At 42.6% G+C, this 144,179-nt stretch overlaps 1 protein-coding gene and 1 pseudogene across 2 annotated transcripts; both read right to left on the bottom strand.

The window, feature by feature from the left end:
* Window positions 1-26,362: 26,362 nt before the first annotated feature.
* On the bottom strand, window positions 26,363-107,892 carry Galnt1 (polypeptide N-acetylgalactosaminyltransferase 1). Its single transcript, XM_076554831.1, has 13 exons — window positions 107,752-107,892; window positions 78,308-78,362; window positions 70,450-70,695; window positions 67,894-68,068; window positions 55,415-55,581; window positions 50,233-50,440; window positions 46,945-47,115; window positions 45,091-45,208; window positions 42,814-42,994; window positions 41,164-41,303; window positions 32,735-32,833; window positions 31,914-32,048; window positions 26,363-28,338 (listed from the first exon to the last, which is right to left on the bottom strand). The coding sequence occupies exons 3-13, from the start codon at window positions 70,586-70,588 to the stop codon at window positions 28,192-28,194; spliced, it is 1,680 nt and encodes a 559-aa protein (XP_076410946.1). The 5' UTR covers window positions 70,589-70,695; window positions 78,308-78,362; window positions 107,752-107,892; the 3' UTR covers window positions 26,363-28,191.
* On the bottom strand, window positions 85,452-107,882 carry LOC143269529 (heterogeneous nuclear ribonucleoprotein A3 pseudogene; annotated as a pseudogene). Its single transcript, XR_013045988.1, has 2 exons — window positions 107,752-107,882; window positions 85,452-105,785 (listed from the first exon to the last, which is right to left on the bottom strand). The product of XR_013045988.1 is annotated as a heterogeneous nuclear ribonucleoprotein A3 pseudogene (transcript).
* Window positions 107,893-144,179: the final 36,287 nt, after the last annotated feature.

Here is a 144,179-nt window from a genome sequence, read left to right as displayed (position 1 = left end):
TGGGTGAGGAGAATGGGTAAACAGGAGAACCCCCAAACAGGTCTCAGCCAGCCTGCGGCTGGAGAGAGACGTGGGGCTGAAGATTCTGACACACCCCCCACTGGGGTCCTTGTTGTATACTGGGGAGCAGGAAGTTCCACCTTGGGACCCTTGAGGCTGAAGTGAGCCAGGCTGTCCAGTACCCTTTTGGCAATCCAGGCCCAGCATCGGGGTGGAGGGGGGAAGCGGACTGCCGCTGAGCCAGTCCAGAACAGGATGGAACATCGCTGTTTTGGGGTCTCTTAGCCGGGACTTAGCCAGCTCGTGACTGGCTCTGGGCTACTGACTCAGGGGATGGGAGCAGGGCGTGTCTGCTCGAAAGTCCTGACTGAGGGGATGTTGTGAGTGGGACCCCCACCTCAGGCAGCTCCTCTATCATCCTCACTCTCCCACGCCTGAATCGGCCCACACGGTAGCCTTGGAGGACATGGCCTAGGATGAATCCACGTTCTGCTGCGGTCCGCTAGCCTGCCACGCCTGGGCGGCCTGCGGTGGCCAAGCCTGCCTTGTAGAGGGATTCAATGGGATCCTGGCTCCCCCTAGTGGCTCCTCTTGAGAAAGATCTGTGTCCCCAGTGAGGTCTTCGATTTCCTGGAGAGACCCACAGTCTCTCCCCAGGACCACAGTTCTTAAAGCCTAGCTTAGCCCAATCAAGTCTCTTCACACTCGCCTCGGGGGGATCTCCCTGGGAAGGCGGTCCTTGCTCTAGACTAGGGCTACTTAAACTTTTCCACTGTGACACCTTTCCACTCAGGAAGAAATTTAAATTCTACTGGCTTTTTTTAAAAAAAAAGTTAGCTCTCTCTCTCTCTCTCTCTCTCTCTCTCTCTCTCTCTCTCTCTCTCTCTCTCTCTCTCTCTCTCTCCAGGGTTTTTCTATGTAGCTCTAACTGTCCAGGAACTTGCTATGTAGACCAGCCTTGCCTTGAACCCTCAGAAATCCTCCTGCCCCTGCCTCCTGAATGCTGGGATTAAAGGCATGCACCACCACTGCCCAGCAGAGCACTTATAATTAATTTATCTTGCTTTATGTGTATATCTGTGTATCATGTGCATGCCTTGTGCACTCAGACCAGACGCGGATCCCCTGGGGCTGGAGTTACAAATTATTCCACCATGTGCCTGTTCAGAACTGGACCTGGGTCCTCTGCATGAGTAGCAAGTGTTCTTAACCACTGAGTCACCCCCCTCATTCCTAATGATTTTTTAAAATACTTATTTTGTTTGTGTGTGTGTGTGTGTGTGTGTGTGTGTGTGCGCGCGTGCGCGCGCGCAGGCAGGTGCCTACAGATGTCAAAAGAGAGTGTCAGATCCCCTGGAGCTGGAGTTTCATGGGTTCTAGGAACCAAACTCTGTCCTCTGCATAAGCAATATAGGCTTTGAATCACTGAACCATCTCTCTATCCCATTGATAATAACATTTTTATTAAATGCAAGTCAGCAACTCAAACTCTCTTTCTCAAATAGCAGTTTTTAAAACCAAACATCCTGCAGCTGGGCATAGTGGCATACACCTTTAACCCCACACCCAGGAGACAGAGTCAGGCAGATCTCTATGAGTTCAAGGCCATCCTGGTCTACATAGTGAGGTCCAGAACAGCCAGAGCTACATAGTGAGACCCTGTTTTGAAAAATAAATAAATAAAGCAAGTAAGCAAATAAAACCAAACATTCTAAAACAATAAATCCAAAGATTCACTAATTTATTACTTATACACTAAGGAATGGGAAGTAGGAAAATGTTAAAAGATTCTGTTTTCTATGGCTAAGCATTTCAATCTTTAACATACAATAGTATATAATTCTAGCTGAGGTTTCAGACATCAATCTTTGGTGCTCCATGGCTACAGGGCAAAGCGCATGGGCTGTATTCTCAGAACCAAGGCAGCAGTCAGGTTCCACAACCAACACTGACAAACCCTGCCAGGTACACCTCGGATTCAGTATGCATTTGATTTAGAATTAGGGTGTGTGTGTGTGGGGGGGGGTTGTCTCTATGTCTGTCTGTGAACCATGTGTGTATGCCTGGTGCCTACTGAGGCCAGAAGGAGGTGTTGGATTCCCTGGGACTTGTGAGCCACCATGTGGGTGCTGAAAATAGAACCCAGTTCCTTTACAAGAGCATGCAGTGCGATTAACCACTGAGAAATCTCTCCAGTCCCTTGAATTAATTTTAGGTTGTTACCTATTCAGAAACCATTTAGCGTTGCCAAATTTCCTGCTCCCCTTACCCCCACAACACACATTCAGTTACAGGACATGGAATTGCAACCCATTTTAAGGAGGCTGTGGTCTAAAAGCAGACAGGTTGCATCCATGGGTATTTCCTCCAGAGGGCGCTCTGCTCACAGACGTCTGACTCCCTCATCTTGCGTCGAGGCTTTCATCTTGAATAAACCCAGTTTCTGGATCAGTATCACTAGATAACCATCTGTCACCAACATCTCTTAAGAGTTCATGGAACCTGGGGACCTCCGGGATGACTTTTTTGTTTGTTCCTGCCTATCTTTTCTTCCTGCTTGAGCCCTGTGTGCAGCAGGTCTTAAGGCAGATTGCTTAACCGATGGAGTTTGCAGGGTTGTGTTGCACTCATGGTCTTCCTCGGCCCCACCTACAGCACCACCCAGCCCATACTCTGACTATAGTCATTCCTATGGCTATTGCACCTTTCTGCTCCTGTGAGGGCTTGTGCATGGGGCAGACAGAAACCGATTCATCTTGATGTTCCCTGGGAGGAAGCACACCTGCTGTGGATATTGTTCTGTATAAATAAAAAACTGATTGGCCAGTGGCCAGGCAGGAAGTACAGGCAGGACAAGGAGAGAGGAGAATTCTGGGAAGTGGAAGGCTGAGAGGGTGAGAAACTGTCAGCCACCACCATGACCAGCAGCATGTGAAGACGCCGGTAAGCCACCAGCCACGTGGCAAGGTATAGATTTATGGAAATGGATTAATTTAAGCTATAAGAACAGTTAGCAAGAAGCCTGCCACGGCCATACAGTTTGTATGCAATATAAGTCTCTGTGTTTACTTGGTTGGGTCTGAGCGGCTGTGGGACTGACGGGTGACAAAGATTTGTCCTGACTGTGGGCAAGGCAGGAAAACTCCAGCTACACACACCCCTCCCAGGTGAGGAGCCCAGAGAAGCACAGGAAGTATTGCCCCTAAAAAATGCCAAAGCAGGATTCAGTTACTTCAGACTGATGTAACAGCCAGGTAAATTGGAGGGGTTTTCTCTTGATGAAAGGCTGATCTTTGGCATTCTTTAAAAAAATTTTTTTAAAGGTATTATACATACGGATGTAGCCGGAAGTTTTCCTGTGTCCCACAGCTGCTTGGTCCCAAATAAACACACAGAGGCTTATATCAATTACAAACTGTTTGGCCTATGGCTCAGGCTTCTTGCTAGCCAGCTCTTTCATCTTATATTAACCCATTTCTATTAATCTATATATTGCCACATGGCCATGGCATTACCAGTCTGCTGGCATGTTGCTCTTTGGGCAGCAGGCTAGTGTCTCGCCTCTGCCTTTCTTCTTCCCAGCCTTCTCCTAGCCTGGTCACCCCACCTACACATTCTGCCTGGCTACTGGCCAATCAGTGTTTTATTAAACCAATAGGAGTGACATATCTTCACAGTGTACAAGAGCATCATCCCACAGCACATGGGTGCTTTGCCTCATGTATATCTGTGTTCAAATGCATGAAGTGCCTCCAGATGTCAGAAGAGGGCATTGGTCCCCTGGGACTGGAGTTATAGAAAATTGTGAGCTGCCATGCAGGTGCTGGGAATCAAGCCATAGCCCTCTGAAAGAGCAGCCAGTATGATTAACCACTAAAGCCATCATTCCAGCCCCAGGTCCTTTGCATTCTTACAGCAAAACTTCCCAGGGGAAAGAGTCTAAGGTTGTACCTGTGGTCCAGACAGGCTGTCATCTGTCCACTTGTGAGCCCATTCCCCTTTCTAGAGTTGCTAGCTGTGCCCAGCTGCCTACAGTCTCCCTTCTGCTCCCTTATGGAGAGGAATGGAGAGGATAGAGGACCTCGATCATCATGCTGCATATCCTCACTTTTCCTTCATGATGCCACAGGCATACTAACAGATAATGAGTTGATGGAGCTGTGTTCTGTCACTTGCCACTTTTCCACATGATGGTCAAAGGATGAAGATTTGCTGATACCTAGGTCAGCTGCTGTGGCTAAACCTCTTTCCAGAACAGGGAATCCAATCTCTGTAAGAGGAGGCATAATGAAATGAGTTCTACAGCTCTTGTGATATGTTTATTGAGCATTTACTGTGTTCCAGACACTGTGTTAATTTGGGCAAATGTTCAACTCCATGTTCTACTGTTTTACAAGGATAAATTATTTCACAGAGAAATGAAGCTGACCCAGGAGGCCAAAGGCATCCAATCACCCTGGAGCTGTAGTTACAGGTGGTTGTGAGCATGTACACACACACACACACACACACACACACACACACACACCAACAATAGTGAAAAAAATCTCACCTTACAGGCAAATCTAGCTGGTTGGTTTTTTCTCTGAAGTTTTGTAATATTATCAATGATTAAAACTTACTTGTTCTCTGACAAACCCATTTCTTTTGGAAACAAAATTATTTTAGTCTCCAATAAGAACTGTTTACTCCTCGTGGCTCTCAGGCATTCCCAGGTGTGCTACATCAGAGCCATGGGACCCGAGCTGCTGTCAGGACTTCTTCCGTTTCTGGGGAAGGGTGATGCGGCTGGGACCCTCTAGTAACCAACTCTTATTGGGTCTTTTCGGCTGGGAATTCATTTATTTTTCATGTGTTCAGTCTTTAAAATTTACTCTTTAAAAACTCTATATATGTATACAGTGTATCCCTGATAAATCCACCTGTCACCCTGCTCCCAATTTCCCAACTTCATGTTTTCCTTTTGTAACTATTTATTTACCTATTTTAACTCACTAAGTCCAGTTAGTGCAGCTGATGTACACACAGTCCTAGGGTCATTCACTGTGGCATTTTGAGCCAAGTTTCCACTTTGGTTTCCAGGTTGGCCTGGAACTTACTATGCAGCCCAGGCTAGCCTGGAAGTCATAGTGATCCTTCTTCCTCAGATTCCTGAATGCCTAGATTACAGGCATGGTGCAGAAGATATAATGGAGAAGAAGTGTGTGCTTAAATAAAACTGTAACTCAGTGAAGCCTCTGCTTTGGTGAATACTTATTCACCTGCAGAGTGCAAAGTTGATATACATAAGTAAGACATCATCGAGGGAGGAAAGGAGGGTGGGGTCTCCTTGTAGCACCCAAGTACACTGGAGATAATCCTCCAAGCAACTCTGAGAACAGGAAAAGCCTGGTGGTTTCCTCTCCTCTCCCACTTTTAAGATTGGGGAAACATTCACACGGGCAAGCCTCAGCATCACCTGTGAAAGTGGGCACATTTCTGAACATGCTCAGATTAACAACTTTACTTGTTAAAAAAAAAAAAAAAAAAAAAAAAAAAAAAAACCTGGATGGGAATACAACAGGGTGGAGAATTTCATCATCAGTGCTAAGATGATGCAGCTCCATGCTGTTACACTCAGCATCCTGAGGCTGTTCCCTTAATCTTTTAGAGAACCTCAGCTCAGGTTAGATGTAGATTCATAACCTCGCTGTTTGGAAACAGAGTTGGAAATTTTATAAAAGATAGTTTAATATAGACTTGAAATATGAGGGTTAGGAGAAAGAGACACTCAGAAAGAGGGGAGAGTCATACTTTCAGTATTAGCCACAGAAGACATTTTGGTGATTCTGTTTACCTTGCAAAAAGTTGCTAAGAAACTTGGTTTGTTTGTTTCCTTTGATCTAGATAAGTGGTATTATTATAGTGTGGCTCTGGAGAGCCCATGGACAGAATTATAATCTGATAGTATAAGCCAGAAGCCTCTAGGGGTGGGCAAGGAGTTGAGTACTTGCCCCATTCCCTGTAAATAGGGCTCTTGGTGGGATTTCCAGAGAGCTGCGGGGAGTAGCCGGGAAAGAAGGGCCTTGAGCATCTCAGCTGGAGGGAGTCTTTGACCAGAATCCAGGGTGAGGGGCTCTTTCTTCTCATCTTCCCTCAACCTTCCTGGTCTGTCTACCCAGCCTCAGGAGCGAAACCCCGAGTTATTTATCCTGGGGAGTCATCTAGTTTCAGGGTAGCAACAGAAAAAGCTCTTAGCTTTGGATATGACCTTTGATAGAGAGGTGGTTCTGCTCCATGTGGAAAAGATAGTTGGGGGCTGCTGTGGGATGTCTTTCTGTATGCTGTGAATGTGTTGCTCTGATTGGTTGATAAAGCTGCATTGGCCTATGGCAAGGCAGCTGAGAGGCAGGCGGGAAATCTAAGCAGAGATATGGAGAGAAGAAAGGAGAGAAACACCAGCTGCTGCCGAAGGAGCAGCAAGATGCCAGGGTACTGGCAATGCCACAGCCACATGGCAACCTACAGATTAACAGATATGGGTTAAGTTATAAGAGCTAGCTAGCAAGAAGCCTGCCATATGCCATACAGTTTGACAGTTAATATTAAGCCTCTGAATGATTTTTTTTTTTTGAGGCAGGGTTTCTCTGTGTAGCTTTGCGCCTTTCCTGGAACTCACTTGGTAGCCCAGGCTGGCCTTGAACTCACAGAGATCCGCCTGCCTCTGCCTCCTGAGTGCTGGGATTAAAGGCATGTGCCACCACCGCCCGGTATCTGAATGATCATTTTATAAGCAGTTGCAGGACCATGGGGCCTGGCAGGACTGGAGAAACCTTCTGGCTACAGGGGGCCATTTGGAAATCCATTTCAATCAATATTGCTGGTGCAAAAAGGCATGGTATTGGTGAAATTATTAAGGCCACTCCACATAGTTAAAAGAAAGATTTATTTAGTGGGTAACTTACAAATTAAGGGATAGGTAGGTCTCGAGGTCTGGGGAAGGTGTATCACAATCCAGCAGTGTTCTCTGGACCTCTGCTCGTTCCACCTCCACTGTTCAGGGTCCCAGAACTGAGAGAGCACTGACCCATCCAGATCTCGGGTCTCCAGGCACCCCCCCCCCCCCCCCCCCCCCGTCCCCTCCTCGTAGGCGTGACAGTTACCAAAGTCTCAATGGGGGTTGGAACTTCCAGATAAAAGCTGGAATGGCTACCCTCTACAGTATGGCATTTGATTTCCCTTTCCATTGACTGAAGCATTCTTTGGGCCTGTCTTTCATGAAATGCAAAGTGAAATGCTGAGTAGTGTTCCATTTCCATCCTCACAGCTCACAGTGCTACTTTAACAGTAGAACTTCAGGATCCCCAGGCTTTCTGACGCCCTAGGTCTGGGGCGGGCCCCTGAGAGTGAGATGTCTAACAAGCCTGTGGCTCACACTCTGAAAAGCCTGAACAGCCTGAGAGCGTCTTCAAGTGTTTAGAGAAAATTATCCTGGGTTAATGGAAGGTCAAATCTCCAGGACCCACAGGGCACCTCCCAGATACCATCTCCCAGATTCCCACAGAGATTCTATTCTTGGTGACTCTGAGTGGCCCAGCTGGGGGAAGCAGAATAGCAGAGCTGTTGAGGCTGGGGACACACCGCCTCAAAATATAACCACAGGAGACCAGAATGTGCCACCTTAAAATACAGTGCTCTGGTGTATTTTGAGTGGGTTATTCTGAGAACTGCAGATACGGAGGAGCTCTGAAAAGCTGTTCTTTCCTCAAAAGACTTCCCCTTGCATGAAGGACAGCTAGTTTAGGAAAGCATGTCGGGAGAGGGCCAGGACCAATCTACATAACAAAGCAACCTTTGTTCCCCAATCCCTTCCACTTCCTCCTCTTTCCCATAATCTAACTAATACCCTCTGCAGGATCCCACATCCCATCCTGTTCTCAGGAAGCCTGGGTTGGTCATCTGGATCCTCTTCTGAATCTCCTTTTTGGGACGATCATACTTAGGTATCTAATAACACGCCAGGAATTTTTGTTAGTGTGTTTTATGTCAATTTAGTTTTTAGCACAAAGAACCTGAAGGTGGAGTTGAAGTCAGTTTCCCCTCCCAAGACAACACTCCTTTCTCAACATCTACAGTGTGAAAGTTGACCTGGGCTGTGTGCTTTCAACTCAAACAGCTAGCTACCACATGTACCCTTAAAACTGGGGCTTCTCCTTGGTGATTGACCAGTTAGCGACGTTTAATGATGTAAAAGCCTCAGGTAGGCTGAGAAACACTGGCCAGGAGAGTTGACTTGACTGATAGATAACACCTGTGGGCTCCTAGGATCCAGGTGCTTCTGATAATATGGGCATGAACTTGAATGTGCCAACCTCCCTAGGTATGTACCACTTTGAGACTTTGGGCGAAGACCATCTTCCATCCCAAAAGTTCCCTTTTCTGTCTTATCAGACCACCCCCTGTATCATGGGGCACATTCTCCACTCCCTCAGAGAGGCTTCAGCCCCTCAACTGTTCTGATTAAAGAATAGTTTTGCTTCTGAAAGAGGTCGGTCCTTCTGTTAGGATTCTGCTGCCACTCCAGCTGCATGGCCACACATACAAAGTTCAGCAGCTACGTAAGGGGTCTTGCGTCATCGGTGCTCGTGGCGTGGTCACGAAATCTTCGCATGCCTGGCATAGCTCTGTAAGCCCACCTGCGCATGTTCACGGGAATCCTTAAAATGCCAGATAGAGACTCCTCCCCTCTCTCTGCTCTCTCCTCCTCCACTGTCCCTCTCTTTCCCTCTCTGCTCTCTGAACGTGCTTCTTCCCTGGGCCTGGTTCTTTTGTCCCCCGCCCCCCCCCCCCCCAGGCCTGGGGAAGAAGCACATTCGGAGAGCAGAGAGGGAAAGAGACAGTGGGGGAGGAAAGAGCAGAACAGAGGAAGGGGAAGGAGTCTGTGTCCGGCCTTTTAAGGACTCCTGTGAACATGCGCAGGTGGGCTTATGGAGCTACGCCATGCATGTGCTGATTTCGTGACCACGCTGTACACACATAATCACCAGCGCACACTGATGACAAAAGATGTAAGACCCCTTGCTTAGCTGCTGAATTGCGCATGTGTGGCCATGCAGCTGGAGTGGCGGCAGAATCCTAATACCTTCTTTTATGTTCATGCTGTCTAGATCAATCCTGATCTAATAGTGGTAACCGACAGCTCTCTAGTTGGACAAGACAAATGTGGTGGCGCACGCCTTTAATGCCAGTACTTGGGAGGCAGAATCAGGTGGATCTCTGTGAGTTCGAGGTCAGCATGGGCTACATAGTTCCAAGACAGCCAGAGCTACATAGTGAGACCCTGTCTCAAAAAACCAAACCAAACAAACAAACAAAGACCCACTCAGCAAGAAAGAAATCAAGCCTGGCACTGAAAACCTAGCTCAGTACACAGGGCTAGTGAAGTCATGGATCTTGAAGGAGAACCTACCATTACCACTAGACCAGCATAGCATGGTAAATATTTGTCCTTATACCCACAGATAAATGTAGTAGAGGTGGAGAGAGAGAGAGAGAGAGAGAGAGAGAGAGAGAGAGAGAGAGAGAGAGAGAGAGAGAGAGGAGAGAGAGAGAGAGAACGTCTCTCTGCAACAGACAGAGGCCATTACAGAAAACCACAAATGATCAAAATGCATGCTTGGAGCCCAGTTCCAACGGATACATCTCTAACACAACCACTGCCCCTAAGGCTCAGCGATCATTGTGGGGGGACGGGGCAGAAAGATTGTAAGAGCCAGAGGATCAGGGACCATGAGATTGGGTCTCCTAGAAATGTCAGCAGCTACATCCATGAAGTCCCACCAACATGGCTGCCTAAACATGACCTAAACAAGGCTGACACCAACAGATATGCTAACATGGATGTGGGAAAGCTCATGAGGCCTCAGCCCCATGCAAAGAGCTACAGGCAACTGAGGAACACTGAGAGCAGGGGAGATGGTCTTCTCCAGGGTAGAGCACACCAACTGGTTATCCAATACCAAGTGGTCGCCCTGAAAACACACGTACAAGTAACATTATAAAGACTGAGCAGGCTATATTTAGGATTACACACACACACACACACACACACACACACACACACACACACACATACTGCGGTGGTTTAAAAGAAAATGGCCCCCATAGGGAGTGGCACTATTAGGAGGTATGGCTTTGTTGGAGTAGGTGTGGCCTTGTTGGAGGAAGTGTGTCACTGTGGGGGTGGGCTTTGAGGTCTCCTATGCTCAGGATACACCCAGTGACACAGTTCACTTCCTGTTGCCTGCGGATCGAGATGTAGAACTCTCAGCTCCTTCTCCAGCACCATGTCAGCCTGCATGCCACCATGTCTCACCATGATGACAATGGACAAAACCTCTGAAACTGTAAGCCAGCCCCAATTAAATGTTTTCCTTTATAAGAGTTGCCATGGTCATGGTGTCTCTTCACAGCAATAGAGCCCCAACTAAGACACACATGTAACAACAATCAAAGAAGAAGAGGTCATAAATTTAAAAGAGAACAAAGGGAATACATGTAAAGCCTTGGAGGGAGGAAAGAGAAAGGGGAAATGGTGTCATTTTATTATAATCTCAAAAATTAAAAAAAATAAAAATAAATAAAAGCACTGGGGCTCCTAAGGCAGACACAAAGATTCAGGAGGGTAAATTGAGGAAGTGCCTTTGGTACCTCCCCTGGACACCCTCCTGTGAAGGGACACATCATGCCAGAGACTAGCCATCAAGACTTTCCAGGCCCTGGGATGCAGGAGAGTCAGGATGTATCACGGCAGGACCCTTATACCAGCCCACCCCAGCCCGAGACTCAGAGTACAGGCGGTCCCCAAGCTTTGCCTAGTGAACTGTCTTGGGCTCAAGGGTCCTCTGGGTCCTCTGGGTTCTCCCCCTCTGCAGCGGAGACAGTGGGCTTCATGCATCCTGTTTGCTTTTATTTCTGCTGAGGTCTGAGTGAGCCTTGCTGGCCCCTCGTCCTGGGGTGTAGGGTGGGCATTAAGCATTCCTAAAAGCACTCAAACATGTTAACATCACCATTAGTGTGAATAGTAGGTTATTTTAAGGACACCTTTCCATGTGTATTTTCTTGTAAATAAGCAAAAAGGCAATTTGACCTCCTAAACGAGAGCTGTTGGGACTCTCTCCTGCTGTCCTGATGCCTTAAGCAAAAGAATTGCTGGTAAATAGCCCTTGGAACCCTTCCTCAGCTCGAGGACCATTTGGAACACTCTGCAGACACCCTGGAGACTCTCACAATGACCAGAGTGCTTGCTCTGGCTCCCAGCTGTGACTATTTGAAGCATCTGTGATGGACTTCCGGCAGCCTTTTCCACTCAGGCCAGATGAAGAGTACTCCACCTGGTGGCCTGCCAAAGGACTGTTGGGACTTGTAGGTACAAAAGAGTCAGTGCGGGGCTTGGTGAAACCACAGACCTTCATCTGCACGAAGGTCTACTGTCATTGTCCCATACACCCCCGGCTGTCTAAGCAGGCTGGGGAGACCCAGCTGGGAGACACTGTCTGTGCTGCTGTGGCTGTTGTGTGAGTGAGTGAGTGAGTGAGTGAGTGAGTGAGTGAGTGAGTGAGTGCATGCATGTATGCATGTGTGTGTGAGTGCGGAGTCACCTGCGTGTGTCGGAGTGGAGGCCAGAAGCCCATTATCAGTTGGCCACCTCCATCACTCTTGACCTCATTCTTTGGAATGTGGTCTATCATTGAACCTGGGCTTTGCCATTTTACCTGAGTTGGCTGACCATTGAGATCCTGGAGTCTGCCTTTCTCCTGCGCTGAGGGGGGTAGACTTGCATTATGGCACCTGGCTTTTATGTAAACCATAGCGGTCTGAACTCAGCAAGCCATCTCCCCAGACATGAAAACAGTGGTCCTCGACCTGGGGGGTCTCATAAGGGTCTCCTAAGACCATCAAAAAACACAGAGATTTACACTGCAATTCATAACAGTAGCAAAATTACAGTTATGAAGTAGCAATGAAAACAATTTTAAGGTTGGGGGTCACCCCAGCATGAGGAACTGTATCATAGGATTGCAGCATTAGGAAGGTTGAGGATCACAGCCATAAAGGCATCTTGATGCTTTTTCCTTGCCTGGTTTTGGTAGCCATTAGAAGAGCAGGCTGAGCTTGTAACAACAGGAAAGAGGTCTCAGCGGTGACATTGGAGCCCCTGCTGGCCCAGCCACTGAAGAGGCGGGTGCAGGGTATACAGCTGTACAGCCTGATAAGCCCTGGAGCTGGGCACATCCTCCTTCTCTAGGGCTGATGAGAGGCAGATGTGTTCTGAGAGCTAAGGAGCCAGACCCAGACGCAAACGTGAGATATGAGGATCCCTGCCTGTGTGTGGGGATCCAAGGAGTCCATTCTAACACAAGACAGGACCTCCAAGTGGACAAAGGCCGTCAAAGAGGAGGAGACCAGGTCAGATGATAAAATGTGAGGCCTGACCTACTGTCACCGCTAGCTCTGAAGACAGATAAGGGCACAGGCAACCCCTAGAAGCAGGAAAAGCCAAGGGGTGGTGTCCCGCCCCCCAAACACCTGATGGCTAACACCGTACTTTCAGTCCGTGTCAGACTTCTAACCCACTATGGTATAGTATATTTGTGCCGTGTTAACCTGTTCCATTGCCATAGAAACAGAAAGGATGGTAAAGGCGAAGGCCCTAAGCACAAACATATGATGTGCCCTGGGTTCTTAAAGGAGGCTCTGCATAACATCTAACGGCCACTCTCAGCTGGGTCCCAACCTTGGGAACAAAACCATATTTACAAACATTCAGTGCCAGGGAGGTAGGGCTCCAGGCAAGACGGAACGGGTACACTCCTTCCTACCGGTCCTGCTGACCTCAGATCTTCTACTGAAACAAACGGGAAGGCACCGAACGGTGGGGAGGGCCTGGGAACATGAGGAACGACGTGCTGGTGAATGCTCGGGGGGGGGGGGGGGGGGGGGCTTTTCTGTTCTGTTGTTTCTGCCTTGTTCATGCGGACTGGGTGCTGAAGTCCGCAAGCCTGAGACACCAGTGAGTACAGCAACATCTCCAAGACAAGTTTAGTGAAGGGACCGAGGGATAGGCAGCTTAAACAAACAAAAGGCAGGTGAAATATCAGTGTGTGTGGGGGGGCATGACCCCATTTTACCCGTCTGTAAAGGTCACATGGGGAGCCTAGGCTTTTCTCCCTCCCTCACCTAGGCAGAACAGGCCACACTCCCATCCTTATCCAGGGAGGTGAGAGAAAGCCACATAGCCATCTCCACTGTGATGTGGACCCAGTAGGGATACAGGCCGTCCTCTGGGGTGTCCGTGGAGGCTGAGTGGGGAAACCTCCATATCCACTGGTACAGAGGGAGGGAGGGACTCACGTTAAACAGCAAGCATAACTAGGATTCAGTCTCTACACAACCCTGTACTTCTCCTGTTACTGTGCTAAGTAAGACTCCCTGCCAAAAGCACCTTAAGGGGGAGGGGGTTACTGCCTCACGGTCCAGGGACACAGCCCATCATGGAGAGGAAGCCATGGCAACAGGAGCTCGAGGAGGCTGGTCACACGGCATTAGAGTGGCAAAGACCAGTCCCGACACAGCCCACACCCGGAAGTGATCTGACATGATTTAACAACATTACTCATAAAATCACTTCAATAAGCAATTATGAACATCCTTAACAAACGAACAAGTAAACGAAGGGCTTAGCAGGTAACAGAAAGCACATGGAAGAAGCGAGAGCAATGGGGTGGGAGGAAGGGGTGTCTGAACTAGAAGTGACGGGGTGGGAGGGTGAGGAGTGGGGGGTGTGGGGGGGTGAGGGGGGAGGTGGGGGGTGAGGGGGGAGGTGGGAGGGTGAGGAGGTGGGGGGTGGGGGGTGGGGGTGGGAGAATGGGGGGGTCAAAAGCTCACCGCATGGCTCAGCAGCACAATGGAGAAGACAGGGGGAAATGACTAGTGAGGTGGAACACAGAGCAACAGAAAAGACCCACACAAGGTAGAGGAACCGCAAACACAGCCTCAGGAGCTTCAACTACAACAGAAGAGCAACACTTCCGTCAGGGGACTTATGGGCTGAAAACTGTTCAAAGAAAAAAGAAGGCTGAAAATACCTCCAGTTTGGCAAAAGAGAAAATCCTATAGAGTTTAGGAGCTGAGTGAATCTCACTCCAGATAAGCTCATAAAAACAAAACAACAAACAAACAAAAACAGAAACCAAAAAAGTCCATCAAGTCACATCAAAATAAAACATTTGAAAAACACACAAAGAAAAAAAAATTTCTTATTGGCCAAAGAAAAATGACATCTTGTCTATAAAGGAAAATGATTCAAAGGATAACGAATTTCTCATATGAAGTCAGAGGCCAGAGGAAATGGCCCGACATTTTTCAAGTGCCGAAAGAAAGAACTGTCAATTCAGAATTCTGTGTCCAGTGAGGATATGCCTTAGGAATGTGGGGTGGATAAAAGTGCTCAGACTCAAGGAAAACTAAGGGCATTTGTTGCTCACATAACTACCCTACAAGAATGGCTGTAACAAGTTACTGGCACACAAAGAAAACAATGAAAGAATGAACGTTGACATTCCCCTGCCCCCACACCTGATTTCATATATATAAGTAACTCAAAGCCAGGTACAGGGGCATCTGCCTCTTAGTCCCAGCTGTAGGCAGAGGTGAGTGAGGTTGCCTTAGCCCAGGAGTTTAAAGCCAACCAAGGCAACATAGTCAAATCCCATCACAAAAGAAAACTAAAAAATAGCCAAAGATCTGAATTGAAAAACCAAACCCATAAAACCCTCCCAAGAAAGCGCAGAAGTAACTCTGGTTTTGGCAATGGTTTCTGAACTATAACACCAAGTGCACAACAACAACACAACCCATACTTTGTTAAAAGTTAAGACCTTTATAGTGATAAGGATGTCCTGAAGAAAGTGAGAACGGCGGCTGGAGAGAAGGCTCAGCAGTGCACCAGAACTGGCTGCTCCCAGAGGCCAGGCTGGACCCCCAGCACCTACACCGTGGCTCATGACTGTATGTAACTCCAGTTCCAGGGGATCCAATGCCCTCTTCTGGCCTCTGTGGGGCATTCAAATGGTGTGCAGAACCACACACCCACACACACACCCACACACACATATGAATATCACACAATGTATGTATGGATTTTGAAGAAGCCCGTCACAGGAAAGAGCACGCTGCAACATTGCGTTGAAATGAACTATCCAGAGCAGCAGCTCTACTGAAGGAGAAATTAATTTAGTGGCTTCCTAGAACAGAAAACACAGATCAGGGTGTGAGAACCAAAGGCATGGAGTTTCTTTTCGCAGTAATGAAATGTCATAAAGTTGAGAGAACAATTCATTGTACATACTTATGTGACTATACGAAGAATTAAATTAAAAACATTGTTAAGTTAATGAAAACTCCAGGGTTGGAGAGACCGCTCCGTGGGTAAGAACGTGTGTTGCTCTTGTAGAGGATCCAAATCCAGTTACCAGCACCCACATTGGGTGGTAACTCCCACTTCAGGGGATCTGATGCCCTCTTCCGGTATTTGTGTACCCCTACACTCACACGCACATGTGTGTATGTGTGCACATGCACACATACACACATACACACACATCAATCTTTTTAAAATGAAAGATGACCATCCAATGTTATCACAAATGGAAGCCTAGAACCAGAAGATAAGAAAGAGACAACATTAAAAGTCGAGGAAGGACAGTGGTGGCACATGCCTTTAATCCCAGTACTTGAGAGGCAGAGACAGGTGGATCTCTGTGAGTTCGAGACCAGCCTGGTCTATAGAGCAAGATCCAGGACAGGCACCAAAATCACACAGAGAAACCCTGTCTTGAAAACAAAACAAAACAAAACAAAACAACAAAACAAAACAAAACAAAACAAAACAAAACAAAACAAAACAAAACAAAACAAAACAAAAAGAGAATTATTGGGGCTAGAGAGATGGCTCAGAGGTCAAAAGCACTGGCTGCTCTTCCAGAGATCCTGAGTTCAATTCCCAGCAACCACATGGTGGCTCACAACCATTTGTAATGAGATCTGGTACCCTCTTCTGGCCTGCAGGCATACATGCAGGCAGAACACTGTATAAATAATGATGATGATGATGATGATGATGATGATGATGATGATGATGATGATGATAAAGCCGAGGAAACTGCCAAACAAAACTACAGTGCCAGGTTTAAACCGGCAATGAAAATAAAATTCACTGTCAAGGACCTAAACACAATAGTGAAAAGACAAAGACTGGCTTATTGAATTTCCAATTACCCTACTATATGATAGAAGAAATTCACTTCTTTATATGCTGCATCAAGGTTGAGAGTAACAGGATGAGAAATGATATACCATGCAGACATTAACTGAACCAAAGGCATGACTGTATTAACAAATTGACTTCAGGAACAGCCGTATGGTCAGGGAGCTAAGTATGTTGGCACATGACTGTAATCCCAGTATTTGGGAGCCTGAGACAGGAGGATTTTCTCAAGTTCAAGCCTAGTTTGTACTGCACAGTGACTTCCAGACCAGCCTGGGCTATAGTGTGAGAACCTGTGTAAATACAAAGACTTCAGAGCAAAGAAAATTTCCAGAGACGAGCGGGACCATGATGAAAGAGAAAAGTCACTGGGGCTAATGTGATGTACACAGCCCATGTTCATATACAGCTGTGTTATATATTAATGCACCAAACAACAGAACTGCAGAGTGTAAGAAGCCAAACGGACAGACCTGGACATAGAAACAGACTTCCCCATATACACCCAGGAACTTGACATCCTTCCCGTGACAAGTCAAAGAACAAGACTGAAAACTGACATCATCAACATCATCCATCAGACTCTACTGACATTTCTACGATACAGCACAATGCAAATTCTTTCTGAAAGCCCGTGGAACATTAGTCAATATCGATCAAACAAACCTCATCAAATTTAAAGGAATTAAAATCACATAGATTTGCTCTGTAACCACAATATGTTCAAAATAGAAATCAATACAGAAAAAAAGGGGGAAAATCCCCAACTACCTGAAACCGGGTGACACCTTTCTAAATAATGCATGGACCAGAGGAAATAAATGTCAGGGCAACGAACCCAACAGGAATGAAAACAACACAACAAAATAGGAGAGGAAGCCAGGCCCCGAAGGGATTGCGGCAGCAAGAGCTTTGGGAGAGTGAATGGCCATCTCGGAGCAGCAATGTCAGCTCCCACCCAGGGGAACCAGGGCAGAGTAAGCCACCAAAAATCAAACAAATGAAATACCACCAACAAAAACACAGCAACCCATAGGACTGAAAAACAGAAGAGATTCAATGAAGAGATCAATAATACGGACACACTTCTAGCAAGCTAACAAAACGCACACTATCCGGAGTGAAGCAGAGACCATTACATGCTCTGTAGAAATAAAAATGATTGCAAGGGAACAAGACACAGCCCAAGAGACAAAACTTCAGCACCTTAGGTGAAGTGGACCTCAGAAAGTACAACTCCCAAACACACTGAGCGTGAAATAGAGAATTTTAATTTCCCACGGAAACTGAATCTGTTGTTCAAAAATACTGTTAAAAAAAAAAAAAACTCCAGAGGGAGATCCTGTGGGGGCAGAGGAAGAGAGATAGAGAGTTCCTGGTTCAGAATGCTATAAAATGTCTGAAGAGTTCTAAATTATTTCTGTTCAATCTGAAAATAGAAAAGGAGGAAACAGTTCTTATTTTATGAAGTCAACGTTAACCACAAAACCATAGAACAATAAACCACAGACCAAGATCCCTTGTGAGCCACAGAAAAACATCAAGGGCAATCTAAAATAAAAACATCGATCTGAATGACAAAAACAGAACGTGAGCAAATGAGAGAAAACCGAGGCAGTGCTGAGATACTTAACAAAATGTTGGTAATCCCAGCCCACACCACAGAAGATTCTATACCTAGTTTTGACAGGGTTTATTCCAGGGAGACAAGGCTCATCAATATCTAAAAGCCAGTCAGTGCTGTCTCTCATCGTATGAGCTTCATATTGCTGCTATAACAAATACTGCGGAGCAGCAGCATTAAGAGGAAAGAGACAGCTCAGTAGTTCAGAGCCTTCCTGCTCTTCCAGAGGACTTGGGTTTGGTTCCCAGTGCTACTCATGCCAGGAGGCTCACAACAGCCTGTAGCTCTAGTTCCAGGGCCCAATAACTTCTTCCTGCCCGTGGGCACCTGAACACACACACACACACACACACACACACACACACACACACACACAGTAAATAAGAAAATATCTTTTTAAAAGAAAGGACAGATTGATTATCGTCCACTTGTGAAGATCATAAATCTACAGTGAGCTTCTCTGAGCTCTGTCAAGGGATCCACAGGACTGTGTTCCTTCCTAGAGGTTGTAGAGGTTAATTTGTCCTCTCACCTTCTCCTGGCTCTTAGGACTGCTTGTGCACTTTGGCTGGTTTCCTCCTTTCATCTTCAAAGCCATGATGGCCACTTTGAGTCATGTGGTATCGCCTCCTTCCACAGTTCAGGACACAGGACTACACCGGAATGCCCGATCTGAGATAACGTCTCCCTTCTCAATCAGTTTAACTATCACCCTTACTTCAACCTGCAACTCCAATCCATTGGTTCCAGGGACCAGAGCACGGCCATGGGGATGTCATTATTCCACCTGCCATGGTACACCCTTGACTCTCCGTAAGATTCACTGGCATTTCTCATGCAAGGTTCCCAGTCCAAGATCCCCGCTAAGTCTCAGACCATTAAAGCCCCAAGTCCCAGATCTGATCTACATCTTATCATCTCAAAATCCCCAAATGCCATTGCTCAAATCAGATATGGGTGGGTGTTTCATGTCTAAAATGTTCTGGGGCAATCACTTACGTACTGATTACCATTTTGGGTTTCCCTTGAGCTGGAGTCTGAAACAGGTGAAGGCATTTCATGTTTTAAGTGTACCCATCACTACAGGACTCTCCTGTACCCATCACTACAGGACTCTAGTTAAAGTCATTGGTACCCATGCCCCAGGTCAAGAGCTGTAGCACTGTCCTGGGCTCATCTGTCTTTCTCACATCTGCGTTCAGTGGTAACTGAGCCCAGGTACAGGCACATGTGTATGCTCTACCACTAAGCGACATTCTTAGTCTCACCAATGCTGCTTTATCTTCAGACTCTGCAACTCCGTGTTCCGGTCCCGTCCTCAGCCCTCTCACTCACTGGAGTGGAAATTCACTCTTCCTACCCTCACGCTGTCACTGCTCATCCTAATAGGAGATCCTCCACACAACGGCCAGAGTGGCAGACAGCGGTGAGGTCTCCGTTCATCTGCTTCTTACTCTGCAAGCATCCTCCCTAGGGCACTCAGATTCAAGTCAGAGTTCTCACCACCACTGTTAACTTTACACAGTCTGGCTCCTGCCTGATTCTTGGACTTCTCAGATCCTCCCTGACTCCTTACCCTGGTTGCCCAAACAACCTTGCTAGGTTCCTAGCATGCTCATGGTATCTGGGAGCCAGGGCCTTTACCCAACTGCTCCCCATTTGGAACACTGCTCACCCATAGATTGTCCTTTGGGCTTTGGCCAAATCTTCCTCTTCAAGTGAACTGTCCCCTGCTCAAAAATAGTTCCTCCTCTTGTTTAGTGTCTTCATGGCTCAGTCTATTGCTGATTTATTTTTATTTATATGTATATGTATAGGGGTTATACCTGAATGCAAGTCTGTATACCACATGCATGCTGTGCCCACAGAGGCCAGAAAAGGGCACTGGATCCCTGGAACTGGAGTTACAGACAGTTGTGAGCCCTCATGTGAGTGCCGGGAACTGAACCCACGTCTTCTGGAAGAGCATCAAGTGCTCTTAACTATTGAGCCCTTTGTTTCTTACCTGGTCTCTTCCTGCTCAACCCCAGCAGCTCTGTGGGGACAAGGAGTTCAGCATTCTAGGAGAGAGTATTCATTCAGCTAATAAATGACAGCCACCTGCAAACACCTGGAACAACCCGTTGCTTTGATATTTTTGCCTCTCTGTTCTGTTTCGTGTCCTGCAGGCTGCACTTCCGGAACAGTCATGCCATTATGGAGATCACAGGCATCCTTGCTTTGTTCTTGATTCAAATAGTGAGGTCTCTAGTGGCTGTGCTTAAATATAATGCTGGCTGTGATCTCAAGGAAAACCAACATGGAACAGTTCTGAAAAGGCATGTTAAGCACATGCTTTCCCTATGACTCATTGGGGCCGTTTTATCAAATGTTCACTGCACCCATGGCTACTTGACTTCAAGTCCTGTGCTGTCTCCGCAAGCCAAACTGACTTCTCTCACACATGAACAATATCAGTTATGAAGAGACTGTGTCCCTTTCCGTCCCTACAACCCCCTCCCCCGGGAAGCATGATACGGCGCTGGGACTCAAAGCTGGGACAGAAGGGGAAAGTTCACTCTTCTCTCTCCCCCGCCCCACACCCGTCTTTCCTGGAGGCCACAGGGCAACCTGAGCTCTCATCCTTTAGGTGCCACCGCCTTGATGTTTGAGAGTCTCTCGTTGGCCTGGCGCTCACTGGCTATTGGCCATGAGTTCAAGGGATATGTCTCCGGCTCCTCAGCGCTGGGGTTACAAATGCACGTAACCACATCTGGTATTTTCCATTTTTTAAAACATGATTTCTGGGGATCAAACTCAGGCCCTTGTTCTTGCATGGGAAGCAATTTCTCGATCAAGGCATTTTCTCAGCTCGAAACTGGGCAAGTTATTGATGCCAGTGAGGCAAGAGATCAGGCCGAAGGTCACCTGCAGTAGAGTGGATCCCAGCATCAGAACAGGGTCGGGGTGGGGAAGAGTTCTACCGTCTGCAGCCAGCCTTTCCCTCTACCGCCTTGACATCAAGGAGAGTGGAACTTTCACATGCTGGAGAGGAAGGCTACTGTTCAACTTAGCTGTGGGCTTACTGAGGTTCCAACATATCCTTGTTAATACAGGCTTTTCACATCCTTGTTAATACAGGTTTAAGGCTTTTTTTTTTTTTTTTTTTTTTTTTTTTTTTTTTTAGTTAAGCTAGTTTTACGTCTCCCCACCCCCGGCAACACTTTAAACTTGCATAAAACTAGTATGATCGCTGATGGAAATAAATGGAAGCAGCTAGCTGATAAACATGATTCATAGTTCAACCATGTTAAAATGTGTTTGTGTTGGAGAGATGGCTCAGTGGTTAGGAACACTTGCTGTTTCTTCCAGAGACCCAAGTTTGGTCCCCAGCACCCACACCAGGCAGTTCACAGCCATCTGTACCCCAGCTCCACGTGATCTGATGCCTTTGTCTTCTGCATTCATGTGCACAGACCCACATGCGCGCGCGCACACGCGCGCGCACACACACACACACACCCCTCTCCACATAACTAAAAATAAACCTTAAAATGCAAATGTTGACTTTTTAAAGACTGGGTTTCACTATGTAGCCCTGGAAATCACTGTGTAGACCAACTGGTTTCGAACTCACAGGGATCTCGGTCTCCGTGCCAGCAGGTCGCCTACCACTTTCCATGCAATTCCACAACTGAAGAAATCTCTTGGATCTAGCTAGCTTGCTGTCCACATTGTTGCTGTCCTATCTTAACAATCGTTACTAATTCCAAAGTCACCAAGTGTGTTCCCTATGCATTCCTGAAGGCCATTTATAATTTTAGAACTTTAACGTATGCTTATGATGTAGGATAAAGGCCCTTGAAGACACTGTCCCTTCCCCCACTAGGTCTATGATAAACCTCACAATGAGGTAGAATTCTCATATTTTACCTTTATGAATGTTTTGCTTGCATGTATGTCTATGCAACATATGCATGCCTGGTGCCTACAGTACCCAGCAAAGGGTATCAAGACTCCTTGGAACTGGAGTTACAGTTGTAAGACACCATGTTGGGAACTGAACCTGGGTCTTCTTGAAGATCAGCAAGTGCTCCTAACAGTTGACTCAACTCTCTAGCCCCCACCCCATTTTATTTAAAAAGCTTAGCTATTCTCTTTCCTTTCCACATAAACTGTAGAACAATCTTGTAAGAAATATTTTTAAAAGATTTTTACTTGTATGTGTGTAGATGTCCCATACGTGTAGGTGCCCAGAAAGGCCAGAAGGTGGCACTGGAGCCTTGGAACTGGAGTTATTGTAGCTGCGGGCTCCCTGACATGGGTGCCGGCAGCTAAAGTTGGGCCCTCTGGACGAACAGCAAGTGCTCTGCTAAGCCAGTCCCTGTATCTACAGGAACGTTTTGAGGCCTGCAGAAATCACATTAGACTTTACTGTTGTATTTTCAGTTTATGCACACTTCTGCATTTATTAACATCTTTTTCATTATATAGTAAGTCTTGTCTCTAGTTGGGTGAGCATGCACTACTCACAGAGACCAGAAGAGGGCATTGGATCCAGAGTTACTGACAGTTGTGTGCTGCCATGCAGTCTTCTCAAAGGGCAGCAAGTACTCTTAACCACTGACCCATCTCTCCAGCTCCTACTTTCTACTGGCTACTAATGATGTAAAGTACCTTTAGAAATATTTTTAAAATTTATTTTATATGTTAGGGTGTTTTGCCCACATGTATGTCCGTGGATTCCCTGGGATTGGAGTTATGGTGGTTTTAAGCCACTATGTGGGTGCTGGGAATCAAACCTGGCTGGGTCCTCTGAAGAGTATTTAGTGTCCTTCACTCCTGCACCGCATCACCAGCCTGGAGTACCCTCTCACACACTTGACCTGTCATATCGTCTTTGGGAAAAGCCTATTTAAAATTTTTACCCATCCAAAAGCAATGGTCAATCTCCTTGCATTCTAGATTTTCTTGTACTTGAGATGCACATTAACTTGTGTTTCGTCCCATTCTGTGGAAGTGTGTCCTTTGCCCCTTCCCCTGTGATACTGGGCACTGACTGACTCCAGGGCCTCATATACACTAGGACTCTACTTTCAAGATATATATATATATATTCCTGACAGTGTTCTTAGAAGCACAACTTTAAAGTTGTTTTTTTTTTTTTGTTGTTGTTGTTGGTTTTTTTTTTGTTTTTTTTTTTTTGGTTTTTTGAGACAGGGTTTCTCTGTGTAGCTTTGCGCCTTTCCTGGAACTCACTTTGTAGCCCAGGCTGGCCTCGAACTCACAGAGATCGGCCTTCCTCTGCCTCCCGAGTGCTGGGATTAAAGGCGTGCGACACTGCCGCCCGGCTTTTAAAGTTTTTATAGAGTTCGATTTATTTTTTCACCAAAACCAAACCAAACCAAACAATCCTGCAACTTTTGCTGGTGCTTTAGTTTTATATCAAAGAAACAATTGCCTAATTGTTTTCTTTTAGGAATTTTTTTTTTTTTTTGGTTTTTTTGAGACAGGGTTTCTCTGTGTAGCTTTGCGCCTTTCCTGGAGCTCACTTGGTAGCCCAGGCTGGCCTCGAACTCACAGAGATCCGCCTGGCTCTGCCTCCCGAGTGCTGGGATTAAAGGCGTGCGCCACCAACACCCGGCTTCTTTTAGGAATTTTATAGGGCTCAGTTGGTAGAGTTTTGGCCTTCTATGCATCAAGCTCTGAATTCAACCCCCAGAACTGCATAAGCCTGGCATGATGATGCACATCTGCAATCCCAGCACATAGACGTGGAGGCGGGAGGATCAATGTTTAAGGCCACCATCCTCTACCACAGAGCAATGTCATGGCCAGCCTTAGCTTCCTCCGGTCCTGTCTCAAAAGATTTCCATAGATTTAGCTCTTACATAGTGGTTTTTTGTTTTGTTTTGTTTTGAAATCGTATGATATAGAATTACTTCTTGCTTAGTTGTCTACAAACTAGAAATCATAAAAGCAGGATTCCATTAAATTGTCTTGGTACTTTTGAAAATCAACTGATTACACTACAGGAGGTTTTCTGGACTGTCTGTCCTGTTACCTTTATCCTTTTAGTGCGCTGGATCCTATGATTTTCCCTAACAATTTTAGGATTCACCTGTCAACTTCTGAAAAAAGTCACTTGGGATATGTTAATAGGGTCTGCACTAAATCTGTCAGTCAATTTGGGATTTCTATGGTTAAGGTTTCTTATTTGGTCTTACAGTCTGCTAACAGTAACCAGAAACCAAGTCATTGCTGAGAGTCCTGAATGGTGGTAAGTTAGATTCAGGTGTGTGTTAAGGAAGACACAATGAAGAAATGAAGATTCATCACGGCAAAGAAACTAATTACAGATCCCAGGGAGTCTAGAGGCAACAAGAAAGTCAGGTAGAAGGGGTTTGGGGATGGAAGAGGTCAGAGCCTGTGAGAGTATGCCTTCGTTAAGGGACAAGAGCAGTACCCTGCACTCCCGCAGGGCTAGCAGCTTAAGAACAACACAACACAAATCCTTACTCTAGGAACAGTAGTACGTCTTCTACTAAAACCCTTAAGAACCCCTGTGTGAGTTCCAGGCCAGCCAGGACCACATAGTAAGATCCTGGCCCAAAACAAATAAGCGGGGCACACACCTTTAATCCCAGAACCTGGGAGGCAGAAGCAGGTGGATCTCTGTGAATTCGAGGCAGGCATGGCCTACAGATCGAGTTCCAGGACAGCCAGGACTACACAAAGAAACTGTCTCAAACAAACAAAAAAGCAGTACACAAAACAAACAAAAAAGTGAAACAAAACCAATGAAAACCAAACAAAGCACCACTTCAGTTCAAACAGGAAACATCTTACTTCCTGAATGAACTGCTTGCAGTTTTTGTTAAAAACTCATCCCACATGTGATGTTTCTATCATCTATCCATTTATCCTACTGCACTACCACACTTGTATACAAAAATTTTTGAGCAAATCTTGATGGAAACTAGAAGGCCTCCAATTTTATTTTTCCCCTTAACAATATTTTACAATTCTGTATTTACTGCATTTACACACACACACACACACACACACACACAGATTCCTACAAAAAAGCCTTATTAACTTTTACTCTATCAACCTACAAATGAATTTGTGGGAAACTGGCATCTTAGCATTATGAAACCTTTAAATGAGTAAGGTCCATTCACTGTGCTGCGCTCTAGTTTTTCTCAGCATGTTTCTATAGTTTTCAAGGTAGAGGTACATAACTTTCTTCTTAGACATCTGACCTCATATATATGTAATTATATATTATTTTTATTTTATGTGCATCAGTGTTTTTCCAGCATGTATGTGTGTGAGGATGTCAGATCTTGGAGTTACAGTTGTGAGCTGCCATGTGGGTGCTGAGACTGAACCTGGGTCCTCTGGGAGAGCAGTCAGTGCTCTTAACTGCTAAGCCATCTCTCCCGACATCTGACCTCTTTAATGGTATTGTAAGTGCATATCTGAAATTCAGAACTACCTTAATGTACACACATACTGTGAAAGCTTTACATATCAGCCCCACACTCTGAATGAACCATTCTTATAAACATACTGAGCAAAGTGCTCTTTAATTCTCAAAAAACCAAGAGAATAGAAGACTTGCAAATGGACTTAATGTCCAAAAGGAGTCAAGTACTTTTCTTCCGTACACCTACTAGGTCAGCACTCCAGAAACACTGCCTTCTAAATGTCTTTCTTGTTTAAAGAATGTATTGGCCCTGGAGTTCAACTCACTTTGGTGTACTTCTTGGAAGATGAGGGGAGCACCAGGTCCTTCCAGACAACAAGGACAGAGAAGACATGGCCTGCATGACATCCTGGATTGGCAGGACAGTGAACAAAACAGTGTTTGTCAAGATAACAATTAGGACCAAGAAACAGACTGTGACTGGTGTGAGATTCAAATAATCTTGGCCAGGTTTGGTGGTTAATGCCTTTAATCCCAACAGCTGGATGGAGGCTGAAGCAGGAGGATTGCTGTGAGTCTGAGGCTAGTCTGGGCTACAGAGTGAGGCCTTGTTTAAACAAAACAAAACAGATCTTATTTGTCATACTTGTGAATACTTCACTGGCCCAAATTAAGCCCACTCTCGTTCTTCAATTTCTCTTCGTTCCTTTTCTTCTCAGTCAGATTCCAGCCGAGATGAGCAGCTCCCTAATCCACCAACAGCTGTGAGGAAAGGGTCCATTTGACCTTCAAGTAACACCATGTAAGGCACAACTACTCAGGAATGCTTTATATTTTCAAAGTATTTAGGAATTTTTTAATTAGAAAAATAAAGGCAATGAGATTATCTATCAGGTTCTAAAAGTACCCATGAGTTAAGTCACTCACACCCCACTTAGAAAGTGAGACAAAATTTTAAGTCACAATGCTGTTAAACTTTTACAATAAAGAATAAACCATGCTATGCTAGGGTACAAAAATCTGTAATTCTGAGCATGAAAATAATTTATTAGACATCTGACTTTTCAAACATTGGGCCCACTGGAGATAGAATTAACACAGCTCACAGAGGAGAAAAACTATTCCAGCCAACACCAGCTTCATTTCAGATTTCCTGGGGGAGGGGGGTGTCTTCATCCTGGGGAACAGCTTTACCCAAAGCACCCATGTCTGACGCTGATTAGATGGATGGTGAGAAACGGGGCAAACATCACTGGGGAGGTGACTTCCAGGAACATTCTTAAGCACAAGAAATAGCACTTCCTGCAGCGAGTCTTTGATAATCAAAGCAAAGAATACCATTAAATATAACCTGACAAGTAGGAAGCAGATATATGCATTTTGGCCAGTGGGTTGCTATGGAAAAATGTCACAATGAGATTTCTGTGAGATCGAAAAGTAAACTTTAATTAACATCAACTTTTAATACGTGATTCTGTCACTAAAAACCAGAGTAAAGAAAATCAGTTAACAAATGGAGACAGGGATGAAATGCAGGACTGTAATGTGGACTCGTGGCTGCATTTCTTTGGCTAACTCATTAAAAAGTGCCAATTAAGTATTTTCACTCAATTTTTATTTTTTTTTTAAAAAGCAGCAAATCAACATCACAACTCAAGCCTAATCTAAATGTGCACCTGACAGTGAAGCCCAGCTATGTGTGGAGTGAAAAGGGTTTTCAAAAAAGCCCATCAGATACAGGACCTCCAAGTCCTCAAACCAACCGCCTCTCTCTGTAGCCTGTGTCAAGTACTCACAGGGACCTGGGAGTTATTGCTGTGAAAACAACCTGGAGGGCAGGGGCAGGAGTCTCAGGTACTAAGCATAATCTGTTGAATCAAGTTAAAAAGTTGAAAATGTGGTAAGAAACCGTGTGTGGAGGGGGGACAGGGTCAGAAGGGGAGTCTGTAAGCTAGTTGACCCAAGAGCAACTGAGATAGCTCTAACTTTTCAACTGGGACCAGGCATGTTAAATCTCCTTTTTTTTTTTTTTTTTTTTTTTTTTAAAGAAGGCAATTAAAACTTACAATTCCAACAGCCCACAAACCAAATAAAAATATTATAAAAAGAAATCAAAAGTATGTTCAGAGCTCCACCCTCCCCCCCCAATCTCATTTTCAGCACCCCAAGGAAAATAAAAGCATCCATGATTATCACAGATGAAAACAAAATGAATGTCACTGGAATCAATTTTTCCCCACTGAGGTATAAAATCTATATAGAAATCTGATACTATAACAAATTGTACTTCTCATAATTCTGTTTTAATTTCCTTTAAACCCTGTTTTGATATAATTTTTATTGTTGTAAAAATGTTTTCATGATTCTGAACCTGGTTCCAGTTCTTTTCCACTTACTTTTCTATCAATATTTAATATTCCAGCTACTGGTTCTAATTAGGAGAGCTCTTCTTCACGAGGCACATTCAGCAGAAAGGCTGACGTGCAGGAAAGCTGTGGAAGGAGCATCTATCCAGAGAGCACGTGCTGCGCCTGTTCTGGGATCTGAAGGCTGTTGGCCACTGTTCTCGATGAAGACCCTTCCAGTCTTGTAAACATCAGTGTGCGCAGTCCCACTACTTCGTAGTCTCATGTCCTGGGACAGGAAGGCTGGTTCACAGCAAGTGAAAAGCTAGAGGAGTCTGAGTTTTAATGGCTGATAAACCGTACATCCCACAGAAGAGGAAAACACTTTTCCTTTTTTGCTACTTAAGAATGTGGCAGAAATGTATGCTGAGGTAGCCCAGTCAATCCTTATTTTTTTCTTTCTTTTTGTCCTTTTTTTTCTGTTTTTTGTTGTTTTAATTTGGTCTCAGAATATTTCTGGAAGGGTGACATTTCGAAGAAGCCATTGCTGGGACCGGCTTCCAGTGCAGTCTCTAATGCTGGGCACCTGGCTGTCCTCTTCCGTGGCTTTATCCAGGCACTGGTTACTGTTCACATGCTGCAGGGTTAGTTTCTGAAAGTAGCAGGGGAAACACACAACTTAACTAGAGAGTGGAGGAAAATGTAACAGCCCACCTCCCATTGAAGATGGCATTGCACTATGTCAACCAGGCTGGCTTTGAACTTCCAGAGGTCCACCTGCCTCTACCTCCCAGTGCTGGAATTAAAGTTGTGCAGCCTGCCACTGCCACCACACACAGTACAATCAACCGTAAGCCTAGATATCAAATCCAGAAGTTATCCTTGTGGTGGAAGGAGGTGTGGCACACAAGAGCACAGAAACCTCGAGAGGACTGGGTTTAGTCTGGACAACTGGGTTTCTTTCGCTTTGAAGATAAATATCACAACACAATACATATTCTGAGAAGGTTCTGTAAGGCAGTAACAGCAGAGTTAAATTATGTGGCTCCTCACATGCAAAGGAGGCTCTAAATAATCAGGGAGGGATACAGCTATCTATCTAGACGCTTATGTTTTAGATTTGATACTTTCATGCTGATTTTTAGGGTAACTTCTAAAAGGTGGGACAAATAAGAGTAAATTCATAGTCATAATGGTCCACAACAAATCTGAGAATGTGTTCTAGACCAACAATCGCCAATGTACTGGTGTGGGGTACATGCTGAGTGATATCCTAACAGGTGATGTAGCTACAATGTTAACAAACACACATTTATCTGATTCTGTACTCATGTCCTGACTTTAATGTGATTCTTTTCTCTGTAAGATCTCCCATAAAAATTTTGTATTTTGCCAGGCGGTGGTGGCACACACCTTTAATCCCGGCACTTGGGAGGCAGAGGCAGGCAGATCTCTGTGAGTTTGAGGCCAGCCTGGTCTACAGAAAGAGTTCCAGCACAACACCCTGGGCTACACAGAGAAACCCTGTCTCAAAAAACAAAACTAATTTTTATTTTACTTTATGTGTATGGGTGTTTTGCCTGTGTGCATGTCTGTATATCATGTGTGTGCCTCGTGCCTTTGGAGGTCAGAAGAGGGAACTGGATCCTCTAGAACTGGACTTATAGACGGTTGTGAACCACATGTGGGTGTTGGGTCTTCCGTTAGAGCAGCCAGTGCTCTTAACCACTGAGCCAATGCTCCAGCATCTGAAACATCTCATTTTCACGATGTCTCTTTTAACAGTTCTGTAATTTGAAATCTAACAGAAACAAATGATTGCATCCGTCTACTTTTACTTCTAGTTCTACAGTTCTCTGTGCTGTGTCAAAGTGAGACCTGGCAAATAACTGTATATTGTGGATGCTCCATCACTCTGATTTGAACTCTCACAGATAGAAAGTTAGTGCAGCTGGGGGCTGGGATGGCACTGGCTTTCCTCATGCAGGTACTGCGTGCCCTGCGAGTGGAGGACAGGCTCTGCAGTGTGGCACAGTCCAGCAGCCAGAGCCCAGGCTCCACATGCATGCCACTTCAGCCTCCAGATTCCGTTGAGGCAAATCCAGTGCAGAATTAAGGACTTATCCAACCTTCCACAACCCCTACAAAGGTGGCACCCTGCCTCAGGCATGGTCAATACTACTAAAAGCAGAAGAAACCAAGCACAGCAAAAACTGTGGCTGGGCAGTTTGTTTTTCCACCCTAATTTCTTTGTTCTTTTTTTTTTTTTTTTTTTCCCAAGACAAGGTTTCTCTGTGTAGCCCTGGCTATTCTGGAACTCCCTCTGTAGACCAGGCTGGTCTCAAACTCAGAGATCTGACTGCCTCTGCCTTCCAAGTGCTGGGGATTAAAGAAGTGAGCCATTACTACCTGGCTCCATCCCAATTTCTAAAAACACACATTTCTTTTTTTTTCCTTTCTTTTTTTGAGATAAGGCCTTGCTATGTAGCCCGGGCTGGCCTCAAATTAACTCCTAATCTACCTCCATGACCTCTGAGTGCTGTGATTGTAGGCATGCGCCCCATATTCGGTTTTCTAGTCTTCAAATGCTCCATGCTGAGTACTCAGTGATCAACATCCAGACTGAACTGCTATCCCAGTAGGGAAGCCCCACAGGAGACCTAAGCACTGGTAATGAACCTTGCTCTAGACAGGCGCTGGCAGCTGACAGAAGATGCAGAGCTGCACTTTATATCACAGGACTCAGCAGAGGACCTAGGTAATACTGACAGGTCTCCTCCAGAGAGAACATGGCTCAGGCACTGGGCAGGCAAGTGACACACTGTAACTGTGAAGGGAGGACGACAGCTTTCACTACTCACTGCAAGGGCTTCCTCCAAACTCTAAATGGAACGGCTCACAATCGCTACTGGATTTCAGAAGAGACAGCACACCCAGGAAAGGGGAAGGAGCTTACTGTCGTGCTATAAACTTTACAGAGTACATAATATAAACAAGATTTAAACATGCATGAACATCCACATTTAATAAAAAATAGTACTACTAAACAAAATATCTTGGATTAAGAATTAGGAATCTCGGGTCTGAGATCTAAATTATAGCATCCACCCCTTGTGTGACCAGGAGCAATGAATTTCTACCCATGAAGCAGTGTCCTGGATTTTATTTCAAGGGTTCCTTTGCAATCAAGGATCTGACTGGAGGCTTCTACTGTGGGTTTCTGACACCAATGTTCTATTCTCTTTCTTGGTTTTTATGTTTTGATAGATAAGGCTGTTCTCCCCCTCCAGAGCTCCCTCTGGAGTTCACTCAGGCTACTGGGCTAGTTCACAGTTATTAATTCAGAAATGCTCCCTAGTAAATACCTCAACAGTTAGCTTTATCCTGGAGTCTGTGTGAAACCAGCCCAGGACATAATTAGTTTAACCTCTGGGAACAACACTGCAAAGTGATTTAAAGTTTTAAAACTTCACATGTACAATCAGTCCTATCTAAATGCTTGAAACCATCTCTATTCTCCTACATTTCTAATTGAATGTTTATTTTTCAAATACCCATTGAGGCAGGCTGTAGATGGACTAGCCAACACCATTCCCAACCATCGCATACTGTAAAGACAAGAAAACCAAGCCCTTGCTTTCTCTGCCTTTCTTATAGCTGTGGGTTCACTGTGGGACACATCTACAACTCCCAAGAAATAAGCACAGCTTGACAACAGTGTTCTAGGAAAAATGTATTTCCTGAACCAAGAGTAACATACCTAACAGTAAAGCAGCCCATGCTCCTTTCTTTCAAAGCTAAGATTGCAGTTGTCTTAGCTATCAGAGTACTCCTAATCTATACCAGAAAGTACATGCCTAGAGACCTGTGTAAAAAAATTGGCATCTACTCAATGAAGCTACTTAAGTACATTCAGTACTGCCCAATTAATATACTGTTATATTCCAACAAACTAAAAATAAGGAGCTTTTCATTTACAAATCTGTGGGTTGTCACAAAGGCTATGCCACTGGCACTTGCTATAAGGACATAAGAGTCCCTCTTCGAGGAAAGGGACAGTCACGCCCACAACGGCAGTGGCACACATCCAGAAACCAAGAAAACACTGGGAGCACATCTAATGGCTGCAGTGAATCTATCAGTTACTATTAACCAATTAGCTAGAAAATGTCACTGGGCCAGTGACAGGCTGTAGCTTCTCTATCTATAGGCAACTAAGTAACTCACCACTGGGTCGTACTCCCAGAGCTGGTTGCCTTTTAGATGGTGGCACTTGAGCATGGTAACTGGTCCATTAAGTTTAGAAACGTCCAAACAAAGGTCATCTGTTCTAATTTCCTTGTTGGCAGTATAAGAGAAAACCTGAAAAGCAAACATGAACCTATGTAAGCTTTAACAACAAAAAGAAATTAGTCAGCATTTCAGATGCCAACATTTCTAAATTTTGTAACCATGAGACAATGAAGACACCAGGAATCAGCTTCAACAGACAGAGAATAATGAGCATATAAACACCAAAACTCAATTAAGTTTTCCCTAGGCTCCTTTGAAATTACCTACAACTATTTCAAAACACAACGATTCTTGCAAATTGTTAAAGTAATGGAGAATGGAAGACTGAGAAAACCTACACCCGTTTTACACAGAGAAAAGTAAAAAACCACCACAGTTCTCTGTATTACTAAGGGCAGTCTTTTTTTTTTTTTTTTCCCTAAAAAGGACATAATAAATTTTGTGCTCAGCAGTGTTAATTCAATTGTGACAGGGGCCTTTTAAAAATCTTTTATTAAAAAACCATTAGAAGAGGCAGGCAGACCTCTGAGCTCAAGGACATTCTAGTCTATATGTTTTAAGCTGGCCAAGGTTACACAGTGAGACCTATCTAAAAAAATAAAATATCAATCATTAGACTGAAAGCACCCTTCACCTAATACTCTTTATTATTTTTCTTTAAAGATATAAAAATGTTTCCTGAATAATGTTACAGGATTAAAAGAACAAAGTAACCAAATAAAAAGCTGTTTTAAAAGTTTAGTAAAGATACTCACCTGATTACCTCCCATACCATGACAATTGAAAATTCCAACCTTTTCATTCTCTTTTCTAGCCATGTTATCTAGACATTGATTTGTTTCCACATTTCGTATCTGTGGGACAATGAAGACATCAGGAGTTAGGAGAGGTAAATACTAAAGGAGAGGTACATACATATACACTAGAAGTCATCCCTTTATTATTTCTTTTTGTTGTTGGTTTTTCAAGACAGGGTTTCTCTGTGTGACTGCCCTAGCAGGCTGGCCTCAAACTCAGAGATCTGCCTGCCTCTGCCTCCTGCGTGCTGGGATTAAAGTTGTGCATGCCTTTAAATGGTGGCGCATGCCTTTCAACCCAGAACTTGGGAGGCAGAGGCAGACAGATCTCTATGAGTTGGAGGCCAGCCTAGTCTACAAAGTGAGTTCCAAAAAAAAGGAAAAAAGAGGTGTGCGCCCCCAGGCCCAGCATCTTTGTTATTTCTCTAGTGGCAATTATATCTCAGGTACAATCAACAGCTGTCTAGGCAGACTGAGGCCCACACAACAGTAAACACCTAGTGAAGTCATGGACTCTAAAGGAGAAGCTGTGACGGCCATTTTCCGAAACCAGCATCATTTCTAACTGCGTTCTAAATACTTGTCTGGGTAACTCTTGGCCCTCATTAAAGAAGCTTCTTTTTGAAGCAGATGGAAACCATCACAGAAAGCCACAACTGGTCAAAATACTGAGAACAGACTGGGATGCTCAGATAAGAGAACACGACCCCTACAACAGACTCAGCGAACATCCCAGAAGGAGCAGAAAGGCTGTAAGAGCCAGAGGACCTGGATTTCTGCTTCGAGACTGTGTCTTCTATAAACGACAGGGAAGCTGCACCAGTGAAATCTCAACAACATGGTCACCTAAGTATGACCTACACACTACCACCACCGGATGACATGCCAATAAGGACGGGACAACCTCACAAGGCCCCACCTCTAGATGAAGAGCTATAGGCAATGAAAGACTGTGAAGAGAGGGAGAATCAGTGTTCTCCAGGGACAAGCCCGATAGGTTATCCAATCCCAAACAATCCGTCCTAAACACATGGATATGAGAGCAACACTTGACTCAAGCAGGGTGTGTGTGTATATGTGTATGTATGTATGTAACAATAATTAAAGAGGAAGAGGTTTATAATTCGAGAGGGAATTTGGGGGACACAACCTGGGGAGAGAGAGGTGGGAGTGATGCAAACACAGTACTTATATATCAAGGGGTTTCTAATTTTAAATTAAAACTTTTCTTATTTGTTCTCATTTCTTTCATTCTTTCATTGTTCCTTTAGGATTTATATTTAGTTCAAAATAATTCTATTTTCAGTAATAACTTAAAGCAATTTTATAACTTCTCAAGGACACAAGATGTCCCTTTTGTCAATCTCTCTGATGACTTCTCAGGAGACTGAAGACAGACATTTTTCTGGCCAAAAGAGTTTTGGAAGCTGGCTTGTGTGGAACCAGCCATAGGGTGGTGCAAATTTCACTTTCCCATTAACCATTAACGCACTCACAAAAGTTGTTCAACTGAGTCATCAGAAAAGGACTATCTGACTATGTGTAAGGCACTCAGACTGCTGCTTATCATAAATAGATGCTAAGTCAATGTCAGAACCTTTAGAACTTCCTGCATCAGCGTCCAATCTGCCATAACACTAGCTAACCCCGGAAGGTCAGGGCTCTAGCTCTCTGGGGTTGCTTACAATACTCAGCGTGTTAACAACTAACAGCTATTATAAGAAAACATTTATTTTTGTTCCAAATCCTAGAGTACAAGCTCTGGAAGGCAGACTTGGTTAACAGACATCATTATAACCTTGCCCCAGAAATGACACTTCACCTAGATGTGACCTGGTACAAAAGGACCACAAACTGTTTCTGAGGCAATGGCAAGAAGATGATAAAGTCTATATGTCACTTGGGAAGCCAGCAGGCAAGAAGGTGGTAAGGGGCCAACTTGCCTTGGCAACTATCTACCATGGGTGGACAAGCATCATCACCTTTTAATTCGCCCAAACTCAAGCCCAGCTAACAATGCTTAGGGGTTGTCCAAAATTGGGCCAGTTCAAAGAAAAAGAAACAACCTTTCATTCCCTGGAGGAGTGGCTGCTGTAAATATCTCAAAGGCATGTGACTCAACCTAGATTTTACTCACTGAAAGAGGAGAATATGCAGGAAAGAGGAGTGGGGATCATGGTTTTACTCACTCACCAGCATCAACTTCCTTCTGTGACCTCTGAACTCACCCACTGCCTAGGTTTCTGTTTGTCCTCTTTCCCCAAGTATCTATCACCAGCAGCGGCCGCCTTACTCTGCGGTAATCTGTATCCACCTGAAGTGATTATGTAAGAGAACGTCTCAAGCATCCACACAGACAGACTACCATTCTCATCTGACCGGTACTTGACCCCACCTCTCCTTTCTATTCTGTCCCAAGGGATGAACTGCCTTTGTCCTACCCTTTACATTAAAACCCTCCGTCTGTGCTGGATCCCATCTCCTATCCCTTTAAATGCACGATGCCTACACTGGGTCTTTCTCTCTTTCCTATAACATAAAATTTACCATAGCCAGTTTCAAACAGACAGCTCAGAAGTGTTCAGTCCATTACACTGCTATGTTTCATCTCCAGAACCTTCCCGTTTACAACCCTGAACCACTGCAGCCACTGAACCTCCTTTGTACCTCCATCAGTCTGTGGGAGCCACTACTTTCTGTTTATAGGTACTTCACAGAAGTGAAATGGTAAATTATTTTTGTCACCAGTCTACGTCACTCACGTAAAATGTCTTCACAGTTCATTTGAGGTAATGTATATATGTCAGGATGTCTATCTACCCTTTAGAAGGCTGAATAATCCCCACTGTATGGACATGTAACTTTTTGCTTACCATTCATTCATCTGTCTGAGACCCACCTAGGTCGGGTCCACAGTGCTGCCGTGAGCATGGACCTCTCTAAGGTCCCCACACCTGAAGGTCAGGTGCTGCTGCACCACACAATAGCCGTAGGTTACTTTGTGCAGTGCTGCTCACGAGCACGAGTCAGATCCCAGTAACGTAATGCTAACTCTCTAAGGGACTCCAAATTATTTTCCAGAGAACACGTATCATTTTATAGTCCTACCAACAGTGCACACAGGCCCTGACTCGCCTACATCCTTGCCTCTACTTGCTGTTTTTGGGGGAGGGGCGGGGGACAGAAATTATCCTAAGTCAGGGAAGCTGGCCTGGTCAAATTTTCTCTTTTAGGTCATTCTCATTAGCACAGGCTTCTTTCTTTTTAAAGTAGCAAACACATTTAATAAATATCTATTGACTACTGGAATCTAAGTCTGAATCTAATCATGACCACCGACCCTTAGGCAATGAAGACTGTGCTCCTCGTTCTTCTGGCTTCCTAAGAAGGGCACTTCAGTGAGGTTCTGAAGAAGCCTGGTGTATTACAAAGGACCTCTTCAGGGGACACAGAGAGTAGCACCCACAGGTAGTGGTGCATGTCGTAAATACAGTTACCTACACCACATTCTAGACAGTCCTTAGACAAGTGTATAGCAAGACTCCACATTTCTACCTATCTTGCTGAAGTTTATAGGTTGGCAGACAATTTCTTCTGACTGGACTTAGAAGGCCAGTTAACAATGGCCACGAGCAGTACAAGACTGGAGCTTCTCCAAGCTGTACTTTCATTTTCACAGGTTTGTCTTAAGTGTGTGAGTGGTTGCTCACACGTATGTCTGTGCACCATGTGTGTGCCCGCTATCTATCCATGGAAGTCAGGAGAGGGCACCATATCCCTTGGGACTGGAGTCACAGATGGTTATAAGCCACCATGTGGGTGCTAGGAATCAAGCCCAGTCCCCCTGCAAGGACTTGTAATCACTGAACCAAACTCTGTCCAAAACTTTTCTTCTGTTAGCATCACTCCTGATTTTATAAATCATTAACATCATCAACCCCATTCTTACACAAATTTCCTTGTAACTGGGTAATATGGTTTCCAGGGAACCCAAACATTCTCTCTCTTTTTTTTTAAAGATTTATTTTATTATATAAACAGTGTTCTTTCTGCAAGTTTGCCTGTATGCCAGATCTCATTATAGATGGTAGTGAGCCACCATGTGGTTGCTGGGAATTGAACTCACGACTTCTGGAAGAGCAGTCAGTGCTCTTAACCTCTGAGCCATTTCTCCAGCCCAACTCAAACATTCTCAATAAAGCTTTGAGGAATCCTGGCACGATCAAGGCCTCAGACCCCGAAAACTGACTGTGAAAAACTCAGCACACCATTCTATTCATAAAAAGAAATACCCTCCCCTTCCCCATATTCTCCTCTAGCCACCATCTACTTCTCTGCATGACTGTACAGCGCCTTGCAAGACTGGCACACGTTCAGGATCTGCACTTCTATTCTCTTGAAGCCACCGGAGTCCCTAATACTCTGCATGGACATTCTCGAACACTGAGGCAGAAGGTACTAACAAAATCTCCCTAACCATCCTTACTCATGTTACCTGTTCTCTCCACAGTCCTCAACATAAACACTTCCTTTTTGAGACAAAACTGACTTGAGTCTGAAACATCATTCTCCTGGTTCTCCTTCTACTTTACTGTTTTGTTTTGATTTTTGAAATAAGGTCTCATTATGTGGCTCTGGAACTCACTATGGAGACCAGGCTAGCCTCAAACATACAGTCGTGCCTCTGCCCTTGTAAGTACTAAGGATTAACAGTGTCTATGATTTCCAGACTGTGCCAGCTGCCTATGGCTGGGTCCTCTATCACTTGCTCCTCTCTATGGTGTGTGTACAATGATGTATATACATGTGTGTATGGAGGAGTGAGGGTTCACACCAACCATGGTGACAACCGCAGGTGTCAGAATTCACTTTGAAATGATCTTTCTTTTCTCTTTGCTATCTGTCACTGCATGAACCAGGCTAACTGACCCAGGAACTTTCAGGGATTCTCCTGTCTCGGCCTCCCATCTCACCACAGAAACACACTTGTTCTCAGTTTTGCATGGGTTCTGGGGATTTGAACTCAGTTCATGTTTGTGAGGCAAACACTTTTCCCATTAAGCCACCTCCCCAGCTCGCCCTCATTATGGTTTTGTTCTTATCTTTTATTACCCATCTACTTGTTTTTTCTGGACAAGTGACCTCCCTACCATTTCTTAGGAACCACTGTACTCCTTCTGCCCTTGCTCTGAGCTGTTGAACTCAGCAATGCATGCGATGTACGCGGCTCAGTGAGGTCACTTAGGGTGCCTTCTTCACTACCTAATGAAACCGATGATCTCCGCGCTCACCAGTCGTCCTCGATCTCAGCTGCTCTCGACACTGCTATCTGACACACTGCATAGTTTTCATTATTTTTCCCAAATAGACTATAAGGTCAGCACGAGTAGAATTTTCACTTTATTTTATGCCATGTTCCATTAGTGGGCACTCAAATAGTTGTTGAATAAATAAAAAACCGGTGAAGAAATCCCAGTCTCCTGCAGAGCTGGGGTTGTGTCCCCCGAGTGTCAGAGGATGTGGCTGTGGCTTCCTGACAACTGTGCTCACAGCTGGGCTCCCTCTCCTTGGCTGTCGTTTCCTTCGGTGAGTTAGATTTGTGATTAGGGACTAGAAGACCCACTGCTGCCGTGGGGGAACAGTGGGAGAAAGGCAAGACAGGCAGCATAGACTTATCTCTGGGTATATCAACCCAATGGAAACTCAACTTTTTGGGAGGATGTGATCGTTTGAAAGAAAATGGCCCCAAGGGAGTCACACTATTAGGAGGTATGGCCTTGTTGGAGAAGTGTGTCACTTCAGGGATGGGCTTTGAGGTCTCATATATGGTCAAGATACCACCCAGTGTCTCAGACCACTTCCTGCTGCCTGTGAGTCAAGATGTTAAGAACTCTCAGCTCCGTCTCCATACCATGTCTGCTTGCATGCTGTCTTGCTTCACACCATGACGATAATGGACTAAACCTCTGAACTGTAAGCTGCCACCACAATTATGTGTTTTTCCTTTATAAGAGTTGCCATGGTCATGGTGTCTCTTCATAGCAACAGAAACCCTAACTAAGACAGAGGAAAGAGGGGAAAGGTAAAGCATCTACACTAACAAGTAAAAAGGAAGAAGGAAGTAAAACAAGTTAAATTTTACCAACTGAGGAAAATGCTTCAGTAAAGCTCAAACAATCAAAGACTAGCTGGCACAATAGGTGAGGATCAAGAATACCCAGATTGCTCCTAAGTGCACACCCCAGGGGCCAGAGAATAATTACGCCCAGTTGTGAGCCACCTGGTCTGTGGACAACTGCTCAGCCCAAGCACCACAGTATAAAAGGGACCCAAGGCAGCAAGGAACCCAGGCAAGGGACCAGGTGAGACCTGCCCTAGAGGCGGAAGTGCTGCTGTCCCTGGCAGAGATGGTCCATCTGCCTGAGCTCCTTAAATAACCTCCCCTGTCCTCTCTGAAACCTTTCTGTAAACCCAATGACTATTGAATCCCAACAAGGTTAGCAAGCGGGCCTATGCCATGCAAGGTATTTTAACTTCCAAGACTGCCTAAGAAAACTGAGCCAAATTCCATCAAAGAAGTTTTAGGAGGAGGAAGAAGGGAAGGAAGGAACGACTGCACTGTGACAAGGTAGAAGTCCCATGTCCCCTGGAAAAGACAGAAAGGTAGGCAATGAAGAAGGGCAATAACCAGAAAACATCTGATGGTAAGTCCTATAAGCATAATGCTATCAAAGCAGAATCTTGAAGACAGCAATTTCAAACTCAAAATTGACAATAAAAAACATCTTTTACGTCACAGTCCAGTAAAAACAAATTCCTTTAACATACTTTCATACATTTATTCCTAGATTATTATTACGAGCAGCTAAACTGATGCTAAATCTATACTAGGCTGCTGAAAATGACTGCCTTGAGTTAACCAATAGGACCGTGGGGAGTGAGAAGATGACTAGGAAAAGATACCCGCAACGTCGGGTTTAATAGGACAGGGCATTCTACTCTAAGAAGGAGCAATCCAGTGCTTTGCTTTACAATTTGGGGCAGGGGCAGTCAAATTACAAGTACCTTTTCAGTGTCGCATACAAGAAATCTCTAGGGTGACCATGGAAACAAAGACATGACCACCACTAAGAAGTCTCTAGATGAGAGTACATTTGAATAAAAAGAAATGGTTCCTTTAAGGAAAGGGAGTTACTAAAGCAACATGAAGATGGCTGGTTTTCTTCCAAGAGAAGGAATAACTCCGGCTCCACAACTCTCACTGAGAAGTTGAACTTTTAAACAACAATGATGTAAAAAGACCAGTTGTCTAATCTAAAAAAGACAAATCTGTTTTTTTTAGGGTGGAATAAAGGTGAGAGGAGACAGGGTCTTTCTATTATGTAGCTCAAACTCACAGAGATCCATCCACCTGTCTCTGCCTCCCAGTGCTCAGATTAAAGGCGCGTGTCACATGCCCAGCTCTGATCTGAATTCTTAAACATAGAACGGAAGTCTGGCTAGGAATCAGAACCGACAGCTAACTGGCATTCCATAACTAGGGTACAAGAAATGGTTTACTGCCAGTCATTATAGCAGAAGGCAAGATCTTCTTCATACTAGATCCTTAGTATAGGCAAGCACTGAGATAAAAAGTACAACTAATTTGCAAATTTGTCTTATTTATAAGCATTAATAAGCCAATTATTTCAAGAAAAATAATGCTGAATTCTAAGAGAAACAATAGAATCACCAGAAACAAATATGCTTTTCAGCGTTTTCCTGGACTTCCCTGTCTAAACTGTGAAAACATAAAATTCCCAAAGGAAAATAAACATGTACCCCCAACTTATGTACAGAACAGTGTTTCAACACCCCTTGTCAAGGTATCTACACTCTGGAATGTCTTAGGCTTTGATTTGGACTAATACAAGGATATTAGCTTTAGAAGTACAGGTCAAGTAATGGCTTAGCTCCTTAAAATAAGTTCACTGAAGACACTGCTACACTGTAACAAGAGTCTTCTTGGCAAAATTATTTTTTTAAGATCTATTCATTTTAAATTATGTATATGTGTTGTGTTTTACCTGCATGTATGTATGTGTATCATATCTATGGCTGGTACTCTCAGGGGCTAGAAGAGGGCAGGGCATTGGACCCCGTCTAACTGAAGTTACATACAGATGGTTCTGAGTGGGTACTGTGACCCAAACCCCAGTCTTCTGCAAGAGCAACAAGTGAGCTAAGCAATCTCTCCAGCGCCAAGCATCTTTATACTCTAAGGACCTTAGAGGTTAGAAGTTTTAACTTCTTAAAGACATAATAACTATACAGAATACACACACACACACACACACACACACACACACACACACACACACACACACACACACACACATTGTTTTTACCTCTCCCAATGAGAAATAGTGACGTGGAATTTGAGAATCAGGGTAAATATTTTCTAGGTACCAAGAGAAAGGTTTGCATTGTAGTTTATGTCTCAGACCAAGTCTTGACGATATATCTCCATAATCTACCTTTGTAACACCTGTTGAAAGAAATAATTGACTGATTTATTAGAGTTCTATTTGTTAACACACATCTACTTATATGCTCATTCTCACAAAGCAGCTGAATAGAAATGGGATTATTAGGTCATGCATGAAACACTAGAGGTGATATGATATGGACCCACCTCCCAAAGTAGCAAACAAGGACAAGGCATTAATGTGTGTTTTGATTTTTTTTCAAAAGAAACAAATTCATGTGAGAATGTAATACATACAATATTAAACAACAGTAAGTTACACAGAGATCAGAAAACTTTAATGTATATTAAGGTTAAAAAATTAATATCTATTTGGTGCAAATATTAAATAATACAACTATTTCCAATCAGCTTTCCCTCACATAATTCACTGAACTGTGTTCATACCCACTTGAGTTTTGAAGTACTGTAACTGAACAACCAAGACAGATTAGTTCTAATTTCAGACAGGCTTATAGCTAGGGAGAAACAGACACACAAAAGCCCAGTTAGCAGAGCACCATTCTTGGCGAGAAGTCTCTTGAGGAATGCTATAGCCTCTGCACTGGCTTTGTGACACAAGAGGGTTTCATAACAAGCCTACCCAGCAGGACCCAAGGCCTGCTCATCTAGAATGCTCATAATCCGCTTCTGAGGTGGTACTGTTTTATGGGACAGGGTATGTGGCTCAGTTATAAGTGCTTATGTAGCATACATGAAACTCTAGGTTTAGTCCCCCAGCATCACATAAAACATATATGGTCCTAATCACAGAACTTGGGAGATGGAGGCAGAATAATCAGAAGTTTAAGGACATTCTCAGCTACATAGTGAGTTTGAGACTAGCCTGGGATATATGAGACCCTGTCCCTACACACATGTATAAATCCATAAATAAAGACTAGTATTTGTATGGATTTAAAAAAGCCAAATGTCCAGAGAGAGTTCTTTGTTAGCTAGGAAAATGGCTGAAATTTAACAAGATGAAATCTCACAGGAATAAATGTCAAATGCTGCAGTTAGGCAAAAAGAAAACCGAGTTGCCCCAGCTACCACCACCATACGCACACCCCTGTACAATTCTGAGTCAGCAAAACTGACCAAGATATTTAGTATTACTGCTAATAATATCTCAGGCATACTACCAAGCATTTTTTATACTATGATTTTTACCACTCCTCACAATGACCTTATCAAATCTTTATTTCCAACTCTCTTTACTACTTCTTAGAATCAGGGATAAGAAAGATGCAATCTTGGGCCAATGAGATGGCTCAGTGGATAAAAATTCTTGCTGCCAAACCCTGAAGACCTGAGTTCAATCCCTGGGACCCTACAGTAGGAAAACAGTCAACACCCACAAGCTGTATTTGGCCTTCACACATGGGCTATGGCACAAGCACCATCTGCCTCAAATTAAAAAAAAAAAAAAAATTATATATATATACACACACACACACACACAAAAAAAAAAAAAAAAAAAAAAAAAAGAAAGGTACACTCTTGTATATATCAGGCAAAATGGACTAACCTGGAGAAATTATATAGAAGAAATTCTTGAATTCATCCATCCATACTTCTGCAAGCCGTCTGTTATTTTTATTGATAATCTGCCCTGTCCCTCCTGGAAACGTGTAAGGTGTAGCTTTCCGAAACACATGACCAACATGGGAACAAGTCACAATTTCCAAAGTTCCTCCACACTGCCAAATCTAAAAACAGCAGGATGAAGCTTAGTAACTGGAACTACTACCAAAGGGTGCTGTAGTGTTTGTGTGGTATTTTTCTTTTCAATTGAACAGGAAGAGTTTGGCTTTAATTTTTAACCTTGAATGGAAAATCTGTACTTACTGGTAAATTTTTTCCAAAATGTCTATAAACTACCAAATCTGAACAAAAGAACAAAGTAGAGTGCATTGGACATATAGCTTAAACTTTGGAACCCAAGCCTGGCTATGGTGACCTATGCCTTTAATACCAGCATTCAGGAGGTAGAAGCAATGGACCTCCATGAGTTAAGGCCAGCCTGGTCTACTACATAGTAAGTTCCTGTCTCAAAAATAAACAACAAAGTTCAGGACTCAGAGAACCTGCTTTAATGTACAGCCAATACTTCCCCAGGATCAAGTGTTTTTAAAATTTTTGATGAAAATACAAAATAGATAGGTTGTGAGCTACACATAGAAAAGAGATAGACAGCAGCAATTCTCATAAATTCAAGCTGCTGAACCACAATTAGCCCTCATTAACAAGATACACTATTTCAGGAAATGCTCAGTATTATTTTATTTTTTATATTTAACATGTTTGATGTGGCTTATGATTTAACACTCACCACACATACCTATGATCAGGGAGAATTCAGCCAAATTCGTTTTTATTTCTGTCTCTCCAAACTTGTGCCACTACTAACACATCACACAGAATAGACATCTACCATAATTTTTCAGTAAGACAGAGTCAGCATGTCCTGATCGATTTGTTCAATCAATAAAACACATGGAACAAAAGGAAAGTCAAATATAGGTTTATATTCTTAATTCAATGCAATTGTTTCAAAATATAGTTTTGTACCGTAAGGGAAAATCTCGTATTTGCAACTGGAACTCACACTGTGAAAACCTGTGGCTTTGTTAAATAGTTCGAGTGTCCACCTTCAGGTTTTCCCAGGGTTATACTGTGTCAGAGTCGGAGCCAGATGGGATTTCCCAGGTCTACAAGTCAGCAAAGAGAGTTGTCTCTGGGAGCAAAGGAGCTTCCTGCCTCCACTTGGGGCATACTATTTGCCTCTACTAATACGCTACGTGTTGGAAGCTGTTTAGCAGCATACGACCTAACATGTTGATTTAGTAAATACACAATAAAAGGTCAACTAGATTGAATTAACTGAAGAGTAATTTCAGAACTGCCTTGTCGTTTTCTTCCTTTTTGTGGTGTGTATTTGTGCACTCTGTGTAGTGGTCAGTGGTTAACATCAGGTATCTATCTAAATCACTCTCCATCTTATTTTTTTTGAGACAGGGTCTTTCACTGAAACCAGAGCTCACTGATCTAGCTATGGCTTCTACTGTCTTTGCGTCCGAGCAAGAGGACTGCAGTATGCATTGTCATGCCCAGCCTTAAAAATTAAAAAAAAGAAAAAAAAGCACTCAATTGACTTGGTATATGTATGTCGGAGGACAATTTGTGTGTGTGTCAGTTCTCTACTTCTCCCATGTTGGCCATGGGGATTGACTCAGACTGCAGGCAGTGTCTCTACCCACTGGGCCATCTCAGCAGATCCATGCCCAGCTTTCTTTAGGGGGAGCTAGGAATCAAACTCAGATCTCCGTGCATGTGTGGCGATCACTTTACCGACGGAGCCATCTCCCTAACTGCTGTCACCTTTTGCTGAAAAACATAAAGCTGATAAGGTAACCAGGTTTAATGACAGAACAATTTCAATTAGGGAAGAAGTAAATAACATCATGTGAAATTGTGTTTTACAGTCATGTACCAGGGCAGCCTGTTTAAATTACAAATTGTTTCTATTTAGTTGTTGAAGCTTGAATTACTTCCTTAAAACAACAGAAATTGAGATCTGAAGAATTACACATAGGTTTAACAGCTAGACTATTAAAGATAACTAGATTACTTGCTGAAATATTTTTAACAAATCTTCCATAGTGTCATCAAACTTTTTATAGGCTGAAGGTTCTGGAGTCCGATTAAACTCACTAAATTTTATTTCTTATATAGACAACAAAAATAATGAACACATATTTGTGGTTAAGTAAAAGATTTTATTTTTTTGTCAAAGGGAACTTACCCTAAAGGAAATTTCTAGGTTTTCTCCTCCCCAAATATCCATTCCAGCATCATATGTTCCAATTTCCTGAAAGTAATCTCTGTCTATTGAAAAAAGGCCTCCAGCCATTGTAGGTGTTCTGAAATTCAATCACAATACTATGCCATTAATTTTAATAATTTAAACTTTATAATCAGTGTTTGTTTTTTAAAAGTCAGCTGTCTATAACTACAGAAAACACTTATTCTTACCCTCTTCAGAATGTTTATACCCCCAGGGTTTGCTGTGGCAGACAGGGCAGACATGTGCCCTGCTCGTGCTCTGTTTATAAAATCCTAAGCATACTTCCTGTCCTTAGCACCTTTCCTAATCCTTAGTACTGACCAACTTTCTATCTCAGACTCCTTAAATTGAATGCATTTCTCATAACCTTCTCTACCTGACTAGGTACTTGATTCCAAAGTCCTAGCAACTATAAAGGTAGTTGAGGATTTTATTCAGCTAGACTCAGGTTAGGGTTAAAAAGCCAAGTTCTGAAGGGTGGTAAATACTGCAAAAATGGCAGATTAAGAAAGGATGAAAACAGAGAGCCTTTCTTAGGTCTACAGAAATCTTAATGGAGGGGATGCAGTACAGAGTAACATCAACATACTACTTCTAAAGGGACCACTGTTCTAATCACCTGTGTTATGTTTTCTGCAAAAGACAAGTCCAGGTGAGCACTGGGTGGGGTGGAGGCAGAAGCATGTAGAATTAAACAGAGAAATGATAATGAAGAGTTTAAATGAATGGGTATCAGTGGTTTCAGTTAACCATTGATTTCCAAGAAGGGTGAGTATAAAGGGGAAAAAAACTGACTCTACTGGGAGAAAATAATTAAGATCTTGGATCCAAGGATACCATAAAGTTCCTAAGTTCAGAAGTCACTGACACGTGCTCTTCCAGGCAGGCTTCTCTAGGATAGCAGCGTTATCTCTCCAGGGAAAGCTGTAATTTCCAAAGTTTTCAAATGTCCAAGAGTCCTTGATTTAACACTGAACTGAACTGAACTAAGAGCTTCTTTGAACTGAACTAAGAGCTTCTTTGAACTGATAGTATCTCAGGCTGGTCTGGGAAAAGAACGTATTGAGTGAAAAAAATAAAAATCTCTTCAACTTCTCCAGAACTGGATTTGAATTCACAGGAGAATAGATCAGAGAAGCTTCAAATAGGAGCAAATAGAGTTCAATTGCTACAGAAGTTGCCGGTGGATACAACTGGGATAAATACTAGGAATAAATACGTAATCTAGGTAGCTCAAAGTCTCAGTTTCATGTTCTTACCAACATTTTTACTACTTCCTGAAAAAAGTCACACGTGATCAAGTATAGCAAAAAAGAAAAACAAAGACACATTAATGTAAATCCCTTTATACCCTGTTAATTCTAGTTATTTTAAAAAATTGTGTGAAACAAGCTTTTCTAACCTTAACAGTCAGTAACTATCGTCCAGATGGTACATATTCGTAAAAACATGACAGTGCAAGACACCATTTTGAGATAGTACTGTAACATAATGACACAATCAATCAAGAGTAGTTTGATTTCAGCACAGACTGAACGTCGAAATCTGTCATGTTTTCATATAGGAAACAAAGAACATAGGTATGACATCATTTCTCTTGTATATTAGAATTTACAGAATGAAAAAAAAACTAACTTTATTAACTGGAGGGGAAAATAACCCCTCTTTTAAAAAATAGATATATGTGAAATATGGTTCCTAACTACATCCACGGTATACAATTGCTATATGTTTCTCAAAGTACACCTTTAACCCAATTGATGAAACGTCACAACTCTGCAACACACTACAAAGGAACGTCTGGCTAATTACCTGACAGGGAGAGTCCGGTCACCTTTCCTTCTGTCCATTTCTCTCTGGGGAACAGGATACCAACGAAAATTGAGCTTCCAGTTGAATCCACCATAGGTCATGTCAGAGCCTGCCATGTACTCGAAAGTATCATCGCTGATCACATCAATGATAGGACACACCACTGTTCTCCTGATATCATAAAAGTAGATTTAAAACCTTTCAAATGTTCCTTATTCTAACGATACACAACAAAACAATTGTAAAGTTTTCCTGCTACAACCTATACCAAACCAGTGTCATAGTCACTGAGAGCCTTGTCCTGCATTTCTTCTTTTACACATTTTCCTACTTGCAACATGGAAAATATTATACTAGTGGTTACACATTTCATCATTTTTAGGCTAAATTTTTCTTTATACACAACATTTCTCTTCTTCCAGTTTTTTGCTAATGAGAAACAGAGTATTCACGTACACACCCTACTGCTTTCAGGGAAACGTCCAGCACTGATGACTGACGTGCAGCCAGCTTCACCCCTGTCTTCTAGTCGTGTTATGTAGCTATCTATGTACAGATTCCTCCCTGTAGCTTCACCATAATGCTATCAACTCTGAAGCTGATTTCTTTTATTTTTATTAACTCAATCATATTAAATAAATAACAGCTCAGGACTTTTTGAATTTACACACACACACACAATTTTGTTTTTGTTTGGGTTTTGTTTTTTGAGACAAGGTCTCTCTGTGTAGTCCTGGCTGTCCAGGAAATCACTATGTAGACTAGGCTGGCCTCAAACTCAGAGATCCTTCTGCTTCTGCCTTCCCAGTGCTGGGACTAATGATGTGTATCACACAACCAGATGAAATTTTAATTTTTAGTTACTAGAAGGGAATTTTTTTTCTTTTAGGCTTGTATTTTTTCATATAGACTGTGTGATCATATATTTACAAACTTTCCAGTTGACTTAAAACACACACACACACACACACACACACACACACACACACACACACACACACACACAACCTAAAAACACCCAAATGACAAATGTCCCAAATATAGCCCTTGGTAGATATAGTTTATAGGATATGATATCATATCAATTCTATTGGTGTCTTAAGAAGTCTTTCCCAACCAGGCAGTGGTGGCACATGCTTTAATAGCAGCACTTAGGAGACATAGGCAGAAGGATCTCTGTGAGTTCAAGGCCAGTCTGGTGTAATAGAGGAAGTTCCAGGACAGCCAAGGCTACACAGAGAAACCCTGTCTCAAAAAACAAAAAGAAAGGCCGGGCGGTGGTGGCGCACGCCTTTAATCCCAGCACTCGGGAGGCAGAGGCAGGCGGATCTCTGTGAGTTCGAGGCCAGCCCGGACTACGCAAAGCTACACAGGGAAACCCTGTCTCGAAAAAACCAAAAAAAAAAAAAAACCAAAAAAAAAAAAAAAAAAAAAAAAAAGAAAAGAAAATCTTTCCCATGGGCGAGTGAGATGGTTCAGAGGGCAAAGGAACAAAGGAACTTAATCACCTGAGTTCAATTCCTACCTATGCTCTACATTGTAGGAGAAAACCAACTTCTAAAAGTTGTCCCTGGCCCTCCACATGAGCATCATGGCTTTTTTCTCATACTTTTTTTTTCCCCCTTCTGGGGCCAGCAAGTTGGCTCAGTAGCTAAAGGTGCCCACCTCTAAGTCTAACAACCTGAGTTTGATTACAGGGACTCACATTGTAGAAGGAGAAAACTAACCCTGGCAAAGTTGTTCTCTGATCTTAAACACACACACACACACACACACACACACACACACACACACACACAATTTTAAAAAATTTAAATCATAGGTCTTCACTGTTTTTTTTTTTAATTGAAATTATTCTAGCCTCATAGAAACAGTTCCCTTTCCTACTTTTTCTCTATTCTCCTTAAACATCTTGGTGGGAGCGCCCTCCCCCTTATACACTAAGGATTCCACTGCTATGCACGATCCAGTTCATTCTCATGGGTCTAGGGTTCAGCATCCCAGCTCTACCTTCATAGCAAGCCTCACTCTCAACTTGTACATGTATCAGCGGATAAATAGTGCCCCAGAATTCAGCACAGACACCACAAACACCAGCTGGCTTCAGTGAATGGACAGCATTTTTTCTCACTTTGTGATTTACTCTTTCTTTTTTAATTTTCTTTGTCAACTCAACAGTGAATTTTTAAAAATTTGGTTTTATCTAACACTTTAACGTTATCAGCTGGACATTATTCATATATATATATAATATATATATTATATATATATTATATATATAAACACAGCCCAAACTCTAAGTTATTTTGGTTGCTGTTTTAGTTAGTTCTCTCCTAGACACCACACACTACCTTCTCTGTATGGGTCCAGGACCATCTTTCTAAAGTTTATGGGTTATCTTTATGCAAGTATCTCCTAAACTAGTCCCCTTTACCTTATAGAAAAAGTATTTAGAGAGATATTCTATTCTTTTGATTCTCCAGGGCAATGATCTTTCTTAAACTATTGGTGTCCTTTGGTCCAATGCTGGTTTGTTTTATGTCTCTGAGAACAGACAGGCTGTAGTGCCACCATTTGCTAACCAAGAGAATAAGCGACGTGACCTTACTCTTCCATTCTCCACTGGGCTAGTCAATGTCTACTCTATACAATCTAAGCCTTAAAGTTGATGTGGACAGCTTGAAGGTCAAACTGCCGGGGCCAGCAGAACTAAACTAGTACAGGTCAAGCAGACTACAGTTACTTCTTTCCTAATACTTTAGAACCAAGGGAAAGTCAGCCAATTATCTGACAGTGTGTGACATGAAAGAAGAAAACACAGACACACTGCAGCAATGCTTGTTCTGGATCAACAGGATCACAAGACTATTCCATACACAATTAAGTTCCTCAGGATACAATGTGCCTCTCTTCAGCCTTGTACTATGAAGATGTCAACAAAGATGAGATCCTGCCCTGATGGCAGTCTTTGAAAGCAGGAACAAGCGAACTTTCCGTGAGTTCGCCGTCTACCTGTTCTGGACCTATTTGGTCAACCTAGAGTACAGAGTAATTATTCTACAACATGCTGTCTAATTCATCCCCATTAGGATAGTCTGCAAATCTGTTAACCATCAGGCTTTAAGAATGTGGTCTTATTTGTATTTTGTTTGGAGCACTCTTGAAGGCATCTTAAAGGCAACTTGAGAGAATAGTACTTTTGTATTTATTTAAAAACAGAATTTTGCAATTTCCCCACAGTTTAAGATAAAAATACTAAGAATGAATTCACCAATTGCAGAAAGTTACCTGTCATGTTTGATCCTGGCCAGGAGAGGCTCCAGCCACCCTGCCGTACACTCACAGTGTGCATCTAAGAAGGTGATCACTTGGCCTTTGGACACAGCAGCTCCTTTTAATCTAGCTCTGATCAGCCCAGAGCGCTGTTCCATTCGGATCACATGAACTGGCACCTTGAGTTTTTTCACATAACTTTCAAGAGGTCGTTTCAAAAAGTCTGAAAATATAACAAAACGAAAGAATGAAATGAAAAGGGTATGCACTAGCATTACCCAATTTAAAGCAATTTTGATTTTGCAGCATTCCTTCAACATATACATACTGACAGAGCACTCTGAGTGAGGCTTCTTGTCCCATTCATGCCACTCCCTGAAGGAAGCCTTCTAATTTCATGGAGTATGAACTAGCTGCCTCTATCTTGCCACAAGAACACCAAGACAGTATCTATGGTTCAAGTATTGCCCAGGACAGGCACGTCATCATGCATTTATCAGGCGTCACAATTTTCTTTCTAATCTCGCTGAAGAATCTGCAATAGAAGCAAAGTAGCCCAGCCAGGTGTGACAGCACACACCTGTAATCTTAACTCGGGATGGCAGAAGCATTTTGAGTCTGAGGCCAGTGTTGGCTACACAGGGAGTTTTGAGATCCTGTCTCAAAAAAACAAAACAACACCACACACAAAACAGAAAAAGCAACTTAAGAATATTAAATTTGGGCCAGGTAGTGGCGGTGCATGCCTTTAATCCCAGCACTAGAGCAACAGAGGTAGGCAGATCTAAGTTCAAGGCCATCCTGGCCTACCAAAAGAATTCTAGGACAGCCAGAGCTACACAGAGAAACATTGTCTCGAAAATCAAAACAAACAAATAACAAAAGAATATTAAATGTAGATCATAACAGAGAGAAGAAACAGTATGTCACAGCTATTATAGTTTTAAAGATTGTGAGATTTCTTCCAAGGCAGAAACAAAGTGTCTTACTGATCACATAGTCTCTGACTATACACTCAGTAGGAAGCAGAAAGTGAAAAACTCATAAGTGAAATGCTAGACAGGAAGTGAAAGGCAGGGAAGGATCCTTGCCAGACAAGTGTGAAGTACACACTATCTGACAGGGATAGGACCATGTCTTTCTAGGTAAAGATGTGTACAATCTATCTAGGGAAAGGAATACTGAGTTACAGAATTCCTATGACTATCTCTTTCCTCTAAGACTTCAGCAATTCACAGAAATCATGGTGAAAGGTTAAGAGGTTACTTAAATACTCAAAGAACCCACATGCTTCCGTAAGATGGAGTGGGAGGACAAATGGGAGCAGAGTGATTCTGCTTGTTAGATCAGAAAGAGACACTAGGAAAGTCCTTGGAAATCCTAAACCCTCCAAAAAGACAGAGCTATATCAGATTACCAATCTCTTTTCCTGTTAACTTATTTCCAAATATTTGTGCTAACAATTGTATTTCAAAATAGCACTATGAGTTCATGAACTAAGTCATAAGGTGAGAAGAATATAAGCAGATTCTAAGTATAAAGGTTGGAACAATGCAATCTGAGAAACATTTTTATACTAGCAGTGAGTGGGTTTGTGACAATTCCAAATAATGTTAAATGTGTCTATCTTCACAATGACCTGTAAGGTTGTGTTATTACACATACTTTAGAAATGAGTATCTAAGCTCACAGAATATTACGTGAATTTATCAATGTGACAGTTTGTTTGGGCCCAGATTTGCCTAACTTCAAGTCCATCATTTTACGCTGGACAGAGCACTTTAAGAATATTGGCCAGGCATAGTGAGGATACCTGTAATCCCAGTACTGGGGGATGGAGCAGAGGAACAAGGATCTCAAGTTTGAGGTCCGACTGACCTAGGCTTTATAGCAAGACCCTGTCTCAAAAACACCAACCCAACAAGCAAACAGAACATAACAGAAGGGCCTCTAGAGTGAACACAGGAGCGTGGAGCACTTATGCTATACAAATATTGATTAGCATTTAGTCTACATGTCTAGAACTGAACAGAATCATCTGTGGTTAAGTATGACATATGCTCTAATATCTTAAAATTGATCAAAGTGGATTACATCATAAACAATGTCTCCCAACAGGTTTTTCCAAAATAATTTAAAATATTTAAAAACCAAAGTAATCTAATCCCCAAGTCCTACATTCCTGAAAACTATTAATACTGTCTTGTCTATCAGCAACAACAACAAAAATTTGTTTTTTGTTTTTTTTCCCCTAAGACAGGGCTTCTCTGTGTAGCCCTGGCTGTCCTGGAACTCACAAAGATCTGCCTGTTTCTGCCTCCTGAGTGCTGGGATCAATACCCACCTCCCTCTTTATTGGTAACAAAAAGTTATTAATGTATAATTCTGTAGTACTGTAACAAATTTCTTTGGCATTTTTGACATCTTTGTGACTTTTATACAATGGACACTAGGAAATTTGTGTTTTCAGTTCATACATAACTTTCTAAGAATCAAGTCCTGGGAAGGTAAGTGATGATTAGAAACTCCTTCTCCATAAATATTCTGCTGACTGCTGTCCTATATAGATCCCTAAGCATCACTCTGCCACACAGCATGAGGCTGTCAGAGATTCTGTCACTTGCTGGTACTGCTGAAATTTGTCTTGTACATTTTGTACATACACTGATATCTTACAGCACTTCGTTGATTTCTGACTTCAAAGGTTTTTGAGGAAGGACAGACTTACTTTACATTTTGTGTTCCTACTGGCAATATTCTAAGCACTCACAAAATTTATAGTGCTATAGCTCTTACTATTTAGTGAGTGCTCTAAGATTCAACTGGAAACACAACATTTCCATTCCTTACAACAAGGCAAAAATTAAGTTATAATAAGGCTGATGAGGTGGCTCAGCTGGGTAAAGTGACTTGTTTGATAACCCAAGTTCGATTCCTGGGACCCATGCGATAGAAAGAGAGAACAGACTCCAAAAGGTTGTCCTCTGACATCTACCTGTATACCTTAGCCTGTAGGCAATGTCTGTCCGTCTGTCTTTCCGTCTGTCCGTGCGCGCACGCGCGCATGTCTGTCTGTCTGTCTGTCTCTCTCTCTCTCTTGTCTCTCTCTCTCTCTCTCTCTCTCACACACACACACACACACACACACACACACAATTGAAAAAAATAGCCACAATGTCACATTGTCACTTACTGGATATGAATTCCTTGCCCTACACAGGCAACTTTGGGGAAATGTAACTTGTGTGCTTTTGGGCTCTGAGCTAAACAAACAGGACATTAGTTACATTGTTATTCTACAGATAACCTTCTACACAGCACTTAGAGCCTTTGATGGCTTCTTCCCCTCTTCATTTAGCAACACAGTCCTACTGAGCCAATAAGGAGTGTGGTTTTTCACTCCAGAAGTATACAGAAAGTTCTCATTTCCATCTGACTTGTTCATACAGATATAGTCTATTAAATACCTCACTTTACCTTATAAGTGTCTTATACAGGCAGAATGCATGCAAGGACATTTCTATCTCAGTTCACTAAAACTTGCAAAATCAATATGCATCATGTATCAAGTAGACTTAAAACAAATCTACATGTTAAAATCAACAAAAACAATTCCCAAACGGAAAACTATGCTGTTCCTAGCAACATCTGGGAAATATTAGCTAGAACACTATAAAAAACAAACAACAAAAAAATACCAGTATGGCCAGGTCAAGTAAGCTTTGGGTCAGATCATGGTGAGCAGCAGTACTAATGAAGGGGTTTATCTATTTAATGAAGAAGTCACAGTTGCTACATCTTGAAACTCTGGTGAGTGCTGTGTTCTCAGCTGTGTTTAGTTAGGAATACAAATTGTTTATCTGACAGATTAGAGAGGTAAATAAAGGCACCTGAAAACTACCTTATCTGTCACTTCCACTTGTATAAGCTGGCAAATTAGTAAGACTAAACTATTATTAACACAAACTATTCCCAATAACTAATACATGATAGGATTAAAAATAACTACTTCTAAATATACACAGTATGGGCATAGCTAGGAGAGGGTGTAATATTTAACTGTAATCATCTCAGCAAATGCAATAAAAGAACATGCAAAAAAGCTGATTGCATTCAAAGAGGTGAAAATGATGGGCTATGAAGCTTAAAGTTCATTAAGAAAGGGATGAGGGGCTCGAGAGATGGTTCAGGGCTTAAGAGCACTTGCTGCTCTTCCAGAAGATCCAAGTTCAGTTTCTAAAATACACACAGGGAGACTCAGAACTGCCTATAACTCCAGCTCCGGAGGGTCTGATGCTTTCGGCCTACATGGACCCCTGTACTCATGTGCACAAGTCAATACACAGACATATAATTAAAAATATTTAAAAAAAGAAAGGAATGAAGAAAAATAAGAATCTATCTCCCGTAGTTCCCTCCAAAATTTCCCCGTGTGAACAGAGAAACACTGGTGCAGCACATGACACTAGTGAGTACTGTGGCATAGATGGCTGTGGAAAAAAATAAGGCAACTGGGAAATACTGGATTTCTGATTTTAGCAAGTGCTGTCTTTTCTATAGCATTCTGAGTGGGAAGTCTCCAAGAAGGATTCAGAATAAACAGTGGTGGTCCAAGTTACCTATATATAGTGTACCTTTTCCTGAGTGTTTCATGAGACAGATTAGGATATTCTAAATCTGTGAAAAATCCTGATAACCTCAGAGGGGTATCTGAGCAAGAGACATGGCAGAGACTTGTGAAAATAGAGTCAGATTACACACCACATTTTAATTGTGCCTAATCATTTTATGCACCTAACTACAGATGGAAGCATTCAGAGAACTCCAGTCTGGACCTCATTTTGCTGCAAAAGTTCTTCCTGTCATTCAGAACTAAACTTCTCCATTCATGATCAGAACTGCAGCTTTTCACAGAGAAAATTCTAATAAAATTGTGTGGTTTCTTCCTATTCTACATCAACTTTACATGTTAAAGCATTACTTCTTTTTCTGATAAGATTAAGATACAGCACAATTAAACACTAAAGTAATACTTATAAGTTTTACAATGGTATACCTTTCACTATGTGAATGAGTTTACATGCCAAGAATTGTTAGATAAATTAGAAGTTTACATACAATTATTAGTTAAAATTATAGTTTGCAAGCTGTTAGTGATCAAAGGCCGATACCACTGGTATCAAAATGTAAGATTTACCTCTTTCACTGGCATCATCTACAAGAACAATCTCTTCTATCATGTGTCTTGGTGAGCGATTAATGACACTATGGACTGTTCGAAGAAGTGTGCTCCATGCCTCATTGTGGAAAACAATCACCACGCTTGTTGTAGGAAGGTTATCTGGATACACCTTTGTTTTACACCTAGAGACAAAGCAAATGCCTTTATAAAGGTGACTGTCAGACACTACAGTAAATGAATCTGTACTAGGAAAGTTGACAGAACAATAAGATGTTTGTACTAATGGTGAGACTCTTAGTGGTTTTCAATTTAAGTTTTGACTGATGTTGCATGTATAATAAGTAATACTGATATAAAGTAGGAGATTTAAAAATAAAAATTATTTTAAAGATATTGCCTATATTCTTAAAATAAGCTCCCCTGGTCAGGTTTGGAGGTTGATTCATTTAATTGATTAATTTATCTATTATTTATGTTTTTGGTTTTATTTTATTATTATTATTTTTTTTTTTTTTTTGAGACTGGGACTCATGATATAGCCCTGGCTGGCCTGGAACCTGATATGCAGACCAAGCTTCACTGAAACTCAAAGAGATCCACCTGCCTTTGCCTCCCAAGTACTGAGATTTAAAGGCGTGCACCAAACCTGGCTGGGTTAATTCAGTTTAGTGGAGGCTACTGAGGTAGACCAGCTCCCTCCTATTCCCCCAGGGTACTCTTGAGCAGGGAGAAATGAAGAATTTGTAGATAGAGATAGATAGATAGATAGATAGATAGATAGATAGATAGATAGATAGATAGATACATACATACATACATACATACATACATACATACATACATACATAGATACATAGATACATAGATAGATGATACAGGACAGCCTCGGGAGGGCCTGGGTCCAAACCCACTTCTTTCACTACTAAAGGGCTTTTTAAAGGAATGCCAAGGGGTGGAGCAAAAGACCTCCCCCCAGCACAGCCAAGTGCAGACCCTTCCAGACACCTGGTGACCATGCACATGGTCCAGCCATCCTCTAATGCAGCCCTGCTGTGTAAAGCAAGCTCGGCTCTCACTAGAAACCTTTGTGGGCTCCCACAGGCTATATTATTAATCTCAAACTTTACTTCAAGAACCAATTGGCTTTAGTTTTATTTTATGTATATGGGTGTTTTGCCTGTGTTTGTATCTGTGTGCCATGTGTGCACCTAGTACTCACACAGGTCCAAAGAGGGTATTGGATCCCCTGGAACTGGTGTTACTGATGGTTTGTGAGCGGCCATGTGGGTGCTGGGAATCCAAGCCAGGTCCTCTGGAAGAGCAGCCAGTGCTCTCAGCCGCTGAGCCAGCCTTCAAAGCTATTTTTATGGCTGCATACTACCTATCCCATGAACATATGTAGTAATGCATTTTCCCATCCACTTCTGAATTCGCTTCACTATGTGCAGTGGTGGGGAGCAGAGAAAGGAAAGCAGGGGTGATTTTACCCATGCTAGGGAACCAGAGGGCTTCTGGTCACAGACGGGCTTTCCCTTGTCTATTTGCTGCTGCGGCCACTTCTGTGTTGCTTATGTAAAACTGCCTGAAAGCTGCAGTAGCGCAGAAGAGGACAGTGAAAGAAAGAGGAAAATAGCTCCCTTCCAGTCCCGCGTTGTCCTTAGACAAGCAAGAGACCAGGTTTCTCAAGGGTTCTTTTCTTTTCAATGGTTGAAGTTCAATGCTAGCCTAACTCTCAGGGCACTGGTCTGCAAAGGTCTTGCTAATTAACTTTTAATTAGGATCCTGAAATTAGAAGGGTTTTACAGATGAAGAAACTACGATTAGAGAAATGAAGAAGCTTGGTCAAACGGACAGCTAGTAAGTGGTATAACCACACATCAACCCAACATTTACAACAAAGGCTGCCCCCATTATCCATATGTGCCCAACAGTGTAGTGTTAAATCACACACACTCCAACCCTCTTCTCCAAACAGTGTAGAGTTATATCACACACACTCCAACCCTCTTCTCCAAATAGTGTAGTGTTATATCACACACACTCCAACCCTCTTCTCCAAACAGTGTAGTGTTAAATCACACACACTCCAACCCTCTTCTCCAAACAGTGTAGAGTTATATCACACACACTCCAACCCTCTTCTCCAAACAGTATAGTGTTATATCACACACACTCCAACCCTCTTCTCCAAATAGTGTAGTGTTATATCACACACACTCCAACCCTCTTCTCCAAACAGTGTAGAGTTAGATCACACACATTCCAACCCTCTTCTCCAAACAGTATAGTGTTATATCACACACACACACACACACACACACACACACACACACACACACACTCCAACCCTCTTCTCCAAACAGTATAGTGTTATATCACACACACACACACACACACACACACACACACACACACACTCCAACCCTCTTCTCCAAACAGTGTAGTGTTAGATCACATACACTCCAACCCTCTTCTCCAAACAGTATAGTGTTATATCACATATACTCCAACCCTCTTCTCCAAACAGTATAGTGTTATATCACATATACTCCAACCCTCTTCTCCAAACAGTGTAGTGTTGTATCACACACACACTCCAACCCTCTTCTCCAAACAGTATAGTGTTATATCACACACACTCCAACCCTCTTCTCCAAACAGTCTAGTGTTATATCACACACACACTCCAACCCTCTTCTCCATGTCTCTTTAAATGAACCATGCTTTTTATGCATTGTTTATGACCTACTAAATTTGGTCGATCACTAGCTTTTACCAATAATAATGAACACTTCATAAGAAGCCTGGCTATCTAGTAAGCAGTGCTTGGTACTGTTACAAGTCTCTTCTGTATGGACTCAGGGTAGGTCAACTGAGATTAGCCTTACAAGCAGCAGCAGCACAGCCCTGGAGACCAGGAATCCAACTTCACTGGGTCACTTCCTAAGTATACTTGGGACAGACAGGCCCCGTAGTCAAGGTCTGATTCTGACAACTATTTAGGTATATGTTTACACAGACTGCTACACCAGCACTCAATAAACGGTAGCATTATTACTTCTTAAACATCAAGAGTGAACTACATAGCATGAATTTGGCCTCTGACTAACTTGGGATTTGTTTTAGGGCTCCTTTCTTAAGATCACACATTATAAAAATTATTCACTGATTCTACTTCTATTTAACCATTCTTAACATTGGGCCAATGCCATTCTTTCTTTCAGTGTCTTTCAGGAAAAAATGATCTTGGCAGCTCATAAGACAGTGAAATTCGAAATTCGCAGGCAGACACATGATGATCCAGACCAGTTAAGTTATACTCTAGAAACAAGGCGGGGTGGGGTGGGGGGTGGGCGGTGGTTAGGACTTAAAAGTGTGGTGAGCAAGTCACAGGCTAGGGACACCATCTTCCCATTTAGGGAGCTGCCCTCAAAAGCAGATGCTGCTCAGCTCCAGCGTAGGATGAATTAATGCTAGTCTGTATTTCTGACTTGTATTCATTTCACTGTAAATCTTCTTGGAAGTCAGGTTCTCTCAAGAAGCCCCAGTGGACATAGAGCTCACTCTTGGGTCAGAAGGGCCCTCGGGATCCTAGGTGCTGGGAAATATCACAGCACTGGATAAGTCCTCACAAGCACCCTCGTTAACCTCCTTGTTTTACAGACAAGGATTCTGGGATACAGAGAGTCTGAGAATCACAAGATAGTAAACGGCAGAGCCAGACTGGGACTATGTCACTATCAAGGTATTATACACAAGTTGGTCCAGGAGACCAAACTGGAGTTAATGCTGAAGCAGCTCTATCTGTGAAATGCCCAACACTCAAGTAAAATTTGAATGCTCAGATCAAAACTATATTACATGGGTATGAACAAGCATGTAAAGAAGTAAAAGTAAATCCACACCTTGACCATTATAGCATGCCAAAATAAAAACAAAATGTACTCTCCAACGCAGTAACTTCAAGCTGAAATTTGTATCTGTTCAAACTGTGCCCATTGCAAAACAGGAAAGGAAGGACCAAAATGAAAAAACATTGAACAGCTAGAGTAAGTCAAATGCAATGAAAGCTTAGCTAATCCACCTTTGTCTTAGTCGTGCATCTGTGCTTGGGTTGTTCTATGTGGCTCACAAAAACCCCCCAGGCTGGATGGTCTCATTTTAAGTGGACCACAATCCTCAGGTGGGCTCTCCCACACTCCAGCAGCATTACACTTTGCTGACAACTCCTTCAAACTCTCTCACATCTCAGATCTCTAAAGCCACTCTTGCCCTCCTCATCTATAACTTTGTTTCCAATTTCACAAAAGAAATAAAAGCTACCAGAAGTGAACTTTCATAATGCCACCAACACACATATACACTGTCCTGTAAGTATCAGAACTACAAAACCATGCTTTTCCTCTAGAGGGCCTGACTGATCTGTTCTTGTCTATAAACCTTCTCACCTATTGATGTCCAAAGCCTTTGCTTTTAACACCCTTGTTAAAAATCTCCCTCTCACTTGGGCCCTCCCTTTCCATCACCGCACACGTATCACTCTATCCTCTCCTCCCCTCGTTTCCCCTGGCCTCACTAGAGCTGCCTCACCACAGACGTATTGCTGCTATAGAGCGCCTCACCTCCCACTCATTCCCAATGTGATTGCATCACGAAATACAGCAAATACCGAGCACACAAAACAAATCTGTTGGGCTCAATTCCCAGAACTGAAAAACAAAACAAAACAAACCCCCAAATGTGAGCTGAACGGAGTTAGTACAGAGCAAACGACCATGTAACTATCACTAAGTGAGAAGAAAACACTGCCACATCCTTACAAACCGCCCTATTGCTATTACCATCTCATTTGTCCTTAGAGGAAAAACTGCGGTGGTTCTCAGAGTTGTTCTCGGTCTGTTTTGACTTCCTCACAAACAATATTCTATACATATGAGATTATTTTGATATGTATTACGTTGGCAAGATTCATGCTTGGAATGACATGTAGCTTTTGTTCATTTCTACTACTACAAAGTATACTATTCTATTCTCACTATGTAGCCTGACTGACCTGGAACTCAGTATGTAGAAGAGACTGACCTTGAATGAACAGAAATCCTTCTGCCTCTGCTTCTCAAGTGCTGTGAAGAAAGGAAAGCACCACCATGCCAGACCTTCTACTCTAATAGAAGTGCAGACATTTTAAATTTTGGAACCAGTACCGACTTACTGCTATAAACATTTTGTCTTTGTCTCCTGTTGCATACATACATACATACATACATTTCTAACATAGCCAGGTATGAAACTGCTGGGCCATGAAGGATGTAAATGTTGATTTTAGCATTACCTGTTGTGGATGTTCCTTTACATTGTGTAAAGATGTGTGACTGTGATTGGTTTAATAAAAAGCTAAATGGTCAATAGCCAGGCCGAAGGTATAAGTGGGACTTCTGGACAGAGAGAGCTCTAGGAAGAAGAAAGGCAGAGTCGCCAGCCAGACATGGAATAACCAGGATGGACATAATGGAGATGCGGTAATGAGCACATGGAAGAACGTAGATTAAAAATATGGGTTAATTTAGGTTATAAGAGATAGTTAGAAACAAGCCTAAGCTAAGGCCGAGCTTTCATAATTAATAATAAGTCTTCAGGTCATTTTGGGGGAGCTGGGAGCCCAAAAAGAAAAGTCCATCTACAAATGGCCCAACATGGGGGTTCAAAAATATCCAAACATAGGGCCCGAGGAAGCAAAAAAGAGTTCTGGATGAGGATCTGGATATACCTTCCTAGTCCTGCAATCTCTCCAGCAGGCTGGTGCTGGGCGGCATACAGAGGCATGGCTCCTGGCTCCCGGCTGCCAGCTGGAGCCGTCCTCTCAGTGTGCACTAAGCTGAGCCGCTGGCAGCTGACATAACCGCTTAGGACTTGTCTCCCATGATCACAGACTGCTGCAGATGCTCAGTGAAGACAGATTCAGAAGAAATGACAAAGACAAACCTAAGTAAGTTACAGTGTATTTAAAATATGTGTGTAGGCTTAAGAGAAGAAAACGGGCCAGGAGGTGGTGGCGCACGCCTTAAATCCCAGCACTCGGAAGGCAGAGGCAGGTTCATCTCTGTGAGTTCGAAGCCAGCTTGGTTTACAGAGTGAGTTCCAGGAGAGGCTCTAAAGCTACACAGAGAAACCCTGTCTCAAAAAGAGAGAGAGAGAGAGAGAGAGAGAGAGAGAGAGAGAGAGAGAGAGAAGAAGAAGAAGAAGAAGAAGAAGAAGAAGAAGAAGAAGAAGAAGAAGAAGAAGAAGAAGAAGAAGAAGAAGAAGAAGAAGAAGGGTATAGACAGAGAAATAAGTATAAATAATAAGTTAGTCTTTAAAGAGAGAATAAAAAAATATAAAAGGGATAAGCCAAGTAAAGATGGAAAATATGCAGAAGTCCAGATCCTATAAAGTATTGTGTTAATTTTGAATTTTTTGAATGCTAATGAACAGAGAACAGAGACACTGGATTGTGGAAGGGACTACTGAATTAAACCAGCCTGGATACTTCAGGAATGCCTTAACTTTAAAATGGAAGTCAGAAAATGTATTGCTTTGGGGAAGAGGCTATGCTTTTGTTTCTATAAAAAAATTAAAGGTTGTAGATTCATTCAAGGTTGTTGACGGAGATCAGATTTGATTGGGGAGATCCCCTGAAAATACAGGCTACAAAAATAAAGAAATAAAACAAAATAACAACAAAAACAAAAACCACAAGAGAAGTGACATATATTTTACTTGCTCAAACATAAAACAACAACAAAAAAATCTTTAGCTGACTTGTGCAGACTACATATTTCATACTTGTATTAATACATATATGTGTGGTACCTTTGAAAGTTTGTGTGTTTCAGAGCAAGGGGACCAGGCACCAATGAAAACGGGTGGTCCAGGTGATCCAGCCTCTCAGATGCCTCTGTTGCAGTTTGCTCAGAGTTCTGTATCCAGAACAGCTGCAAGGCTGGTGGCTGAGATGGTCCAGCCTCACAGACTACTCCAGCCAGGACTTCAGATAAGCCCTGCACTTTCCCATTGCACAGATTGGACAACAAATGCTATGGCTAGTTTTCCCAGGACTTCACCATTATCTCAATTTTCTCAGGGGCCCCTAAGATGCTGTTGGCCACAGACAACAGGAAGCACTCTAGAGAACATGATGTCCACATTCCCAAGAGATGGAGTAGGTGGTTTTTGGTCATTCGGTGGGTTATGAATGTTCTTCATCATTTGGGGGGTTAGTTACAAGTTGTTATTGGTAATGGTCAGGAAAAAAAAACTAAACCAAGATTAGATTCAGGGATCTCATTCTGAAAAGAAAAAGGGAGGATATAGAAATGATAAGATAAAAGAGTAGACTACTGACTCTACTTACATACTAAAAAAGCAACTACTAGTCTCGAATATTTTACATTGGTATGGATTTTTGTATACTGATACAAAATTAAGGTCATTTTTGTTATACATACTGTATATTTGTTTCTACTCTTATTTCAGGCATTGTACCTATGCAACTCATTTAAAAATGTAATGAAAGGCACTAGTTCTTGATAGCTATTATTACAAACTATTTAAGATAATTAAGTAACACAGGTTAGTAGTCACCTATAATAATCAAACTTGGGATCATGTTATTTTATGTTTTCAAGGTTAAACAGATATATTTTAGATATACAGGTGGTCCTCAAATACTTCAGAGACCTACAGAATATGGCATTTAAAATGTTTTAATAACATATGGCTTTTCATGACAGTAAGACACATCTGCTCCTGGCAACACCAATCTATTTCAAAAAACGGTGAGAGGCATCAAAGAACCTCCATATGGAGTTTGCTTTTATTGTGGCAAAGTTAGCCACTGGGCAAGAAACTGCCTTTGCCTCCACTACTGACAATATGCTGTCCAAACAGAACAAGTACAACACACAAAAAAGTGAACCCTGAACTTTGCCAAGACAAGGTAGGACAGTCCTTCAAAATTCCTGCTTCACAGAAGTCTGTTAGATATTCGAGGCCTGTAGGCCAAAGATGAATACTCCAATGTTGCAGAGGAACCTTGGGTGACTGTCCTGGCAGCCAGCTGTTTGTCATTTCTATAGTTTGGGAAGATGTTTGCTCTGCACTTCCTGTTTACTCAGGTAATTTTATATCCTTCTCAGGTCACTAATGGGGTTGAAGGCAAGACAGTTACAGTTTTCCTTGTTAGCAAATTCAGTAAAGAAACTCACATAAGAGATGCAAAGTTTATAAAGGTTGAGAGACATAAAAACTTGTTTATCTAAGAAAATGTTTTAAGGTCTAAAAGGCTATTTTTAGGATGGTAATACAAGTTACAATAAAAAAAAGGTACATTTGTTTATCTTCTTCTTGGCAAAAATAGCCATTTGGGCAAGAAACTGTTCTTGCCTGGGCTGCTTGACAAAATGGTGTATCAACTGGACATGCAGGACCCATAGAAAAATGACCACTGAACTTTGCAAGGCAAAATGGTCCTTCAGGTTCCTGCTTCATGCAGGACCCATAGAAAAATGACCACTGAACTTTGCAAGGCAAAATGGTCCTTCAGCTTCCTGCTTCACAGAAGAAACTGCCAGACATTCTAGAGGACACAGAGAAAAGTGACAGAGAGACTCTAGGCCTATGGGCTGAAGAAGGATACCCCAATGTTAGAGAGGAACTTTGGATGACTGTCCAGGCAGACAGCTGTCTCTGTCATTCTAGATTTTTGGAAGTTGCTTACAATGCTCTTCCTGTTTACTTAGGTAATATTGTATCCTTCTGAGGTCTTTGATGTAGTTAAAGACTAGATAGTTACAATTATAATTTTCACTTGGTTAAGATAAAACAAATTAGATATGAAACTTTAGACTCACAAATATAGGATAGAGTATTTTCTTTAATTTTACAAAATACAAATAGACTAGATATTGTAACTGTAATTCTTGCCTGATAAAAATAATTTTACTAGGTTGAAGTTAAAACCTTCCTTTTGTTTAGACAGAAATGGGGAAGTGATGGGGGAAATGTCTTTCTGTATGCTATGAATATATGTCATTCTAACTGGTTGATAAATAAAGCCATTTGGCCTATGGTAAGGCAGCTTAGAGGCAGGTGGGAAATCCAAACACAGAAAGACAAAGGAGAGGCAGAGACAACACTGCTAGCCGCTGCCAGGAGAAGCAAGATGTAAAGATACGGGTAAGCCACAAGCCACGTGACAAAGCACAGATTTATAGAAATGGGTTAATTTAAGATATAAGAGCTAGCTAGCAAGAAGTCTGCTATGGCCATAATTTAAAAATATTAGCCTGTGTGTGTTTATTCAGGTCTGAGCGGCTGCGGGACTGGCAGGTGAGAGATTTGTCCTGACCATGGGCCAGGCAGGACACAGAAAAACTTTCAACTACGCTGCCTGGCTCAAATCTCTCATTTTTCTACTGGGTTATTTTTCTTATTGATATATAGGAACCATAGTTCTGGATTTGAGCACTTTACTAGTTATGAATGTCACAAATAGCCTTAGCAATAACTTGATTTATTTTTCTTCCACTCTCTTACTTAATGAACAGAAAAGTCTTTAAGAAGGTTGACTGTGCAGATCAATAGCAGAGCACCTGGCTTAGCATGAACAAGTCCTTGGTTTGATCCCTATCTTATCTATCAACTCCTCTTCCCCTTTTTGGTGTGTGCATCTCATGATCTAAGAAATCCTTCCCCAGTTTAAAGAGAATTCTATCTAATAATTCACGGCTCTGTCTTTGTATTTATATTTGTAAGACATAAATTCCTGACTGTTCCGTATGCTGGAAACAAATGTTTCTCTTTTGTCCTAATTACATGAAACTCACACAAGGGCATTCATTGCTTAAAGGTCATTCCCTCAGAGCTACTCAGTGGCCTCTTAGTCATCAGTGTTCATACAGGAATGAGATCTCAGATAAACTCCCTATTTTGTTCCACTGATCTGTCTTATTTTATATAAGAACATCACAATATCTTGATTACTATAGCTTTTAAAGAAATTTTGATAATTCTACAACAGGTGGCTCTTCCAGCTCTTTGTATTTTCAGAGACACAATCAACAATCAACTAATCAAATTACAAACACCCACACATAAGAGGGTTTTTTTTTTTTTTTTTTGAGACAGGGTTTCTCCATGTAGTTTTGGTTCAGAGTCCTGGATCTCACTCTGTAGACCAGGCTACCTTGAACTCACAGAGGTCTGCCTGGCTCTGCTTCCGAGTGCTGGGATTAAAGGCGTGTGCCACGGCCTGGCCACACACACAAGATTATGATTGTGACTAGAACTACACTAAATTAACAAATGAGAGATCAAAATGAGAGATCAAAATCTTTATAATACTGATCATGAACATAGGTTTTTTCATTTATGTAGGCATTTGATTTTTCTCAATAGTACTTTAGAATTTTCTTCAGAGTTGGTGCCCCCCCCCACATTTGATATGATCTAATAATTCTAAAAAGATATTCTAAAAATATCTTCTAGCTTTTACCTAAAAATAACTAAAATCTTTTCCTTAGAAATATTGGGCCAGGCATAGTAGCACATGCTTTTAGTCCCAGCACTTGGGAGGCAGAGACAGGTGGATCTATTTGAGTTTAAGGTCAGCCTGGTCTACAAAGTGAGTTCCAAGATAGCCAGGGCTACACAGAGAAACCCTGCCTCAAAAAACTAAAACAAAACAAAAAGAAATACTGACCCACAAACCATCAACCTTACTAAACATTTTTAGATTATAATGTTCTACCTATAATCCATTGGAGGTGGGAGATTGAGAACAAGGTTTTGACAGGATTTATATATCCCTAGGCTTTCCTCAAACTCACAATCCTCCTGCCTCAGTCTCCCGAGGATATATCACACCTGGCTTAAATAAAATCTTTTAGTATCTTTCAAATCCTTAAAATTCTTCTGTATTGTCTTGCCTGGCCAAGACCTCCAGTACAACACTGAACAGAAGTAGTGACTATGGGCACTGTGCATGTCCTGGGCTTTCAGAAACATTATTCATCATGGGTCTTTGCTTTAAGGGGTTTTCCTGTTGCTCTGTTTAGACACCCTACAGATCAGATTAAGGAAGTTCCTTTTGAAGCTCCTAAGGCATTTTCTTGACAGCAACAAATTTTATCAAATATTTTCTGTGTTTAATGAAATAACAGTATCAATATATCTTTTCTGTTACTGTGGTTAACAGTATAAAATTGAACATATAAAATTTACATATTGCTAGATTCAATTAACTTTTCATTTATAAATCCATCTATATGCTATCAGTGAGATTAGGCTAACATTCCTTGTTTATTACATCCTTATCTAATTTCCACACCACGATCACACTGATTCCATGATGCACACTGGTATGGTCTTTCTTTTCCTAGTAAAGAACTGCCTTTGTTTCTTCTTTAAATGTACATAAAGTGGCAAGACTGTGTGTAAATGGAAGTTTGTTATTTGTTTATGTATGCCTGTGTATAAAGGTCTTAAATAATTTATTGATTTAATAATTATACAACTTGCCTTGAACCCAGAAATATGCCTGCCTCTACCTCCCAAGTGCTGGGATTAAAGGCATTAAAGGCCTTGATCTAAATTTTTAAATATGCTCATAATATTTATTTGTAAAGGCACATGACATCAACATTCTTAAAGATTTTTACTTTAAGATTTATTTTTGTAATTGTAAGGTGTGTGTGTGTGTGTGTGTGTGTGTGTGTGTGTGTGTGTGTGTGAAATGTGCATGTGAGTGCAGGTGCCCTAAGAGGCCAGAAGAGGGAGTTAGATCCCCCTCTAGAATTGTAAGTGGTTGTGAGCTGCTTGGAGTCAAATTTGGGTCCTCTGCAGAACAGCACACGCTCTTAACTCCTGAGCCACATCTCTCCAGCTCCTTTTTAAAGAATTTTTATACATGCAATTTGGTGCTGTTGTCTACAGACACAGTGTTGTGCAGCATAGGTCTATAATCTCTTGCCTTCCATAATGGAGAAGGTATATGTATGTATCTCCTATGTTTACAAGGGGCAAAACAATAGTTGTCCCTGGAGGTGGAAGAAGTAACTGGAAAGGAAAATAAAGGGAATTTTCAGGGGTTGTATCTTGGTTTGGATGATGCTACACAGATGTGTACTTAACACATAAAAATTCAGTAAGCTATACATGTATGACGATGCACTTCACTGCTTCAAGTTACATACACCTAAAATCTTTTTGTAAAAGGTTGAACATTTTTGTAAATGTTTAGAATCCCTTACTAATCTGTTGAAAGAAATAATCATTTTCCTAGTTCCTGAGTCAGTAGAGCAGTAACATCTTGAAATGTTACTTTATCAGCACTTAACTTAGACTTCAAGTACAGTTAGACAGTAACTGACAGAAAGCAAGCACTAAGGCAAAGCACTTCTTGGGGATGTAGACAAACCTTCCAATGAAGTGTGATCAGGACCACACTATATACTTACCCCTCTAACCTCACATCTGGTAAAGATCTGTTGAGTGCAATCATCTCACTTGCCATTAAGTTGAACTGATTGATTTTAAACATCTCTTTCATTTTTTCTTGATCCTCTTTAGGAATGACGACTGGTTTCCCCATTTCTCCAGGACCTTCATGAGGCTTCTGCACTGGCTCTAGAACTAAGAAGAAAGCCTTAACTGATACCAATTTCATAACAATTACCTTATGCTTTTGTATAACAACATTCAAGTGAAACTGTGCCCTCAACATCAGAGCCTCTTCTGGGCCCTCCCAGTCTATTCATGCCTCCAAGGGGCTGTGCAGTTTTCCCACTGTGAGGACGTGACACAGACCACTCAACCTTATTCCACTCATTAGAATGTTCAATGGCTTCAGTGTTCAAAGAGGGTCAGCTTCAACTTTTCTCTCTTCCAAACTTTCAAGAGAAACTCCAACTAGTTCTTGCTATTCCTGTCTCTCTTCTAGTCCATTCTCTTCTAGCCACACAACCACTTACTCATTCAAAAGTCCCAATCTGGTCAGATGACTTAACACCTTGTCCGAAATCCTTTGAAGGCATGGCACTGACTGCAGATGAGCCAAAATCCTCATCATGGCACAGGATCCTCTTTCAGCCTAACAAATACCAAGACTTCAGACACCATGCTCAGCTTTGACAAGTTTCTTAAAGGGAGAAATTCTTTTTAGATGTATTTACTTTATTTTATGTGCATGAGTGCTTTGCATGGACATTATGTATCCAATCCCCTGGAACTGGAGTTACAGATAGCTGTGAGCCACTACGTGGGTACAAGGAACTGAATCCAGGTCCTCTGCAAGAACAGCCAGTATGCCCTTAACCATTGAGTAACCTCTTCAGCTTTTCTTTTTCTGTTCTTGTCCAGAGCTTTAAACATATTCTCCAAGTGAATTTTCATGTGCTCCAGACTCTCTATTCTCTTTTCTTTTAAGCCTCTGCATTCCATACAGAACACCATAAGGCCCCACTCTAACTGACAATACACTAAAGCAGGCTGAAGGAAAGGCCAGCCTCTGTCTGGGAAAAGAACACCAGATTTTTTACCAGTGAGAGCTTAACACTTGCCCTTTGATTAAGTGAGCAGGATGTCCAGCTCTATCAATTTAGGAAGGCAGGGTTTTGTCACTCAGCAATGTTATAAAACAGCAGAATCATAAGTATTTCATGAAACTATAAGTAGACTGATGGGGCTAACCTAGTTATTACTAACATCCTGTTCTAGCAATTAAGCAGAACTGGTTATAAAAATCTACCTACAACAACTATGGTTAAGCAGGCACAGTTACTAACACAAATAACTTTAGATCACAAATTCTGGGGGGTGTTCTTCCCCCTTATTAAAAATTAAACAGTCAAAAAAAATTTGTACTGCAAGAACAACCACATGTCATTTCCACAAAGAGTAAAACTGCCAAGACATGCATGTTGGTGCACACCTTTAATCCCAGCACTTGGAAGGCAGAAGCAGGTGGACCTGAGTGGGAGGCCAGCCTGGTCTACAGACAGAGTTCCAGGACAGCTGGGGCTATACAGAGAAAAACCTGTCTCAAAAAACCAAAACCAAAACAAAACACAAAAACAAACAAAAAACAAAAAAAAACCCCAAACCTGAATTTTCCATGTTCCCTGCCAAAATATCAGCATTACCTATCCAGGTCCTTTATGTTTTCTTTGCTTCCCATAATACTGCAATGATTTCACTGTAGGCTATTCTATAGTTTAATCCTTGAAAGTGCTAATTGGAGCTATATCTATAATTCGAGCAAGAAGAACTCCCCAGTCTCAATACCTTTAAAGACTTCTTCTCCTAGAGCAGCAGTTCTCAACCTGTGGGCCGCAACCCCTTTTTTTTATTGGCGGGGGTGGGGGGTGGGGGGATGACCCTTTCACAGGGGTCATTTAAGATCATCTGAAAACACAGATACTATGATTCATAACAGTAGCAAAAGTACAGTTATGAAGTAGCAACAAAAGTAATTTTATGGCTGGGGGTCACTACAACATGAAAACTGTATTAAAGGGTCACAGCCTTAGGAAGGTTGAGTACCACTGCCCTAGAAAATGAGACAGCCAAGCAGGAGACTAGATACCTGATAACAAAGCCTTAATGTTCCACTTTGCATAATGGCATTAGACCAATCTTTAGTACAATTTTGATTATGAGATTCCCTATGTCATTTGGTAATGTAATTTGTAGAAAATTAATAATATCTAATATTAAATAAAACTAAACTGAACAATTCCATGACACTTTAACATTCAACTGTCAGAAGAACTAACCACAACATTGCTAGAAATATAATTAAAACACAGAAACTTAGGAATTAACAATTCACCTTAAAATTTAAATCCATATATAAATTTAAATTTCTATAGAATATAAAATTTAAATGTATACAGATCTAAATATATAGCTATAAATCTTAAATATAAACATAAAACACAGACGAGAATCTGACTTCCCCTATCAACAGAAACAAACAATGTCCGTAAGAAAAGAGCTGTGCAGAGGCCACTCACCATCCCCCGCAGGAAGTCCTCTCTCCTTCTTCTCATCACACTTGTTGCACTCGCTGAAGTAAAGCAGCAGGAACATGTCCAAGAGTACCCAAACCAAGGAGGTGGCTAGAACCACCTTGCAATATGCAAATTTTCTCATGGCACTTTAAGTCAAATGTAAAATTTTAAAATATATATATATATATAAATATACAAATATCATGAAAATTATTTCAATCTGGTTTCATCAGAAATCATGGTCATACCCTATAAAGAGAAAAAGAAAAGAAAAAAAAGACTGTCTTAAATTCAATACCTAGGAAATAGACTATATGATTAATTTAACATTATAAATACTAAGAGATATGGACTTATTTCATTAATAAGAAATTACATTATTATATAAGTAGCTCTTACAAAGCAATATCCAATAGAATAATGAGCAAAGAATATAAACAGGCCTTTATAAAAGAGAAATCTAGCAGGGGGTGGGGTAGCGCACACCTTTAATCCCAGCACTCGGGAGGCAGAGGCAGGCGGATTCTCTGTGAGTTCAAGGCCAGCCTGGGCTACAGAGCGAGATCCAGGACAGGCTCCAAAGCTACACAGAGAAACCCTGTCTTGAAAAATAACAAAAACAAACAAACCAAGAGAGATAGATAGAGAGATAGAGAGATAGAGAGATAGAGAGATAGAGAGATAGAGAGATAGAGAGATAGATAGATAGATAGATAGATAGATAGATAGATAGATAGATAGATAGAAATCTAAATAGCCAATAATTGTGTAAATTTGTGTTTATTTTCCTGTAACTAGATATGTAAATTAAAACAGCTACTATTTCAGTCTCATCAAAACCTGGATCTTACCTCCCTTTCTTTTCACCTGCTCAACTGACTTCCAAGGCAAAAGCCAAACTATTAATTAGCACAAGATCTTCAGCCACCAGCCAGTCTGACTAGCCAGTTCTCGATATAGTCTGTACTGCAGTTTTTCACGCTAATTCCTGTCCTTCTTTTCCTACCAAATCCTATGTAGAAACCAGTCCATACTCACCCAGAAAACACTGACAGCACACCCTGCAGGGGAGAGAAGGAATTCTAAGATCTAAGGCCCAATCTCAGCTCTGATGATGCTAATTTTTTAGTTTCTATTTCCCACTCTTCTACATTCCATAACACTCTTATATCATCATTAGATAGTGATGGGAAGAACTCATCCACAACTCCAATTAATCATTTGGGATACTCTAATTAAAAGTGTTTCTAACAAGTAAAATGTTTATCTTGAAGAGCTCAGGAGCAGCCTGAGAATCATGTCACTGAGTAGCTAACGCAAAGGCTCAAAGGCCTGTGTCACTGCTGACCAAGAGAGAAATAGACCAAATGTATTCCATCAAGTAAACAGAGGAAACACCTTGTATATGTGCCCCACACTGAAAGTCATGTAAGCAGATACCCTGAAGAAGCAGGCTGACAGGCAATGTACCAGCTTCACATAGGGTGGTCAGCAAAAATGGATTATCTGATCAATTCAGGACAGGTGAGATCATCCATGAACTACTTAGAGAAGTTCTTTACAAGGTTGTTAAACAACAGCCAGAAAATCACCTGAAAAGGTACTAAAGGACCCTGGTAGGAATAAGGAATTACTACTTCTGCTCACGTCACCAGGACTCGGATCTCCAACACACGTTCTTTCATCAGAACAGTGTTCTCGGACTGCAAAGGTGAAGTAGACAAGGACACTGCCGACTCCCCCTGCCTCGAAGTTATGCCTGTTCAGTGAGACACCCGAGTGTGCTACATGCAGTGAGTAGTTACTAGTAACTATGGGAAAACATGGAAGGATTACAGAGCACAGTGCCTCTCACCACAAAAGCTAGGCACATGCATTATATTTGGCCATTTCACACGGAAGACTGCTTGGCAAAAAGTCTGACTGCTAATGGAGGGAATTTAAAAACAAACAAACAACAGGATCTCATTAGATCAAAAGGACCTAAAACTCCCAGGCAGCCAAGGATGACCTTAAACTCCTGCTCCTCCTACCTCTACCAGTGCTGGGATTAGAGGTGTGCACCACAATAAAAGGTTTCCGTGGAGCTAGGAATCAAGCACAGGACCCCATGTATTCTAGTGTATCCTAGACAAGCCTTTTATCTAAGCTCCGTCCCCAGACCCGTTCTTTAAATCTAATGACCATTTCCCAAATATATATTACTGTCACTTCATTCATATCTAAAACACAAGTCTTTTCACATTCAGACATCTAAGGAGAAAGGAAAACATGTCTATAAGACAACCTGTGTGCAAATTTCTTTTTAGTATCTTTGAGCATCCTTTATACAAAATACTTGGGATAAGAACTGCTCCAGATTTTGGAGTTTTTCAGATTTTGCAATATTTGCATAGACTTAATTTGTTGAGCTCCACAACCCAAAATTCTGAAATGTTCCAAAATCTAAAACATTTTAAGTGTTTTACCTGCATTCAATGTCCCAGATTTGAGGACATTTTAGATTTCTAACTAAGAATGTGCATACAAGTTATACATACATACATATATATATGTACATATATACATGTATATACATAGTACATCTAGTGAAACACCACTCAGTGTTTAAAAATCACTGTTGTGATCACTGAAGTATTTCTCTGAGTTACTGTCCCAAGTTCAGAGGTCAGGAGAACAAACATAACTTGGAATACTGGCTGAAACTCTTAACAGAGTTTACTGGCTCATATGTCTATTTGGGGCATGAAATGTTGAGTATCAGTTTCTAAAGGTGGTAAACTGATTTGTCTTCTAACAGTTCTTTAAATTTATAAAATGATATATGCTAAATATAAAGAATTCTTCAAACATAGAAAAGTAAAATTCTAAGACTGCCATAAACTACTGTCCCAAGTATATTCCACTGTTAATGGCTAACTATCACTTGAGTCATTCAGGACAGACACACCATAATTTAACACTGGTTTCTGTTATTTTGAGCACCATATCACAACACAGGTACGAGAGAATTTATGTAGGGCAGTGATTAGCAAACTGTTTGGCAAAGGGCTAGATGGCAAGTTTCTGTTTAGCTCGTGTTGTGGGAAGAAAGCTGCCATAAATGAATGCAGCAACCTTTCAGCCACTTATTTACGGACATTAAAACTTAATTTTATATTACAAATCTTTTTTACTTCTTTCAGCCACTTAAAAATGTGAAAACTCTTCTTGGCTCCTGAGTACTCCAGAGATTTCCAGATCTCCAATATATAGTCTGGGTGCCCAGTCAGAAGAGATACATTCTTTCATTATGATTAGACATCACCAATCTGGTGTATTTACCATTAGCAACACTGTTGTCAGGAATTTGTATTTTTGACAGTCTTGGTGAGTAGTCACTATCTTTTGCTGACACACATCTGGTTTCCTTGTTGAGATAGAGTACCACCATTTAATCCAGGCTAGCCTCCAAATCCTCCTGCCTCATCTCCCAACTTCCAGGACCTCGGCTATCACGACCCCACCCAGCTCTGTACCTGGCATTCTACCATCTCTGCCATTACTGGTGGTCATCCTGTTTCTTTTCTCAACCTACTGCAATCTGGCCCAATACTCTATTAGGTAGTTTGTTTCGTCTTTTTCTTGCTGTGAAATCCTTTATATAATGTTGTATCGGTTATAAGCTCTACATGTATTTTTGTTTCTAGTTCACTGCTTACCTTTAGTAAATATCTTTTACAGTTCAAATTTCCCAAGTCTTCAGAAACACTTCTACCTGGAAATCATTATTAACAATGCCTTTATGTCAAACTTAAAAGATTTTGACTTTCCTGTTTAAGTAGGGGGCCAATGTCATTGTCTCCCAAAAGGATAAATGGTCTGAGACCTAAACAACAGGTCATCCTTTCCCAAAGGCATGCAATACTCACTGTGTTGTAAATTAAGTTGTGAACCTCTATGCTTGGCTCCACTGACCTATCTGTTTCTTCATATCTAAAACTGCTATCTACATTATAATAACTAGCTTATTCTTGGTACATAGTAAAACAAATCTTCTCACCTTAACTACTGAAATATATATTACATTTTTATTTTGTGTGTGTATGTGGGGGGATGTATATTAGTCAGAGGACAACTTACTGGAGTCAGTTCTCTCTTTTTGCCATGTGGAAGGGTTCTAAGTTCAGAAAATAAAGTGAAGTTTATCTTTGAGGAGCTGGACAAGAGATGGGACTTGAACTCGGGTTGTAGGCTTAGGAGCAAGTGCTTTAATCCACTAAGCCATCTTGATGGTCACCTTTCACTGTGTGTTTTTGGTTTGGTTTGGTTTTTCAAGACAAGGCTTCTCTCTGTATTACAGCCCCAGCTGTCCTGGAACTTGCTTTGTAGACCAGGCTGGCCTCAAACTCAGAGATCCACTTGCCTCTGCCTTTAACACCAACATTTTTGAGGCAGAGAAGCAGGTACATCTCTGAGTTTGAGGCCACCTTGATCTACAGAGCGAGTTCCAGAACAGCCAAGACTACACAGAGAAAGCCTGTCTCAAAAACAAAAAAAAAAAAAAAAAAAAAAGAGAAGGAAAAGAAAAAAAGGAGAACCAAGAACATTTCTATAAACTAGTAACAAAATTACATCATTCAGGTAGAAGAAAATATTTTAAAATATCTAAAGGTGACTTGCAACAAAATTATGAGATTTATTGGACTCTGTTAATACAGAGGCCTAAAAAATACTGAAAAATGGGACTTTTGTGGATTCAGAGCCATAAAGATAACAGTTCTCTGATTACTCACAGAGTTATTGTAATTTAAGTTAAATTGCAGTAGCTTTTGGAATAGAGTTTTAAAAGTCAATCTGAAATTTTTAAGGAAAACCAATGAGAAACAGTAGCCAAGGCACTCCTGAAAAAATAGAGAAAGGGATGGGTATGGATGCATACCTTTAATCTCTTTCTTCAGGAGACAGAGGAAGGTGAATCTCAGTGAGTTTGAGGCCGGCCTAGTCTACTGTGGTGGCCCACAGAGGCTTCCTAGAGAATCTGAGCTTGTTTTACCCAGCAAGGCTGCATAATGGGATGATTTGGTCACAGGTGTGGGCACCAAGTGTTTGGAAGGTCTACACTTAACTGTACGCTGTGTTTTGATCTTGCAAGGGGGAGGTCTTTTGCCTCTCCCTTGTCATATTATAAAAAGCCCTTTTGAATAAAGCTCTAGAGGTGACTGGGTATTGACCCAGGGCTCTTCCGAAGCTATCCTGTGTCTCTGTCTTTCTTATCTTTCTATCTAATATTTTCTCATTCCTCTCCTCCACCCAAGAATTCTTGGGGAGGGGGGAACCACAAACAAGATGGGCGGTGGTAAAGCATGCCTCTAATCCCAGCATCCTACTAGAACTAAGGGCTGTAATACTTCCATGTGAGCCCCGGGCTAGAGACATGCTGTATTTGCCTCCATCACTCATTCTTGAGGAAAGCATGATTGTCACAGGAAGAGCACACAGAAGCCTCTGCCTCACTTCTCTAATAAGCATCTTTTGTTTGTTCTTTAAGAGAAGCTGTCACTACCCACAGAGTCACCGTCCTCCTGACCTAATGTTCTAAGCACTGAGATTACAAAAGTAGACACCACAGCACCTGGCAAAAATGTCTTTCCCATCCTCCCCACCAGTGCTGAGGAGCAACAGGGCCTTGCACATGATAAAGAAGCACTCTACCATTAAGTCACCCCAGGTCTTCTCCTACATATACCTGAGTGCTAAAATTATAAGACTGGGCACCACACCCACAACATCTCCCTACTGTCTGCAGTGCTGTCTTTTGCTATGATAAATCTTAGCCAGGAAGTCATGTGAGTTTCCTAACCAATCAGTAGCAGCCAGGCACCAGCACTAAGGAGGCAGAGGCAGGCATATTTCTGAGTTTAAGGCCAGACTGATCTAAAGAGTGAGTTCCATGATAGCCAGGGCTACACAGAAAAACCCTATCTCAAAATAAACAAATAAATAAAATTAAAAGACAAAAACAAAAAACAAATCAGTAGCAACTGGGACCATTCAAAATGTGGCATTAAAAATTTGGTTTGCACAGTACCTACTTCCTCAAATGAATAAATCAATGTATAGAGATGAAGTTAATATAGCAGGCCTAAAACTGCTATCCTTAGAAAGGCATGGTATGCAAGGCTGGCCCTTACCTCAAATGAGGGAATTTGAAAGATAAACAGTTCTCCACAGTGATATAAAACTTCCTTTAAACGACAAGAGTGCCCGCCCTACTGTGCCATAACTAAACAATCTGGTTTATGTTAAACATCTTCTTTTCCTTGTATGACTCCGGAATTTTGGTATGTGTTAGACACAAGATACTTTACATTCTATGCGTACAGCTGGCTAAGTGAGATCGCTTTCACAGTTCTGCATGTATCCCATCGGCTCCCCATTAGTTACTGAACTCTTAAAACTGGTATTGTAACATTACCACAATGTTTTGCGCCAATTTTATAAATTTTACAGTGCAATATGTGTTCCTTTTCTGAGGCAAACCAAAGGTATATTTCTCAAGGTTCTGCTGATATCAGCAGCGTTGATGGAGGATCTTTTATACATTTGTAATAGATAGAAATAAACCAGATTGCAGTTTTTGTTTTTCTTTTTTTGAAAATTTAAACCATGTACCAAGTTTCTGGTCAAGATTGTGTAGGATAAGTTAAACATAATTGCATTCTATTAACCAATATGAGTGTATTTCTATGCTTATAGTTACAATGAAATCAAGTTCTAAAAAGCAAAAAAAAAAAAAAAGATACTTTACATGCCAACCCCAGTAAAAAAACATTGGGCATGAGTTTCTGACTTTCCCCGGTGGGTAATACTTCCTATGTTGTCCCAACTGCTGGAGAGACTAAGCACCCCTGCTATTCCTCCAGGAAAGAATGGTTACAAAGGCACTCCTGGCTTCCTCCAGACTCTGTGTCCTTTTGCTGCAATGTGTCTCTGTTAGTGTTCCTGTGCTGAAGCCACTTGAGTCCTCCAGACCAGTCACAAGATCTAGGAGTAGTTTTAGGAACCCCAGTACAACCGACATAAAACAAAAGGGAATGCTTCCTAGGCCAAATGTTTAAATTCAAGTTTCAGTTCTAATACTTTTTTGTTATGTGGTCTTGGCAAGGCCAATTTATTTTATTTGCAACAAACAAAAAACCCCACATGGCCTCTTTGTTTCTTTAAAAGAAACATACACCCATCTTACAGTCCCACTACAATAACACACACTCAGTAAATAGTAACTGGCATTTCTGAAGGTGCTCTTAGATAAAACCGTCAGTATTCTTTCGCATATACACGGGTGGAATGAAAACGACCACCCGAAATCCTGCAAAGAGAAGTTCAAAGACAAACTTTCCTCCAGCATCTACAACACTGCTACTGTAAATGATTTCCCAGTCACATGAGAAGATGACGGGGAAGTATAGTGCTAGCTAAAGACTTCTCATCTGAACCTGGTCTTCATTTAGTCTTCAAACTGACTTGCTAAGGAGAAGTAAATATAAATGTACTAATAAAGTAGTGCTGGGACTACAGTTTATTGCTATGTCTCTCAGATTTTATTAAAGTAAGAACTTAGTATAAAACCCTTCTAGAGCTGAGCATGGTGACACACACCTTTAATCCCAGCCTGGGGGTGAGGTAGGAGCAGAAGCAAGTACATCTCTGTGAGTCTGAGGCTAGCCAGGACCAGAGTGAAATTCTGTCTAAACAACACAACAAAACAAAACCTTGTAATACATGCATATAAGGCATAAAATCCAACGGATAGATATGTTTTAAAATCCATGGAGAAGTACAATCTTGAAGTCACCGATTCCCAATTTTGTCAACTTACCCCAAAGTGGCTTTTCAAATGAATTCATATCACAAATCCACATGTCTCACATCATCTGTTGAAAAATAAATTTCCTAAAATCAGTGTATTTCAGAGTAACTCTTTCCTTCTCCCTTCCCTCCACCATCCTGTCCACCAGACTACATGGGTCAGTGGTGATTCCACTACTTCTCCAAAGCTAAGTAGAGCACCTGGGACACAGTCAATGTCTTACAAGACCGAGCGTGGTACTGCAAACTAACGGCAAACTCAGTGAAGACAGAACAAATTATCTTTTCTCCTCTTAGGAGAAGACACGACGACGAAGACGACGACGACGACGACGACGGCGGCATCAATTTTTCAAATGAGAAGGGCAGACACAGGCAGGCAGCATCTGCACGGATACTGTTGACTCCTTATTCACACCCAACATCTTCATGGCATGCCAGTGATCATCCTCTACTAGGCCACCTATTCCTGACTGGACCATGTCAACCACAGCCACTGTATTTATCTCGCCAAAGCACAAAATTAAATCATGATCAATGGGACCTGTAGGGAAATCTGTTAGAAAGCATTTGGGAAAAGTTCTCTCTTTGGGGAAAAAAAATGATAAAGGAGAAATGATATCTTTCTACCTCTAGACACTCTTTGAATCAACACATACTTCATGTCCTGTAGCTGTCTTGAAGCCACAAGGAAAGACTATACTGTGGTGAGGATGGCAAAGTGAAACTGGAAAGCATTAGGGCCTGGATGGTATCAAGAAGCTAGAGCAACCTCGAAACCTCCTTCCTATGTATGAGCCTCCTTGTGAGATGATAAAGCTCTCAGTAATGAGGTATGGTGCTCCCACATCAAAAATCCCCTAACAACACCCTTCAAGGTACAATTATTGATTCAGATAGGAATGTATCCTGTGAAGAAAAAAAATGAAAGTGTAAACAGCAGAGGACATGTCTAACAGCAGAATTTCAACATAAATATAATGACTACAAACTAGAACCTAGTGTGACATGCCCATCTTAGAAATGGCATTATAGTCATGTTTAACAAGGGTGTGTTCTGAGAAGTATGGCATGAGGTAATTTCATTACTATATGAGCATAAAAGTGTTACTTACATAAACCTAGGAGCAAAGCCTACTATAAATCGAGGTTTTATGGTATATACCATTGTACATTTGGTCCCCCTTTGTGTGAGATCCTATTATGTAGTACATGGCTTCAGCTAATCAACTAAAGATCACATATTCCCAGTATAGCTGTCAATTATACAAGACACTATGTTAACAAAGAAAAAATAAAACGTGGGAAAGTTCAGTCTCTGCTATAGTGTGAATACATTCCTCCCCAAGACTGTATGTTAGAAACAGGGATAAACGAGGCCAGAGGAGTGGGGACTCCCATGATGGGATTAATGTCTTTAAAGAAAGGAGAGAGACCTCAGCAGAAATACACATGGACTTGTTTTTGTTTTTGGAGATAGGGTCTCACTATGTAGCCTTGGCTGGCCTGGAATTCACTATGCAGACCAGGCTGGCCTCAAACTCAGAGATTCACCTGCCTGCCTTGAATACTGGCTTTTTACCATGTAATGCCCCCTCCACCGTGTTATAACACAGCAAGGAAGGCCTCATCAGATGCTGACTCCTTTGATACTAGACTTCTTAGCCTCCAAAATTAATTTATTTATGATTAGAATTCTGTAGTAGGAACACAAAATAGATGAACAGATTCTGCCCTAACAAATCTCACCTTCATACATGGTAGAATAGTGGAGCACATCATAATTTACAAAGTGATTTTACATCTTTGCAAAAAGCTTCAAAAGTATGAGAAGATACAGATTAAAAGGAAGAAACAAAACTGGGTGAGGAGAAATACCAATTTGTTTTATGATAGGAAAAAGGCAAAAGTATATTTGCATAAACAGAGCTAAAAAAGAAGCATGAAAATGCACAAATGTCTGTCAATAGCAAACAGAATTAGAAACTCATAGTTCAAAGATACATGGCGAACATGAATTCTTGGCTCCATTCTAAAGCTTCTGAAAATCAAGACCTAGCCAGAGTAAGTCATTAACTTCTATCTCTTTCATCACTTCAACAAACGTCTAAACGTTAGAAAAGAGTGTATGTCAGGTTTCCCCTAACCAAAACCCTGAGACCCTAGAAAATAGTATCAAACATTATCATTCTGGGGAGATGTGGTGGTATTGTGTTCCCCAAAATATTGTGTACCCTAATAAATTTATCTGGGATCAGAGAACAGACAGCCACTAGATACAAAGGCTAGAAAATGGTGGCACTCACACCTTTAATCCTAGCACTCCAGAGATAGAAATCCCTCTGGATCTCTGTGAGTTTAAGGCCACTTTGGAAATGGCCAGGCATGGTGACACATGCCTTTAATCCCAGAAAGTGAGCCTTTAATCCTAGGGAGTGGTGGTAGAAAGCAGAAAGATATATAAGGCGTGGAGACCAGAAACTACAAGTATTTGGCTGGTTAAGCTTTCAGGCTTCTAGCAGCAGTTCAGCTGAGATTCATTCTGGATGAGGACTCAGAGGCTTCCAGTCTGAGGAAACAAGACCAGCTGAGGATCCGGCGAGGTGAGGTAGCTGTGACGTTTTCTGTCTCTCTGACCATCCAGCATGTTACCCCAATAACTGGCCCCGGGTTTGATTTTATTAATAAGACTCTTTAAGATTCATGCTACAGGGAGCAGTTTCTGGAAAGTAAAGAACCCAGCAGGAACTGCCCCAGACCAGGAGCTAAGACTGTTTTCTAGTCACTGAATTCCCAAAGTTTTAAAGGGTTTCCTCTGTATTTTTGCCCAACTACCAGTCTTAGCAAAACTCCACAATTATGCCTTATATTTCCCTCCAATTATCATTTCAGTTCTCTCCTCTCTTCTGTGCAAGTGGTCTTTATGCTCGGGTGTGGCTGCTTCAAATCAGTGAAATGGCTTCTTGGTGAAATCACTACTGTAATGTCCTACCACCATCACCAATCTCTTTTTCAGCCATCTTTAATTATGTTTAGAATAGTCAGGGTAGAATTTTAAAATGACTTCTCGTGGTTTCCAATCTTTAGTCTTCTTCACTGCACACCCCCGACTCCCGTTTCTGCTGAGGAGACATTCTCAGGGCACTTGACAACATATACCATACCTCTTTGGAAAACTCTTAAGTAGTACAACTGTAGCCACCACATGCTAACTATTCCCATATCTTTATCTTCCTGGGGTTCCGGTTAGAGTACAAGCTTTTTAAGCATGGGAACTGTGTTTTTCACACTTGTACCCTGAAAATGTTTACCACGCCATCCAATGTGTCAAAAGAGCAAACGCTTGTCAAACAACCTTTCCTCCCAAGGGTTACTTCGGATCTTTTCTTTCTTTCTTTCTTTCTTTCTTTCTTTCTTTCTTTCTTTCTTTCTTTCTTTCTTTCTTTCTTTCTTTCTCTCTCTCTCTCTCTCTCTCTCTCTCTCTCTCTCTCTCTCTCTCTCTCTCTCTCTCTCTCTTCTTTCTTTCTTTCTTTCTTTCTTTTTTTGTTTTTGTTTTTGTTTTTCCAGACAGGGTTTCTCTGTGTAGTTTTGGTGCCTGTCCTGGATCTCGCTCTGTAGACGAGGCTGGCCTCGAACTCACAGAGATCCGCCTGGCTCTGCCTCCCCAGTGCTGGGATTAAAGGCGTGCGGCACCACCAGCTGGGTGCATATCTTTTCTAATGCTCTCCTTTCCACTCACTGTAGCACCAACTATCTATTTCTATCATTCAACATATTTACTCAACTTATTTTCATACGAGTTGCATAAATGCAAGGTCTGTATTCTAATACCATGACTACAGCATCTGGAAGTTCTTGGAACAAGAAAGAGGAAGAAGCTCAGTAATTATTACAAGAATGAAAATATGAGAAAACACACGAGGAGGAAGAAGAGTAACTGAAAATAAAGAAAATAAAATTTTAATTTCTCCTTGTTTATATGTAGGGAATATATTTAATTAATGTTGGGCTTTTATTCAAATATCACGCTGAAAACAAGTAAAAGGAGAGTGTTAAACCATCAAAGTTCCGAGGCAGGGGCGTAAGCATGGACACAGCTAGCAGCAATTCCTATACACTCTCTTAGCGGTTCGTTCCTGTGTTAACACCTACTGCTCTCAATGCTGCATGTGGCTCAATGCTGTGGGTTTAGAAGTGGAGTGTGGTCCAGAGTTAGTGGGAGTATTCAACAAATAGCTTTACAAACTTAAAAAGAAAAGAAGAAACACAATAAAACAAAACCCAAAGTTGAAAAGGAAAGAAAAAGATCATGAATTAAAAAAAAAATTAGAAACAAGATTTAAAAATCACAAAAAAACCTGCCAATATAGAAAGCAAAAAATGAAATGGCAGAAATTAAACCAAATGTTATCAAGAATAAGATAATAAAAAGACAAAATGTGGCCATTAAAAGGTAAGGCATGACATTTAAGGAGGTGGCATGTGACCTTCATGAGACATAGATCAAAAGCATAGCCTCCACGAGGTCCTGTCAGTGAAAGGTACAGTGGATGTGTACAACCCGAGAGCAAGTCATGCTAGACTGACCTGCCCACGAGCAGTTACGATCTCCGATGAAACAAGAACAATCACCTACCGCCAACAGGAAGAAACTGCGGAAATGCCAATCTTTGAAAGAGGGAACTGTACTACGTGAACTATGAGGCACAAAAAAGTAAATACTTCCTTCTACATAAAAACTACTTTTTAATTCAACCAAAGACATTATATGCAGTTAAAAGATTAGTCAAAGACTGGGAGAAATTTTCACAAAACATGGACTTTAGTATTAGAATGCATTAAAAGCTTCTCCAAATCAAAGCAAGCAACAGGAGTGGAAAACTCATCTCTGTGGTAAGCACTCTTCTAGGATGGGCAAGGCCCTGGGCTCAATCCCCAGCACCAACAGAGGAAGAGGAAGAATGAGAAAGAAAGCTGAGGAGGAAATAACGACAACAACTGAAGAAAGGGATTGGCACTACCTAGTGAAGCTAAGGAAAGCACGGCCACATCTCTTCATAATCCAGCCTCCGGGTTCAGGATCTGAAGAAATGTACACCCGAGTCTAAGGACAGGGCTGCAGTACTGTCTTCAATGAAGGTACACCAAGAGGAAGGGGAGGGGGGGGCTGGAGATGGCTCAGCAGTGCTTGCTGCTCTTCCAGAAGACTTGAGTTTGGTTCCAACTCACAACCACCTGCAACTCCAGCTCCAGAGGACCTGGACCTCCTTTTGGTCTCCAAAGATAGATACACACATACACACACACACACACACACACACACACACACACACACACACACACACACAAACTTAAAAAAAAACTATTTTCTTTAAAAAGGAAAATGACTAAATGACATGTGTAACAAAATACCATACAGCATACAGCAGATAAAGTAAATAACAAGTTAGAGCAACACATTGCTTACAGGCCGAAAAGTATATTATAAATATAGAATGATATACCAAATGCATATTAGTGGCTATTTCCAGGGAGGGAAAGAAGGCTTCAAAAATATTGGAACTTGTTTATATAACTGATCTAAATTTTGAAAAACTAGCAGCTGTCCATTATGTGAGTACTTGCCTATTCTTTCATTGGAATCAAACTGCTACATAACTAAAAGTGGCACTTAATCCCCTGTCCTGCCTTGCAGGATAAGGTGGCTGGTAGGACAAAAATCAGCAGTCATTAACTGGGGCTATCAGAGTGTTTAGAAGAGCCTGACTGCACTGGAGGGCAGGTCCTGGGACCCTGACCCCTGAAGTGACCCTGTTGCCTGGGACATGAACACAATGGATGGAACAGAGCAACAAGAACTTTCTTGAGAAGAGAGATACACGCTGAGGAAAGAGAAAAGGAGCAGGTTCTTGGAAACACACTACCCTATCTGGAGAATAAGAAAAAACAAACAATGTTCTACACAGTCTAAAGCACCTTTTCTGGAAGAGAAAGGAAAGGTGTACTCTAAATGCAGCCAAACCTAGTGCCAACTGCCACAAAATAGTGTTAACATCTGGGGAGATAGGTGAATTCATCTTTTGCTAACTGGACTTCTCTATAGGTTTTGGATATTTACTAGAAATAAATACATTTATATCTCAAATTTTAAAGAGATTCTCAGATTTTACCACAGATCAAGCGAAATTTAGAGGTAACAGACATATATAGTTTCAGGACAGCCAGAGTTACATAGAGGGACCTTGTCTGAAAAGACAAAAACAAAACTGTTCTTTTCACAACTGTACTTTTGGTCCCTAAATAAGAAAGAATGGAGTCGACTGAAGCTTGCTCCCTGCTCTCATAGTATCAGAAGGTGCTATGTAAGATGCCAAAGGGGGTAACCATCAATTGTCCTACCCTGTGACACCTACGAACCACAATGACTAGCCCTGAATGATACCTCAGAGTGGCTCTCATGTCTAGGCTGTAACCAACAGCTGTCCAATTGGACTTAAGGCCTGCTCAATGGGAAAGAAACCATGCCTGGAAATATGCCTGGGGCAAGTGAGGTCATAGGTCTTAGAAGAGAACCTTATACTGTTACTTTACAAGACCAGCATAATTCCTAACTGTATTCTAAATACTCATCCTATGCCCACAGGTAAGTGTATAGCTCTCACCCCTCATCAACAAAGCTCCTTATTGCAGCAGGCAGAGACCACTTCAGAAAGTACAACCTGCCAAAACAGAGAAACAACTGATCATGGGTGCCCAGCACCTATGGCTTAGGGGCATGGCAGAAGAGAGGGGCAGAAATATTCTTCGAGCCAGAGAGCCACTGTGTGAGACTCTGTCACCTAGAATGAAAGGGAAGCTACACTAACAATATTTCAACAACATGGCTATCTAAATAGGATCTGAACAATGACAACACCAACAGACATGCTAACACGGAAGGAGAAACTCCTGAGGCCCCACTCCTGAGACAATATTGACTGCTAAGTGAGGAGGAGGGCAGAATTAGTCATCCACAGCGATGAGGCCCCCAATTGGTTATACAATATCAAGTGGTCAGCCCTGAAATCACATACATACAAGCAATACTAAACAGACTCTGCAAGTTATATTTATGTATTTGTGTGTGTGCATGTATATAATACACATGTTGTGTGTGTGTGTGTCGTGTAAATATATGTATGTGTGGAGAGAGAGAGAAGAGAGAGATGGACAGAGAGTGAGCAAGAGAAAAGTAGCCATGGACTTGAGAGGAAATAAGAGGGGAAGGAGCTGGAAATAACATGGAAGGAGCTGGAGGGAAGGGAAGAGGGTGTCCTAGTTGAATTTTTTGGGGATCCAATCTGATACAAGTAAGGATCATCTGAAAAGGGGAGCTTCAATTGAAAAACAACCCTCCAGGATCCAGATAGCCTGTAGGACATGTTTTTGATTAATGATTGAAGTGGGTGGGCCTGATGTATCACCCTTAGGCAGGGGGTCCTGACTGTGTAAGAAAGCAGGCTGAGCAAGTCGGAGGACCAAGCCAGTGAGCAGCGTTCTTCCATGGCTTTGCTTCAGTTCCTGCCCAGGTTCCTGCCCAGACTTCCCTCAGTAATGGAATATGACCTTCGAGTTGTTAAATTGAAACAAGTTGAAATAAGCCTTTTGCCCCCAAGTTGCTTTTAGTTATAGTGTCTTATCAAAGCAATAAAAACCCCAACTAAGACAGAAGGAAATGATGTAAATTTTAATTAAAATAAGAATTTATTAAGAAAAATATGGTAGAAATTCTAATATTTTAATCTGAAATCTTCAGTTTTGTCTTTCACAACTGAATCTTTTATGCACATTGAATTTTAACACACACACACACACACACACACACACACACACACACACACACACAGGACATGGTAGCACATGCCTGTATCATCAGTCCAAGGACAACCTGGACTATACAGGAAGACCCTGCCTCAACAAAAAAGAAAAAAAGGAAACCATTTTTTTTTTTTTTTACGTAGCTCAACAGTATAAATACTATTTAAAGAGCAATCTATTTCCACATATAACCTATAAGAGTAAATCTTTCGTATGTCAGATGCTATGTGTAGTCCATTCTGTCTTATGCTTTAATTTCCTTCTGCTTTCTGTCTACCTGTGCCAATACTGCAGTACCCAATTGTAAAGGGTTTAAACCGCCCCTTTGGTTTTTCTGGTAATACTAGGGACCAGAACCAAACCCAGAGCTTCACATATATCAAAACAGTATTGTCACTGAGCCACATATCCAGGCCTTACACTAAAGTCTTAAAATTTCATACAAATAAGCACTTACTTCTAAAATAGGCTGGCAATTCTTGACCTTTTGTTTCCTAATAGATTTTGAATTAACCTGTTAGTTCTACAAAGATTAACAAATCATTTTCTAAAATCTACATCATTTTCTAAAAATAAAAATAAATTTATACATTAATGACAGTTTAACTGGCATTTTCACAAGAAATTAGTCTCCTCCCTTCCCCCATGGTTATACCCCAAAAATGTCTTTAGGTCTGCTGTGATGGCTTTTGGTTTACTTATATAACTTTGCTAAAGATTTTACCCTGCCTGCTATCATTTGGATCTTAAATATTCCCATAATGGCCCACACTTCAAATCTTGATCCCAAGCCAGTTTTGCTCTTGGGAAGTGGTGGAACCTTTTAAGAAGGGGACTAGTTAGAGGCAGCAGGTCACAGAGGGATGGATGCCTTTGAAAGGGTGTTATGAGGAAGGCCCCTTCCTGCTTCTCTTTTTACTTCCCAGCTGTTATGAGGTGATGAGGCTTTGGGTATCACATGTTCTCACCTATGCTTCCACATGTCCCAATCTATAGGGACAACAAACTCTGGATTAAGACCTCCGAAATCAAGACCCAACTTAAATCTTTGCTCTTAAAGTCAGCTTATCTTAGGTATTTGTTACAGCATGGAAAAGCTGACTTAACACAATCCTAAAGATACATATTCCCTTTTAAATACTTAATTAGAAAGATGTTTAACTATTCTGAGATATTAACTACATTTTTATTATATGTTGCTATTTATAGTAACAAAACTAATTAATGTTTCTTTAGTAATCTTATATAAAACAAGTTAGTAAACTATTATAAATCTAAAGAACTTCTCTGTAGACTCGTGAATTTTCCATGAAAGTATCCATATTGACGCTAAAGAATGATCACTTGGTTAATTCTTTTAGCCTGGTGGCTTCTATTGCCCAGGGTCTTCAGCAGAGATGTCACGCAATGCTGGAGATGAAGGACAGTGATGACTGTTAGCTGCTGCTGACATCTAAGAGAATACTATGGATGGCTTGCTATCAAGTACGATACTTGCTGTAGGCTTTTTCATAGACGTCTATGGCGGCTGGAATGAAAATGGCTCCCATGAACTTATATATTTGAAAATTGGTCCCAACTTGGTGGGACTGTTTGGCAAGGATGAGGAGGTGTGGCCTTGTTGTAGGAGGTGTGTCATGGGGGCAGGCTTTGAGATTTCTAAAGCCCATGCCATTCCCAGTTAGCTTTCTCTGCCTCTGCCATGCTCCCTCCATGATGGTCATGGATTCACCCTCCGTAACTGTAAGCTCCCAATACACTCTTTCTTCTATAAGCTGCTTTGGTCTTGGTGCTTTGTTACAACAGTAGAAAAGTAACTAAGGAAATTACCTTTCATCAGATCAAAAAAATTTCCTTTCTACCCTAAGTTTATAATAGTTTTTTTAACCATAAAAGATTTAATAAATTAATTTTCTGTATCTTAAAGGCAAACTGCTCATGTACTGGGGGACACAGCTGAGTAGCAGAGTACTGCCTAGTATAAGGTAGTATAATGAGCTCAATCTAGGTACCAAAAGTAAGAGAAGCATTTAAACTGCTTGTATGGATAATTACATTAGTGGTAGACTTTTAAAATGTAAAACCAAACTTGCCAACTAAAATCTCTCTCTTTTTTTTTTTAGTTAAAAATTCCTTAATCTTTTATTCCTGATACCACTACCATAATTTACAGGGCAATATATCTGATGTAATGAAAAGACAAAGCTATAACAGATAAAAGACCTCAGGAATGTACATCTAATTGACACTATATAGCATTAATCAATAGCTGCACTTTTTGCAAACTGTGGCTATGATGGTCCTGAACAAGAAGGATTTCCTGTTTAAGCTGCAGTAACTTTCCTGACCATGGACTATGGTTCCTTCTGTGACAGATTTTTACAGTTCCTCTAATGCATTTAGGACAACTGTCTGAAAGAAACCCACAGCTTTCTGACAACTCCTCACCCTCTCCTGCTAAGAACTGTAGCCCCCTTTCTGCTGTTTTATTAAAACCTTCTGCTACTATATCTACCACTTCTACCAGATCCATAGCCAATACTATAGGGACCGCCTGACCTTCTTCCACCAAAACTGCCCCTCCTTTTATGGGCCCATAATTTGATTGCTGTTGTCCACTATAATTTTCAAAGTCATTATAGTTACCACCACCACCACAGTTACCTCCACCAAAATTTCCTCCTTCATTGTAACCATCATATCCTCCTCCATCACCTTGGTTTCCATATTCTGGTCCACCTACTACTGTAACCCCACCATAACTGCCATCATTACCTCCAAATCCATTATAACCACCATCACCACCTCCATAACTACCTCTGCTGCAAACACCTCCACCACCACAGCCTCCTCTTCCACCAAAATTACCTCCACCACCTCCTAAGTTTCCTTCACGACCCATAAAGTTGTCAGCTCCACCTCCACGACCTCTTTGTGATCCAGCAAGACTGCATCTCTTGTTTAGAAAGGGCCTTTTTCACTTCACAACTATGCCCATGAATAGTGTGGTATTTCTGAACAACATTTTTTATCAACTGTGTCATGATCACTGAAAGTTACAAAAGCAAATCCTCTCTTTTTTCCACTTCTGCAACGTCTACGGTTTCAATCTTGCCATACTTTTCAAAGTAATCTCTCAGATTACATTCTTCTGTATCTTTTTTAATACCAACAAAAATTTTCTGTACTGTTAAAGGGGTACCAGACTTTACAGAATCCTCTCTAGAAACAGCTCTCTTTGGTTCTACCACACGCCCATCAACCTTGTGTAAGTGAGTACACATTGTAGCATCCACCTCTTCAACACAAGAGTAGATCACAAAACCAAAGCCCCTGTAACGTTTTGTTTGGGGATCTTTCATTACCACACAGTCTGTAAGTGTGCCCCATTTCTCCAAATGTCCTCTTAAGCTATCATCTGTGATAGCTTAAGAGAACCAATAAATCAAAGCTCAGACCACCAATAAACAGCTTCCTCAACTGTTCTGGTTCCCTTGGATCATGACCTTCCATTTTGAGAGTGGACTTGCCTCTATCAATTTGAGTTCAATATGGGACCCTAAAATCTTTTCCAATATAAGTATTTCCCTACAACTTACTGAATGCAGTTTATCTAACTAATTTTAACAGCCTGATGTTATGGAGGCATTTTCTTGATTGAGGTTCCCTCATCTCTGATGACTATACTTTGTGTTAAGTTGACATAAAACTAGCCAGCACAATGACCAAGACAACTTATAAAAGGAAGCATTTAAGTAGGGGCTCACTCAGTTTCAGAGGGCTAGTCTATAAATCATGGCGGGGAAGACAGCAGCAAACAGGCATGGTGCTGGTGCATTAGCTGAGAGCTCACATTTGTATCTGCAAGCAGGAGACAGAAGGAAGAGCAGAGAATGCTCCACCAGTGACACACCTCCTCCAACAAGACCACACCTCCTAATCCTTCTAAAACAGTTCTACTAACTAGAAATCAAACATTCAAACATATGAGCCTATGGGGGCCATTCTTATTCAAACCACCACACGCATACATAAATAAGTCTTTTTAAAAATACGTATTTATGGGCCATGGCAGCATACACCTTTAATCCCAGCACCCCAGAGGTAGAGGCAGGTGGGTCTTTGTGAATGTGAAGTCAGCCTGGTCTACACAGAGAAACCCTGTCTCAGATAAAAAACAAACAACATTTTTAAAAATGTATTGTATGTGCTATATCTGACACAGCATATCTATAACTTTGGAGTACTTGATTATAGTTTTCATTGCTCTGCTGATTAAATCACTGACTTCAAGTTTTTTCTTACTTTTTAGACTGTGAGATCATGTTTGTACTTTCTAAGTCTATACCTAAGTCTATATTCCTACATCCTTGAAGAAAGGGTCTGACTTGAACAGGCTGTAATCCTAGGAGCGTAGGTAGAGACAACAGGATCAAGTGTTCAACGTCAGCCTTGGCTACAAGGGAGCTCAAGGCCAGACTGAGGCACATGTGATACTGTTGAAGAAACAGGAAAGGAGGAAAAGGGAAGTCTCAGGAAAACAGAAAGAGGAAATGAGAGAGGGGAAATAAAAGGCAACAGGGAATGATCAAGGAGTTTGGCTTGGTTAGTCCTAATAACCTGAGACCACTTTTCACTAAATTCTTGGTTTGGAATTTTTTTGTACCATTCACATACATAGTTCTATGACCTCTAACTCCAAATCCAGTTGGAGTAGACCTGTAACAATAATTTCTCAAGGAAAACTACTTCACGCTCCCAGTGAACACTGGATAAGACAAACTGCTATGGGTTGAGTCTCCTCCACTAGCTCCTGTGTTTGAACACTTGCTCTCCAGCTTTAGAGGAGAGTAGAACCCGGGATCTGTGGCCTAGCTGGCAGAAGTGAGACGCTAGGGCAGGTCTTGAAAGTTGTATCTCCTTCTTGTAGCACAAATCTTAACAGGTCTTATTAATAAAATCAAACCTAAAGCCAGGTATTGAGGTGAATGCTGGAAGATCAGAGAAGCAGAACAAGCCACTGCCACCTCACCTTGCCAATTCCTCAGCTGATCCTGTTCCCTCAGACTGGAAGCCTCTGAGTTCTCATCCAAATGGATCTCAGCTGAACTGCTGCTAAAAGCCAAAAAGTTTAACCAGCCAGTTCCTGGTTTTCACGCCTTATATACCTTTCTGCTTTCTGCCATCACTTCCTGGGATTAAAGGCTCACTTCACGGGGATTAAAGGCGTGAGTCACCATGCCTGGCTGTGTCCAGTGTGGTTTTAAACTCAAAGAGATCCGTATGGATCTCGGCCTCCCAAGTGAAGGATTAAAGGCGTGTGTGTGCTACCACTGCCTAACCTCTACGTTTAATATTGTGGCTGTTCTGTTCTCTGACCCCAGATAAGTTTATTAGAGTGCACAATACTTTGGGGAACACAATACCACCACATCTTCTAGTGCCTGTCCAAGTACTCTGCTTTCTGGTCAACCATCATTAAAGAACTAAGTCACATGATCCCTCTCCCATAACTGCCATGCCTTCCCCACTATAACAGATGAAACTGTGAGTCAAGTAATCTTCCCTCAAGTTCCTTCAGTCAGTCACGTTGTCACAGGAACAAGAAAGGAAGAAACTCCCTTTCCCCACCCTTCTCTGCTAATCCTGAACCTTAGGCTTGCTATCTCTCCTTAGTTTATTCACTGATCCTTAAAGGAACTACAGCTTTACACCCAAGTCCCTGCATCTTCTCACCTTGCTCAATCCTTGGACTGTCCAGCCCTCCGTGCATTTCTCTGTAAAGGTTTCTCTAGCCCTACAGCACATCAGCAGAGGAGCAAGGTAGACTGCCAGGCTTACTTCTCCGGAGGTGTGGTTTCCTCCCGAACACTCGCAACAGTCTCTGCCTGTCAGCTCAACAATGACCTTTAAAAATATATTTCAAGCCGGGCGGTGGTGGCGCACGCCTTTAATCCCAGCACTCGGGAGGCAGAGCCAGGCAGATCTCTGTGAGTTCGAGGCCAGCCTGGGCTACCAAGTGAGTTCCAGAAAAGGCGCAAAGCTACACAGAGAAACCCTGTCTTGAAAAACCAAAAAAAAATAAAAAAATATTTCAAATGCTCACCCCCAATAATTTTTTAAATTTAACTTTGGATTTATTTATTTTTATGTGTATGGGTATTTTGGCTGCATGTATGTGTGGCAGCATACCATGTGTGTCCAAGAAGGCTAACAAAGGCTTTCAGATCCCCTGAGACTAGAGTTATACAAAGTTGTAAGCTGCCATGTAGGTGCTGGGAATGAAGCCCAGGTCCTCTGGGAGGGCAACCCCTGAGCCATCTCTCGAGCCCAGTATCTTTTAATGTTTTATAATGTATGTCTTCTTCCAATTCTTTTTTAATTCCTTTTTGCCACACTGCCAAAACCAAAACATCTATAAGCTCTGAACAGTTAGCTCACTAAGTATCCCCAAAAGAAATTACCAACACTACTTAAAGCCAAAGGAAACTGGTTCATTTAACAAGTATGTGCCAAATACACTTCTAGCAACTTAGCACACATCAGTAAACTAAACAAAAATTAACACATTCAAAGTGCTGACACTGGGTAAAAGCAGACCATCAACCAATAAGCACAGTGAGATTGGATTACACTATAGAAGGTAGTAAGAATAATAGGAAGAAAGGAGAAACCAAGTGGTCAAACAAGAAAAGGATCTCAAGTACTTGTGTTGAGGCTATAGTTTCAATGGCAGAAAGACTGAATACTAACTATGTGTAAGCCTCTGGGTTCAGTTCTCAGGAGCACACACACACATACACAACTGATACTGTGGAGACTATGATCCTAAACACAGCAGCTACTATTAAAATACTTTCCTTGAACACACTACTAATTTTTCTAATTAAACATAAAGTTGAAAGAACTACATGTAATCTCCTCTTGGTGTGAGGTAGGAGAGAGGTGGCCCACAGAGATGTTAACACTGCATGACTCCATCCACTTCAAAGAAACCAGGGCACACCTAAATATGAATACTTGGGGATGCTGCTCAAAAAGTTAAGATGCTCCCTATTCAAAATTGTAAAGTAAATTTAAAATAATGATAAAATATATAATAGGATTAAAGTATTTAATATTTATTGAAATAATGGTTAAATGAAAAGAAATATGGTTCATATTTCTAAAGGTAATTAGATTTTAATTAGGTCACTATTAGTCAGTTCCTTTGAAGGGTAATCCTCATCTTGGAAGGTAACTTGCCCAATTTTCTCATTATACCCTTTATGAGGATGTGCTTATTAACTCTTAAAAATCAGGCTTCTTTTCTCTCTGTATAGCAATAGAGCATAAATCTATTCAATTAAACCTTAAAAAGGGGGGAGGGGGAACTCTAGGAATTAGATAGAGCTCAGCCATTAAGAGCACTGGTTGCTTTTCCTAAGAACTTCGATTTGATTCCCAGCACCTACATGGTAGCTCACAACCATCTGTAACTCTAGTTCCAGGGAATTCAATGCCTTCTTCTGGCCTCTGCAGGAACTAGGCATGCATATGGTGCACATACATGTAGACAAAACACCCATACACATAAAAAATTTTAAAAGAAAACAAAAATGGTGAAGAGCAATTGAGGAAGACGCTCAATGTAGACGCAGAAGAAAAAGAAGGCAACAAAAACAACAACCTCTGCTTATCCTAATTCATTCAGCTATCGTGCTAGAGTGGCTGACATGCTGCTGGCACTCACCCCACCATCTGACTCTCCATAACAGTTTCAGTTTCATTTCATTAATGCCAACATGCAGTAGTTAGTATATGTCAAGTTTACTCATTTGACTGAATTCTCGGAAGCCATTTTTGAATTTGCAATGCAGACCACAGTGCCTGGTTTAAAGCAATAAGTGCTTAATCACTATCAGCCAAATGACTAAGGCGAAATAATAAAACTTTTCTTACCTCTAATATTTGACAGGTTAGACTCAGTCTTATTCATCTATTCATCTGCCTACCACCAGTGAGTCTAACACTGAGCTTACACATTACCTATATTCCATAAATGGTTGTCAGGCTACCTAAGTAGTTTTCATCTGTAAACTACTTTGTACTTCTTCAAAGCCACCTAGTAAACAGCAGTATAACCAAGAACACTCCAGTTCTGTGTCTACGTTAGCAGGAAGTGACAGGTATGCCCATCAAGAGTCTCAGTTCCTCAGGTTGTTATTTAAAGGAAGGAGAATCTTCTTATTTGACAGCCCAAACCTTAAAGTGGTATTTAGCATCCCAGTGGGCAACTGCACACAGTAAGTACAGTGGTTAAAGGGAACCAAATTCCTTTCCTGCTGGCTCTTATTTCCAACACAGTGCACTATCTCCGTGTACAGAACCTGACAGAAGCGGCTCACCTTGCACTCTTCTTTACCCCATTTTCACTTGCTAACAATTGTTTACTCATACCGCTGTTACAAAGGCCTTTTGCTTCTCTTCATTCTGCGAATCTCAGTGAACTAAACAGACAGCCCCCAAACACGCATGGCCAGTAAGTTCTGACCTCTCAGAACTTACGAAGAAGTAAGAAACACACCAGCACATTTATCAGCATGGCAGACAGTAACTATGGGGAAAATTGTTTGTCTATTTAGACGTTAGATACCGGACTCTAAGTCTTTCTCTACTACTGAACTATACCCTAACCCCCATGACAAAAACAAACAACATCAAAAATTTCTTAGAGAATTGGGAGATATCTTAGTATAAATTTCTTTAGAATTACTTACTTGCCATTATTTTACTCATACTTTTCTAGACTTTTTTTTAGTTGTTTATCTAACATATTCACCTGAGCCTATAATGTTGGAAGACAAGGTCGAATTTGCAACATACTGTCTACAATTAGCACAACTAATAAAACAAAATTGAGTATGCCAAAGTAACTATTAAGAAGGTCAGCATTCACATTTTAAAGTGATTAAACTATGAATCATACTCAATCATCTAGCTGCTTCAGTAGGCACAACTAGTTTTACCTAAGTTTAAAGTGATTTAGCAAAAGAAAAAACTAATTACTGCTAAAATTAGCTTAACTCAAAATATAGAAAACCCCCTATTAACAGGAATGTGTGCAGCAGGTGTTCAACAGCAGACATGCTAGCTGGCTCTTCTTCCATGTGTGCTACAGACAGCAGGGGATGTGTCACACACATCAACACCATCCTCAGCTGTCAATGAGAGACACCATCACCACTGTGACAAAGGCCTTTTGCTTCTCTTCATTCTGCGAATCTCAGTGAACTAAACAGACAGCCCCCAAACACGCATGGCCAGTAAGTTCTGACCTCTCAGGACTTACGAAGAAGTAAGCAACACACCAGCACATTTATCAGCATGGCAGACAGTAACTATGGGGAAAATTGTTTGTTTATTTAGACGTTAGATACCGGACTCCAAGTCTTTCTCTCCTACTGAACTATACCCTAACCCCCATGACAAAAACAAACAACATCAAAAATTTCTTAGAGAATTGGGCAATATCTTAGTATAAATTTCTTTAGAATTACCTTTTCACCTACTTGTCATTTTTATGCTCACCATAGGAAAGTAATAGTAATTACAGGGGATCCCAGAAAACTGGCTGGCTAGACTAGTCTTAACAGTGAGCTCTGGGTTCAACTGAGAGACACTGCCTCACTGAAAACGTAAAACTCCATATTCTCAGGCACACATATGCACTCACATACATGCAAACACTCACACTCCGGTGCAAGCACAACACACAGCTGCAAGTAATTATACTCTCAGTATGCCTACAGACTTAAAGGTGGTAAAACATCTAAAGGTGTATTTTAATGTTTAAGTCCCACTGTACAGTAATAATTATCAACATCTAATATAATATTATATATATTATACATCTAATATAATACTACACATCCTCTTCTATAAAAGGAGGTTCCGGTACTAAATGAATTCTAAAATTTTCTTTCGGGACTGACTTTATGGACCCATAAAATATACAGTCACACAGGGCTCCACCTTAGAAGAAATTTTGCATTTGGTTTAACAATCTATTGTTATTGTCTTGAAGTTTTTAATAGGTTTTTTTTTTAAATCAAGGGACTCATTTTTCATGTCATTCTAAACTCACAAATTATATAGCTAGTCCTTTTCATTGTCATTCAAATACTGTGACTCCTAAATGTATGATTCTAGGCACAATGGCAATTTTAAAAACCAACAAAACTAAAGAGACCTGGTTTCCATTAGTTTCAGAATAATGACTTTCAAGAACACAGTTAAATTCCTTTACCTTCCTAGATCCACAAATTACTCTGTCCCTCACACTAACCAACTGACCACACCAAGTCCTTTTCTTGGGGCAACTTTCAGACTGCTAATCTGTGCAGAACTATACATTCCCTCCCTCTCACCCCAAGATTTGTGATTAAACTATAAACATTGAAAACTTAGAGCATCACACTTGGAAAACAAAAAATGACTTCTGAACCAGGTATGGTAGTACAAGTCTTTAATCCCTCAACTTGTAGGCTGAGGATCACAAATTCAAGGCCCGTCTGTACTACAAAGCAAGACTTTGACTCAGTTTCCCCCCCCCCCTTTCTGGCTTCTCTAGCAAAACAAATCCTCTACTACTCTGAGTAAGCAGAGTCAAGCTCATTCTTTATGTTCAGACGGTCAACAACTCTGAGCATAAGGTACTGCAGAGCTGGCCATAACCTTTTCCCACTTACCCCATTCTCTTGCCCAGAGCCCTGCAGCTACACTCGTCTTCTCATTCCATACACAGACCATGCCCTCTCCTGATACATGGCCTCTGCACACACTACTCCTTATTGAGAATCCACTTACTACTACTCTTTACACTAAAATCTTTTGACTTTTGGGTCTCCACTGAAATGCCATTTATCTATTACTTACTTGCTTCTAATTCTGTGTGTTTCATTGGATTATATGACCCACAAAGACAGAAAACATGTTTTGTTCACTCTGTATTCATAGTACTTGGCCCACAGGAGAAAACAAAAATGTGTTCAATCTTTTCATTCTTGTGGGCCCCAACTACAAGTATTCCCTTAGATTTATGCCTCAGCCCTCTCAATCTCTCCCTATTTTCATCTCTAGGCTGAAGATTCTAACTTGAAACTCCAGACTTAACCTTCCCAACAAGGTCCAGTCCTTCAACCATGACACCTGCAGTTAGATACACCTGGAGTCCCTCTCTGGCACTCACAACTGGACATGTCTCAAGATACTCCCTGAGGGATGGGGTAATAATTCAATGACACAGTGCTTGCCTAGGAAGCACTCTGGGTTCAATTCTCAACACTGAAAGAAAAAAAGAAAACTCGAACATATTCATTGCTCCAGTTATAACGCTCTTATTTTTTTTCCATGTTGTTAATGATGGTATCCCTTCAGAGATCAAGCGTCAAAACATTCTTTCATGCATAGATAACACCGGATTCCTTCTCTAAAAAAAGGCACCTGAATGTTCCTGAAGTCATGTGGGGCCTCACTTCTTCTCTATGGTCTTTTGAAATAATGATTACATATTTATCTCCATGTACACTCAAGATGAATTCCAACTATATCAGTAAATGTCCTCATCAATCTCTTCAGCATTCCTTCATGCTTTCCAACACCCATACACTTCTACTTTGTATTTCAAAGGCCTTCTCAAACACAGTGTAGCAGCATATAACTATCATCCCAGCACTTGGGAGGTAGAGACAGGAAGACCGGGAGTTCAAAGTTAGATGTGTATACAGCGAGAACATGGCCAGCCTGGACCACTTAAGTCCCTGTCTGAAACCTCTCCCTGGCCTTCCCTTCAAAATCCCAATTAATCTTGCCCAGGCTACCTTAGCAAGGCAATCTAGGTTGATGGTCAAACCCATAAACTCAGAGCAAGACTGACATGTTAAAAGATGACAAGGGGGCTGCAGATCTGGCTTAGCAGTTAAGAGTACTGACTGTTCCTCTATAGGACCTGGGTTTAATTCCCAGCACTCGCATGGTGGTTTATAACCACCTGTAACTCCAGTTCCAGGGAGTGATACTATCTTCAGGCCTTAGCAGGTACCAGGCATGCAAATGGTACACAGACATACATGCAGACAAAACACCCAAACATATTAAATAAAGTCTAAAAAAAGTGAGAAGGAAAAGTAGGAAAATCAGTCCCACCACTTAACCTATCCACATCTTTTCATCTTATAAAGACCAGACAAGTTAATGTAAGTAGATCGCTTAAAACAACGCTTGGCACAGAACCACTCCTCTCCGCAGTGTTTTACAGCACATTTTCCATTATTAATAACGTGCACTCTATCTGTGACGGACTGTTGCACCAATCCCTTCAGCCCTTCCCTTCTGACGCCACCCTTCACCACAGGTAAGAGCAGCTGATAAGCTGCAGTTCTGCAACCCTGCCCTCACTTTCAAAGGCTTCTTTCGTTTCTTTCCAACAGTGTTTATACATCTCATGCCCTGAAATGTCCCCAAGTTTACTCCTCAAAGATCCTCTGTCTACAACTGTCCGCTCTTTCCTCCACTTTCTCATTCCCAAGGTCCAGACCAGAGAACATCTTGCCACCATCTTCACTGCCAGTGGCAATGCTGTTTCAGGTGTGTTTTGGGTTTTTGTGTTTGACTGGTTAGTTTTGGTTCTGGTTTTGGATTCTTGAGACTGGGTCTGTGTAGCCCTGGTTGTCCTGGAACTCACTCTATAGACCAGGCTGGCCTAGAACACACAGAGATCAACCTGCCTCTTCCTCCCTAGTGCTGGGATTAAAGGCGTGCGCCGCCTTTCTGTTTTTGTTTTCTTATGCTTCTATCTAAGTAGAAATGACTACTCTCCCTCTAACAGTCTAATTTCAAATTGTATTCTCTTTGCACGAAAACATTTAAAATAATTAAAAGTTCTTCCCCTCTAATACAAACAGAATATGGACTTTAATCTCCAAAGTAGTCAGGCCTCACTATTATGAGTGCTGCCTTTCTACCCTCTTAGGGCATCTGCTGTACAAAGGAATAGGTAACACTAGTGAAGTATTTACTGATGACTCATGATTTCCTAGGAACTGTAAAGTGAGAGCTTCAATATTCCCAAAAATTGCCAGGTGTAGTGAACATCTTTAATCCAGTACCTGTGAGCCAGAGGCAGGCAGATCTCTGAGTTCAAGGCTAGCCTGGTCTACACAGCAAGTTCCAAGACAGCTAAAGCTACATAGTGTCTCAAAAACACAAAAAAAACAACAGTCAAACAATTCCCAGAAATGCTTGCCCACTCAACTTGGACAATAAATTGTCAAGTGCACTATATAATTCCAAAAACAATTAGTAACTTAAGTGTGTACGTGGCTCTACCAATCAGTGCAAACCATTCCTTTCTATAACTGAAAGTGGGAAATACAAAAACAAAACAAAACCAGAAAAGAAATGGTAACTGCTAAAGACACAAAAGTCTAGCAAGTGGGCCATCAACCTAAAGAATAATCTTCAAATCATTTCTCAGATCCCCAGAAGGGTCTTATCCAGTGTCTGATAGTGTTTGGACCCAAGGACAGAAATGACTTAGGGGAAAAGGTCTGTTTCAGATATAGGTTCAGAAGGTAGCAATCCAGCACACCGGGGTCAGCAGAGTTCAAGGAAGCGGAAGCACACGCAGCAGAGAGCTCAACCAGTGCCAGAAGCAGGTCTGAGTTCCAAAGCCTCTTCTACTGATCTGCTTCCACCAGCTTTAAGAGACACTCTAGAGCCTTCAAAATAGCACATGCTGAGAGCCCAGCAGTCCAAGCATGAGCGTGTGGCGGACACTTCAGACTCAACCCATACACTATGCCTAGAGCACTTTACAGACCCCAAAATAGTTGTGTACTCAAGAAGTCAAAAATGACAATGATTACAAAGGATTCTTATAAAAATGTAATTATTGTGTAATTTTTAAAAGGTTACTCTATTGACGTATTTCTTTAAGGAGGGGTATTGCCATGGTATATGTGTGAAGGTCGGATGACAAATTGTGGTAGTCAGGTCTCTCTTTCCACCATGGGAGTCTTTGGGATCAAACTCAGGACACAAGATTGTAGGCAAGTGCCTTAACACTGTGACCCATCTCCTGGAGCCAATTATTTTGTAATTTCTAAGAAAAGAATTTAAAAAAAAGAAAAAAGAAAAAACAGATCACCTTAAATCAGAGCTGTCTTCTCAACTCTCATTACTGTTATTCTATATACCTTAAAAATATTACATATGTTCCTATAAAATACAAGAAAAACATCAGTAGAAAAGTTAAACTGGATGTCTAATCACCAGCTTAATGTTTTAAAAAGAAGTGGGCCAGTAAGAGAGCTCAGTAGGTAAAGGCATCTACCTCCAAGCCTGATGGCCCGAGTTCAATGCAATTATCCCAAGGACCCACATGATAGAAGGAAACCAACTCCTGAAAGGTGTCCTCAGACCTCCACATGTGCACTGTGGCATGTATGCAAACACACATGCACAAAATAGAATTTTAAAAGCAATTAAATTTTGTTTTGAAAAGAAGCAGCTAATACCAGGCAATTGTAGTCAAAATATATAGTCCCTAGACAACAACCTGGTGTCTAGTTCATCAGAAGACTTGGAGTAAGCATCAGAAACAGATAGACAAGTCAAACAACATTTAAGATAGGAATTGTATGTGGCAGCTTTCTTGTTCTTGCAATTCATATTTTATATGCACTAAAAAAATTACTCCATGTGAAGTGGGAATGTCTAATACTAACTCTTCAGGGATATATTTTTCTGACAGTAAAATAGATAAATTGGGGGTATTACACATAAACATGTTGTTATTTGTTCATCTAGAAAGGCTGGGGAAGATCACTTTTAAAGAATTAGAAAGAGGTGGTAGGCAGGCTGTGAGCTTCAGTACAAGATGAGCAGGAACACAAAGAAGTGATTTGTTTTTGTCTCATATACCCCAGATCTGAAGCAGATGATGCCAACAACCTGGAAATAAGTCATAAGCAAAGCCTGAATCAGGCCTGCCTGGGTCATCCAGAGGACTAGGAAGGAGACATCCCAGCAACAGTGTTTTAAAGAAGAAATTACACCAAACACCTAGAAGAACTGAGGTGAGAAGGCTAGACTTTACAATCTCACATGCGGTAACCAGACACTAAGCCCTTGTCACCAGGGCAACACTCCAGAATTCAGGGTTAGCAGCTGTGAAAAAATATCCTAACAAAACAACTTAAGAGAGAAGGGGTCTACTCTGTCTTATCGTCCCAAAGGAATACAGTCTAGTGTGGGGGGAACACATGGCAGGCATGATGTCGAGAAGCAGAAGGCTGGCTGGTCACAACGCACCCACACTCAAGATGCAGCGTATGAACAGGAAGTAGAACTAGGCTATAAAGCCTCAAGGCCCACCCCCAGTGACCCACTCTCTCCACTGAGACTCCACTTCCCAAAAGTTCCACAACTTTCCCAAACTGTCGCTAGCTAGGGACCAAAAGTTCAAGCATATGAACCTATGGGGGACATTTCCTACTCAAACCACAGAGCCAAGCTTCCGTCCACATCAGCTGTACCATTCCTTCTACACCACCCACCTGCCCAACTACAGGATCAGCTCAGCTCAAGAAAGGTCCAATGGTGAGCCTGGCCTTCCGATTCCCGTTTGTTTTGGTCTTTGAGACATGATTTCTTTATGTAACAGTCCTGGCTGTCCTGGAACTCATTTTGTAGACCAGGCTGGCCTTGAACTCACAGAGATCTGCCAGTCTCTGCCTCCTGAGTGCTGGGATTAAAGGCGTGCACCACCATGCTAGGCCTTCTGATTCCTCTTAGTGATAACAAGGTAGCAAGCAACCAATGTGCCCCTCATCTCATTTCCTCTGCTGAAGTGATACCCCTCCAAACTCCAGGGAAAACAGAAAGCTTAAAAAAGAACTAGAATATCAGTGAATATGAAAATATCCAGGTTTTCATCACACACACACACACACACACACACACACACACACACACACACGAGATGTAGAGTTCAAACTGAAAGAACACCAATTGTGCTAAAATTATCATTTTACAACAGCATTGACAGAAATGCTTCAACAATTACAAGAACTCCCTAAACAAGTTAAAAACAAACAAACAAACAAACAAACAAAAAAACCCTAAGCAAATCAGTAGCAGATGAAGACCCAAACGGAAATTTAAAAAGCTGAAAAATATCAAAAATCTAGGTGGCCACCTTCAGGGACAGAGGAAACGCACAGGAAGCCCGAGTAGCACAAAGTATCCAAGCAGAACAGCACAAAGATTGAAGAACAACTGGCAAATGGCAGACACTCTTGAACTGTGACCAAGAGCTACTGCTGAAGGTGCCAGCCTTACAAGGGAGGGCAACAGAAAAATCAGGCTAAAAATGCACTCAAATGGTGAATACTTCCTCAAGTTGTCAATAAACATAAAACTTCAGGATAAAACATAAAGATTCAGGATTCAAAGTGAACCCCAAACAGGATAAACCCAAAGAAACCTATACCAAAAGGTAAAAGCATGAGAAAATATAAAAACAAAAGAGTTCTAAGAATGAGAAAAGCAGCCATAACTACAGAGGAAAAGTGCCTTGAATGAGAGCAAATTTCTTACCTGAAACCATAAGGCCCAGAAGGGAAGTAAGTGTTTTTCAAGGGCTGGAAGAAAAAGTTATTAGTATAAAAAGCCTCTACCCAGAGAAGCTGAAAAAGAATCGATATTCTCATACAAAAGAAAAGGAAAGGAATTGTTCACAGACCTACCTTAAAACAATGACAAAAGTTTTGAGCCAAGGAGGGTGGTGCTCACCAATAATCCCAGCACCCTGGACACAGAGGCAAGAGGATAGTCAAAGTCAGCTTGGTCTTTACAGAGACTTCTAGGCCAGCCTGAGCTAGAGTGAGACTCGGTCTCCTTGCTCCTATCCTACCCCACTCTCCCCCTGAAAAGTTCTTAAAATCAAAAGAAAGAAAAGTAAAGAAGTATACCCCAAAACAGTATAGATCAAGGAGAGAAAAAGTTTAAATGTTCAAGTAATCCACAAGTCTGTAAAAGAAAAACCAGGAAGCAAAAGTCAAGTGGCAGGTGTATGCCCTAATATAGCAATAATGATATTACATATAAACGGTCTAAATACATCAATGAAAAGGGAATGTGGCTGAATAGATTTTAAAACAGGATCTAACTATATACTGTTTATAGGAAACTCACTTCAAATGTCCAAAGTGACTAAGACAAGCATATTAGAAACAGTAACACAAGTTGGGTATGATAATATATGCCTGTAATCCAAACTGGTGGAGGCAGAAGGATCAGGAATTCAAGGCTATCCTTCACTACTGGAGACCAGCCTGGGCTACCTGGGCTGTAATTTACAAGATGTCACCAGTGGGAATAATTGGATAAAGGATACAAGGGATCTTCCTGAACTGTTCCTTAGAACTACATGTGGAGCTACAGGAATCACACAATAAAAGTTCAATTTAACGGGAGTAGTGGCACACGCCTTTAATCCTAGTACTCAGGAGAAGAGGCACGAAGAGTTCTGTGAGTGCAAGGTCAACCTGGTCTACAGATTTAGTTCCAGGACAACCAGGCACAAAGAGAAAAATCTGTCTTACAAAGAAATGGGGAAAAAAAAGTTTAATTTAGGGGGCTGGAGAGATGGCTTTTCAATTAACAACACTGGCTGCTCCTCCAGAAGACTTAGGTTTGATTCCTAGCACCCATATGGTATCTCACAACCATTTGTAACTCCAGGCCCAGGGAATCCATGCCTTCTGGTCTCTGTGAGCACCAGGCGCCCAAGCACAGCAAAGACTTACATGCAGGCAAAACATCCATACACAAAAAGTAATAAACTAAACTTTAAAAGTTCTATTAAAAAGTCACTCATTGTTCTAATGTGAACACTTCAGAGCTCAGTTAGCCCTTTATCAATCCTTCATCCTGGGCACAGAATACACACAGACACAAATATCAAATGCTTTGCCTATCTTCAAACACACTCAAGTAGAACTCATGCATAAATGAACAATGGATGACTTCCTAAAGGGCAAGTAATGTGAGCCAATCTCTGAGCAAGCAGCAGTACTTTCATAAGCAGGGATGGAAAGACAGTAATCTTGGAAGAAAGGAAATCATATATAAAGGTACAAAGTCAGAAATAAGCACGATGCCTTTGGAGAAAGGCACATGTGGATATTGTCAGATAATAACAAAGATGGATAAGTCAGTCTGGGAGGAATTGGGGAGGATCCCCAGAAGTCAAAGACAATTCAACCGCCACTCAGAGAAGCCTTCCCTACCAACCTAGAAAACCAAAAGCAGCAAGTCCCTCCTGCTACTCATCCCTTATTCTACTCAGTCTCGACACCATCCTCTACAGCAGTAGCTGCAAGCAAGCTGTGGTCATTAAGTCTAGACTCATCTGTATGGTTTAATGCTGCCCTGTTCTCTAGTTACCTTAAGTCTACTTTGGGGTCTGTCATCCATTAATCACTTAGTAAATGTCAACTGAATAAATGGGCATGCAGTAAGAATCCACTCTTAGTCTTATTCCACAAAGCTGCTGCCTTCCTTTCCTCCATTTTCCCCAACTAGGAGGAGTGTGTGTGTGTAGCACAAAGTGTAGAAACAATGTTACTACCTCTGCTGTGGTGTTATTTTCCATAAAATGAGAGCCTACTCCCAAGACAGGATGATTCGCTCTAGTCTGTGAAGCTATCCATAAACAAACAAACAAACAACAACAAAAGCCGGGGCAGAAGCACTCCATGCCTCTAGTCCCAGCACTCCTAGACTGAGGCAAGAGGGTAACTTGAGTCCAAGAGATAGGAACTGCCCAAGCAACACACCTGTCTCAAGAAAATAAAACACAGGAAAAAAGAAAAAGCCAGCATTCCTCCAGGCCAAACTTATGAAAAACAAGGCAGGTTTCACAAAAATGTCACATACCAAAGACTAGAAGACATGCTGCTTAAATATAATGCGGTATCTTGGATTAGATTCTGGAGCAAAGGAGGATATTAATGGAAAATTAAAGCTAAACCCAAATTGAGGTTTTTTAAAAAACTCCTTATGAGGGATTAGAGAGATGGCTCAGCAGTTAGAAGTACTGGCTTCTCTTTCGAAGGACTTGGGTTCAATTTCCAGCACCAAACAGTAACTCCAGTCCCAGGGGATCCAATGCCTTCTTCTGGCCTTTACTGGCACTGCATGCACTAGGTGCAGACATACATACAAGCAAAACACCCATACACATAAATACAAATAAATCTTTAAAACGTACATACACATTAGGCACTAACATATGATTAAAATTTGAATTTATTAATATAACTTCATGTTACCAAACAGAGATAGACAGACCTACTGCCTCTATAAAACCTGCACTTGGGCTAAAGCAAGAGTATCACGAAGTTGGAGGTCAATGAGATACATTGTATCAACAAGGGGGCTACATAGTGAGAACTTATAGCAAGGCGCAGAGACACTCCCTCACCAGGCCTGTTGTTGGCTCATGTTTATAATCCCTTCCTTTGGAAGGGTAAGGCTGGAAGACTTCTGTGAGCTCAGGCCAGCCTAGGCCAGGGCGAGAGGCCCTGTCTCAACACAAAAACAAAACAGAGAAGGGAGGGAAAGTCAGTAAGTCATGCCAGGAGCAAAACTCCATCCAGGTAGCAGGATTCCCAGAAAGAAAAACAAACAAACAAACAAACAAAAAAACACCATAAATCCTTTCATTACGACTCTGCCTCATGATCTCACCAGATGCCACTCAGCGCTTGACTGACAACCAGTGTCACCTATTCAAGAGGCCCATTCATTCACTCAATGCACAGCTACTATCATGGACTATGAAGTCTACAGGAACACATGGCTGGGGAGAGAGCTATGACAATGTCTTGCTTTCATTAAGTTTATAAACTCCACTGAGGAAGTCACTTAAATGTCTGCACAAATATTAACACTCCCAGAAGTTATACAGTCTGCTGCTAAAAACAAATGGGGCTGGAGAGAGGACTGGGTGGTGAAGAGCACTGACTGCTCTTCCGGACAACACAGGCTCCATTTCCAGCACCCACACGGCAGCTCACAATTACCTGTAATGCCAGTTCCAAGGGGTCTGAACCCCTCTTCAGACACTAACAATAAAATAAAACAGGTACCAAACAAACCAAGAAACATTCTCTAAACTCAGTTATCATTAGCTTTTGAATAAAGGCCTCTCAGGTTTCAAACCACACACAACCTGGAATCCTGTTAAAACAGATACTAATTCAGTCGATGTGGATGGGAGTCTGAAATATTTCTTTGAGACTCCCCGGGTAACGAAGATATTTCTAGTTCATGGAGCACATTTGAAAGAAATATCAAGGCTCTGAGGTACCATGGAAAAACCTTCAAACTATTTTGCAAAATGCAGGTTCCATAAAGGCAAGTACACTTTGTCTCCTTTATTCACTACAGTATTCTCAACACTTAACAGACGGCGCTCAATAAATATTTACCAGATAAATAAATGGATGTATGGTCAAGACTAGCACTATCAATTGTTGCACACTTGGCTCTTGGATCCTTGAAATGTGGCTACTGAGTGAGGAGCTGAACTTTTTAAATTAAAGTAACCACATGTGGTCAATGGCTACCACGAAGAACGATCCTGGTCCAGACACAGATCCCAAGGAAAAAGCACTTAGCATAAAGTCTAGGACTGACTCTGAACTCTGCAGCTTTCAACTGAGTTAACTTTTAACTTCTGGGGGCCTCGTCTTCATCTACGAAAATTAGGGCAAGACCTTCTGTTTTCTGGAGTTCTTGGTCCGATCATAAAGAAACGTACTACTTACTATTAAACACAAAGTGTGGCTTGGGTGACATTATCTGTCCTCCAGAAACAATTCAAGATCACAAAGACTACTCTGCCTTTTGCCCGAGCGTACCAGAACTGCCAAGCGAGTTTGGTTTGGGTGGCTTTGAAATAAGGCCAAGGTCATAAACGTGGTGGTGGTGGTGGGGGGGGGGTCGGAGGGGGTCCTCGCTGCAAGGCTGACTAGTGAGAGGCAGTGACGATGCAAGTCATCCCGATTCCTGGTCACCCTCTCACGGCATTGTGCTGCGGGTGAGTGGCCTCGCGTTCATTCATTCCCACTGCCCCGAAGCCCGCTACTTCCCAGGCACAGACCTCGGCCCCGGCCTGTGCGCCCTCTCCCCCGTCGCCCCGGACCGGCCTGGGTCAGCCCGGTACCGCGGCAGCGAGTCCCGCACGGCCGAAGCCAGGAGCCATGTTTAGCCCTACCTCTGTCAATAAAACAAAACTTCCGTCTTCGGGAGAAAAAACGGTTCCCAACTCAATGTCAAACTAGGACGCCCAACTCGCCGCGGTGCGCGGCCGCCCGGCAGAGGGAGACGCCGCGCGCCGGGCGGCCCCGGGGAGTCCCCCGCCGCCGGACCCCCGCGCCCCGGCCGGCCGCGCGACCACAAAAGGGCCGAGGACGCGGGCGCGCCGGGGCCTCCGCCTCGCCCCGCTCCCGCGCCGGCCGGCCCGCCCGCCCGCCGCGCACTCACCTCGGCCCGCGCGGCGGCAGGCGCTCCTCAGGCCGGCGCGGGCGGTGGCGGCGCGCTCCCGCGGGCCGCAGCGCGGGCGCTCCTCTCGGGCCGCCGTCCGCCGCGCCGCCTCCTCGGCCTCTGCCGGCGGCTTCCCCCGCGGGCGGACGGACGGGCGGGCCCGGCACGAGCTCCGCCTCCGCCGCGCCCGCCCCCCGACAACACTCCCGCCCCCGCCCCCCCCAGCCTCGGCGCCGGGCCTCGCGGGCTCGCGGGCGCGCTAGTTCCCGCCGCCGCCGAGCCTCATGCAGCCGCGGCCGGCGCTCGCCCGGCGTCTCCGTCCGCGCGGGGCGCGCGCGCCAGGCCGCCCGGGGCGCAGTCCTCCCAGGCCGGTGCGGCTGCGCGGGGGAAGGTGGTGGGGGGGGCGAGCCGCGCTCACCGGATGCCCGGCCCCCTCCCCCGCGGCGGGCGCCCCTCGGCCGCCGCCGGCTGCGCCCCTGGCCCCGGCCGCGGTTGGTTCCGGCGTGCCGCCGCGGCCGTCGCTTCCTGTCCCGCCCGCCCGCGCCGAGGCGCGGAATCGGGGGGTATGGAGGCTGGGGCCTCGGGCAGGAGAGGTTGCCCACCTGTGTACGGACAAAGACGGCGACGGCGGCAAGTAGAGCCTGGGGGAGCCGGGCGCGGGCGGCAGACATCGAAGGCGCCGTCGCTGCGTTCAGGCCCCGGGCGCCGCACAAGGCCACGCCTGATGCGGAGCCACCTGTGGCGGGATGAGTGGTTCGGTCGAGCCCGGCGCCGGCGACTGGATGCACGAGCGAGGGTGGGCGGTGAGGGGAGGCCACCGGCCTGCACCGCCGGAAGAGGCCGCCGGACCTCGGGGGACCAGGAAAAAAAAAAATACTGCCGCCGCCACCCCCGCCCCCGCCGCTGCAGAATAGGGGCTGCTTGCTGATGCCTCTCACCCCTTCCCCTGGCGAAGCAGACCTCACTACTCATTCTCAGAACCGAGCTTGGCCTCCCTGCCCCGTGCGAGACAGAGCTCTGGGCCTCAGTCATCATCCAGGTGCAAGCAGCCAACCACCCGCCTTTGCATTTTTCTCAATAGCTCATTGAGAGGCTTGCATCTTAACTGCTTGCCAACCGCGAGCAGGAGCCACGCGATAAGATCTCTTATAGATAGATGTTAGTGGCCCCGTTTTAATCCTTTAAATCTATATTGCCAATAGAAGGGGAGTGTTACCTGGTGCGGAGTCTCAGAAATGACATTAAAATTATCTACAGTTTTACTATCTTGTTTTTACTTAATCTACATATTCCAAGTACTGTACTTGAAAGCAAGTCCACCTCTCAAGTGCTGGGATTACAGCTGGGCAACAGGGCCTGCATGGCCTAAGAGGTGCCATTTTAAAAAGTACAAATGTAATATTTTGAAACCAAGTCAATCATTAGCCTGTTAATGGTCCACAAGGGAACTATATTATGAATAAAATGTGATCTTTAAAAGAAAAATATACCCAAAAAAAGAGAAAGATATACTTAGCTTGGAAGAAAATATTTGCAAACCATATATCTGATAGAGGATTTTGTATTCAGATTATGTTAAAGAACTCGAACTCAATAAAGAAGGTTAATAATCCATTTACAAGTGGATGAAAGAATACACATTTTATCAAAGAAAATATTTAGATGATTACAGGTAATGTTCAGCATCATTAGTCACTTAGGGAAATGCAAATTAAAACCACAATAGGAAAGCTCTTCACACCCACTACAATAGCTGCAATTAAAAAAGTACTAACCCAGACAAGAATGGCTGGTGAGGAGGAGGGCAAATTACAACCTTCGTGTATTATGGAACTGTAAAACTGTAGCCACTGTGTGCTGGGTTCTTAGGGAGTTAACACGGGACCCTACAATCCCACTAATAGATATTACCCTCAGAAAATTGAAGAGGTCCTTCTAACTTGTTCGTAAATATTCATGTCATTATTTATAATGGCCAAAAGAGAGAACATTCCAGATGTCCCAAGAATTTCTGAAGGGGTCAACAAAATATATAGGCAAAGGAGCAAAGTACTCATAAAAAAATCCTACATTGAGGTACTTCAAAAACAGTAAGCCAAAACTGGACATAATGGTTCATTTCTGTAACATCCGCACTAGGGTGTACAGAGCAGGAGGGTCAAGAGTTTAGACCAGCCAGGTTACATGGCTAGTTTGAGATCAACGTGGACCGAAGGAGCCCCTGTGTCAGAATGACAGTAATAAGCTAAGTGGAAGAGACCAGTGCAAAAGAGCACATCCATGATTCCACTAAAATATCTACAGAGATCACACATAATGATTGGCAGTTGCTTAAGGCTGGGGGTAGGAATGTGGGGACTGACAACAAACTGCAGGAGATCTTTCTGTAGCATTAGAAATTTTCTAAAACAGTAAGATAATCTCTGTAGGTGAACCAAAAGTAACTGAATGTACATTTGGAAAAATGTTGGCATGTCAAATTGCTTTAAAGACTTCTTGTGTTCCTCTAAGAAGCCTAAAAATAACAATGCCTTTTGTATCTCGTTCAAAAGTAATTTTCAATTAAAAAAAGTACCTAAAACCAAATAGAAAACTGAGTACTGTTTGCATTGTATGATGTAATAAAATGCACTTTCCTTCATAGCTTGTCTAACGAAGTACATTTACCCCCTCATCACCTCAGTGTCTGCCTACTACTAGTCATTCAGAAATGTGTCTTGACTTTATCCATTAAACAGGGTAGACAAGGGGTATGTTTCAGGGCAGGAAGGAACTAGGGTCAAGATTTGTTAAGAAGGAGTAGGTGAAAGGGTTATTTGAAATAACAGATGAGGGAACCCAAAGTGAGGAATAATCCACATCTATTTTCTGATGTTTTTCTTTGATGTTACTTCCCATTCACACTGTGCCCAGAACTCAGATTTCTCCCAGTCACACCAGTGTGAGTCTCAGGAGCAATTTTTTAGGCTGGATAGTACAGGTCAGGTTTTTTGTTTTTCAATTTGATGAATTTTTAAATTAATTTGTTTTTATTTCCTCCATTGTAAATAAGTCTTAGTCATTTGTTTGCAGTTAGCTTAAAAAAAAAAAAAACCCTAGAAAATGGTTCCTGTAACGTGCCTGTTTAAGGGAGAAATGTGGGAGTGGCGTGATTAATCTTGACAGGTTCAGAACCACCTAGAAGACAGATACCCCTCTGGGTGTGTCTGTGGGAGTGTTTTCAGGGAGGACTGACTAAGATGAGATGCTCTACCTTGACTGCGGGCAGCCCCATTCCATGTGCTGAGGTCCCGGGCTGAATACAGAGGAGTGGAGCATCAACCTTCATCTCTGCTTTCTGACTGTGGATGCAGTGTGACCAGCTGCCTCACCCTCCTGCAATCAACCATGCCTTCTCCACCAGGACAGATGTGCTATCAAACTGTAGACCAGAATAAATCCACCCTCCCTCAGCAAACCACCTTCCCTTAAGGTACCTTTATCAGCGTTTTAGCAGATAAACTAGAACACTTAGAAGGCTGCCACCTGTTGCGTAGTAAACCGCCCAAGAGCAGTTAACCAGAGCGAGGAGAGGAAAAGGGAGGTGTCGTTACACAAAATTGAGTGTCAAGCACCTGTCACCCGTCGGTGGGGAGGATGACAGAGGGAGTGAGTGAAGGGACCGGCAAGCTGGTCATGATGCTGCAGGCCTTCAAACCCAGCTACTCCAGGCTGAAGTTGGGGGGTGGCAAGTTCAAGGCCAGCCTATCGAATTATCAAGAACCAGTCCGAAAAACAGAAGGGCTAAAGGTATAGCTAAGGGGAAATGATCAGACTCACTGGAAAAGCCAAATGCCCTAAGTATATCAAATTGAACAAAACATTGATGCACTGGTATAGCTATTGTATAATAGCAGAACCAGCAGGCTGATACAGGATGCGTGTGTGTCTGTCTGTGTCTGTCTGTGTTTGTGTGTGAGTGCTGTGTATGCGCACACAGCCGGATATGGATTCCTGTGACTACTCCCAGAATAAGACACAGAAATATTCAATCACCACAAAGGTCTCCCCCGAGCTAGCCCTTTATTGTCACCCACTCCATATCTCCAAGCCCTGCCAACCCCTCCTCTGTTCTCCAGCTCTCTAACTCCGGCCTTCCAAGAGTGTACGTAAATGGAAGCGGACAACATGTAACCTTTGGAGAGGATCTTTTGTATTCAAACGGAGCCCTTGTAAATGGTTGGGGCATGTTTGTGTGCCATCCACTCTGTCCTGACCCCGGATGTAAAATCCCGGCTCCCCAGTTAGTCTCTGCTGACACCACCCCAGCAGGAGGGTGCCTAGTAAAGGTGTGGGAATCTGGTCTCTCAGTTCAGCCTCTGCTGACAGGGGGAGAAGTGAGGCCACGTTTTCTTTTGCCTTTCTTGCAGTGTTTGGCTGGAATAGGCAGTTATTGTCCAAAAGAAATTTTATGTGTGGCTACCTTGCCCTTTTCCTGGCCCTCTGGCTGGAGAAAGCAAGCATTTCTTAGATTTTAAAAAGCAATCTGCCTGCTTCACCTGTACTGATTGAGGATATATGAGGCAAGAAGAAACTTTCAGGCAATTGGTTGTTCCTAAGTCCCAAGATCCCCAGTCAGTTGCCTTCTTCTCTCCCTTTCTGAGTCTTCTGTTTATTTTATATGTAAAATCCAGGGCTTTGGGCTATTCTTTTATATGTAGAAAATAATTAAGTTTATTTGGGTAATATAAACTGTACACTGCTCATCTTGTGCTATATTCACACACACACACACACACACACACACACACACACACACACACACACACACGTTATTGTTATAGGAAACATGCCCCATCCATCGTTCTAGTAGGAAGGGAAGGTATTTGACTAGGGACCACAGGCCTGAAGCAATGGGAAAATTGGCAGAGCTCCTGAGAATAAAAAGCCGGAGACTCCACAGGGGAATCCGGGCTCGTACTGATAAGGCTAGCACATCTTATCTGGACACATGGTCAACGAAGGTGAAAAAGGTCACTGGCAAAAATGACACTAGACACTGAGACTTCGGGTGACATTGCTCAGGGGACTAAGTTCTCACCACCAACCTGACATGTGAGTTCAGTCCTGGGGGATCCATGTGGTAGAAAGAGAGAATCAGCTCCTGCAAGTTGTCCTCTGACCTCCACATGCACAGCATGCACACACGTACACACAAAATAAAAAGCGGTGTAAAGTCAGACAAGTCATCAATACGATTTCCTTTAAAGAAAGTCATCATCGAGGAAGAAGGGAAGTCACACGAAAACTATCAAGAACCTTGAAGTGAGTCCAGCAGGAAGATTTTTCTCTCTCTCCGTCCTATATTGGAATTTAACTGGGGGCCTGGCACAGGAACCATTTGCCTGGAGAGTCCAGTCAGCTTGTAGCACCCACCTAACCCAAAGAACAGCAATGTCTCATTGCCACACTGAAGAAGGAGAAGGAGACAAAAAGGTTCGCACATTGGCTCTTTGGGAAAAGACAGGGTCCTAAGTTTCATCCAGAACTCCGCAGTTCTCTTGTGGCATTTATGAATAGTTGAGCATAGATGGAGTGGAGGACTTGTTAGAATTTTCAGGAAGGTTTGTGGTGGTGTTTCCCTTTGTCTTTTCAGTGAACACGTTTGCATGTCAGACCTGGTGCGCCTGGCACTCTGGTGTGTTTTGTAAGACCATTGTTACAGAAGATATATTGCTGGCTCTGTAGAGTTTAGCCTTTTCCTTGTTAAAAAGAATCTTGAATGGATCTCAGAACTTCATTCAAAGAGAAGAAGGGCTTTGGATATAAACACCCAAGACCACATTAAGTGAATACTTTTAATGGTCTTTATTCAAAATAAATTTAATTTTTTCCCTCTGACTTCAACAATTCCAAAGGGAAATAATGAGCATGCCTGCGGTCAGACATTTTCAGATTAAGCTGTACTAATAAGAATGTTGACATGTGGGAAACGGAATTTTAAAATTCTAGACTTGGATGGGCTTAGCTGTGTGCCTTCTCGCGTTGGGACTTAGGCTAAAGGAACGGCCATTGCTCAGAGCAGTGTTCCCATGACAGAAAACCACGGTCCCAGGAAAGTGAACGTGGGATATTTTCATGAGCCTCTGTTCAGGTCTGGCCACTGTCCCTTCCCCCCATATTCTATTGTTCAACGTAATACGCATGGTCAAATCTAAAGTCGGAAGGTAGGGATGACACTGTGCATGCCATGCCAGAAGGCAAAAGCCACACAACAAAACCCTTAGACGTGATATATATTTCAGAAAGGGAGCAGTGAACCGTGAACCACAGGAACAATGGCTCACTCTATAGTACACCAACGTCTCCCAAAGCCCACTTATCAAAGGTAAGGAATTGATCTCACTCGCACCACCCTGCACATGCCGCCTCAAACTGCTGGAGTTGTATGGTTCATATTTCTTATGCGGGCTTACTTGACAACTTGAAATCATTTAGTGTTTCAATAGTATTTCATGTTGTCATTATTAAAAGTGAGGATCAACCCAGGTGGTGGTGGTGGCGGCCTTTAATCCCAGCACTGGGGAGCCAGAGGCAGGTGGGTCTCTGTGAGTTTGAGACCAGCCTGGTCTACAGAGCTAGTTCCAGGATAGCCAGAGCTAAACAGAGAAACCCTGTCTTGTGTGTGTGTGTGTGGGGAGAACATGCTGGGCATGATGACACACAACTTTAATCTCAGCACTTGGGGGGCATAGGCAGGTGGGTCTCCATGAATTTGAAGTCAGTCTGCTCTACATAATGAGGTCCAGGCCATCCAGGGCTACATAGAAAGACCTTCTTTAAAAAAAAAAAAAAGGGCTGGAGAGATGGCTCAGTGGTTAAGAGCACCGACTGCTCTTCCAGAAGTCCTGAGTTCAATTCCCAGCAACCACATGGTGGCTCACAACCATCTGTAATGAGATCTGGTGCCCTCTTCTGTGTACAGAATAAATAAATAAATCTTTAAAAAAAAAAAAAAAGTGATGCTTTATGGCCTGGTGGTGTACTTCAGTTGGTAGAGTGGCTAGCATGTATAGAGACATGACTTTAATCCCCAATATTGCATAAAAACGTGTAGTGATCACACCTGGATATTACTGGATCACACTTGCAGTCTCAGTACTGAGGAGGTAGAGACTATGTAAGGTCCAAAGGAAACTCCAATTCCCCAAACTCTAAAAGGCAGTCCAAATATCCAGAAATGAGCTCAAACTGGTCTACAGGAAGATTTCTGGCAGTTAGCTAAAAGCCAACATTCCTCAGAAACTTGTGAAGCTGGTTCTAGCTACCAAAAGGATTTGTTTCCCTTACCTCCTGCAAAAGGGACCTAAGGCTCTCTGATTAGCATACAACCGTGTATCTAGCAGCACATTAAGGTCCATGCTAGCAGCTCCAGGCTCCCTCAGCCCCTACTCACAATTCCTTTTTCTCTAAAGAAATTTGTTCTTCATTTTGCATACCAACCACAGATCCCCCTCTTTTCCCTACTCCCACCAGACCCCCAGCCTTCCCTCCTCCACCCACCCCCCATTCCCTCTGAAAAGGTAAGACCTCCCATGGGGAGTCAGCAAAGCCGGGTACAGTTGAGGTAGGTCCAAGCCCCTCCCCCTGCATCAAGGCTGTGTGAGGTGTCCCACCATATAGGTAATGGGCTCCAAAAAGCCAGCGCATGCACCAGGGATGGAACCTGATCTTACTGCCAGGGAGCCCCTTAAACAGACCAAGCTATACCAATTGTCTCGCTTATGCAGAAGGCCTACCTAGTCCAGTCCCATGGAGGCTCCACAGCTGTTGGTCTAAATTTCATGAGTTCCCATTTGCTTGGTTCGGTTGTCTCTGTAGGTTTCCCCATCATGATCTTGATGCCTCTTGCTCATCGAATTTCTCTTCCCTCTCTTCGACTGGATTCCTGGAGCTCAGCCTGGTACTTGTCTGTGGATCTCTGCACCTGCTTCCATCAGTTACTGGAGCAAAGCTCTATGATGACAGTTAGGGTATTCACTGATCTGATTACTGGGGAAAGCCAATTCAGGCACCCTCTCCACTATTGCTAGTAGTCTAAGCTGGAATCATCCTCGTGAATTCCTGGAAACATCACTAGCACCCGGTTTCTCCCTATCCCCATGATGTCTCCCTCTATCGTGGTATTTCTTTCATCGCTCTCCCACTCCGTCCTGTTCCAGCTCAACCATCCTGTTCCCTTATGTTCTCATCCCCATCCCCTACCCTCCATTGCTCAGCCCTCATCCCCAGTTTACTCATGGAGATCTCATCTATTTCTCCTTCCCAGGGTGATCCATGTGTCCCTCTTAGGGTCCTCCTTGTTACCTAGCTTCTCTGGAGCTGTGTCTGGTTATCCTTTGCTTTACATCTAGTATCCACTTACAAGTGAGTGCATACATGCTTTTCTTTCTGGGTCTGGGTTACCTCACTCGGGATGGTATTTTCTAGCTCCATCCATTTGCCTGCAAATTTCATGGCACAAAGTCAAAGCCCCACACCAGTCTCGTGGCCCTTTCCTCTCCGCAGCTTCTCACCCTTCTTTTAATCCTGCTGTCCCCACGATGCTCTTCTCTTCTCTGCTCCCTCCTAGTCTCCCCTCTCTTGCAGATAGGCCTGGTCATGTCCGGTCTGCTGGCCATGCTCAGTCTACTTCTTTCTCTCTCTGCTCTGGACTCTTCCAAATGCCTCTGCCTATTCTCCCTCTCGTCTCTGCAGTAAAGCCTTCCCATATCACAGAACAGTCACGTCTTGGGTTTATAAAGATGGAGGACCAGAAGTTCACACCGAGTTGTGTTCTTTCCTTTCCTTCTCCTAAGTCCTACATCATGAAAAGGCCCCATACCAGGCCAAGAGCTGTCTCGCAAAGGGAGAATAGTTTGTCTGAAGATGATGGCAGAGGCTTGCTCCATAGCCCCAAAGGTCTTTTCTGTGATTCACCTGTAGGAGCCTGCCAAAGGCTCCAAACAGCATCCCTGTCTGCCACTGCCACTTCAATTCTGTTGGATCGTGTGGCGCCCGTGGTGGAGCAGCCTGCACAGCAGCCTGGGCCTGTTGAAGAGCCTCCTCCTGTTCCAGGCCTCACACAAAGCTAGCAGCTTCCAGAGTAGCATGGTATATGGGCTGGAGTAACACCCAAGTGAGGAATGTGCTATCTCCAGAATCCAAACAGGCCCAATAAACATTGTGCTTCTTTCTTGGTGGTAGGAGGGGCCAGGTACAATAACTTACCCTTCACCTTAGAAGGAATCTCTCTGCGTGCCCCACACCCCTGAACTCCTAAGAACTTCACGGAGGTAGAAGGTCCTTGGATTTTGGTTAGATTTATTTCCCATCCTCTGATGTGCATATATGTTACCAACAAGTCCAAAGTGGTGGCTCCCTCCTCCTCCCTTGGTCCAGTCAGCATGATGTCATCAATATAGTGAACCAATGTGGCATTTTGTGGGAGAGACAGATGAGCAAGATCCCTTTGAACTAATTTCAGACATAAATTGTAAAGGTATATTGCTGGCCTTGCTGACTAAAAAGCAAATTGCTTCTGTTGGTCCAGGAGATGTGTTAATCTGCTCGAGTAGGAACACCACATCTGGTACAGCAGCTGGAATTGGAGTCACTACCTGATTGTGTTTGTGATAGTCAACTGCCATTCTCCACGATCCATCTGTCTTCTGCACTGGCCAGGCAGGAAAGTTAAAGGGAGATGGGGTGGGAACCACCACCCCTGCATCTTTCAAGTCCTTCATGGTGGCACTAATTTCTGCAATTCCTCCATAAATGCAATACTGTTTTAATTTACCATTTTCCTTGGCAGAGGCAACTATAAAGGCTTCCATTTATGCTGCTAGAAGACCAACTTTCATCAGCTCGGACAAACTGGAAAGGAGGTGTGGCATGGGCGGAGCCTGCATACACACATAGGAGACTTTTTTCTGAGGGCCAAAGCTTAATTCTTCATTTTATTTTTCTCTCTGTTGGATGTTCTCTTATCTTACATTTCCCCTTATCCCTTTTATACCACCTAAGACAAAGATTTCTACGTAAGAAAAGATGACTTCATAACTACAAGTTACCTATTTCCCAAAAACCAATTAAACTCTTTACATAAAAAGAAGTCATGTTACACAAGTTACAGGTTTTCCTTAGAAGCCCACAAGCAGTTAAACATTTTTCTTCGTATTAGTTTTCTCACCATAACATCTTCACCCCAAAGCAATGATTCTATTACTACAGATTAACAAAGTTTTAAGCAAGAGAAGTTTGTTTCAGCCAGTTCCTTTTGTACCAGCAGGCAGCTGTTTGTGGTTTCAGTGGAGCAGATTTCTGTTCTTAATTCTCCTCTAGAGGAACTTTAAAGGAGTGGTCAGCTAACCATCTATTTTTCTTTACACACAATAGAGTCATTTAATTTCTTTTTACAACTTTGTTTTTTCAAGGTGCATACCAGGGCCTGTGATTAATTCTGTAAGTTACATGACCAAAAAATGCAGGCCTAACCTTGGGTGTAGGGACATAATTGTTCTCTTTGATCATCAGCCTGTTTTTCCACAGGCAGAATTCACAGGTCTATAATGCATGCATTAAACTTCCTTGTTCTTATTTTTCAACCTCTGCAAATCTCATATCTAACAAAGGGGAAGGTAACTTTTAGCCTATATTTGCTTTTTTTTTTTTTTTAATCTCTTATTGGAGCGATTGGCAGAATAACTTAAATCATGTCCCCCATCATCTTCACTAACTGTCCTAGATGCCTGTATCTTTTAGGCTAACTCAGAAAGTCCAATAAAATCATAGATCTAACTAGTCATCATTGCTCTTACAAAAATCATCTTCATTATGATCTGCAAGTAAGTTTCACAGTGAGGAGTGGGGTTTCCCACAGAACGATCACACTGTGCTATGCGGTGGGATCCCTTCATGTAGCAATCCCAGCATGCCACACACAGCAGGCACAGGGCAGCAGAAGCAGGGGGCATTCTGGGAACGATCCTGCCAGGCCTTTGCCTCTCCAGGATGTACCCAGAGTAGCTCTGTTATCCTCTGAGCTGTATTCCGTAAGCCGTGTTGCTTTCTGTAGCTCCTCTGACACGGCCACCCGCACATTTAACCTTTCCAACCGTAAGGGCTCTGACTCCACAGGTCACAGAACCAGTGTGAGAATTCTGCCAACTTCTAAGTATATCTATCTCTCCCAATTATGCGTTCTCAGTACCAATTTGTCTTAGTTAGGGTTACTATTGCTGTGCTGAAATACCGTTCCCTTGGGGAGGAAAGGGTTTATTTGGCTTAGACTCCCACACCACTGTTCATCATCAAAGGAAATCAGGACAGGAACTCAAACAGGGCAGTAAACTGGAGGCAGGAGCCAATGCAGAGGCCATGGAGGATACCTGCTTACTGGCTTGCTCCCATAGGAAAGCTCACCAAGCTTTAAATATTCAATGTCTTTTCTGGCCCAAAGTTCCAAAGTCTTTACACAATCCTCCCTAAAACAACATAGTCAGTTCGGACACGGCAATACCCAGCGAAGGGATGAACTTGCCAGCAAGAGCAAAACGGAGCAGGTAAAGAAAGAGAGAGCTTCCTCCTTCGGTGTCCTTCATCTAGACTGCTGCAGAAGCTGTGGCCCAGATTAATGGTGGATCTTCCCTCCTCAGAGGATCCAGATTAAAAGTGGGTCTTCTCACTTCAAATGATTTAATTAGGAAAAAAAATCCCTTACCAGTGTGCCCAGCCATGTGGGTTTTAGTTAATTCCAGATATGGCCAAGTTGACAACCAAGACTGGCTGCCACACCCCCAATAACACGGCAGTCATGTTGGCAGTTTCTTTACTGCACCCCTAAAGCGGCAGCTAACGAGGCAGTTCCACATAGTTTATCTGAGAGTCAGAGAGGTTTATTTTGGTGCGACTTACAGACAGCAAAGGGATCAGTTCCAGGATCCGGGAGAGGTGAGGTGCAGTCCAATGCGGTTTTCTGGAGAACTCTGGCTTAGTCTGCCATCCAGCATCCAGCATCCAGGATCACAAGGTAGCCAAGGGGTCCCCGACTCGGCCACGCCCCAGGGCAGGTCATAGGCAGGTGTGGAGTTACCTGCTGCCACACTAGGGGCAGTGCTTCAAGATCAAAAGTAGAACAGCTACCTACTACTCACCCCCTCACACAGTAAATGAGTTCCAGGACAGCCAGAGAGATCTTATCTCGAAAGAAAGAAAGAAAGAAAGAAAGAAAGAAAGAAAGAAAGAAAGAAAGAAAGAAAGAAAGAAAGAAACAAAGAAAGAAAGAAAGAGAAAGAGAAAGAGAAAGAAAGGAAAAAAACAGTAAAAGCTTCTAAATCCAAGTTCAAATAGTTTATCATTGTTATAGTCCATGTGACTTAGGATCATGCTACATTTAATTTTTTATGTAAACTGTACTTTTTGTTGTAGGCTTTTAATTTTAAGGGAGTTTCTCTTTTTTTTCTTAACAGCAAAAATCATTTTCATCCTCTCATAGGTTAACAACAATTTATTTTGCCTTTCTTTCTTTCTTTCTTTCTTTCTTTCTTTCTTTCTTTCTTTCTTTCTTTCTTTCTTTCTTTCTCTTCTTCTTCTTCTTCTTCTTCTTCTTCTTCTTCTTCTTCTTCTTCTTCTTCTTCTTCTTCTTCTTCTTCTTCTTCTTCTTCTTCTTCTTCTTGACACAGTCTTACCCTGTATCCCCAGCTAGTCTCAAACTTACGATAATTCTGCTGCCTCAGCCCCCCAAGTGCCAGAATGACAGGTGTGCGCTGCCATGCACAGCTGCCAGCCTCTTGACTCCCGTGCATTTGCTGAAGCAGGTCTAGCTGTCTTATCAGATCGCGCATCTGGAAGCCTTCTCACTCCTTAGATAATTTGAACAAATTGCTTCGCTTCTGCTGCCCAGCAATAGCCTGAAGGGTTCTTCTTGCTGCCGTTCTGAGTTGTAACAATTATTTCTTAGATTCTCAGTCTTCATCTTTTTTAATTTTCATTTTTCCTAGAGCATGTGCTCACATGGTTTATAATTAAGTATTGAGCCCATTCTTTCTGACTTGCAGACTGATAACTCGGCTGGACATGGAACACTATGCCCCAAGCCACTTTCCATTAGCCATTTCAAGGCTTAGCTCATTGTATTTCTTCATAAAGCTGCAAGGTCCAAATGTCAATGTGATTCTCATCTCTCTGCAAATGAGTTGTTTCTGTTTCCAGGAAGCTCTTTGGTGGTTTCTCTTTAACACAGAATGATGAAATTCTATAATGATGTACAAATGCACAGCTCTTCTTTTTAAGGTAGTTATTAACAAACAGGCATTCTCCCATTCTAGAACATGGTCAGCAGAGCTCAAGATGTGGAGAGCACACAGAAGGAACATAATTGTTTCTACAAGTTTCAATCATTAGGGATGCATTTTATAGTCTGCCAAAGAAATAGATGAGTAAGTGCTTCTTAAATAATAAATTCTTAATAAGTCGATTGAATTTGGCCATTTGTTTTGAGTCTGGTGAGATTCTGTGTGGTGGAGGCCACACTTACTTTTCCATCTTCTGGTGAAAATACTTCACAACTTTGTGGAAATGGAACATAGACAGCCATTTCTTGTCTCTTTTGTATAGGGTTACTTTTTCTACTAACTCTTCTCTATTACTCTCACTTTAAAATACTTTTAAAAAATATTTCAAAGTGTGTCACAACAGGCTGCTTACTTACTAAACCAGTTGAAACTGGTTCTTTTCTTTCCTACTTTGCATCTGCAGTGAGATCGTTCATTATTGCTGGCTTGGCTTCATGAGCCCAATCTTACATTCTGTTTTAGGATTGTAGAAATGACATCTCTGAACAGTTTTGGTTTTTCCTTGTGGCTGTCCCACGTGTGGCCTCAGACCGGATTCCTGCCATCCCTGTAAATACACACAACAGAATCTTCTAAAGTTAGTGAAAATAGATGCCTTGTAATGGAAAACATATATCCAGAGTACAGAAGTGTGAAGAGAGCCTCCAAACGTTGTGCCTGTCACCCCCTCAACCCTACCCAATGAAAGAAAACAGCCAACCAAGGGATATTTTACAGACATTGATTTGTTGGTTTTTTTTGTTTGTTTTGACATTTTCATGCATGCATATAATGTATTCGGGTCACATTCACCCCATTACTCTCTCTTGTCCCTCTGTGGCTGACTCTCTTCCTCTTCCCAACTCCTCCCCCTTCTATTTCCATGTCTTTTTCTTTTCTTTTCTTTCTTTTCTTTTCTTTTTTTTTTTAAATAGCCCAGTGGGTTTCATTAGGTGTCATTGCTCACAGGAATGTGGATGAAGATTTGTTTACAGGACCACACACACCCCATCAGTGACTACACCACTGAAGAGAAGGTCTTCCTTCCTTCATCAACCACTAGCTGATATAAACCTCAGGGAAGGGTGTGACCTCATGAGACCCTCTCCCTTCCTCAATGGAATGTTAACATGCCAGATCTTATACAGGAGAAATTTTTTTTTTTTAAGTATAGAAGAAGAACATACTTCTTTTAAGCTATGAGATCTTTTTTTTATTTTATAATTAACTTAATTTCACAAATCAGCCACGGATTCCCCTGTCTTCCTCCTCCTACCCCCCAGCCCTCCCCCCCAATCCACCCCCATTCCCAGCTCCTCCAAGGCAAGGACTCTCCTGGGGAGTCAGCCCAGCCTGGTAGACTCAGCCAAGGCAGGTCCAGTCCCCTCCTCCCTACACCAAGGCTGAGCAAAGTGTCCCAGCATAGGCCCTAGGCTCCAAAAAGCCAGCCCATGCACCAAGGACAGGTCCTGGCTCCACTGCCTGGGGGCCTCCCAAACAGTTCAAGCTAATCAGCTGTCTCACTTATCCAGAGGCCCTGGTCCAGTTCCATGGGGGCTCCTTAGCTATTGGTTCACAGTTCATGTGCTTCCACTAGTTTGGCTATTTGTCCCTGTGCTTTTTCCAATCATGGTCTCAATGTCTCTCGCTCATACAATCCCTCCTCTCTCTTGCTGATTGGACTCCCAGAGCTCCACCTGGGGCTTGGTGGGGGATCTCTGCATCTGCTTCCATCAGACACTGGATGAGAGTTATATCATGACAGTTAGGGTGTTCAGCCATCCCATAACCAGGTCAGCTCAGGCACTCTATCAACCATTGCCAGTAGTCTACAGTGGAGGTATCTTTGTGGATTTCTGTGGACCTCTCTAGCACTCTGCTTCTTCCTATTCCCCTGGAGTCTTCATTCATCATGGTATCTCCCTCCCCATTCTCCCACTCTGCTCCTGATCCAGCTGGGACCTCCCACTCCCCTAAACTCTCAGACCCCAGACCCTCCATTACTCCCCCCACCCCCAGTTTGCTCATGTAGATCTCATCCATTTCTCTGTCATTGGGTGATCTCTGTGTCTTTCTTAGTGTCCTCTTTACTAGGTAGCCTCCCTGGAGTTGTGAGTTGCAGTCTGGTTATCCTTTGCTTTACATCTAGTATCCACTTATGAGTGAGTACATACCATGTTTGTCTTTCTGAGTCTGGGTTACCTCACTCAGGATGATTTTTTTCTAGATCCATCCATTTGCTTGCAAACCTCATGGTGTCATTGTTTTTCTCTGCTGAGTAGTACTCCATTGTGTATATGTACAACAGCCTACAGAATAGGAAAAGATCTTCACCAATCCCACATCTGACAGAGGGCTGATATCCAGAACATATAAAGAACTCAAGAAATTAGACATCAAAATATCCAACAGTCCAATTTAAAAATGGGCTATAGAGCTAAACAGAGAATTCTCAACAGAAGAAGCTCAAATGGCTGAAAGACATTTAAGGAATTGGTCAACATCCTTAATCATCAGGGAAATGCAAATCAAAACAACTCTGAGATACCATCTTATACTGTCAGGATGGCTAAAATCAAAAACACTGAAGACAGCTTATGCTGGAGAGGATGTGGAGCAAGGGGAACATTCCTCCACTGTTGGTGGGAGTGCAAACTTGTACAGCCATTTTGGAAATCAGTATGGCACTTTCTTAGAAAATTGGGAATCAACCTCCCTCAAGACCCAGCTATACCACTCTTGGGCATATACCCAAGGAATGCTCTATCATACCACAAGGACACATGCTCAACTATGTTCATAGCAGCATTACTTGTAATAGCCAGAAGCTATGAGTTCTCTTAACATCATCTTCCTCAGTCTGTAGCATGGGTTATAAGTACTTGGAGATGTGTGTTCAATACTCAGCTCTCCTGGCCTTGCTCTGCTGCCAGGTAGAGCCACTCCATCTCCACCCACTCCCAAAGACCTTCCAGAAAAATCTTCGTGATTTTTTAAAACAGGTCTTGATCTCATAGTTACGAAGCTAAGGCTTCATCTTGCAAAAGAACCAGCTGCAATAGTGAAACAGTGGTTAGCTACCCCACCCTCAGGAGGCTCTGCCAGGTCCGGGAGGCCTTACAGTGTTTGCATTTCTTTGAATATCTGTTAGTAACTTGGACAGCTAACAGCTGCTGACTCAGTTAGATAAAACAGAATATTAAATTTTTCCCTGAGGGTTATTTCTCAATACATTTTCTCCGACAAATGATTTCAAGGTAATCCTTAAGCAGAGAAGTTGAATTCTTAACAGGAGATGATTGGGAGTATATATTGTATACTACACATAAAGTCACATGCTTATGTATGCACGTACACACTAGATTTCTCACTACAGTGAGAGAGTTCATAACCAGAAAGCAAGGTCAGAGTGCTGCCTTTGATACCTGCTTGGTCAGAAAAGCTCCCAGCCAGGAGAAAAATGAAATCACTGTTAGGTCCAGGGGACTGGGGGGACTGTGTGGTCCTCAAGCCCTGTTCTTTTTCTGGAGATTCTTTGTCCTCACTGACATCATGACCATGTGATCATCCACTCAGGTTTTAATTTCTCAGTAGATGAGGTCACTCTACTGAGAATTGTATTTGGGGGCTGGAGAGATGGCTCAGGAGATAAGTGCCAGCCGAGCAAGCATGAAGTTGGGATCCCTAAGATCCTCCTAAAATCCAGGCAGATGTGGCAGCTGCCCAGAATTCTAGCACTCGGGGCTCAGAGACAGGAGCCCCAGAGCAAGCTGGCTAGTTAGACTGGCCAGCATCAGTGAGCCCCTGACTCAGTGAGCAGCTGTGCCTCAGTCAATACACTTGAGCACACTGGAGAAGGCTCCAGCATTAGCCCCAGACCTCCACCTGTCCACACACTTATGAACATGCACATACATGTGCACACACACCATATATACATGAAAGAAGAATTGAATTTGATCATATTTCTATTACTCATTGTACAGTCGTTATTTTTCTTTTTTCACTACTAAAAATTTCTGCTTTTTGTCATCCATTATTTTCTTTTCACCCACACACTACTTTACGGATGGTATGTTCCATGTTTGTTTATGTGAATGTCTCTTGTTTGAATTTTTTTGTTGTGTGTGTGTGTGTGTGTGTGTGTGTGTGTGTGTGTGTGTGTTTGTGTGAGGGGAATACACAGCACATATGTGGAGGTCCAAGGAAAATTCTGAAGATTTGCTTCTCTCCTTCCAAGCTGTGGGTCCTGGGGTTGAACTCCAACCATCAGGCTTAGCAGGAGGTGCCTTGGCCCACCAAGTCACCTCTCTGATCCTCTGCTAGGGAGTTACCAGTCTTCAGATGTGCTGACTGTTGTCGAGTTATTGCTTCACCGTTTCTTCTTGCATCTCAGGCATTCTCCCTGAGATCTCACACTGTTTACCTGAAGCCCTCGGTGTTGGCAGTGGAAAGGTTTTATCGGCATTAGACTGTCCCTGTGTCAGGACATGCCGTTATTTCCTCTTGACTCTTGGAAGAGTCCGATGACAATCCTGGATTAACTGTCTTGGCACGTTGAAGCTCTGCTTCTGCTATTTCCCCCACTGTCCTCATCACTGTTGAGAAACCAACTTCCAAATACATTTCTATTTTTTGGCCAGAAATTGATTTTTTTTTAAATTTCTGACTAATTTTTTTTTCATTTTTGGAATAATTACATATTCAAAGTAAGTTACAGGGCTGGAGAGCTGGCTTGTGCAAGCAAATCCAAATGCCCAGCACTCATGTAAGAAAAGCCATGAATTACCTCTGTTCGGGTGACCCCACTGCCTGGGAGGTGGAGACAGGTGGATCTGGGAGCTTGCTGGTGAGCCAGGCTGGACTGGATTGTGAGCTGCAGAGTCAGTGAAGAGACCCTGTCTGAAGGAAATGAGGCACGCACGGGCTTGCTCACCCTCACACACATTTTTACACACACAAGTTACGACAATATTGCAGGGAGGCCTTGTGGAGTTTTCCCCAGCTTTTCCTACTGGTCATGTATTATTTAGCATGTATAGTAAAGGGACATGGCTGCCGACATGTGTGTGCGCTTTCTGTGGGACGCTGCTTCTCTGGGACGCTGCTTCTCGCGTGTGGATTCCTATAAGCAGCTCTGATATCGAGACCCGACTGTCTCCTCACCACAAAATCTTCCCAATACTGGTTATAATAATATCTAAATCTCCCTCTGTCCCTCACCCCCAGCAGCTACTGATTCGCCTTACAAAATGTAATTCTCAAGGATGTCGTATAAATGGAATCGTGCCGTATGCTATGGACTGAATTACATCCCAGAATCCATATGTTGAAACCCTAACCCCCAATTTGGCTGCAACTGAAACCAAAGCCTTAGAGTAGTGATTAAAGTTAAGTGACGCGACAGCGGCAAGGCCCCCAAGCCTCTCTCTCGCCCCCACTCGTCCCATGGAGGGGACAAAGTAAGAAGGTAGCTGTCTGCAAGCCAGGAAGAGCCCCGGCTAGAAATCAGATCCGTGGAACCTTGACCTGGGTGGGACTTCCAGCTTCCAGAACTGGGAGAAAACAAATGTTTGCTATTACAGCCACTCAGTGTGTGACATCATTTGTGGCTTCCTTAATATGCAAATGCACTGCCCATGACCTTTGGGGAATGGCTTCCTCCCCCACCACCACATTCACCCTAATATTCACGAAATCCATTCAAACTGTGGAGGGCATGTTAATAATTGGGTCCTTCTTGTTGCTTTGCGAGTCCTCCAACTGGCCTTTTAAAGAGCTTCCGTTTGGTTGTGGTGTTCTGGAGGTGGATATGGAGTGTCTGAAAGGTTCCTTTTTCTTTAACAATGTTTCTTGAGGTTTTTCCTGCAAGAACGCATGCGACTGGCTGCTGGGAGATGACTCAGTGGGTGCAGTGTTTGATATGCAAGGATGAGGAGCATGAGGACCCAAGTTTGCACCCCTGCTGCCCTCTGAAAACTCAGGTATGGCTGTGTGCAACTAGAACCCCAGGGTTTCAAGGGTGGGGTGGTACCAGGTGCATCTGGAAGGCTTGCTAGCCAGCTAATCTCTGAAAACACAAGCTCCAAGTTCAATGAGAGCTCCTGTCTCAAAACATAACCTGCAGAGCAACTGGAAGACTTCCCACGTGGCTCTCTGGCCTCCACACAGGGATGCATTCATCTGCAAACACATGTGTATGCATAGAACATAGAACATTGCACACACATATGGAGGAGGTATTTATTAAACTATTCTGAAAAATAATAATTATCCATCACCAGATAGAGCCTCTCCTCTCCTTCCTTCTGAAACTCTAATTACACCGACATATATAAAATGTTCTTGTCTGTCCTCCATGACTTTTAACTAGTATAATTTTCCTCTCTTTGTATCATCTTTATATTTTGCTCTGGGTTTTATCCTCATATATATATATATATTCCAGTTCATTTATTATTTCAAGTGATCTGATGCATTCACTGAAGTTTTTATATCAGTGGCTCTCAAACAGTGGGTCATGATCCCTTTGGGTTGAACATCAGGTATTTATATTACGACTCATAACAGTAGGAAAACAATAATTATGAAGTAGCAACAAAGTAGTTTTATGGTTGGGGGTCACCACAATATGAGGAACTGTATTAAAGAGTTGCAGCATTAGGAAGGTTGAGGACTACTGTTTTATATCAATTATTACTTTTAAAACAACTTTATTATGGTATAATTTACATATCAAAAAGTTAACCCTTTTACAAGTCCACTGTTTCTTAGTAAATTCACATGTTGTGTATCCATGACCACTATCAATGTCCAGGACATTGTCACAAGCTCAGAAGGAAACTCTGTGCCCATTATCTGTCAGTTCCCAATCCTCTGACCTCCCAACCCTGGGAAACTATTAATCCTATCTCTATTATAAGTTTGTAGTTTTTGACATTTCATGTGGTTAGACTCCTCCAGAATTTAGCCTTTTGTGTCTGGCATGATGCATTCAAGCTGCATCCACACCAAATCAGTATTCCACTCCGTGTTATTGCAGAATATTCTCCCATTGTACATACCGCAGTCTACATGACCTTTCTGTTCACGAGCTGATAGACACGTGGGCTGCTTTTACTTTTCAGCTGTTATGAATTATGCTGCTGTGAACATTCGTGTATGGATTTTTGTGTGAACATATGTTTGCAGTTCCCTTGGTTATTTTATATTTAGGAGTAGGATTGTTGGATAATATGGTAACTCTATGTTTAATCATTTGGGGGAGCTGCCAAATAGTTTTCCAAATCGGCTGCATGATTTAACATTCCCACTAGCAATATGTGAGGGATCCAATTTTCCTACATCCTTGCCAGGACTTATCATTTCCATCATTTGTATTACAGCCACATCCTAGTGGGTGTAGGGTGGTTGTAGCTCCTTGTGGTTTTGATTATAAATTTCCTAGTGACTAATGATGCTGAGTATCTTTTCATGTGATGATTGGCTATTTGTATATTTATTTAGTTAAAGCTTTAATCAAATTCTTTATCTATTTTTAAAAGTTTCATCTTATTTTTAAATTGTGGGGAAGGAGTATATGCATGTAAGTCTAGTTAGTGTCCATGGAGTCCAGAAGAGGGTGTTGGATTCCCTGGAGCTGGAGTTACAGATGTAAGTAGCCTGATATAGATGCTGGGGACCAAATTTGGGTCCTCTACAAGAGTAGCACCTACTCTTAGATACTGGACTATCTTCCTAGGCTCCTTTTGCCCGCTTTTAAATTGGGTTGTGTGATGATTAATCTCTCTTGTCCATTTGGTGGGTTAACAGTCATCTTGGAAACATATTCCTGGGCACATCTGTGAGACTGACTCCAGAGAGGATTAACTAAGGAGGGAAGATCACCTAGAATGTGGGCATGCACATTCTGTAGGTTGGCATCTTAGACTAGAAAAAAAGGAGAAAACCAAGAGAGCATCATCATTCACCTCTCTCTGTGTCCTGATTGCAAGTACAATGTGACCAGCCCTCTCATGTTCCTCATGCTCCGGTCACGGTGCCTTCCCATAGTGACGGGCTGTGTTTCCCTGAACTGTAAGCCAAAGCAATCCTCCTTTCACATTGCCGCACTGGACCACAGTAACAAGAATAGTAACCAGCAGTACTGACTGTCTATGGTTAAGTTGTAAGAGATTCTGTATTTGGTCTACACACAAATCCCCTTATCAAGTTTACGTTTTGCATGGACTACCTTTTGTGTTTATGTGACCAGGTGCATAACAGAAACAACTTAAGGGAGGGAGATTTTACTTGGGCTCATGGTTTTGGGGGGTTCCAGTCTATCTCGGGAGGGAGGCATGGTGGGAAGAGCCACGCCATGGTGGAGATGGAAGTGTGGTGCTGCTTGTTCACCTGAGTTCACCAGAATGCAGACAGCTCAGGTAGAACCAGGAGTGAGCATCACCTTCAGAGACTGTCTCTTAGTGAACTATTCCTGCCTGCCAGGCAGGCCCCACTTCCTCAGGGCTTCTCAGTCTTCAAAACAGCATCGTAAGATGGGAAGCAGGACGTTTAGGATATCCTGTGGGTACAGCGAAGACTTGAAACATAACGATTTTATTTTCATTTTTATTTATTTATTTATTTTTATGTATTAGTGTTGTTTGGGCATGTATTATGTGTTCACATGTGCATGAATACACATGTGAATTGTATGTGTATTTTGTGCATGTGTGTAAGCCAGAGATTAATTTAGAGTATTTTCCTTGATTGTTTTATACTTTGTACATTGTGGTAGGGTCACTCATTTGAACTCAGAGCTCATCAATTCAGCTTGTCTAGTTTGTTCTGGGGATCCCCCATTTCCACCTCTTGGGCTTGTCTCTTCAATGGAAGGGATGTATGCCTGTTTTCCACCCAGAAGGTTTGGAGTGGATGTAGTTAATAGCCTGGTGATCTGTGCTATCTGTAGGGTCAGGCCACATCCGAATTTCCCAGACTACTGTGTTTATCCCAGATTCTTCCTCTGTAGACCTTTATCTTGGGCATTGTTTCTCAGTCAATAGAACCCCATCCTTTGGGGAGACATCATGTACTTTATAGCCTGGTGACCTCTAAGTTATCCATATGACTGAGGCCACACAAGATCCTAGGCCCTTGAGATATAGATCCTGCCAGGTGATGATGGTGCACACCTTTAATCCCAGCACTCAGGAGGCAGATGCAGGTGGGTGGATCTCTGTGAGTTTGAGACCAGCCTGGTCTACAGAGTGAGTTCCAGGACAGCCACAGCTATAGAGAGAAACTCTGTCTCTGGGAGAAAAAAAAAAAGCTATAGATCCCATCTTCATGGTAGAGGTCACATGTACTTTGCAAAAGAGTTTTGATGTAGCCCTACCTTAAGCTTTATTGTGCACATGGATTGAGATAATTGTTACCAAGAAACTTTTTTCCCAAAATTTTACTATACTTAAATATGTCTAAAATAACTGCACTGGGTCAGATTCCAGAAGTTTGAACCAACACTGACTTCTGAGTTATGCTGAACTGAATTTCCCTTTTTGCCTCATATGGATCTTTGCTTACCAGCTGTGGCGTTTGCAGGGACCCCACAACACACTTTTTCTGGGGTTACTTCCATGTTTGATGTCATATTTAATAAAACATGGTTAAATCTAAGGTAAGATTTGTGCATATCCTTCTCTGAGTGTTCATGTTTAACTCTTATTTGTATCTTAGACTCATTAAGAATCAAATTTTTTGGTATAGTTTAACAGCCCAATTTCACTTTTTGTGTGTGGATAACAAGTCTATCCCAGAACTATGTGTTAAAAAGACTATTCTCCTTATGATTGAATCTTTTTAATTAAAAACTGGAGCTAAGGGTATAGCTCAGCAGTAGAATGTGGGCTTAGCATTCCTAAATCACTGTATTTAATCCTTGGCCCACCAAAGCAATAAACACAAAGGGGTTATTTGTGGAATTTCAGTTTTATTTCATTGATCCCTGTTTCTATTCTTATACTGCACTGTGTAGTTACAGTATCCTTGTAGTGAGATTGGAAATTGGTGAGTTATTCAACAATGTATTCCAAGAGTGCGTTGACTATTCTGTGACCTTTTTTCTATTTGTAAACTTTTGAGTCAGTGTACCATGGTCACCAAGATTTTGGTAGAGGTTGTTCTAAATGTGTACATCAGTTTGGAGATATTTGCCATTTTAACAACAGCCTCCCAATCCATGGATTTAGACTTGCTTTAATTTTTTTCAATGTTCTCTGGCAGTTCTCAGTGTACAGATTTTTCACTTCTTTAAGAATATATTTCTAGGGCCAGGCATGGTCTTGCATGCCTTTAATCCCAGTACTTGGAGCCAAAAGCAGGCAGAGCTTTGTGAGTTTGAGGCCAGCCTGGTCTACATGGTGAGTTCCAGGACAGCCAGAGCTATGAAGATAGACCCTGTCTCAAAAAACAAACAAACACATATTTCTGGGATTGGGAATGTAGCTCAGTAGCAGAGCACTCACCTGCCATGTGTGAGGCCCTGGGTTAAATACCATCACCACAAAAGAAAACATAGTTCTAAGCATTTAGGTCATTTTGATCTTATAAATGTAACTTTGTCAAATTTTTATTTTTAGCTTATTATTGCTCATGTAGAACATAATTTATTTTTATATATGATACCATACCATGCAGCTTTGTTATACTTACTAGACCATTATTAGTCTATTATATTATCTTATTGTTTCCCCCTCTCCCCATTGCGTGCGTGCGTGCGTGCGTGTGTGTGTGTGTGTGTGTGTGTGTGTGTGTGTGTGTGTGTGTTTCTGGGGATTGAACCTAGAGTGTAGTGCTAGACAAGTGCTCTGAGTTATGTACAGCCCTCCTTTTAGTTTTTTGTTTGTTTTTTGAAACCTGGTCGCACTGAACTATCCAAGCCGGCCTTCAATTTACTCTGTAACTCAGACAAACGTTGAGCCTGAGGTCGTCCTGCTCCAGCCCATTGGTTATCTGAGAAGACAGACCTGCATTACCAACTAGTTTGAGTGCATGGATAATCTCCTTCGTTCTCAAATTGTGTCCGTTCCTTTTTGTTCACGTACGTAATGTGTTGGTATATGACTGTCCTTGTTTCCTTACGTTTTTGGAGTTTTGTTGTTGTTGTTTCTTAAAGGTCAGCTGTGATCATCTCTTTCCTTGCTATCTTGGTGGCTGGAGTCTTCCCCTTCTTCTCTTGGTCCATCCACCCCAAGTTTCCTCAATCAGAAGAAAAAAAATTTTTTTTTCAGATAGATCAGTAAGACTTTAGTAAGAACACTTAGTCCAAATGGGTGACTGAATCGCAATATGTTTTTAGGTGATAATTTTGGAGCAGGCTAGAAGAATACTAAGTTAAATAGCTAGTTGTAACGCCATGGGGGGAGGGGAATTCCTAACTTGCACCTGACAGAATCAGGGAGAGTAAATGCAACTTTACTGTTATTAGTGAGATTCCAAGCACAGAGAAGTCTTGAGCTATTATTACATTTCAATATAAAAACAGATTTAGTTCAATTCTGGAACTTCTTTTCGGTCCTTTTAGAATTATACACCATGCCCCCCCCCTCCACAGACAGAGTCAATAATAAATAATTCAATTTAAAATTGTTTTAATGTAAAGTTGTGCTGAGTATTCTTAATGGCGTTCTCTCTAGTTGTGTTTTGCTCCCTTTTTATTTCTGAATACAGAGTAAGCGAACACTTCACATCTGACCAGCGCAGTAAGCAGGGTCTCCGTGAAGGAATCCGCTATTGTCTGACCCTCATTACCATTACCCCCATTACCTCATTTTCTCATGTTTTCCTGGATACCTGAGAGTTTCCCGAAACTTTGCAGAACTTCTTTGAGCCTTGACTTCAAGGCTTCTTCTTTCAGAAAAGATTTGGCTTGCTTCTGTGGGTGCCTGGGGCTACTTTCAATTTGCAGGCTGGGGTTTTTCAAAACCTCCTGGGTAGTTTGAATTCAGGCCAAAACCCATATGTGTAATCCTGCCGAGGATTACACATGCTCAGGGCTCTATTCCATGGCAGCTTTGAGACAGACAAGTTTCCTTGCTGTCTTTTTCTTTGGGGCAAATTCATTTGCAGTCTATCATTCCATCAATGATGTACCCCTTTGGGTCCTCAGCTTTCTGTAAGGCATATCATTTAGACTCTGAACTTCAGGCAGGCTTTCAATTTTAGGTCCTGTTTCTCATCCTTTGCAGTGCCATCCAGGGAAAGGCTCAAGTTTAGCAGGGTTGAGCTGATGCCTCAAAGTGAGAGCCAATCCCATCCAATCCCGTGGCTGATTTTCTTCTCCGGATTTCGACTTTTACTCTATTTTTGTCATAGGAGCCTTCTCTACTGCCTTGTGAGCTCCTGGGCACATTTGCAAATGTGTGCTATTCAGGGTTTGGGTTGTCCTCCGGAGGAGAGGTATTTAAGGTGTAGTCTATGCATGTTTGCTTGGAGTACTTAGGCGATGCTTTTGCTAAGTCATCCCTTTAACTTATTCTCCTCATTGGTGTTTTCCTGTAGGTGGGACACATGCATGCTGTACTTGTGGAGGTCAAAGGACAGCTTTGGGGAGTCAGTTTCCTCTTTCACCATGTGGGATCTGGGGACCAAACTCAAGTCATCAATCTTGGCAGCAAGTGTGGGTTCTGGGGACCAATCTTGGCAGCAAGCACCTTTACCCACGGGGCCATCTCACCAGCCACGATCAACTCTCCTTTTGTTGTGTTTGAAGTGGTGTCTCACTGTGTGGCCCTCGCTGGCCTGGAACTCACTCCATAGAACAGGCTGGCCTTGAACTCACAGAGATCCTTCTCCTGTTTCTGCTTCCCAAGTGCTAAGGCTAAGGGTGTGCACCACCACACTGACCCTCTCATCATCTTTTAAAAACTGGTTGTCTGCCTAGTTCTTGAAATGCTACTATATATAATTATATATATGTGTATATATATATATATATATATATATATATATATATATATATATATACATACAATTTCCCAAAACCTTCTTTGGTTTTTAATTAATTAATTATTTGGGAAATGATTTCACTATGTATCCCAGGTTGGTCTCGAACTCATGATCTCCCTGCTTCGGCCTCCCTATTACTGCAAAGACAGTGGTGGCTAGCAACTGTTGTGATTTAGGGGAAAGATAGGGTTAGCAAGTCCCAACTCTACTGCCTTCTGTCACAGAGTCAGAGGGGACGCTTCTTTAGAAGCAAGTGCTTGGGGTGTCGCCACGCCCACTCCTCACCCTCAGCACCTCCCTCTGGGTTTTTAAGGCCTCTCAGCACGCTGGACACCAGTCAGGAAGAGAGTGTGACCGGAGCAGGAAGAAACAGAAAAGAGCCAAAGCACCAGGCCAAGCAACCAAAACGGGGTGCTGAGCGAAAGACCAGGAGCAAGGACATGGTCAGATAAGAGAGAGGGATGAAGGGAGAGAACTGGCAGAGGCGTCTGACTGGCCATGGAGCCAGAGCGCCACCGTGTAAGCCAACCAAAGCAGCAGCTTCATGCCTCCCTAAGCCCTGTGTGGTGATGTGGCTAGGAATGGCCCCCATAGACTCTCGTGTGTGAATGCTTGGCCCATAGTGAATGGCTCCACCGGAGGTGTGGCCTTGCTGGAGTGGGTGTGGCCTTGCTGGAGTGGGTGTGGCCTTGTTAGAGGAAGTGTGTCACTGTGGGGGTGGGCTTTGCGGTCTCCTGTGCTCAAGCTACACTCAGTGGGGCACACAGTGTCCTTCCGCTGCCTGCAGATCCAGATGTAGAACTCTCAGCTACCTCTCCAGCACCGTGTCTGCCCGCATGCCACCACGCTTCCTGCCATGATGACAATGGACCAGACCTCTGAGCTGTAAGCCAGCCCCAGTGAAATGTTTTCCTTTATAAGAGTTGCTGTGATCATGGTGCCTCTTCACGGCAATCGGAACCCTGACTAAGACACCTTGCCAGAGCTGTGGCATGCCAGCTTTCATGCTATGGCATAAGACTGTGGATGTTGCTAGCAGACCATGCTTCAGTTTCTTAGAGTGGACAACTGTCTCTCTAGTGTGGTTAGACTGAATGCTTCAGCTGTGCCACATTGGCTCATCTTCAGGGTGTCGCTTAAAATACCCACTTCCTCTCCTCCCCTCCCCTCCCCTCCCCTCTCCTCTCCTCCCCTCCCCTCCTCTCCCCTCCTCCCTCCCTCTCTCTTTCTTTCTTTCTTTTTTTGTGTTTTTTGAGATAGGGTTTCTCTGTGTAGACCCAGATATCCTGGAACTCACTCTGTAGACCAGGCTGGCCTCAAACTCACAGAGATCCGTCTGCCTCTGCCTCCCAAGTGCTGGGATTAAAGAAGTGCACCACCACTGCCTGGTCCAATTATTTTCTTAATACTTACTAATACTAACTTACTCCTGATTCTTCTTTAGATTCATTTATTCTATTTTATGTATATTAGGTCTCAAAGCTTGGACGAATGACTAAGGAGTCTATTTAACATATCAAAGTGAATCTGGCCGCTAGATTCTCTCAGGAACCCTCAGCCCCTACCTGTTATAGGGTGAGGCTGGCATACCAGCCCCTTACCCTAAACTTCTCCAGCCCAGGGGCTGGGCTGCCTATATAATCCAGACATTTTGCTTACCTGGACTTTTTGTCTACCCTTTCCTCTCCTGGCTCTCCCCTCTCCCCACATGACCTGGTTCAGGGTCATGTTCACTCTGGACTCTCCCAGATACCCCTACTTCTGGCTAAGCTCTCTCTTTCATCTACAATAAACCTTCTCATCCATCCACCATACCTAGGAGCAGTCATGTCCTTCCTTTTTTATTTATATTTTTCATTCATCCGGTGCCAAAAAAACAGGATTGGCATATATGGGTTCTATTCTGAGGAACTTGGCCTTTCCGAACCAAAGCTGATTTGATTCTCCTAAGGTATGTGTATGGATCATTTGTTTCTGCTGGCTCCTGCCATCCATCAAACTCCAGAGTCCACCTTCTCCCCTCCATGTGCTCTAACCACTCCTCTCCTTCTCTATGCTCTAATTGTCTCTCTGGCTCTGAGAGCCTTCTACACCCTCCCAACCCACCTGCCTGGACGCTTGTCTCGAATCTCTCAGCTCTTGCTTTCTCCACCCATCTAGGTATCTCTACTAAAGACACTTACCGTCTCCTTTTTCCCTCTCTGTCTTTTCCTGCTCTCTGTCTCTCTACTGGATAAGTGCCACCCTAAGCTGCCTGCTTATCTACTACCAGCAAGCTCCTCTCGGCCTACTTGGGCCCTGGTCACATGGCCACCTTTCCTCTGTGATTTAGAACATTTTTCTTTTTGACTAGTTTCCCATTCCACTTGGGGACACCCCGATGGAAATTCTTCTCACAATGACACTTCATCACCTCAGCTCAGCTAGCTTTCTCTCCCCTCCCTCGGGAGCTGTGGTCCCATCTGATCTGCAGTCCCAGCTTCTGCTCTCAGCTCCCTTTTGGAGCTTATAGAAATTTCTCCAGCAGAGTTTCATTTTTTCGACCCCTGCCTCTCCTCCTCCTTGAACTACAAACAGCTTGGCCTCAGGACAGCTCAATGGCCCAAAATCAGCACACTTGATTTCCAAAATCTCACAAACCATGGCAACCGCCACTGCACAAATAAATGACCCTAAATCTCTTATATCTAGACCTCCTCTGCTCTACACTTCCTCTACTTCCCACTATTACAGATCTTTTATCTTCGCAATTTTCTGTGCTCTGTTCTCAAAAAGATCTCTTAAGACTGTGCTGTATACTCTGCCTCAGGATTTCTAAATTAATTGGGAATGGTTAAGAAAAAAAATCTACAAAATCTGTAACAAGGTTTGGCTTTAAACTTACAACTAAAGGCTTATAATTAAAATCTATACATGGATAATGTTAATTTCCTACAGCATATTATACATGATTCAAGTCTTATTTAGTGTGTGTGTGTGTGTGTGTGTGTGTGTGTGTGTGTGTGTGTGTGTGTAACTTGGATTCAAATCTCATTAAAAAATAGATCTACTAGGAAAACTGATGTTTTTAATTAGCAACCATGTGACTTGTCTCCATCTTGGTTGATGACCTCATCAGTATAGAAGCAATCACGTGATTGGCAGCCATCTTTACTAAGGTTGAAGAGTATGTGCCATGTAACTTCACCATCATCTTAAGATGTTCACGTGGTGTAACACAGCTATTAAAACACCTTAGTCCTATGGCACCCTCTGCTTATCATTTTAGGCTTAAGGAGACAGCAGCAGGCCTCCGAAATATTCTGGATTGGTATGGATGATTTTTGTATGATGACAAAATTTTAAGGTTATAAAGATCTACTCAAGTTAACAAAAGCTGACTTAGAGATTTTTTACCTAAGTACTTACATTTTTGCTGACTGTTCAACACTGGGCTTCTAAAAAATTTAGATAAGTAACAACATAAGTTTGATAAATAAGGTAAATAAGATTTATAAACTCCTAAGGCCTATCAGGGTCCACAGTAACATTTGTCCAGCTTCTTTGTCTTTTCTCACTTCATTAAGCTTTAGCTGTTTGGATAAACTAAGTCATACAAAAACCTGTGATATTCTATAATGATGCACTATATAAAAATCAGGAAAGTTGCCCGGCTCCCTATGGATTGTATTTATGGTTTGTATGTATGTATGTATGTATGTATGTATGTACGTACGTACGTGCACCACATGCTCGCCTGGTGCCTGCAGAGGTCATGAGAGGGTTCAGGCTCACTGGAGCTCACAGGGGCACTACCGTGTGAGGGCTGAGAACCGGCCCAGGGTCCTCTGCGAGATCAACAAGCGCCCTTAGCTGCTGTTCCACCTCCCCAGCCCCTCTTTCAGTTCTTAACTAGTTGGATAGGGATTTGTTTTGAAAAATGGAGTGTAGTCTGGGCAGTGGTGGCATATAGCTTTAATCCCAGTACTCAGGAGGCAGAGCCAGGCTGATCTCTGTGAGTTCGAGGACAGCCTGGTCTACAGAGCGAGATCCAGGACAGGCACCAAAACTACACAGAGAAACCCTGCCAAAAAAAAAGAAAAAAAAAAAAAGAAAAAAAATGGAGTGTAATACACATTCATGATTTGAGTCAAAAGCTTTTGGTTCTGATTTTTGTCTTCTTTAGTGTTTGCTGCTGTTAAGGTTTAGAGAGAAAATGCCCCCCACGGGCTCATGTGCGTTAATACCTGTCTGCAGCTGGCAGCATTCTTTATGAAGATTGTGGAACCTTGAGGAGGTGGTGCCTACCTAGAGGAAGTGGGTCCACGGAGAGAGGTGGCCTTGAGGTTGATAGCCTGGCCACAGCTTCCCATCCAGCTTCTGCTTCCTGTTCTGGGAGTGTGTTGGGGCAGAGATCACCGCAGCAGGTTCCCCAACACCACCACGGACAGAGCTGGCCATACTATGTCTTCCCTACCATGGAGGTCCAATCCTCAAACTGTGAGACAAAAGAAGACTTGCTCGCCTTAAGTCTCTTCCTGTCAGGTATCTGGTACAGTGACGAGAAAAGGAACTATCTTCCTTGATCCCACATCATCTGTCAACGTCATGGTTACTTCACTATCTATCAGTGATTTGAAATAATGTTTCTTTTGAAGATTTTTTTTATTGTGTGTGTGTGTGTGTGTGTGTGTGTGTGTGTGTGTGTGTGTGTGTGTATGTGTGTGTGTTGTCGGGGGAGGTTATGTGGATAACGCGAGTACAGGAATGTGAGAATGCAGGTACCTGTGTAGATCAGGGCATCAGTCTCATCCACCCCTCCCCAGATCTGGAGTTACAGGTGGTTGTGAGCCTGATGTGGGTGCTGCAAATGGAAGCAAGCTCAGCTCTAACCCAATCTCTTCAACCTTTAGCCAGATCAAGGCATGCTTCCTCAGATTCCTCTCAAGCTGACATCCGTGTTTGTTATCCCTTTTCATTTGGGCATGACGGTTCAGCTACTTGCTAACCTTCCCGGTTGTTTGCAGAGTTGCCATGCATGTTCTGTCATGTACATGTATGTCATGTACTGTCCCCAGAACAGGTCTGCAGGGTTGCCACATGTGTTCTTGTCACAGTCTTGCTGCAGGCACCCATTTTTCAAATCTATCCACGTAACAGCCATCTCCTAAGAGCGAAACCCAGACAAGCTAACTGGACTGGTTCTTGGCATATCCACTTAGGGAGCAGCAGCTGCTGCTGTTTTTAAAGTCGTTCAACAACCTCCTTTATGAATCCAGTCCAGAAAATAACTGAAGTGCCATCAAGCTCATTAGGTGGGAATTTCTGGCGAGTCAAAAACTCACCGTCTTCGTGACTTTTCCTGTGTTCTGCTATATTTCAACAACTTCTTTTGCTAAGTTCTTTTGTGAAGGATAAATAATGAACTAAACATAAATATCCTGTATAAAGAAAAAAAACAATAGGGGATTGGAAGGATGGCTCAGTGGTTAAGCGTGTGTTCTGCTCTCAGAGAGAACCCAACGCTCACTGGGAAGGCTCACAACTGCCTATAGCTCTAGATTCAGGGGACCCCAGACCTCTGGCCTCCTTGGGCACTGCACTCATGTGCACATGCCCCACACCCCGACATACACATACACAATTTTAAAAATAAAATCAATCTAAAAAAGAAACCAGTAGCAGAATGTTCAGCATTTACAATGCTTAACAAACATTTACTTTCTTCCTCTTTCCGGCCTTCCTGGCTGTGCTCTAACACACTATCTCAAGTAGGCAACTGAGAAAGAGGCCCCAAACACAGGAGTTCATGCAACCTAGAGCACACACAAGCTGGGTAGGCTGGCCCATAGTAATTAAGACCTGGAATCCTTCTCGAGACTGCGGATCTTCTCTGGTAGACCTTGACCCCAAACTCACCATGCTCCCACTTTAGTATGCCCAGCGCTGGGATTCCAGATGTGTGCCCTTTGTTCAACTTGCTTTGTCATTCTTAACAGGGTACTTCCCCTTGTCATCTAAGATGGCATGCCCATACTTCTCTTTACCTCTTTATCTGAACCAGTTGAAAGATGGAAGGGAGAGAGTAGAAGCTTGCTTCAATGTGAGTGAGTCTGGAAAGTCTTTCATCATTTTTGCTTTCATTTTACTGGTCAGAGAGCTTAATCACGGGGCTACATCTGTCCAACGATGAAGCTTGGAAAGACTCGTCTTCATTTGGGGAAACCAAGGGCCTGTCCTGGAGGACCAGCTCATTCTGATTTCCCTGGGACTTCTCGGCTTTGACACAGGAAGTCCTGCTCCTTGGGAATTCTCTAAGTCCTGAGTGAACAAAGAGTGTTGCTCCCCCACCCCCTGAACTTTTAAGTTCAAAGGAAAAAAGAAAGGGATGGTGTCTTAGTCAGTGTTCTGTTCCTGTGAAGAGACACCATGACCACAGCAACTCATAAAAGAAAGCATTTATTTGGGGCTGGCTTACAGTTTCAGGGGCTTAGTCCATTGTCATCACGGCAGGAAGCATGGCGGCATGCAGGCAGACGTGGTGCTGGAGGAGGAGCTGGGAATTCTGCATCTGGATTTACCGGCAGCAGGGAGAAGGTGACATTGAGCCTGGCTTGGGCCCTTGAAACCTCAAAGTCCACTGCCAGGGACACACTTTCTCCAACTAGGCCACACCTCCTAATCCTTTCAGATAGTGCCACTTACTGGTGACTGAACATTCAAATCCATGGGCCTGTGGGGGCCATTCTTATTCGAACCACCACAGTTGGCTACTGATGTGGTGGACTAGCTCTCCTCTCTCCCCAGGGTGCCCTGTGGAGCTGTTGTTTTCACTGCTGATGGGCTGCTCTTCCTCACTTAATCACTCTTGTAAGGGAGGGCTTGAGCAGGGAGCCCACATTACCCTTCCTACCTGGAGACACCACATCTGTTACTCGTACTTTTCTTGGCCCTGAAGATTTTTTTAAAAATTATATAACTATGTTTATTCCATGCATTTATTTTGTGGGTGAGTGTGGTTGTCTGTGTGTGTGTGAAGGATGCACATGGGCCGCGATGCTCTTGGGAAGGTCAGAGAGCAGCCTTCTGCAGTGGATGCTCTCTGACCGTGTGTATTCTGGGACTCACACTCAGCTTGCCAGGATTGGCAGCGAGGACCTTTACCCACTGAAGTGTCTCACCAGCCCTAAGCTTTTTATTACATTTTATCCTTAACCATGCGTGTGGGCACACACACGTAGCGCACTGCCCATGTGGAGGTCAGAAGACAATTTACGGGTGTCAGTTTTTTCCTTCCACCGTGTGGGTCCCTGAGATCCAATGCAGGCCATCAGTAAGTGCCTCTATCCTTGGAGTTATCTTGCCTGCCTGGCTGTGAACATTTATCTCAGTTCTTTTTAATGAGCATGGCATTTAAAAGAAAAGATCTCTGGACTTCACCAAAGAGAGTCTAAAATCGTTAATAAAATTTGTACAGATGCTTACCATCACTAGTCATCAGGAAAATGCAAATAAAAGCCACAAGGAGATCCGATTACACACTCACTAAAATGACTCAAATTTAAAAGGCTGATAATATCAAATATTGTCAAGGATGTGGCCAAACTGGCGTTCTTGCAAACTGCTGCTGAGTTTACAAAATGGCAGAGAGCTTTGCAAGACAGCTTGGCGTCTTACAAACTTAAACACAACTCTATCAGATGATTTGGCCATGGAATTTGCCCAAGAGAAAGGAAAGCTTGTGTTGAAAGACTTTGTTACACATTCTGTTTGTAGCAACTTTATTTGTATTAGCCATAAGCCACGAACAGCCGAATATTGTCAACAGGAGCATAGGCAAGCAAATGGTGGTGCCGTCTCGCACTAGGATATCACACAGCAACATCAAAGAACAAGCCCCGGAAGCAGAAACATGGACAGATCTCAAAACCATTGTGTTAGGTGAAAGAATTTGAACCAAATAAACAAGAAAATAACATGGGGATGGGGGTTGTTCGGTTGGTTTGGGGATTTTAAGATTGTCTCATGTGTTCCAGGCTGACCTCAAACTGTGTAGTGAGGTTGACCATGAACTTCGGATCCTCCTGCTCTACCTATGCTGGGATTACAGGTGTGTTCTACCACATTTAGTTTATATGGTTTTGAGGGTTGAACTCAGGGCTTCTCAGGCCTTCTACAGGAAGAAGGTGTGTAATGTATGATCCTAGTTATATTAAACCCCAGAAACCAGAACAATCCATATAGAGAGATCAGAAGATGTATGTGGATAAGATAGAATGAGGGATGAATCACTGAAGAACGTGAGGAAACCTCCAGAGAGACAATGGGAATGTTCATTATCTACATTTTATCATATCTAGTTGTATGATTTAAATGCCAGAAGCCTATACCTTAGCAAAGACATTTTATTATAAGAGTGAACTGCTTTGGACAAAATGAAGGGATATAGTTGGAGTCAAGTCAGCCATTAGCGGAGGTGAGAGTGAGAGGTGCCTAGGTGGTCCCTTGTTGGACGGAGTCTTAAGGATGCCCCGGGGATGCAGGCAATGCTTCGTGTTCTGATCTGGATGCTAGTTACATGGGCATGTGTAGGTTGTGAAAATGAATTGAGCCGACCATTATGCTGCTGTGCTTTGGGGTATATACACTGTAATTTAATAAAGATGGTGACATAGGAAATAGGAAGTCCCTCCCCATCTTCTGCATCAGCTCTTCAATGCCATTCTACAGCTGCTTAAGTTAGCAAGGTCTTCGTTGGTCCTTCTCCTCCTGTACTCCTTCCTGTACACCAAGCTTGTTTTGTTTCGTTTTTTTAACTGATCACAAGAAGTCATGGTAGCTCACGCCTATAATCTCAGCACTTAGGAGGCTGAGGCAGGAGGCATGCCACCAATCTGAGAGTGAGTTTCAGGCTGACCTGAGCTACATCATCAAATTATAGCTCAAAAAAACAAAAACAAAATCATCCCTACCTGAATCTCTGCCAAGCCAAAACAACAAAAACTCCTGACTGGCAGAACTTGCAAAGATTACATTTTCTTGCAGTTGTGCCTACATATTTTTTTTTTATAAGAATAACATACCGAAGTTGGGGATTTAGCTCAGTGTAGAGCACTTGCCTAGCAAGCACAAGGCCCTGGGTTCGGTCCTCAGCTCTGAAAAAAAGAAAAGAAAAAGAGTAACATACCATTTTCCCCATAATTTTTTTATTGATTCTTTGTGACTTTCGCATCATATACTCCAACCCCACTCATGTCCCAGTTCTTCTATATCCTCCCTTCACCCTTGTAACCTCTCCCAAAAGAAAATAGAAAAAAAAGTCTCGCCATGGAAGCCGCAGTGTGTCATGGTGTGTGTGTCCCACAATATACCCTTTTTCCCAACCGGCTTTACTTGCAAATGTTCATCACAATGAGTTATTGGGCTGGTTCGAGGCCTCTGGCTTCTGTTACATCGCCCATACTGGACCCTCATTGAGATTCCTCTCAGATCTCCTGCTGTTGCCAAGGCACAGAGATCCTGTGACTGTGGATCTGCAGGACTGGCCCCTTCACATGCTCCAGCAGCTCATAGATGGGGTAGGTGTTGGGGTGGGCCAGCACAAAGCCCTGGATCTGGGCCTGGGTGGTAGCTAAGTTTATCACCAGCCAGTTCTCCTGTCCTGGTCAGGCAAGGGGCCAGGCCAACTCCTCCTTAGTGCAGCATGCTGCATCTGGTGAGGGGTGGGGCCACCTCTTCTGAATTCCACATCACCAATGGTGGTGGCCACCTGTGGTGGCCAATGAGGGGTTGGTTCAGCTCAGCTTGGTACTCAGACACCAACATGGTCTCAGACAGCAGCCCGGACCAAGGAGGTCCACATGGTGGTGATGACACAGGCCACAGACATCAACACAGACCCCTGCTGCAGAAAGGCTAAGGACCCCAGACATGGCCCTGGGTGGCAGCAGGGGTCCGGATATCACCATGGCCTTAGGTGACAGTGCAGTCTTCTCACATCAGGCTGTTCCTCATCCCCTTCACATCTCTGGTTTCACCTCTCTTCACAGTGCACGAACTGCTCCGCTTCTGTTTCTCTCCATCTCTCCACCACATAGATGCTCATCA

This window comes from Peromyscus maniculatus, chromosome 19 (assembly GCF_049852395.1).
Source record: "Peromyscus maniculatus bairdii isolate BWxNUB_F1_BW_parent chromosome 19, HU_Pman_BW_mat_3.1, whole genome shotgun sequence".
NCBI classification, from domain to species: domain Eukaryota; kingdom Metazoa; phylum Chordata; class Mammalia; order Rodentia; family Cricetidae; genus Peromyscus; species Peromyscus maniculatus.
The sequence above is the reverse complement of the archived record's forward strand: the minus strand, read 5'-3'. Positions and strand labels throughout refer to the sequence as shown.

What these genes read in the sequence shown, in the direction of transcription:
- Galnt1 (XM_076554831.1), bottom strand. Translation starts at nt 70,588, where the DNA reads ATGAGAAAATTTGCATATTGCAAGGTGGTTCTAGCCACCTCCTTGGTT. An exon ending in AGATGATGCCAGTGAAAGAG is followed by an intron (nt 50,441 to 55,414) that starts GTAAATCTTACA and finishes TTATATTTTCAG; the next exon opens with ACTTTTTGAAACGACCTCTT. An exon ending in ACCTAGAAATTTCCTTTAGG is followed by an intron (nt 42,995 to 45,090) that starts GTAAGTTCCCTT and finishes TGCTGTTTTTAG; the next exon opens with ATTTGGCAGTGTGGAGGAAC.